This window comes from Leucoraja erinacea, chromosome 10 (genome assembly GCF_028641065.1).
Source record: "Leucoraja erinacea ecotype New England chromosome 10, Leri_hhj_1, whole genome shotgun sequence".
Classification (NCBI taxonomy): domain Eukaryota; kingdom Metazoa; phylum Chordata; class Chondrichthyes; order Rajiformes; family Rajidae; genus Leucoraja; species Leucoraja erinaceus.
Window position 1 is genome coordinate 49386812 of NC_073386.1, and position 121896 is coordinate 49508707.

A 121896-nucleotide genomic window follows, 5' to 3' on the forward strand; every position below is an offset into this window, starting at 1 on the left:
GAGCTTGAGTTTACGTTTAGTTTGTTGTCACGTGTGCCGAGATACAGTGTAAAACGTTTGTTGCGTGCTGACCAGTCAGCAGAAGAACAATACACGTTTGCAATCGACCCATTTACAGCGCAAGGTAAACCCAGCAAAGTCTGATCAAGGATAGTCCAAGGGTCATCAAATCGGTAGATAATACTTCAGTACTAATAATGCGAATGATGAGATTAGGAAATGCCAGAGGGGCCCAATTGAAGAAAGTGACACCAATGCAAAGCAGATCAGTGGCAGATAATAAAGAGACATTTAAGTGAATGGAGAGGAGGAATTTCTTTAATCAGAGGGTGGTGAATCTGTCTAATTCATTGCCACAGATGGATGTGGAGGCCAAGTCAATGGATATTTTATGGCGGAGATTGATAAGAGTTTTGATTAGTGTGGGTGTCAGGGGTAATGGGGGAGAAGGCAACAAGTATGAAGGCAGCTGGGCTCTAAACTCCAGGTAGTTCCAATGTGTTAAATGATCATACATCTAAATTCCTTACAACCAATAACAGAGCAGGATGAAGGGCTCAAAGATGCCCCAATAATGCTCAATAATGGGGAGTTGCAATAATGGACAAATGATGATGCAATGCACAAAATATTTCTGCGACAGTGGATAGGTGGAACTTGGGACCTCAATTGTTTTGGAAGCAGGGTCAAATTTCACTTGACTTTTGGTCATTGAACATGTACATGGTTTCACTTTGATGACGTTCTCGCAGGATATGTGTCCATAAACTGACTCAATATTCTCAAAGTAACTAAAATTCAAAACAAAGCAATCAATGGAATTTGCACTCATAAAATGAGCAACACAATGGGGGAGCCGGTAGAGCTACTACCTCACAGCACCAGAGACCTTGGTTCCATACGGACATAGGGTGCAGTGGAGTTTGAGTGACTGTGTGGGTTTCCTCTGGGTGTTCCAAGTTTCCTCCCAAATCCCAAACACATGCAGCTTTTTAGGTTACAGTAAATGGCCTCCATAAAATTGCCACTAATGTGTAGGGAGTGTTTGAAAAAGGGGAATAACAGTGTAGCGACACCCGGTGGTGGCTCTGGGTAATAGAACCCTCGTGATTGACTGGAAGAGTCACTGAGCGCGGGTGTTCTATTGGCAGTTTTTTTGCTGTAACTGTCAGTCTAGCGCCCACATTTGTGGAAGCCACATTGTAAATTTGGTTGTCTTATCCACTCTCGTTGGCTCGTTGTTTCGTTAAAATAAAACAATTCAAACCAACTTACCGTCTCCGATTCGCCAAAATAGCCTGTTTTGGGGCAAGACAGTAAAACATGCTTGACAATAAAACACTCTTGAACCAGTATGAATGTCGAGACCAACTGGTGCCTGAGCAAGGCGACCCTTTGCATGCTGGTCTGCATCTGCATGCAGACTGTAAGAGGTCTGCTGACATCCATTACAATCATTCCACTCTTAAATTTGTATTTACCCTTCACCTGTACATTGTGGATGGTTTGATTGCAATCATGTATAGGCCTTCCTTTGGCTGGATAGCATGCAAATTCAAGCTTTTCATATGACAATGAACAACTAAACTAAAACGGGTGATCAATGGTCACCATAGAATCACTGGTCCGAAGCGGCTGATTCATGTTGTATCTCTAAACTATATTAAAATCGCTTCAAACCAAGAGCTTGTGAAATTCCTTAATTTCTTTGCTTATGTGATGGAAATCACTTGGAAAACATATGTAATTTTTGTGCACACAAATCTCCACTGGCCTGAAACATTTGGTTTCCCACACTCATACAGATATACAGGAGTGAACATCTTATGTAAATTATCAGCACTATACAAGGTAAGTGGAAAAGAAAATTACAATACCTGTATCAATCCAAATGTCGCAATATATAAAAAATATTTGATGATCTTTCCCCAAGCGGACGATTTCCAGATTGAATTTAGCCTCCTGATAGTCACGTACTTACACAAGGTAGAGCAAGTAATAGGAAAAACACAAAGAAGGCTATTGTCTACTGCGAGGGGAATTGATTACAAAGGCCGCAGATTACGTTTTACTTTCTGCGGATATTCGCAACACTTCCCCTGAAAGATCTTTTACAGGAAAGGTCTCAGAATATAGAGATGTTAAGAATAACAAGTTGTTCAGGTTAAGTTTGCTCAACTAATAGCTAAAATGGGAGAGGCCGTGCTGTCTTCTCACTGTTACCATCGGACAGAAGACACAGAAGTGTAACGTTCCACACTCCCAGTTCAAAAAAAGCAACTGTCCCATCAGGTTCTTTAACTGACCTAATGCTACCACAGCAACGGAACATTACAGACCACCTCTTGGCAACAATGCATTGTTTTTAATTTTCTAAATTCCATTTTATAGACAATAGACAATGTCATATGACAATTACCTGAATGGTGCAGGAGCAGGTCATTTGGCCCTTTGAGCCTGCATCACCATTCACTGTGATCATGGTTGATCATCCACAATCAGTATCCCGTTCCTGCCTTCTTCCCATAGAATAGAATATCGATTATTGGAGGTGTTTCAGTTTGTTCCTGCATCTAAATAATTTATCACATCAAATTCCTTTAGTCCACTGGAAGTACATCACCAAACTTCAGAGATTCCCTGCTGCTATCGCCATAATCTCCAAGCACTATGTCATTAATCCTAACATCGATTTCTTTCAATTCCTACCTTCCACACATATAGAAAGCTAATAGCCCTGTCCCACGGTGCGAGTTCATTCCAAGAGCTCTCCCGAGTTTAAAAAAATCAAACTCGTGGTAAGCACGGAGAATGAACGTAGCGGGTACGTCGGAGCTCCGAGACGTCTCTTAGCGCTAACGGCAGGTACTCTGGAAGACTCGCTAAAGGCAGGTAAGCACAGAAGATAGGCTGTGGGCTGAGCATCAAAAATGTGTCTAGAAATCAGTTTTCGTGACCCAGGTCACCAAACTACATGACATTTTCCACAGATTTAGATGAAATATAATTGAGAAGGAAGTCATAACTCGTCATTGCCGAAAGTTGCACATAAATTAATTAAACTAATTAGAAAATGAGATTGGGAAAGTAAGCTCCATCTAGCCAATGCCCATATTGCACGATGGGCAGCCTATTTCCGTGTTGCAGTCCATTTAAACTATATATCATTATACCTATATATATTCCAGATAGTAATATAGGTATAATAATATATTATATATCATTATACCTATATATATTCCAGATAGTAATATAGGTATAATAATATAACATATATATAATAATATAATAATAATAATTATAATAATATATTATTATACCTATATATATTCCAGATAGTAATAGAGGTATAATGATATAATATATTATTTAAAAACATGATATAAATAACACTTGGAACATTGTGTGCAGTTCTGGTCACTGCACTATATGAAATATATGACTGCATTGGAGAGCATGAAGAGTAAAGAAGATTCATTTGTGGACATTAGACACAAAGTTCTGGAGTAACTCAGCGGGTCAGGCATATAATATATTATTATACCTATATATATTCCAGATAGATATATTCCTCCGTTTTCCTGGAAACGGCTGCTACGGACGGCACTATGTACACCTCCCCCCCCAACATTGGGAACATTTTTCCTGGTTCCAGCATGTCCAAACTTTAATAATCTTATATGTTTCAATATGATCCCCTCTCATCCTTCTAAACTCCAGAGTATACAAGTCCAGCCGCTCCATTCACTCAGCATATGACAGTCCTGCCATCCCGAGAATTAACCTTGTAAATCTATGACACAATGCTGGGTGGAAGTGTGAACTGTGAGGATACTATGGTCCCTTAATTTGAGGAAGGGCATTCTTGCTACTGAGGGACTGCAGCATAGATTTACAAGGTTAATTCCTGGGATGGCGGGATTGTCATATGCTGAGAGAATAGAGTGGCTGGGATTGTATACTCTGTAGTTTAGAAGGATGAGAGGTGTTCTTATTGAGACATATAAGATTATTAAAGATTTGGACACTCTGGAGGAAGGAAACATGTTCCCGATGTTGGTGGAGTCCAGAACCAGAGGCCACAGTTTAAGAATAAGGAGTAAGTTTGAATAGAAATATCCCAAATCTCGTAGTTTTATGAATTGAAAATGCAGATGAACATTCTCAAAGAGTGTAATCAGATGGAAACTGATTCAGATGCGATGTTTAACAGCTTATTCAAAGAAGGAGCATATTTTAAAGGTGTGTCAGAGATACTTGCAGGGAAATCTGTGGGGAGGTTATTACTTGTCTTTAGTTTTAACTTGAACTAGGACATCTGAAGATTCAAAGTTTAATATAGCAATTGTGCTGATACTGCCTCCAGCCAACCACATAATTAATATCATCCATTCCGGAGTTTTTATTTTTCTAATGCCATTTAAACTTCACTTGGATTTCAATCACTTCAATGTAAAGGTAATTGGGAATGGGGAGCATTGGAACACAAATTTGCCCTCAGCACATATTAACTGTAATATAATAATGTATGCATGTTGGTAGATGCAATCAAAACAAAGATCTTTTTATCATTGTGTTATGAATACCACAGAAAATATTATGTACTCTCAAGCTCACATTTAATAGAATAATATTGCTTAAATATATAGTTATTGGACTTTGCATTTCAGAAAAGTCCCAGCTGAGAGGAAGACTGAATACTGAAAATATTGGGGGGGTGAAAAAATTGGGGATGAAAATGACTTCAGGATAGTTTGTTAGGAAAATGAAGGAAATGGTAACAGAATACTTATACAGCTGAGTGTGTACAATTTTATGGATGAGAAATTGTGTTCAACCAATTGATGACTTCTTTGACAAAGTAATTAGCATGTTAGATAATTTTGTTACACAAAATTTGGTCTGTGAAGTGCCCCATAAAAGATTACCACATTAGATAAGCACATGTGGACTTGAACGTAATAGGTTAAGTCTAGGGGGTCAGATATGGGGCTTTATGTGTTGGCCAGATGTATTGTCAGTGCAGACGGGCTAGGAGCAAGGCCAAGTGTGCATCCAGTCAAGGTCTGGAATAGTACAAGGTGTGCAGTCAAAGCTGGGACAATTGAAGTGTTCAGCACTGGGAATCTAAGCAGCTATGATCAGGGTACAATAGGTGGCCAGGTGTAAGGCTGGACTCGGGGTCAGGAATGAGAGAAGGTAAACAATAGGAGTACCAGGCGTGCAGTGAGACCCAGGTTGGTCAACATGGGCCAAGTGCTTCATTATAATCTGATTTCCGTACTTGAATACACTAAGACCATTCATGTGCTGCACCTGTTGATCGGAGCCTGGCTCTACTGTGCAATGTAATTAGGAATGTAATTTAACCTAACCTTATTCATAGCTAATGCAATTTAAAGCATAACTATTGCATTCAAGTGTAAATTAAAAGACGCGCTACAGTATGCACCAGATTGCGCAACTTCAAGCTGAAAAATGCAAAAGCTCCGTACGAATGGGAGAGGGAGGACACCCCTACCCGGTCGCTACGCTCCCTCGGGCTTGGTCTCTCGCAATTTCTCACTCCCAACTCTCACCCAATGTTGGCAGCCCTGTTGTATCTGTCTTTTGAAGGAGATGGTCAGAAACTAAGCTAACACATGCTGTTGCAGAGCATGGCTCTGTTCCAACACAACTAAGCAACAGCTAGAGCAAAACCATTTTAATTGTGTTCATGATTCCAGCACCTGCAGTTTCTTGTGTCCGATTTTTAATTTTGTCTATTTACATATTTTTTTCATGAACGCAGTTAATGCAAGTGCTTCAATAATAATTGACTGACAGTTCATTATTTCAAAGAAGGGCACAATTCGTGACTGCTGGGATAAAATAAAGCAATTAAACATCTGAGTGGTGCAGTTGAGCCGGTGGACTACAGGACCCGGCGAACTCCGGATTGCTCTCACGTGATTGCTGCAAAATGCAACATGGAGACATCGTGAACAAATGTGTTTGTGTCATTTTGTGCTGCAGGTTTGGTGGGGCGGCGGCTTGTTAGCACAGTCAATGCGTAAAAATGAATGGGTTAATGTCTGGTTCCTGTTAAGTGCCGTTCACGGAGAGCTTCCCAGAGCCCCAGGGGATTCCTGGCTGTGCAACATTCAGTCATCAATATACATTGTGATGTGACTCTGAAAGGTAATTCTGCTGCACCAATGGTCAATTATATATCCAGCTCTGATTTATCATTTTATGAAATATTCTTCAAGATGTTTGTCATATCCTATGGTTCTGTATCCTGCCCTACAAATTGGGTTGGAAATCCTTGGCATAAAGGGGAGCTGAAGGTTGTGAATATAAAGAAATGTAGTTCTGTTGATCAGTGGGACAGGATTTAATGGGCTAAATGGCATTCCTTGCCTCCTGTTCTCGCAGAGGGATAAGGACCAAAAGCGGGCAGGTTGGACTAGTGTATCTGGGACATGTTGGCCAGTGTGGGCTGGTTGGGCCGAATGGCCTGATTCCACGGTATATCACTCTATGTCTAGTCCTTATGGTTCTTAAGTTTACCAATATAGTCCAAGAACACATTGATATATAATTTAATAACTAGAGATGTTCTGCATCAATTGTGTTTTTATTTGTAACCAATCAAGTTCTTTGGTATAATTACCTTTTGTTTCATTTTTTTTTAATAGCAACGTTATTGACAAATCACTCAAGATCAGGGAATCATCTTATAATACGTAAAGATTCTTCATGAAGATGACTGTGCAAGCAATTTCTATGGGGAAAATGAAAACGGAATGAATTTGTTTAAAAAACATTCTGTGCTTCCCAAATAATTGACAATCTGCGCAAGTGATTACATGGAAAGACAAGAGTGTCCAGAGGCTGGAATATTGGGCAAAAACAAAGTGCTGGACAAACTCAGTGGGTCATTGCAGCACCTGTGGAAGGCAATGGACAGGTGACATTTCGGGTCAAGCTGCAGATGGGTCCTGACCCACAACATCATCTGTCCAATTTCCTCCACAGATGCTGCCTGACCTGCGGAGGTCCTCCAGCACATTGTTTTCTTTTGCACAGGGACAAATGGATTTGTTTTCCAATTTATTGGGCTAAACTGGACCTCGATAAACTTTTGAACACGTGGCTAATGCAAATCTCCTTGAACTTGTGGGAGAAGTTGCATCTGATCCACCAGTGCTCATGATGTGAAGTGTACGTGAAAAATATCAGAAGTTACTTTGAATAAACCAATGTGAGCTGCACAACCATTGCGTGACATTGGATGTGTGGCTTAAATTTCAGGGATGATAAGTGTTTCTGATATTAGCTAAGTCTTTATCGTTGTTTATGAGCTTTCTGCAGAAATCTCACGAAAGACCAAAGTGATACTTAGCATTATTGAAAAAGAGCCTTCTGCTTTCTCTTGCAATTATTCACTGTTCTTCTGTTTAATTGCATTTTCTGTACTGCCCACGCCATCTTTAGTGATCTTCTGATAATTGTCCAGATAGGTTTCCCGTGGTCTTTCTCTGCATAGTGATTAGTCTCTCTCTGGCTATCACTATTTAACAACTTAGCTTTCACTTTACCTTGAATTCACCTTTCTTAGCTTTGCATATGCAAGGATGCATTGTTATTAACCACTGATTGAAAACTATTCAATTTTGTCTACCTCAGTGCGGCTTACCCAAGTCGTCCCTCATTTATGTGAGCCTCTTGACATCTGACACTAACATGAATTCTACTGTTCTCTGAAATCCATCGCTTTTCCGGGTGAGTTTGGCCACTTAAGCTTCTTCCAAGGATCGAAGCTGCCTTTTTCCCCATCTAGGATTTTCGATTAATCTATTATATAGAATTCCTTTCGCAGGAATTCCCAGCTTGCTTCATTTCACATTGTCACTTGAAGCAGAACAAAATAGGATATATGTTACATTTATCATTTCACTGTAGGAGTGTTATTCCACTTGTCAATTAGCGTTCTTCAAACCTGAGCTCTTGGGAATTTTTTTTTTTTTTTACCCAGTACAATATGTGACAATTTTCAAAGATAATTCATTATAGAAAACGTCTATCCTCCTGATTCAGAGAATTTTAAATTGAACATTATGATTCAATTACTGTATGCCTCACCAGATTTCTGCCTCTATCCATAATCTTCAGTTGATTACAAATTCCACTGCTCATGTCCTTTTCCACATTAAGTTCCAGTCAATTGCCACTCTTTCTCATTTGACCTGGATAGCATCACTTATAAATCTGAAAATCATCACCACCCTCAAAAGATTTTTGGATATTAAGGAAATCAAGGGTTAATGCAGAAAAAATAATGGTAAGGTTGGCTGCAATCTTGCTGACTAGCACAAGGAGGCGAATGGCCTTTTGTGCTTCAATTTCTTTTGATTTCAAGCAGTCTGCACCTCCGAGTGTCCCTTAATGCCACTTTTGGCATTCAAGCCTCCATTTGGTACATTAAAATGCATTAAAGTTCCAGCACACATCCATCTTCTCCAGCATCCATTTCTTTACCAAATCTCTGCCTGAGATGCACTGATTCGTGAGGTTGAAATGTTCAAAAGCCCATCAGTTTGTCAACGTCAATTATTTCTCCTTGGTGCTAAATATTATTACACTGGGGGTGGTAATTGGCCCTCTATGCTGTGATAGTGTTGATACAGCACACATACACACGGTTTATGCTAGCCAATAGTTCGAGCTGCCAAGAGCAGGAAAATATTGCAGAGTTGACAAGTATTGGTGGATAATCTACTCGCATAGGAGTTGTACCTGGCATGGTCATTACCACTGAAGGAATAAGTAAATTCCAGTGCATGTTATCTTGAAATAACCATTTCCTGTGGCTATGTCTCCCACAGTTGCTCTGTGATCTCTGAGTCTATTTAAAACTAAATCCACAAAAGCCTTTCAATGACCCCATTCATTGCGTGTACATAGTGTTGGGAGGACGGCAATAGCAACTGACAATAATTAAAGACGCCAATTTCACCTTATAACTCAAAAATAAGGTTTGTTTGGCAGTACTGAATTCAGGTTGTTGCTGGAGTGGATCACATCATGGCATGCGTCAGTTCCTTGGTAGAGCAGCTAGTCTTCTGCACACCTTTATTTACATTTACATTCCCTTTTCTTGAATGCCAATGCCCTTTCTACTCCCAGCATCCACTTCGTGTTCTGCCACCTTCTAAGATTTAATGGGATGTGAATCTTTGGGTCTTTTTATTCTTGTGGTTTGTTTAAAATTGTCCCAATTTGTTTACGACCGCACTTCCTGTTTCCTACGTAAAGGTACTGTTTCACCCTTCTCTTCATTCATTTCCACCTGCCCATTTCACCAGTCTGCACGTTGCTAATATCTGCAGTTGGTGGTGTCTACACCTCTTACCACTGGGTGCCAGTGATTGCTTCTTTTGGCAAGATCTTCCACTGAAATGGAATCAAACAAAACAAAATTCCCAGGCAAGATAATTTTGTTTCAAAACAAATCTTGCCCATTGTCTGTTTAAACCTCCTCAGGTCAAATTGTGGGTTTCATATCCCAGAGTGAGCAGATGGCACCTTTTGGATAGATTATTTTTATTTGCAACTGAATGATTGTTTCATTAATGAGACTGTATTTCAAGCTATAAATGCCCAGAAACTGAGTCTTGCTCTAGGAATAAGTGCTACATCCAACGGGAGTTCCCAGTTGGATCCCTCGATTAAAAATAATGTTGTGGTGTTTTGTCCCAGCATCATGCGCTAAAATAGGATTTGTGGGGTCCCTGAACATGCTGATCACTGGAGATACGTCAGGAAATTTCTGCATGACAGCTGCAGAAAGGGCTACGTTCAGCAGGGGTGACGTTGCGGTCTCTGATGTGATGTTCCTTCCGGACTGAGTCCCATGCCGCCAGTGACAGAACAACCGGCAATGAGGTTTCTATATCCTGAGTAATGAAAACCAAGCCTGGCAGATGCAGTGTGCACGACATCGAGATCAGAATGGAAACCAGTATCATTGGTAATTTCAGTATTATCTACGCCTAGATATGTTTTGTGATTATTCGAGTACTCCAGTTTATGCTGGTGGATAATTGCAAATGTGCCTTCTGCAATGAAAGATAGAATAAGGTGCCTGACTGACACCCAGATGCACTTGGGAGAACAATACATTGAAGTACCAGGGCAATTTACTGAAGTGTGTGATTTCAGCTAGTAATGATTGCTATCATAATATGACGTGGATTAAATCACCTTGAGCGTGAAAATAGATGCAAACTCAGGGCTAAAGTGAAAATTGTGGCAGAGCTGTAAACTACGGACTGTTTCTGTTGCAGAATTCCCAATCCACCTGGAGCCCTATAGCCTCGGACCTACCTAGATCCATTTATTCCTTTCTGCAGATGGGTCATTGAGGATTCTGATTTTTCACTCCCCTTACCCACCCTCACTAGCCCACTTCCCAACTTGTAGACACTCCGTTGATTAAGAATTTATTTGTTGCACCAGTATCAGGAACTATTGTGGGACCCAAACATCAGCCCTCAGGCGCTTCCTGATATCTCCTTTGTGAGTTTGACTCTCCCATTGAGCATCAGGCCATTATCTCCCAGACAGTTAGAAATGTAATTTCCTCAGGAAATCTTCCCTTCACAGTTTCCAGCCACATAGTTTCCCAACCTTCCACTTATGACCCAAGGTTCACACAAAGGGCCATCAAGACAGACCCATTCTTTCGGCCTGCTCTTCTCCCACCAGATTTTCCTCTACCTTCCTTAACTACATCCTTCTCCCCTGGTCCACTCCCTTCCCACTTGCATCCAGAGTTCCTTGGACTTGCTGTTCATATCTCTCGCTATTTTTGGAACATGTTGATTTTGAACTCCCATAATGTAACATTTTTGAGTCGTACAACACCAAAAAAAGGTCCTTCAGTCACCGAGTCAGGGCCAAGCATCAGGCTACACTGATCCCATGTTATTTTCACCAAATTCTCATCGCTCCTCAGTTTCTATGTCTTTGGGATCTGGAAGGAAACAGGAACAGATGGGTAAAATCCACACGGCTGCCAGGATAATGTGAAAACTCTACACCCAGACAGCTCCAGTGGTTGAGATTGAAGCCAGGTCTCTGGGACAGTGAGGTAGTGATTCTACCCGCTGTGCTTTTGTTCAATGACTGTTGACTGGAGTTGCCCTTTCCGATATCTCTTTTTTTCCCTGTAAATTGCCTTCAAACTTACAGAGTTATGATCACTACCTCCAAAATGCTCTTCCACCAACACTTCAACCACTGTTCTGGCTCGGGTGAGACTCTCAATGGACTGGCAACAAAGTTCTTATGGATGAACTTTAGATGTTCCACTACCTTCACGGTAAAGCAATCTCGGTCAATATTGGGAGGAAGGAACTGCAGATGCTGGTTTACACCGAAGATAGACACAAAATGCTGGAGTAACTCGGCGAGACTGGCATCACCTCTGGAGAGAAGAAACTGGGTGATGTTTCGGTCGAGACCCTTCATCAGACAGAGTTAGGGGAGAGGTAGTCTAGAGATATGGAGGGGTAAGGTGTGAAAACGAGAGATCAAAGCAGTAGGTGATAAGGAAATGTAGAATGGTTCATTGTAAGTTGAGGGGAAGGTGACGATGAACCATCCTACATTACCGTATCATCGTCTGATTGTTCCTAGTGTGATGGATAGAACTAGTTCAATAATTTAATTCTATGACACTTTATTGTCACATGTACCTAGATACAGTGAAATGCTTTATTTTATTTTTCAGCCCGGTAAAATCATACAGCAGACATCACCTTGACAGTACACAAGAGTGGTCAGCTGTCTGGTGCCTACAGAGGTACAACAAGTGCATGGAACAGTTTCATCTTCTGTTGGCAGCGGTGAACCAGGCCCTGCCGCACGTGGCAGCAAGTGGCCTCCCGGTGATCCCACCCCCACCCCCACTGTCTCCGCCCTTCGTTCTCGGCAGCCCCCCGCCAGGTAGCTCCCCTTCTCGATGGGAGAAGCGCTTTTGATTGCAACATGCGCCTTAATTTAGTTCAACAAAGAAACTGACAAGTTACTAAAGAATGGTCCACCTCACTGGTGGGTCCCTCCTCGCTGTTGGCAGTGAGGGTCCCGTCGATACTGGTGGCTCGGGACCAGTCTGGAGTCCACGAGGGGCAAGCCAGGCCTGCCGGCGGGTTTTCCGTCATCGATCCCCTGGCTGTGGCGGGCAGGCGGGCCGGACCTTCTCAAAGGACCCTCCGTCTCCGTCTTCGATCCGCGACACTCCCAGTATGTACGGGTGAGATCGCTGGTCTCTGCAGTCTGTTTCTAAGCTGTACAGTACCTCTAAACTAAACTGAACACTCACTCCATCACATCTGAAGATTCTATTCCCTGGAATACCAAGCTCCTAATCCTGCCCTCCTTTGCATTAGCAACAATATCATATTCCCATATGCTGATAAACATTCATCTGCCTTATTGATGAATGCATTATAAAATGGATGCACTTTAATCTAACCTCTCATTCCTCGCATTATTATGTTCGGAACTGCTCTGTCTGTCAAGTTGACTACATTTTCTTTCTATATTTGACAGCATCTCTCACCCAATCTCTCCTGTCAAAATGTACATCCACCCTGTGACAAATTCCCCAGGCAGATTATTTTATCCCTGGTAAACCCCCCTGTAATGGATCGGGACATATTTCAGTTCCGGTGCAACCCATCCAGCTTGTTCAGGTCCCACCTTGGCAAGAAGCTGCTCCAGTGATCAAGAAATCTAAAGCCTCCTTTTCCCAAACTTTCTTCCCCTATTCTGATGCTCACTGCAAATGGACAGGAAGTGATCCAGCAATTGCACCCTTAGATAGACACAAAAAGCTTGGATAGACTCAGCGGGTCAGACAGCATCTCTGGAGAAAAGGAATAGGTGGCGTTCTGGGTCGAGACCCTTCTTCAGACCAAGAGTCAGGATACTTTAGAATTTCTGCTCTTTAATCTGCAATCTAGCTTTGTAAATGTATATTACAGAAATGCGCCCCACCTTCTACCTGTCATCAGTACTGATGTAGATCACAACCAGCAATTGTTTATCTTGCCCCTGGAGAATGCCCTGCCCTGACATGGTTAATCCTGGTGCAAGGAAGCCACACTCACCCCTCTTGGATTTGTGCCTGTCACCGCAGAGACCCCTGTAAACATAGCCCCAATTGCTGAGGTCACAGGCTATGAGCATTTGACGGCACTGGGCCTGTACTCGCTGAGGTTTAAAAGAATGAGGGGGGGGGACCTCATTGAAAATTACCGAATAGTGAAAGGCTTGGATAGAGTAGATGTGGAGAGGATGTTTCCACTAGTGGGAGAGTCTAGGACCAGAAGTCATAGCCTCAGAATTAAAGGATGTTCCTTTAGGAAGGAGATGAGACATTTCTTTAGTCAGAGGGTGGTGAATCTGTGGAATTATTTCCCACAGACGGTTGTGGAGGCCGTCAATGGATATTTTAAAGGCATAGATAGATAGATACAGGCGTCAGGAGTTATGGGGGGAAAGGCAGGAGAATGGGGTTAGGAGGGAGAGATAGATCAGCTATGATTGATTGGCAAAGTATAGTTGATGGGCTGAATGGCCTAATTCTGATCCTATCACTTTTGACCTTATGAGGGAGACTGTCAAAGTATACAGCTGGATATAGGTCATGTACAGCAATGGGTGGAGAAAAGGCAGATCCATGCATCTGTGAGTGTTGCACTTTGGGCAGGCAAAAGTAAGGGGAAAATATGCGTTAAATGGCAAGACCCTTAACAGCATTGATGTACCGAAATCTTGGGGTCCATCACTCCCTGAAATTGACAACACAGGTACATAGAGTGGTACAGAGGACATATAGTTTGCTTACTTTCATTAGTTGGGCATTGAGTGTAAGAGTCAGGAATTCATGATACAGCTTTATCATAACTTTGGAGGTGGGTGCATGCTGCCAAGAGTGATGGTGAAGGCAGATACGACAGTGATGTTTAAGAGGCATTTGGACAGGCCACGGATATGCAGGGAATGGAGGGATATGCGTCACGAGATTGGGTTACCTTGGCATATTTTTTGGCACAAACATTGTGGGCCAAAGGGACTGTCCCTGTGCTGTACTGCTCCCTGTTCTCTAAGCACTGTTTGCCTTGCTGGACATTATCTAGAGCACTGAATTTCACAGCTTTTATGTCTTTTATGTTTTATCCAATGCTCCTCCATCTGCTCATAGAGCCATGCAGCGTAGAAACAAGATCATCAATCCAAAGCTAACCAACATGTCCCACCTACACTAGTCCCACCTGCCCATATCGCTCCAAACCCTATCCTATCCATAAATAAAGCTTTATACTTCTGGTTTTAGTTTTTTTAGAGATTCAGCATGGGAGCAGGCCCTTGGGCCCACCGAGTCCATGCTGACCAGCAATCACCTGTACATTCGTTCTATCCTACACACTGGGGGCTATTTACAGAAGCTAATTTACCTACAATCCGCACGTCTTCAATGGTTCAATGGTCCTTTATAGTCACGTGTACCGAGGTACAGAGAAATTTGATTTATCGTACAGTCATACTAAAAAAGCAACAAGATACAAAACTACATAAAATTGTAAACATAAACAGCCACCACAGTGGCGTGTGAGAATCCCCAGGGCACACAGCATAAGCTGAGACCCACAGCCATCAGTTCAATGTCCGGGCCACACACGCTCCTTCACCTTCTATGACCAGAGTTGTTCCTGTCCGCCCGAGCAGTCAGATAGCTGTACACGTACGTGTCCAGTAACCGCACGTCTATCCCCGAACACCAAAAGCTGCAGGCTCTGGCCTTTCATCGGACCACTGCTTTTAAATCTTAGTGATAACAAAATTACTGCCATTAGGATTGGGACCAAAGATGGACACAAAATGCCAGAGTAACTCAGCGGGACAGGCAGCATCTCTGGAGAGAAGGAATGGTTGACGTTTCGGGTCGAGACCCTTCTACAGACAGTAATAATCTAGTCTTGTCTACATGGAGATGTGAACTATTATTGTTTGATGGAGATTGCAATATTTGCTTTGGCTTGATGTTGTTAAGGAGATATTTTGAGTCTCTTTAGGGACTAGAAAGATATTTAACAATATAACAATTACAGCACGGAAACAGGCCATCTCGGCCCTAGTAAAGTAAGCTTTACTTGTGGGATGTTGCAAGGTCTATTTTATGTGGATTTTAGGCATGTACAAATGTATTTTCTTATTTAGTACAAATATGTCTGATGTAAACAAAGAGGAAGGAACAATCAAATATTCTCTGTATGTGGATCTGATGGAGGTAGTTAAAGTTATGAAGTGTATGGGCAGAATGGATGGCGATAAATTGTTCCCAATGGTGGAAATGTTAAAAATCAGTGGATGTAGAAGGTCTGAAATATACTTATGTGGTTTGGTTTGGTTTAGTTTAGTTTGGTTAGAGTGGAGGCAGATTCATTTGTAGCATTCAGAATGGAGACAATGTGTATCCCCCCCCGATGCTGGTCTTGCACCCTTTGGCCAATGCCATCAGTAAGAACTGTTCACAACTGCGGTGCAAATGGGTCCAATCCATGGACTGAAGGCTCTGATTTTATTGCATCAAGAGTCAAGAGTCAAGAGGAAATTGATTCCCAAGAGTCCATGAGGAAATTGTCATTTACTGCAGACAATCCCGCAAGCCCAGAGAGGACCAAACGAAATGCCGTTTCCGCAGCCGTTCATTACACACGAATAGACCCAGACACAACGTAATTACAATTTTACATAAAAATCCATCCAATTGCTGTGATGGAAGGCCAAAAAAAAACTTATCTCTCCACTGCACTCTCCCCCCCCCCGATGTCAGAGTCAAAGTCAAAGTCAAAGCTGGGTGGATTTCCACCGTGAGGTAGATAGATGGAAGTGCCGCTCCCCTCACGCTCATCCCAGAACCTTGCCTTTCGGTTGTACAACCACACTTCACGATTGTTGAAGATGAACTTAGGTTGAGAATTTGATCAAACAACAGGAGATTTCTAGAGCTGAGAGCGAAGGTTGTATTTTTGAAACCATATGTCAACGGACTGCTTTTATATTAGGTTTCCCTTTTCCCATTAACAATATGATGCAATAAATTCACACATTGCCACCCTCGATACAATATTTAGATACAAGAATTTAATCTTGGATTCCCTGGTAGATTTTGAAAGTGGGAATTTTTCATTATTAATTTTCTTCTCACTTGCACATCCATGTAATACATTGGAATGTATTGAAAATGGTTTGCGTCTGTTGAGTCAATCCAATGTCAGAGAAATATTGGAAAATATATTGTGCTTGGTCAGCTGAGGTCCAAACTGGCAAAATAATTTCTATTATGTCCCCTGCAAGGATTTCAGCTTTATTAAAGAAATAGGTTTTGACAGAAATCCAACTACCCTTCATTATTTCTGAGTTGCTGCTGTGCTAAGTGTAAATCACAGAGTCCCCAGGGTGGAGTTGCCGCAGTAACTGGATTTAGTAATTGAATTGAGTGAATAGAATGTCTATGCTATTACCAACCTGAGATGGACATGTTTCTGCTTGGCAGGTAAACCAAACTTGGGCAAATCCCGATTCTCCCTTCACGGTTTAACTGAAATGTTGTATTTCTGTACAATGATAGCTGTGTGCTGCATCTTCCTTAGCTTTGGTACTACAACAATGACTTAATTCCTCCTGATGAGCTACTGGAATACATAATTGTGGGCTATTAAAAATCTAGGATGTACTGTATAACTTGGGTTTCAAGCGTGGAAGCCAATTCTGGAATGCCTTTTTCCTATTAATGCTCCAAATTGTTCAGAATCACCCCGTGTGTTTTCCTACATCTACATCTGTAGGCAGAAAGGTTAAGTAAGTAAGTTTATTGGCCAAGTATTCACATACAAGGAATTGGCCTTGGTGCTCTGCCCACAAGTAACAACATGACATGCAGTGACAGTTACGAATGACTCCGAAAACACTAAACATTAATAATAATAAAACATTAATGATAAAACACCATTGATCAAGCATGTGAACCAACAAAATACCAGATCAAAGATCAAAGGAGGGCTGCAGATTTTTGGATGTAACTACTCGTGGATAAAAACTGTTTTTATGTCTGGCTGTGGCAGCTTCGACAGTCCAGAGTCGCCTTCCAGAGGGAAGTGATTCAAAGAGTTTGTGGCCAGGGTGAGAGGGGTCGGAGATGATCTTGCCGGCTTGCATAACGATAATTTGGCTGAATTTAGGCGCAAGTCACTTTATGTCAGCTGCAACTTTGAATGTTTGTAAATGTATTTAACTTTTTTTTTTAAAAGAGGGCGTAACTTTTCGACTACCCAAATGAGATATATTTTCTTCCTTGTTTCCTGAAACTGCTCACTTTCTGGCTGAAGTGCCACAAATATTGGCAGCCTAAGCCTTCAGAGAAACCAGATGGGAAAAGTCAGCAGTTTAAAGACAAAGATTTCCTTGCACACATTCTTGTTGTGGTTAGAAAATACATAAAAACCTCATGGGTTTTTGCTTCCTCAGCCTAGAAGGGAGGTATGGTGTCCTATGATAGATTGAGACCAGTGGTCTCAGCACAAATTCCGAAGCCAACAAACTGCTCTGCTGCCAATAAGGGCAGAATCCATAATGGAAACGTCCTTATTGTCGGGAATAGACACACAATGCTGGAGTAACTCAGCGGGGCAGGCAGCATCTCTGGACAGAAGAAATTGGTGACATTTTGTGTCAAGTCCCTGCCTCGGAGTTCCCTTAGACCTAGAAAGCTTAACTCCATGCAGTCAGATCCCAGAATTTATTCTACAACTATCTACAATCTTCCCCTGATTCATCACCCCCACCATCCACTGCTCCATTTACCTCATATTTTAATTAAAAATAAGTTATAGTTGAATTAAAATGGCCATCATTGGGTTAGAAACACTCCCCAACCCTTCAAAATATCTGAACTATTCTCTTGTTCTGATTTGAAAAGTATTTCGGAGGTATTTGGGACTTGTTCAGGTTTAGGAACTATCTGCATTTTAAGTAAAGACATATTTACATTTAAATGTAAAACCAGCAGTTCCTACATTTAATAGTTTTTAATGCTCTCGAACTTTCCCCAGTTTCTGTTCTGAAGAAGGGTCTCGACCCGAAACGTCACCCATTCCTTCTCTCCAGAGATGCTGCCTGTCCACTGAGTTACTCCAGCATTTTGTGTCTATCTCAGTTTCTTCAATCTCTGGTAAGGTGTTTGCATGTTTTCCAGCAATTACTGGATAGCTTGATTATACCCTGTCTCTGGTAGATCACTTGCTTTTATTTCTGAGTGCTCGAACACCCCATTTGACATGTCTCTGTTTTTCATTCTGGGTGTCATTTGTTATCTGTGGGCTGATAATTCTAGTAGTTCAGAAGAATTTATTAACATTCAAATTTAACTTTAGGAAAACTGTCTTGTTTAAGAATCTGCTCAACTTCAGTGAAAGGTTAATCAAAAATGGTTATCTTTGAAATCAATTATGATTTTGGGATGGTGGGTGGCATTTGGAAAAAATGTTCAGCTTCATCTGGGGGATTGGAGTTCTCCCTTCTCTGCATCTGTTGGCCCTCAAACTGATGGGAACTGAGCGTGGGAGGGATGTTTTTTTTTTTTTTAAAACAGACACCATTATATTCTTCCAGTTTTTGTAAAGTATGATTTATATTTTAAAAAAAAAAAAAAAAAAATGTTGTCTCTCCTTGTGCAATGCAATGCAACGCCACATAAGAAGTTATTTAGGTGCAATTGACTATTTGGAGATTCATGAACAAGTATAATTCTTTCTCTGCCAAGTCCTCTCTTTGGTCCATGCTCCACACTAACTTCCACGGCAGTGTATCAATGGTGCGATCCCACTGTGCTGTACCATGCCCAGCATGGACACCACAGTGCACCAAATAACCTCAAAGCAAAGACCAAGTCCTAATTTCTTTCACCCTTGCAGTTGACTATAGGACCACAATATTCAGGATCCATGCTGCAGTTCCCAACAAGTTTAAAATGTTAAATACTGTGGGTTAACAAAGGCGTCTTCAGCTGATTTCTTCTGGAAAAGAAACTATGATGATCCTCTGCCAGAATGCCTCGCGCTTTTCGACATCCTACAGAACCATTTTTTTAAAAGCCTCTCACAATAGCTGAATTGTTGCTGAAGTCTTGAAATGTAGTGTTTCATTTTGCAAATAAAGAGTAATTATGGTGGCCTGGCAATGCAGTGTGATTGAAAATAAGTCTTCCATCTTACAAAGCACAAAGCAACAAGTGATTAATTTTATGCAAATAGTTCTATTTAAACTACTGGATTTTAGAAATAGCTACTTACCTATAAGTAAGCTATTTACTTATAGGTTTTCACTCAGAGAGTAGTGAATCTGTAGAATTCTCTGCCACAGAAGGCAGTGGAGGCCAATTCACTGGATGTTTTCAAGAGAGTTAGATTTAGCTCTTAGGGCTAAAGGAATCAAGGGATATGGGGAAAAAGCAGGAACGGGGTACTGATTTTAGATGATCAGCCATGATCCTATTGAATGGCGGTGCTAGCTTGAAGGGCCGAATGGCCTGCTCCTGCACCTATTTTTCTATGTTTCCAAATAAACTGGTCCATCTACAGGAATTATTTATTTGCCAGTGGCTCTGTATATGAAGAAACATTAAACATATCCCTCACCTGCTGCCTGAGGGAAATAAGGAAATTGACTGTGAAATGAATTCACTGTGTTATGCATGGAGTTAGTGCTGAACTTAAACTATTGTTAACTTGTGTAGTTTATGGATGTAAATGTGTGTCTAATTACACATCTTCTGCCTCTGGCATCCCTGGTCTTTGTTTTAATAATACTCCTGTGTTCTCTGAGCTATTTCCATCCCATAAAATTTTAATATATGAATCTCGCAGTTTTGTGCAGCCTCATACATACAGCATGGAAACAGGCCCCTTTGGCCCAACATCCTTATCATTTTCGATTGGATAGCACACAAACAAAGCTTTTCATTGTACCTCAGTACATGTGACAATAATAAACTTAAACCCATGTTCCTGTCCAAATATCGTCAAAGTGTTGTTTTGTCTCAACCACCTCCTGTGGTTCATTCCATGTGTATAGCACCCTCTGTGTGAATAGGTTGCCCTTCAAGTTCCATGTAAATATTGTGTTGGTCACAAGAAACCAGTGGCTGTAGTTCTTGTTCCCCAACACTGAGATGAAGACTGTGTGTATTAACTTTATCTATGCTCATTAATTTATGCACATCTATAACATCACCCTTCAGTCTCATTTATTCCAAGGAATAAAGTCCTGGAGGCCTGCCCAACCTCTCCCTAGTACTCAGTTCAGCGAGTCATGGGAACATCCTTGTAAGTATTTTCTGCATTATGTCCAACGTACTAATGGCATCTTTGAATGCACGCGGCATAGGGAACAAATTGGATGAGTTTATTGAGTTAGACATTGGTAGATTCAACGTTGTGGGCCATTCAGCCCATCCAGAAGCTAGAGGATTGGGAAGTTTCACCCAAATCGTTGATCTACGTGACTATTCCTTCTGGACTTCCAGCACATAAATAATATTCCTCAATTAGCTTGCCGACAGAGTATGATATGTTACTCAAGGCACAATTTGGGATGACCTTCCACAGACTGGGACAAGTCCTCGACACCACCTCCTCAAATCAATGACCAGCTACTTCATTCAGCTGACATTGAGGGGGAGGTTATTGGCTTGATATCGTGCCACTAAGCTCGCGATCTCCTTCCTACACTCCATCCCAGCATTGTGTGAGATCCAGCCCTGTACGGAGGTGATGCCTACAAGCTTGGAAATGGAGCTAGATCAGGATTTATCCACAAGGTGGTGAATGTAGAGGGAGTATAGTTCAGGGCTGAGGACACGGCCTTGCAGTGTTGAGAATTATTGTGGAGGATGTTTTGGCATCAATCCTTACTAATCGTGGTCAATAGATCAGGGGGTCAAGGATTCAATGGGCGTAACTATAAAAGCATGACTCATAACATGAGTGACACTGGTCTACAACACCCCCCCCCCCCCCTTCCACATCCCTCCTCCCCCCCTCACACACCCCCTCCCGCCCACATACCCACCTCCCCCCCCCGCACCCCACAACCCCCCCGCCACACACACCCCACACACTCCCCTCCCCCTCCTCCCATGAAGGGGAGGGAGAGGGAGAGGGAGTGCTCGGGGATGAGGGGAAATGAGCCGTGTCTGCGCAGTTAGGGGCTATGGGTGAGTGGTGGAATATTGCGTTCGGGGAACAGGTTGCATTGGGGGAACGAGTGAGTGGTGGAATATTGCTTTGGGGGAATGGGTTGCGTTGGGGGAACGGGTGAGTGGTGGAATATTGCGTTGGGGGAATGGGTTGCGTTGGGGGAACGGGTGAATGGTGGGGGAACGGCTGAGTGGTGGAATATTGCGTTGGGGCACCAGGCCTCCCGTGTGACTGGGACCCAATCCTTACTAATCGTGGTCAATGGATCAGGGGGTCAAAGATTCAATGGGCGTAACTGTAAACAAGAGATTCACACGATATGTAATCCAAGATCATCTTTAATCGTTACGCAAACTATAGCAGTACAGTAGACTGTTAGTTGTCAGAGCATCCTGACTACTTCCAGAACTGAGCAGTGTAGGAAGTGGGTGTTAATATAAATGATACAGTAAGGTGGGGTTAGTGATGCTAGCCTATTATAATTGGTTGTCATGCATAAACCAATCTACAGTAACTATAAAAGCATGACTTATAACATGAGTGACACTGATCTACAACACCCCCGCCCCCCTCCCACATCCCTCCTCCCCACTTAATTAGTCAGGCAGACTACCTTATTTACCTTTGGTGATATTGGTCATCTTACGAAATTTCGTTCAGACCGTAAGGTCTGAATGACAATAAAGGAAATTCAATTCAATTCAATTCAATTCAATTAAAGCAGGTGGGAATCATATTGGAGTAGGGAGAGATTAAAGATGTCCGTGAATTATCCTGCCAGCTGGTCCCCGCAGATTCTGAGCACACGGTCAGGGAGTCCATCCGGGCCAATCGCTTTCTGCGGATTCACTCTGAGGAAGGCTGATTTGATGTCAACAGCGGTGACCATTGGTACTAGTGCACCCAAGGCTGTCAGGACAGGCTACGTTCTTCCACTGACCTTCTGATCAATATGAACATAAAATGCATTAAGCTCATCAGAGAGATGCGTTGTTGCCAATGTGACTGCCTGACTTCACTTTGTAGCCAGTTATAGCATGCAAGCCTTGCCCTTATCTACAGGTTTCTGTGTGGTTGGTTTGGGACTAGGTTGGCCAGGATTTGCCTCTTGGCGTTCCTTATGGCTTTGGGAAGATCATGCCAACTTATTATACAGGTCGGGATCACACAACTTGAACAACTCTGACTTGGTCTTCACTCGGTGCTACATAAAGGCATAACGTTCTTCTTTTGCAGAAACATTGGTTCAGATTGAGTGTGAGTAAACATTGTTGTTTTTGTAGCCATGTAATGCTTGTTTGCAAGGATGAGGAAACTGTACATATTCTCATTTTTACATGTCAGGCTTAGTGCAATACCTATGGCAGACGTAGTGTGTTAGACAGTTAGAATTATGCATTTTTGTTACTAGAAATATCCCTTTGGTAACTCATTTTCTGTGAAACTCGACAGTATCAGAATTCTACATTTAGCCACATCATTAGAGATTGTAATGAGCCGCCACCCCTCCCCCTCCCCCCCCATCGTAAATGTTGTCATGTATTGATGAGCTTTGTTGTTAAAAATAAACCTTGTCTCATTTTTTTTTTCATGGCAGAATGCAGGATTTTTTTTCAAAGCTTTAATAAGATCTTTGGAGAAATCAAACTAGTTCAAAAGCAGGAACATGCTTTTTTGGTAGTACTGTGAGGAAATGTACGCGGCACACGATGAATTGTGACACAGTGTCAGGTCGACTTCATTAGTAATGTCTTTCAGTGCATCTCAAATTTGTAAAATGCGTTCTGCCTTTGTTCATGAAGTGCCTTGGAGCTAGCAATAAACTATCAGCAGCCGCTCTCAAAACTCACCTTAGTTTAGGCATTCAATAAATAGTTTCTTGACTCACAATTGCAAGCAAAATTATTCAAGTTAATTTGAAGGTCCTGTTATGTGATACAGATTACATTTGTGGGTATTCACCTAAAAAATGATACTTGGCGTCACAGTTTTTTTCTTCAGTCTTACTGTCAGTAATGATCAAAATGGAGAAACCAGTTCGCATTATTCCCTCTCCACTATACTCTCACACCATGCTCAGGGCATCACACGAGCCCAGGGCATCGAAGATGGTTTGAGCACTCCTTTTTGTGCTGCACAAAAAATGGGGAACATGCCTAAACTGAGAGGTAGCCCACATACAGGACAAGATTTTGTTACAGAATTAGCTTAAAATATATTGCTCAGATTCCAAGGACACCCTATCCATCAGCTCTAGAGGCACAGACACTACCCAGACGGCAGAAGTTTAGCAAATAAAAATTCATCACCAATGTTGATCTCCTGATCAATGCCCAACTCCTATGGGCGATCTTAGAACATACTCCACGGCTGATGTTACTGATCCTGGGACATTTCTGGTCCAAGCGGGTCTGTATAATACCAGCTGCATAATCTCTCTTAGTTGCCACGGTGAAATGTGCTTAAAATATCTATTGTTCTAGTTTGGAATTATATAAAAATATAGAAGAACTTGGTGGCTACTTGGAAATAGACATTTAATGGTAGCTATCAGTATTTGTTTGTAGCCCACCACCAGGCACGGGCATGTTGTGTTATTCCTACCTGATGTTGATGTGATTATCACACGTTACTTGTGGGGTTTTATAGGGTGATTTCACGAAAGGTCACTGGAGTGTAGATCCGCACCCACGTGACCGAAAATTTCAAGTGGAGGACATGCTATACATCCGGTACATGTTTTAGTGAATGGGAAAACACGCACTTTCACACCCGTTAAAAACATCGAAAACGACCAGTTTTTGAGCTGCAATTTACTGTGCCAGTCGGGGTGACCGTGAGGCACAGCTACCTAGATTTACAATCCAAAAAAAAGATAGAAACTAAGGTAAATTCAAGAGGGAGCTGAAGGTGCAAATCTAGCGGAAATGCTTATCGGACATTTGCCGTGGAGATTTAAAGATCCAAAATATCGGGAATTATCGTGTTTGCTCGCTGCATTTCATCAAAAGTAAGGCATTATTGACTTTTTTAATCTTTATTGATGAAATGCAGCGAGCAAACACGATAATTCCTGATATTTTGGACCTTTAAATCTCCACGGCAAATGTCTGCTGTTCACTTCCGCTGGATTGGCACCTTCAGCTCCCTCTTTAATTTACCTTAGTTTCTATCTTTTTTTTGGACTGTAAATCTAGGTAGCTGTGCCTCACGGTCACCCCGACTGGCACAGTAAATTGCAGCTCAAAAACTGGCCGTTTTCGATGTTTTTAACGGGCGGGAAAGTGCGTGTTTTCCCATTCACTAACATGTACCGGATGTATAGCATGTACTCCAGTTGAGATTTTCGGTCACGTGGGTGCAGATCTACGCTCCAGTGACCTTTCGTGAAATCACCCTATAGTCTCAGTGAGATGGTGATACAATCTGAATAAAAGATTTAATGGATCAACAATTCTATTCATCTCACTGCAATTTTCAGGATGCAGATTATGAATTGAACAATATCAAAATATGGATTAATGGAAATCCTACTGCCCAGGTAAAAAACAGTTGCCATGTAATGCTTGTTTCCCAGGATGAGGAAAGTGTACATATTCTCTCTTTTGCATGTCAGGCTTAGTGCAATACCTACGGCAGACGTAGTGAGTTGACAGTTAACATTTGTTTGTAGCCTACTAACAGGCTTGGACAATTTGTGCTGATGTTGACTTGTGGGGTTTTCTGGTCTTGGCGAGATGATGATACAATCTGAGTGAAAGATTTAACGGGATCAACAATCCATTTCCAATTCTACCCATCTCAGGATACAGATTATGCATATGTATTGAATAATATATAAATATGTATTAATGGAAATCCTCCCGCCCAGGCAAAAACCAGACAGCTATCCTATTTGAAAAGATCATGAACTATTTACAATATTATTTCTGGAATATTTACCATTGCTGGGGTATTTTGTTTGCCTGCTTGTGCTATTGCACTTATTGGGAGCGTTGTTGTGTTTAGCGCTAGTCTGAATGATCCACTGGTCTGGAATTTTTATTTTTGCTAATTTGAAAGATTCTGTGGAAGCAATTTCCTTTATGGGTGGCCCTGCAAAGCTTCGACTTGAAATGAAGCAAGATAACCTCGCTGGTTGGATATCCTGATTGGTAGTAGAATGATGTGCACTGCACATCTATCATTACAAGGCATGTCTGAAGAAGGGTCTTGATCCAAAACGTCACCCATTCCTTCTCTCCAGAGATGCTACCTGCCCCGCTGAGTTACTCCAGTATTTTGTGTTTATCTAGGAGTCAATATCACTAACAACTTCTCCTGGAACACCCATATTGAAGCAACGACCAAGAAAGCACAGCAACACCTCCACTTCCTCAGAAGGCTTAGGAGGTTTGGCATATCCCGTACACCTCCCACCCTTCTACAGGTTCATCATAGAAAGTGTTTTATTGGGATGCATCACAGCTTGGTTTGGGATCAGCTCCGTCCAAGACCGCAAGAAATTGCAGCAAATTGTGGACGCAGCCCAGACCAAAACAGAAGTCAACCTCCCTTCCATTGACTCCATTTATACGTCACGCTGCCTCGGCAAGGCCAGCAGCATAATCAAGGACGGGTCGCACCCTGGCCACTCCCTCTTCTCCCCTCTCCCATCAGACAAAAGGTATACAAGTGTGAAAACGTACACCACCATATTCAGGGCCAGCTTCTTCCCAGCTGTTATCAGGCAACTGAATCATCCGATGGCAACCAGGGAGCATTCCTGAACTACTATCTACATCATTGGTGACCCTGGGCTATCCTTGGTCGGACTTTGCTGGCTTTACCTTGCACTAAACGTTATTCCCTTATCATGTATCTATACACTGTAAATGGATCGGTTGTAAACATGCACTGTCTTTCTGCTGACTGGATAGCACCCAACAGAAGCTTTACACTGTACCTCGGCTCACGTGACAATAAAGTAAACTGTACCATCATCAATATAATGGATGCCCCTCTCATGTCACTATGCCAACTCAAATGCAAAATGCTGAGGGGCAGCAGCACAGGGAACTGGAGGTAAAGAAGAAGTGGCACAAGAAGAGGGGGTGGTTTTGCAACATACGCTGCCTGGCTCAGTGATCAAATACTTTTGCTATCAATCTACTCCTCAGAGGAACTTCTACAGTGGCTGTAACATGGGTGGTGGAAGGCGGATTAATGCAATGAACAAGACATCGGATAATCTTCCAAACTGGCCTGCTCGGTTGGCAATGGCAAGGACACTTTGGGCATGATCAGTGTTGGGAGCAGGGACCATGTCAATTCCGGGAGAGGATGGATCATTTGTGCTCCCGGGAGCCACTGGCATAAGGTCATGGGTGATAGGAGTAGAATTAGGCCATTCGGCCCATCAAGTCTACTCTGCCATTCAATGTACTTGAGCTAACTGCATCCTGTATCAGAACAAAATCATAGAGTGGGAGGCAAGTATGATGAATGAGGAGAGTGGGGATGTAGATACCGTTACCAGCGGTGCACTTCCCCGTAAACGCAGCACCTTCTCCTGCTGAGAGATTAAACCATTTACAAGATACAAGATACATTTAATAGTAAGATTAAACGAGTACTTACCAGTATGAAGTTTGATCTGTATTTTATGAGGAGTTACGGTGAGGGATTAAGTGAAGACCCCAGCTCCAGTGCGCATGCGGCATACTTCGAAGCAGCGGTGTGAAATCACAGAATAGACACAATATTTGAAGTAAGATAGTAAAGATCACGAGACATCAGTTTATTAGTTTGATCTATATAATGAGGGTGGGAGCGGCGGGCACTTAATCCCTCACCGTAACTCCTCATAAAATACAGATCAAACTTCATACTGGTAAGTACTCGTTTAATCTTACTATTTTACTTCGGAGTCACGTGAGTGATTCCGTGAAGACTTCAAAGGTCTGTGATTTCAAACCGTGTAACAGTTTTTATTTCACTCACTGCCGAAGTTTATGAGGGAGGAAGTGTTATCGTAATCACCAGTGGATCTGCTTTCAAAAGAAACAGAAAGGTATTTGTTAACAATAACAACATAAAAGAGCTCCTCTGAGCTTAAATTAATATTGCAGTTTGTAATATTCTCCTGCAATTAAATCAGGTTTATCAACGGTTTATAATAAAAAATGTTCTGAACGCCGTTTCCTTGACCATTCTGTTGTATTGAAAATGTGGTCAACCGGAACGTCCATTCGTTCAGCCGCTGATACCAATGCTGCCCTAGTGGAATGGGATTAAATGTATTATTATCTATTCCGGCAGCTTTCAGTACCTGTTTGAGCCACCTTGGAGTGGTTTGGCTCGTACCCCGTCTTGGGTTACTGTGGTTGACCCATAGGCTTTCATCTCCCTCTAAGATTGTGGGTTGTGTCTATATATAGTAGTAGATGGGTCACCACACTCAACCTGGACTCTGGTGGGTAGGCCCGGAATCCCACCAGTGAATAGGGCGTTCCTGGTCCATATAGCCATATAACGACTACAGCACGGAAAACACAGGCGATCTCGACCCTACTAGTTCGTGCCGAACTCATAATCTCGCGTAGTCCCATATACCTGCGAGTTAGATTTTACCAGACCTAAATATGAACGTGATGCGTCTGGGGTAATCACCATGTTATCCAGTCTAGTTTATGGAGTGACCGGAATCTTGAGCGTGTACGAGAGCCATAAGCATGAGCGTTTTTTAAAACATAGATTAAGCAAGCTGAGGGATCTGGCTGGTGCCCTTCTCTGAGATATGTCAATATCACACCAATATCCCATACATGGGTATATACCTGGGTGTTTGGGGCTTATATCATAGTTGCCCTTCATAAGTTTACCTTCAGTGGATGGGATCCCATGCTCTGTTGACATGCTGTTTTAGATAAGCAGATAAGGCGCTCCATGCTGTATTTACGGCACTGTAACTTACTTTTTAGTCATGGTGTAGATGTTCCAGGAACTTCAATACGTCAGTGGTTGAATAGTTCGGGATGTTGTCCCTGCGTCGTGGCAGTATTTTACCCATGTTAACTTTTAGTGACTGTTCGCAGGGATGCCGACATGGTGGTAATGGTTCCTTTGGATAATCCCAGTCCCTGGTAAGGTCTATTCAAAACCTGCACCCAGGAGTTTGATGTTCCCCTGGCATGGGTGGCTTGTGCCTGATACTGGGTTGAGTCAGCAACCATGGTCCACTAGGGAAATCCATAGGTGACTCGCCCACCGTGTCGTAATGAACTGGGAACCATGGCTGTGTAGGCCGGTCGGGCACGATCAATATCTCGGAGACAGATCCCATCTGTATTGTAAAGTGCCCGTCTGATGAGGCAGAAGGGAGGAAGGCAAAGCAAAATTCCCCCTTCCAGCGTGTAGGCATCTATCGCTGCTGCCTCTAATCTGGTTCCTCAGTCACATACATAGGTTACTGGTGATTCCGTCTTGTGCAACCAATTGATATCTGGCTTTCAAACTGCTTAATAACTTTAGCAGATATTTTGGGTTTGACATCTATTCAATGTAATCATAAATTTTACCCCGTGACATGGTGTCTCCCACTGTGTTCTAGCTTCCTAGGACATAGGCAGCTGATAGTTAAAATGTCTTTTGACACACCATTGCCAGATTTGTTTGACCAATTTGTTGCACAATAATGATTATTATGCTCCCCATATGGTTGATATAAGCCACCACCATAGTATTATCAATCCGTAACCACATATGTACGTGCTGCATTTGAAATGGATATGCTTTTTAGCCCAATAGGCGATCACCAATCCCAAGTAGTTGATGCCCGGTATGTGTAGTAACGATGTTTGTGACTTGGTCCATCTGTTACCTGTGCTGGATATGGAGTTTAGTTGCTCCCCAGCCTAAAGTACTGGCATTGGTTTTTAAATAACCAAGTTGGGATTGGTGATGATAATAGGGCTGAAAACTATGCCAAATATATGTCTGCCCACCACTGTAATTGTGATATAGCTTCAGTGGGTACATTCATGATTTGATTATAGTGACCCAAGTATACTTGGCAAAGTAACAGTCATATGGACGGAATTATTATTGAAGCCCAGATAATCCTTGGTAGTAACGCTTCAATTCTGGTTTATCTGGGCGTGGGATGAACCTCAGCTTTAGGGAGCTGTTTCGTAGCTAGAACTGCTGCCACAGCTAATTCCTTTGTTTCCCCTAATATGAGGATATCATCCAATATATGCCATGATTATGCTTGTTTTCTTAATATTTTCATGGCCATTTATAATAGTTTAGGGCTGAGGTTTAGACCATATGAAATGCTATATGCTCCCATGGTTGCCCTAACCGGGATATCCATGATCCAGGTAAACATTTTTAGGTATCTATAATGATCCTAGTGTATGGGTATAAGATAGTTAGCATCTTCCATATCAATGCTCCCCATAGGTATCCTTGGGAGATCAGATGTCTGGCAGTGACAAAACCCCGTCTCCATCTTAAAGTGGATATACTCAACAGATTTATTTAGTGATATTAGATCAATGATGATGCTACATTCACCATCTTTTATAGTTTTGGTGAATATATTCGATACAAATTCCAATGGTTCATTTTTACTCCCATGATCAGTTTAGTAATGAGCCTTTTTAGTTCAGCTTGCCTTCTCACTTCTCTTTTCTTAGAGGGAGAAAATGCCCTTTGGGCGCATTGCTGAACTGGCGGTAATATGCCCAATTTGAATTCGTTTTTATCCTCTAATACTGTTGAGTATATTTTAGTTATTTGTGACAGCATCCCATGCTTTATCCACAAGTGTAAATGCCCCCCCCATGCAGTTAGTAGAACACCCTTGTTTTAGTGTAAACTGGGAGGAACCAGACTACCTACCTCCATGCTTGTTGTTTTTTCATGAAGGCGTAGTTTGCTGGTATGCTGGTGCTGTCGGTGGGGAGGCGCATCTTCCCACGGCTCCGCTCTGGGCCCCGTCTAAAAAGAACTATGGGGGTAATGTGAAGCGGTCGCCAGGCTTTCACCAGTCCTTGTTTGATATCGCTGGTGGATGCCGAGGGGTGCTGCCAGCTGGGTGTTGGATGCGATGTCCTGCTCGTCCCATAGCCTGCCTTCATGAGGCGCACAGGTTTAGCTGCCTCTCTTCCCGCAGCAGCGGTTTGCATAGCCCCATATATTCGGGGTTGCGGGCAGGTCTATATGCACCATTGTTCAGTCGAGTATCCCAAATTTGGGAACATCTTAGGCGTCAGCACCCTGGTAGTGCAAAGGGATAGTCCTTATCCTGGGAGAATATAATCCGTGGAAAAGGCGAGCAAAGGTGGTAACATCTTGACCTTCTGTAGAATTCGCTGCTTGTCTGCGAGTCTGCTGACCCAGCTGCCTGCGGATTTGCCTCTGGAAAGGCCTGCTCCTGCAGGGCTTTTGTTGGGAAGATGGTCGCGTGGAGGAGCCATGTAGTGGCCCACGACACCCAGTAGCTCTTCCTGATCCTGCTCCCCTGGCATACTGCTGTTCTCGTCCGCCTGCCCAGCGTTTAAGCCAGCCCAGCCCTGGCCTCCTTAGCTAGCCTCAAAAGAGGGAGCAAAAGGGTGCGCTAAATTGGAGGAGGCATAGCTCAAACTCCGCTGTTGCATCAATCCCTCGACAAGGGAGATGGCTAGTGCAATAGCACTGGGGTAGGAGTCAGCTCCCTTGGCATTCAGCCAGTGCCCCGTTTCTCCTGGAGGTAAATTCCATGACCTCCTCTGGCTTGGGGAGACAGATACTCTTATTTTTGCTGTCTCCAACCTGTGCCAGTTTTGGAGGAAGTTGGCTCCTGTAGAACCTGTAAATTGGTAAGATTTTTCTCTTACCTGCATGTAGAGGCTGCCTGCCGTTTTCCAGGCGGCATTGTGGCGGTTCCCGGGCGGCGATTCTCCTTGTCAGGAGTCTGCAGGGCTGCCGGTCGGGTTTTTAAATTTCCCGCCGGTCCGCTGCTGTTACCAAACAGCTGTTCAGCGGACCGGCATTAGCGCAGCTCCTTGCAGCGGTCCACAGCGTTTGCGGTCCGGGTAGCGCCTTTTCCCCGTCCACTGTCGGCTCCACGCTGGAGTCGAAACGGGGCCGCTCACCATGCCTCACTTTGCTCCCCCTGGAGCAAAAAACACAAGGCCCGATTAAGGTAAGTACTTACCTTTCGTCCCTGGATGCGGGAGCTGCCGACTCCCGCTGGCCGCGTTCTGCACGCTGTGCGATTATGCCGCATGCGCACTGGAGCTGGGGTCTTCACGGAATCACTCACGTGACTCCGAAGTAAAATTGTCATTTGGACCCCTTGAGGTCCAAACGAAATGCCGTTTCTGCAGCCATACATTACAAACAAATAGACCCAAGGCACAACATAATTTACATAAACATCCATCACATTGCTGTGATGGAAGGCCAAATAAACTTATCTCTCAACTGCACTCTCCCCCCCCCCCGATGTCAAAGTCAAAGCCCCCGGCTGGCGATGGCGATTGTCCCGCGGCCATTAAAACCACGCCGGGTGGTGCGAGGTCGCACACCGGGTCTTGGTGTTAGAGCCCCCGGTGGGCGCTCGCAGAGTCCCGCGGCCATTCCAAGCCGCGCGGGGCGGTGATGTCAGGCCCCGCTCCAGGAGCTCTTCGACCCCGCAACTCGGGCGGGAGAAGTCGCCATTGCGAGAGCCCTGAAAAGCGGTCTCCCTCCAGGGAGCCGCGGGCTCCCGGTGCCGCCGTCCACAGACCTGCCGTTGCAGCCTCCGACTCTCCGGTCGGGCCGCAGTAGCAGCAGCAGCAGCGCTCCTCCACCGCTCCACCCGCTCTGGACTCGGCCAGCCCCGCGACGGTGAGGTGAGTCGTCGGCACCAGAGCCCCCGGTCTTCTCCTGTTGGAGGCCGCTCCTCATTGCAGCCCCAACGATAACGGAGACCCGACAAGAAAAGGTCGGGTCTCCCGTGCAGGGAGAGATTTAAAAGTTTCCCCCCCACCTCCACCCCCCCACACACACACCCCAACAAAAAATAACAAAAACTACATAAAAACATAGACAGAAAATAATAAAACGCGGACAGGCTGCAGAGGCCGCTGCTGACCAGAGTCGCGCCGCCCACCGGATTTAGTTGCACCTCGCCTCTTCACGCTGCCACCTAAATTGTCAATGTCTGAAAGAAAATGGGAAATGTTCCAGCTTGTGTCCCGTATTGTGTTTGGATGGTGAACTGCCACAATTAAGTAGCTACCGGCCTATGCAAGCTGTGAACTGTAAGCGCAGCTTTGCAAAGCTTGACTGTGTGAGGGTCAGGCAATGAATGAAGTGCTGTGATGCTAATGGTGCTAAATTATTTTATACACTGCATCCATGTTTGTGGAGCAGCATTCCTGGCATGGACCTCAACCACTACTTTATCTCAGACTTCTGAGCTTATGCCAAGAAGGCCTCTGTTGCCTACGGATACAGACTGTCTTGTCTTCTCTGTGTCTTGAACTAACTGCATTATCAGCTAGACTGCAAAAGTTTCAGAAAAGAATTTCACATTGGAAAAATCTTGCCGTGTTTTGTTCGAACGAAACCCCTCCCGTTTTAAGAGCCGCGGGCCACTTTTAAGTAACACTGGCATTTTGTGGTTTTTTTGGGGCTCCTGCATTGCCTGCAACCAATGAACCTTGGCGGCTGTTTGCAGCTATCATTTAAAACAGCAGGGAACAGCAAATTAACATAAAGCCTGCAACACGTTGAACAGATGTGGGGTAATCCTGTTATAGAACTCGTGTCCATGTTCAGCTAACTTAGTCCCGGTAAACATCGATTTTACTATTGAAGTAAATTCTGAAAACATTGTAAACGTGTGGCTCAAGTTTACTTGCTCTTTATGATGATTCTGTTTGAGGGAACTTGCTGCCCACAAACTAGCTGCAATATTTCTCGACATGAACAATTAATTAGTTGTGAGGTGATTTGTTACATACAAAAGGCATAAAAGGCATTGGTACAGCTACAAGTATTCTTGAGTGAAAAACTCTGGCACGATGGCGCAGGGGTAGAGTTGCTGCCTTACGGAGCCAGAGACTGCTTTGATGTGTAGGAAGGAACTGCAGATGCTGGTTTATACTGAAGATTTATAGACACAAAAAACTGGAGTAACTCAGCGGGCTCGGCAGCGTCTCGAAAGAAGAAATAGATTTGATGCTGTCTACGTAGTTTGTACGTTCTTGTTGTGTCTTGTTTCCTCCGGGTGCCTTGGTTTCCTCCCACAATCCTGAGATGTATTGCCCGGAACAACAACAACAACACCAACAACAACACAGAGTAAGTAATTTACTACCTAACTTTGAACCTGGTACATCACCCTAACTGTGTCCCGGCAGAGTCCCACACAAGTCCCACATCACCGCCCTCTCAATCTACCGAGCACAGGCGCACCCGTGACATTCCCAGCCAGCAGTGATGCCAGCACGCATCCTCGGAAGTCAACCATTCAAGATGGTTCAAATCCAAAAACATGCTGGTTTTCAGGTCAATTGCCTTCTGTAAATTGTCCCTCGGATGTAAGGTAGGACTAGTGTACAGTAATCGTTGGTCGGTACAGACTCGGTGGGCCGAAGGACCTGTTTTCACGCTGTTTCTCTAAACTCTGCGCAGCTTCTCAGGTGTACACCTACTGCATGGTCTGGGTTCACTCCAGATTGCCTGCTCTCCAGTAGGGCCTGGTGCAAAAAACAGGTCCTTAGTTGTTGACCTGGGTGCTCCCCAGTGATGGAAATGGGGGGGGTACGCAGGGGTACGGCGCTCCCCTAGTTTTCAATTTCCAGCTCGGGTTTAATGAGTACTGCAGAAAGATTCGAGCTGTTTCTCCCTTTATTCAACTCAGACGAAAACGATTTGTTAACTGCCACTGTTAGCACTTGTTAACAGCCGGTAGTTAACAGTAGTTATACAATGTGTCATCAGTACATCGATCCACGTTCCTCAGTAAATGTAATTGTGTTTTAACACCGGGTTCCTTTGAATAAAATTCAAGGGAGAATTTCTTAAACTCACGGTCAGGGCTACCGGACCGCGAGCACGGGCTCATGTAAAGTCACGTTATTTTATAATTCCACGTTGTTTTATTTGCCTCTCTGCCTCCGTGCCTCTCTCCCCACTCCGCCGCTCTCCCCTCTCCGCTGCTCTCCCCTCTCCGCCTCTCCCTGCTCCCTGCTCCCCGCTCCCCACTCTCCGCTCTCCGTGCTCCCCGCCGCTCTCTCCTGCTCTCCCCCGCTCTCCAAAACTCGATGATATATTTTGGGATGTATTTTGGAGAAAGGAGATGCATAAAATGTGCCCATTTAAAAAAATCAGGGTTCAGATATACAAACCTTCAAAAACAAATGATATGCTACATTTTCAAATAGGAAATAATGCTTAAGAACCTAATAGAAAACTTGTATTAATCGTTGATTGTGCCATAGTTAGAATATTGTGTTCAATTTTTCTGGAATGATATGTCGTTCAGCTAACAAAAATAATGAATAATTAGTCTGAGTTAGTCAATTAGTTAATGGTGCAGTAACGCTTGACTAGCAGTCAGCATTGAATTCGATATACTAGTTAAGAGGGAGAAGGATGAGTCAGAAAACAAGGCTCTAAATTTAAGTAAACTTTGGGAAAGTGAGGCAGAAGAGTAGACTATGCAGAGCATTGACAAACAATGTGAAATGTTCCAAGATCTTCTTGGTAATAGACCTGTACATTTTGAATTGAATTGAAATTATTTGTCATTCAAAAATGAATGAAAATAAATGAATGTTATCCCTAACAACTAAGTTCAGGTAGACATTAACATGGACAAGGGAGAGCCAGTGGATGTAGTGTACCTGGACTGTCAGAAAGCCTTTCATTAGCTCCCACACAGGAGATTAGTGGGCAAAATCGGAGCACATGGTATTGGGGGTAGGGTATTGACATGGATAGAAAATTGATTGGCAGACAGGAAACAAAGTGTAGGAATTAACGGTTCCCTTCCAGAATGGCAGGTAGTGACTAGTGGGTGCCTCAAGGCTCGGTGCTGGGACCGCAGCTATTCACAATATATATTAATGATTTAGATGGAATTAAAAGTAACATTAACAAATTTGCAGATGACACAAAGCTGGATGGCAGTGTGAAGAGGATGCTATGAGGATGCAGGGTGACTTGGATAGGTTGGGTAAGTGGGAAGATGCATGGCAGATGCAGTGTAATGTGGATACATGTGAGGTTATCCACTTTAGTGGCAAGAACAAGAGGCAGATTATCATCTGAATGGCAGGAGACACAAAATGCTGGAGTAACTCAGCGGGTCAGGCAGCATCTCTGGAGCAAAGGAATGGGTGACGATTCGGGTCGAGACCCTTGTTCTGTATGGTGTCAGATTAGGAAAAGGGGAAGTACAACGAGACCTGGATGTACTTGTACATCAATTACTGAAAGTAAGCATGCAATAAACAACAGGCAGTGAAGTAAACTAATGGCATGTTGGCTTTCATAATGATAGGATTTGAGTATAGGATCAAAGATGTAGTTGGACAGGGCCCTGGTGAGACCACACCTGGAGTATTGTGTGCATTTTTGGTCTCCTAATTTGAGGAAGGACATTCTTGCTATTGAGGGAGTGCAACATAGGTTCACAAGGTTAATTCCCGGGATGGCAGAAATGTCATATGATGAAAGAATGGAATGACTGGGCTTGTATCCACTGGAATTTAGAAGGATGAGAGTAGTTGGACACGCTAGATGCAGGAAACATGTTCCCAATGTTGGAGGAGTCCAGAACCAAGGGCCACAGTTTAAGACTACGGGGTAGGCCATTTAGAACTGAGATGAGGAAAAACCTTTTCACCCAGAGTGTTGTGATTTTGTGGAATTATCTGCCTCAGAAGGCAGTGGAGGACAACTCATTGGATGAATTCAAAAGAGAGTTAGATAGAGCTCTTAGGGTTAGTGGAATCAAGGGACATGGGGAGAAAGCAGGAATGGGGTACTGATTGTGGATGATCAGCCATGATCACATTGAATGGCTCGAAGGACCGAATGGCCTACTCCTTCACCTATTTTCTATGTCTCTATGTAAAATGCTGGAATAACTCATTGAAACAGGCAGCATCTCTGGAGAGAAGGAATGGGTGATGTTTTGGGTTGAGACCCTTTTTCATACTGATGTCAGGGATGAGTGTGACAGAGATAGAATGCAGTCGGAGACAGTAAGACTGGTGGGAGAACATAGAAACATAGAAAATAGGTGCAAGAGTAGGCCATCCGGCCCTTCGAGCCTGCACCGCCATTCAATATGATCATGGCAGATCATCCACTCAGTATCCTGTACCTGCCTTTTCTCCATACCCCCTGATCCCTTTAGCCACAAGGGCCACATCTAACTCCCTCTTAAATATAGCCAATGAACTGGCCTCCAATTTGCGCTGGGCCTCACTCTGACAATGGAGGAGGCCCAGGACAGAAAGGTCAGATTGGGAATGGGAGAGTAATGGCGTGAATTCACAGCTTGATCCTGCGCTACTTAATCCAAGGGCGAGCGAACGAGCGGACAGAGGGACGAAAGCAACGATCATAGAGTGGAATAGATGACATTTCGGGTCGAGACCATTCTTCAGACTGAGTCAGGGGAAAGAGGAACAAGAGATATATACGGTACTAAGGACAAATGAATGGAAGATTTGCCTATATCGTTTCCCTTTCCCTTGACTGTCAGTCTGAAGAATTGTCTCCGCCCGAAATGTCAACTATTCCACTCGATGATCATAGCTTTCGTCCGTCTGAGAGAGAGAGAGAGAGAGAGAGAGAGAGAGAGAGAGAGAGAGAGAGATGCAAGAAAGCAGCTATGACATATAATACACAATAAACAACATTATATATACACAATAAACAGGTTATGCATTCTTGTTCTCTTACATGGGTATGATCGCACATAAAAAAAATCCCCCCCCCCCCCCCCCCCCCCCCACCTTCCCAACCCCAGCCTCACGGACCTTAGAGTTCCTAAAACCCATTTCCATCCACTGGTGTCCCCCAAACCACATGTTTGTTGCTGGCACAAGGGACCAGTATTCACACAGGAAAACGTAATCTTAAATGAATGAACAGGAGATGTATGTAAACACAGAGTTGACACTAAGCCAACACACAATGTTCACCTCTTTCTCCTTAATATTTAATTACATTAGTTAGTTAAGATGGCATGATGATTTGTTAATCCTCATTCAATTCATACACACAACTGGGCTTCTATTTACAAGGTACTATTACAAGGCTATTTCCTCAAAGTGAATGAATCACTCAAAGGTGAGTAGGGCAGAATTGGCAGAAATTCTACTGCAAATGGTGCTGCTGTTTGTCACCTCGTCAACCCCGATGATGCTGCATTGTACAAGCAGTCGCATGCAACTGGAAAACAAAAGTCTGCAGAATTTGGGAATACTCCGTAGTGGTGGAGAAAAAACAGAGTTAACGTTGAAGGACACAAAGTGCTGAAGAAACTCAGCGAGTCAGGCAACATCCCTGGAGAATATGGATAGGTAATGTTTCAGGTCTGGACCCTTCTTCAGAATGATTGTAGTGGGGGGAAGAATGCTGGAAGATAGTAGGGGCAGGACAAAGCATGGCAGGTTATCAAACATGTTTTTCACTTAAGTCAATCAGACCAATAGTTTAAATTCCATATTGCTGGACTACAAGATAACAACTGATTTGCATATATGCCTTCTATTTCTTTATGAGCACAGTTTGATTTTTTTTCCTGTAACAGGAAGAAATGATCAATTATGGTATGGATAAAGATGGGGCAGACCTGTGAGTTAAAATTGTAAATTGGCCAAGGCCAACTTTATAATAAAAATAATAATAATAATTTGATGGTATTATGACAGGAACTCGCTCAAATTAATTGGAGTAGGTTGGTGGCAGGGAAAGGAACATCCAGAAAGTGGAAACAACATGTTGGAGTAACTCAGCGGGACAGGCAGCATCTCTGGAGAGAAGGAATGGGTGGTGTTTCTGGTCGAGACCCTTCTTCAGAACGGATCTGAGGAACATGCTACAGAAGGAAATCAATCGGGCAAAAAGGGAAGAAGGATAATCGAAAGAGATTTTATGTATAATAAAGGGAAAGGGCTAGCAAGAGAGAGAATAAGCCCCCTCAGGAATCAAAGTAGTCATCTCTGCGTGGAACCACAGGAGATGGGCGAGGTGGTCAATGAGTATTTCTCCTCTGTTTTTACAGTGGATACAGACACGAAGACTGGGGAACTTGGGGCGGTCGATGGAAGTGTTTTGAGGGCAGTCAGTATTACAGTTGAGGAGATGCTGAAAGTCCCAATGCTTACGAAGGTAGACAAATCTCCCTGGAATGATCAGGTATATGCGAGAACAATGTGGGAAGCTGATGAAGAAATTGCAGGTGCCCTAACTGAGATATGTGAGTTATCATTAAATACACGGGAAGTGCTGGAAGACAGGAGGAGGGTGGCAATGGAGGAGGCTTAAGACACAAATGTCAGTGAGGGAATGTAAAGGGGACTTAAAATAGTTAACAAAGGGGAGATACAGTAGGCCTTGGCTGAAGGGCGTGTTTCTGTGTATGACTGTGGCTCTATTCATTTACGACATCATATTTCTGGGTGCTATCTCTGTTATCTTTGAGTTTAAGACGAGAGCTCATGTAATCGATTCAGTTGAGTTAACATCACTACTGCATCTTTCACCATTCTCTGTCCTTCAGCCTATTGCTAGTATTCTCAATGACCCCAGATCCTTTTTAGTGTCAGGGGACACGTTTGACCTTCAAACCTCCAATAACAATCACAACCACTTCATCGCAATTCATTTGTGATCCTCGGCTAATTTTGTCCCGTGCCGTGTTGCGAAGCTTTCGTAAATTTCAATCTTATTCTGTTAGAAGGTCAAAAAAGTGGGGATGTTTACCAATGATGGTGCAGTGTGTAGAATGAAGTTTGCAACAAAACCAAGACCACATACAGACAGGGGCTGTTAAGTGACAAATAACGTTCCTTCAACGCAAGTGCGTGACGGTGACTAATCCGACAAATGAGAGCCATCATCATCAATCATTTCCCCATTTTTAATATCAAGGGGTCACTACAGACCAGAATCTCAACTAGACCGGAGATATTAATGTTGTGCTAACAAAAGCAGGGCAGAGACTGTTACTAATTGTAACTTGCCTTCAGCATCCCACTGTTGGACCATTCCATTCTTCCAATGTGCGGACACTCTGCCTGTGGATACCTTCCAAGAATTAAATATAGATTCATGATTCCATGCAAGTTTTGTTACTACAGAAACAGCCATGTGACAGTGTGAGACCCACAAGTAGGGTAACTACTTGGTCTGGTTCCTGGGGTGTGAAATAATACCTCATATTCCCAGAATGGTGCAATGGGTTTATATGAACCATATCTTAGCCAGGTTAGCATTTTCTTTTTGGAATCAATGGGCCACAACATTTGAAATAAGAAATCTTTTTCAAAGATGTTTTTTATGAAACGCCCTGGACTTGAACCAAAGTGAAACGATTAGTAAGAGTCAGGAAAGTCACACGGAACCTGCCACTACAAAATGACAGCTAGTAAAAAAAAAGTGAAAAGTAACTGCAGTAGAGTTTAAAGGCTAATATTAGCAAAGAAAGAGTATGCTCAGATAGTGTGAGAACAGGGAAATTTATGAACAAGAAGTGCAGATGCCATGTGGGAATTTAAAACAATAATTTGAGAGATACTATTTAATTCTATGAAGTGTTGTATAACTATGTGCAAATTGATTACCACATTTCTGAATGCTTCAAGGTATTTATTTTGAAAGCACTCACTGGCCTCCAAAGTGCCGCGGGGCATGCTGAAAGGGGCAAGAACAACAATGAATAAATGCAGAAGATTCCTTTTCTATCCAGTTAGCCACTGGTCAGAATACTGCTGGCATGATTCCAAAATACCACTAGTGTGTGGTAATCATATTACTTCAAACATCAATACTTGATAATGTTCATTTTACATCTCCTTCCCAGCTCTCCCACAGCCCACTGTCTCCGCCTCTTCCTTTCTTCTTCCCGCCCCCTCCCCCCACCCCCACATCAGTCTGAAGAAGGTTCTCGACCAGAAACATCACCTATTCCTTCACTCCATAGATGCTGCCTCACCCACTGAGTTTCTCCAGCATTTTTGTCTACCTTTGATTTTTCCAGCATCTGCAGTCTTAAACATATATTCTTAAACATATATAATAAATGATATAATGCATGTGTCATGCACATTGAGGTGCTGTTAAGGAGAATGCACGCAGCTTTCCATTTTATACAACAAAGCCAACCTTTGCTTTGTTTTAGTGGATTTTGTTTTGAGCAACGGGGGAATAATAAAAATAATTATTCTGTAAACTAATTATTCTGTAAAGAACTGGAATAAAGAATGTGCTGTTAATCAACACCATTGCACACTGCCTGGTATCTGAATAGTTAAGCAGCAAATGTTCTCGGATGAATGTTAAAACAGGCATGCAGTGTCACTGTTCACTGGGGGTGTGTTCTTAAAACCATTTTTCATGGACAAATACTTGCAAACTAACCAGACTTATCCTGTTGACTTTGGCATATATGAACAGACCCTTATGGAGTGGCATCCAACATCCTGATTGCATCAGTAGAATAATTGAAACTATACTGTTTGGATTAAGAACATTTTACTTCTTGCATTTTCACATAACTGACGTCTCCAGTGTAGGAAATATCCACTGAAAGTTTTGAAGGTAAGGCGAGCTAGTGCTTCTTGTGTTTATAGGCGTGGAGACTTTTTTCATTGGATTTATTTTACGATGTCTGGTCAAGGTTATTGTTGAAACTTGAAATGTGTGTGTTTTAATGTAACTGTTGAAGGACTGATTTTTTTTTTTTTACATGTTTCATTCATGCATAAAAACAAAATGGAATGGCCACTGCCACAACAATTAGCAAATATTATTGAACAATAGTGGATACATTTAATTATTATGCAATTTTTAAACATATGATGAAGTAGTTTAACCCGATTCTCACTGTTTCCCTGTTCAAAGCAGGATCCATTGGCTCAGACGTAGAATACATTACCAATCAAATATTCTTAAAGTAGATTTGTCCACTTTTACAAGAGGATGCTTGTAAATAAATATAGAGAGTTGTAACCTATGGGGAATATTTCTGTGAATAGCAGGCAACTATAGCCTTGTATACAACGTGGCTGCTTTGGATCAAATCCATATATACACTACTGTATGTAGTGAAGAAGGAAAGTAAACCTCAATTAAGTCAATCTGGGAACAAATGATTTATTTTTATGCTGTGTGGCTAGATGAGAATTTATATTCGACTATTAAGCTTAATTTGGACTTGGATAGTGTACTTCAGTATAAATTCCAGAGTTGCTAAACTCAGACAACATCTTGTATTGTATCTGCATCATTGGCAATCAAGTGTTTCTGTGTTTCTTCTTGCTGAGTCTTGAATGTAGACCAATACAAAGATAAGGTTTTAAATTTGGATCCTGGCAATCCAGACCTGTTATTCTCTGCGTTAAATCCAAAACTCCTCATAAACTGAAAGGAACTCTTTCATGGCACTCTTTGTTTCAAAAGAGCAACATCATTCTCTCCACGAGTTAGGGAAGGAATATTTTGTTTCAAAGGAGATTTAGTGTCGGGGATAAAAAATAAGGTGTTGGAATCTCATGCAGTCCCTCAGTGTCAAGGATTGTTTTCTTCTACCCCAGCTCTATGGGTTCTGTGGTGACCAATAACTCTGCAGGCTCTCACGCTCCTGGGTGGAAGGATTGTTTGGGATATTGTATCCCCTTCACACCTTCAATTGGATGGCACACAAAACTTTAATCTACTCCATATGTTCCTATTGTGCAGAGTCTGTGCTCAATACTTTCCTGGAAGCTCCTCCATTTTGAACAAGACATCGTTTTTCATGAATTTTTGCGCCTGCTACCAATTTTTCTCGAAACTTTGGTGGCACCCATGAAGTAGTTCCCTGTCCTTCTAGAGATCTCTTGCAAAATGAGGCTCCAATTTGGGATAGACAAAAAAGCTGGAGTAACTCAGCAGGTCAGGCAGCATCTCTGGAGAATAGGAATAGGTGACGTTTCAGTTGCAGATTCTTCTTCAGACTGAGAGTCAGGGGAGGCTGAAGAAGGGTTTCGGCCCGAAACGTCGCCTATTTCCTTCGCTCCATATATGCTGATGCACCAGCTGACTTTCTCCAGCATTTTTGTGTACCGATGACCAAGGAAAGGTGGAGCCCAAGTTAGAAACATAGAAATTAGGTGCAGGAGTAGGCCATTCGGCCCTTCGAGCCTGCACCGCCATTCAATATGATCATGGCTGATCATCCAACTCAGTATCCCGTACCTGCATTCTCTCCATACCGCCTGATCCCCTTAGCCACAAGGGCCACATCTTCCCTCTTAAATATAGCGAACTCCAACTAGTAGCGGCAGCTTCCAGAGATTCACCCGCTCTGTGTGAAAAAAGTTCTTCTCATCTCGGTTTTAAAGGATTTCCCCCTTATCCTTAAGCTGTGACCCCTTGATGGACTTCCCTAACATCGGGAACAATCTTCCTGCATCTAGCCTGTCCAACCCCTTAAGAATTTTGTAAGTTTCTATAAGATCCCCTCTCAATCTCCTAAATTCTAGAGAGTATAAACCAAGTGATTGTGTGCTGTGGGGTAGGTGACGAGTGATACAAACAATGAAACTCAGTAGCACAACAGCGAAACTAGTACGATGACTCGGGTGGGGAGGGACGGAGAATAGGGGGATGCAAGAGTTACTTGAAGTTAGAAAATTCAATATTCATACCCCTGGGTTGTAAGCTGCCCAAGCGAAATATGACATGCTGTTCCTCCAATTGCGTTTGGCCTCACTCTGACATTGGAGGAGGCCTAGGACAGAAAGGTAAGTGTGGGAATGGGGAGGGGAATTAAAGTGTTTAGCAGCCGGGAGGTCAGGTAGGTCCAGGAGGAACGATCGCCGAGCCCGTGCTTTGTCTCACCACTGGGATCGGATTAATCCTGGATCTTTATTTTGGATAACCTTTGCTACAGAGTTCAGAAAACCTCTTGCAGCAAAATGTCCTTCCTGCCAACTCTCAAACATGATAAATCAGGCACCAATATTTTGTGTTGTCAGTGTTGCAGCTGTTGACGCGAACAATGTGATTTTAAGGGAGTCGACCCAGTGAGAACATCAAGGATCGGTGCCCAGGCTCAGGGTGTCAATCCTTAGAACATATCAGGGATCTGTATGTTCCCTCACAAGATGTTTCTGGAGAGTGGCCTTAATCGGTATCTCCCAGGCAGTTATTCCAGAGAATATCCAAGATTTGACTTTGCTTTATGGACAAGCTGAAACAGAACATCATATTGAAGTGTATAAAATCATGAGTAGAATAGATTGGGTAGATGCACAGTCTCTTAGCCAGAGTAGGTGAATCAAGGACCAGAGGACATATGTTTAAGGTGAAGGGAAAAAAAATTAATAGGAATCTGAGGGGTAACCTTTTCACACAAAGGGTAATGGGTGCATGGAGCAAGCTGCCAGAGGAGGTAGTTGAGGCAGGGACTATCGCAACATTTAAGACACAGTTAGACAGGAACATGGAGAGGACAGGTTTGGATGATCAGCCATGATCACAGTGAATGGCAGTGCTGTCTCGAAGGGCCGAATGGCCTACTCCTGCATCTATTGTCAATCGATATGGACAAAATGCTGGCAGGTAGGACTAGTGTAGCTGGGGACATGTCGGCCTGTGCGGACAAGTTGGGCCGAAGGGCGTGTTTCCACACTGTTTCGCTCTGTGACTCTTTGACTCTCAGTATCCATGACCGTGAAATGACTGCAGAGAAAATGTCACAGATTTAGGGAAAAGTCCACTTACAATGCGAGTCAAATGGCTGAGCATTTCTGAGTACACAGCAGCACCTAATAAATTTGCTACCACAGAGGATTGTGCATGCTGAGTCATGAAGTACAATCAAAGATAAGTGTGATGGATTTTTGGAATCCAGGTTGTGGGAATCACCAGAAAAACGCAGCTGAGACCAAAGAGTTCAGCTGTAATCTTATTCAATGGCTCGAGGGGCCTTTGATGTCCTCTTCCTATCTTTTATGTGTCTCGATTCTTTCTAGCCACCTTTGATTGATATTCCTTAATGCATTTATGCAATAATCTATCAGTCTCAGTTTTGAAGTTTTTGCAGCCAAGCCTGGACAATGTTTTGTGTGGGAGTTCCGGGTCTCCAGTGGTTTGTGCAGTGAAAACATGATGGAAAAACAGGATCAGTGTTATTCCAGCTATAATTATCTACTTTATTTATTTCAGAAATTAATATGCTGAAGCAGAAGTAAAAGTTGCTAGTTTCACATTTTTCATGCGATCTTGCAAGCGTGCACAAAGAGTGAGATTGTGTTCTCTTTCCACAATTGCCAGAGATCAAGAGTGAAAAAATACATCTTCAGGAAAAAAGGCTCTAATAAATGGAACTGGCAAAATGCTTTGTACTTTAAAAAAAATAATTCCCTAATCTTCCAAACCCCCCCCACTCTTTGGGGTTTTTTTTGCAGCCGTTGACCTTGTGCAGACTTCAATGTGATGACGTTAGGCTGCTCTTCATGTGAGACCTCTAACATTAGTAGAAAATGCCTCCTTTCTAACTCCAGATCCTCTTAAATCTTATCACGGCAGATCAAAGTATCAAAGATGGAATCACTTGTCATCATTCTAAATTGAAGATGGTGTCGCCCATACACAGCAGATGAAATCTTTGTGAAGTTCAGATGGGAACAACATCAAGGCCATTTGTTTGTTTTTTCAGCTGTAACCGCCCACAGTCATTTGTATTACAACCTACCCTGCAGTTCTACATTTCCCCATCGATTTGTTGAACCCAGCCCAGAAACTGAGCTAGCTATGGGTTTGACAATTAAAGGCGATATAAGAACAGAGACACAAGAGACTGCAGATGCCGGAATCTTGGGGAAAAAACAAACAAGAATAGAGTCCAACTTAACCCTTATTACAATTTAATAATCACCAAACTAACAGCTCGTGTGTAAATTTGAAGTGGGATAAAATTAATAATTAGAATTTCCTTTCAGCTCTTTCAACTTCTTATCTGGATGTTGTCAACATATACAGGTGACGGAGGCCCAACAACTGTTTTCTCTTCAGGTGCACAGATAAGGAAGGGGAAAACATCGCCTCAGGAAGGTCACTTTCCCTCAACTCCTGCTGTGAATTTGCCACAGTAGATGCCACAGAATGGGCGGCAGCTGCAGTGACCTACTGATGTTCACCAGGTAGTCAGCGTGTGAAGAATGTCCATGTGGAGACACCTGTGAAAGTGGGACAGAGAAATCAACAGTTTCGGTAGAGCTGGGAGGGAAAGAAAAGCAAAAGCACTCTACTGATTAAACATTTCTAGCATGCATTACTCTTTATATCCTGGCGGAATTACTTTGAATCCAAATGGGCCCCTCTCAACAAATTTAATCCAGTAAAGGTGCCAGGTTTCCTGTGTATTTTCCCGTATGGCTTAACCACATTGTAGCTATAATGTTTAAATGAGAGCAGGTAGCTGCACGACTCACATATCATTACATTCTTCAATTAACGCACTAATTGGGGAAGATGCTTCTAAGCAGGACAATGCGATATTAAGAGAATGATACATTAAAATATCATGTCTGCACTCTAAATGTGAACTCCGAGATTTTACTTTGCAAAGCCTTTGATTTTTCTTACTATTTTTACTCCTGACTGTCTGTTGCATTTTTAAGATAAACAATAGCAAGATCCTGTCAAACTATAAATGCAAACTTCATTGTGGGTGAGCGTCAGATGTACCTTCGATTCTCCAGCATCTGCAGTTCCTTCTTAAACTCAGAAAGAGAATAATGGTTTGGGAACGGGAACTATGGGTGTGTCTTTGTTCAGCACTTTAGAGATTTTGCTGAAAACATTACACCATAAAACTGCTGAAACTAACTTGCATTTTAAAATGCTTTTGCATTTCTTCAAAAATAGATTTTTCAATTATGGACAGCAATGTAAAGATAATTTTGTTTTTAATTGCATGCAATCTTGAATAGGCATCCAATACAGTTTTAAGGAAATGTACTAAAACCATGGCATTTCATCTGCGGTATATCTTAATCTCTGACTTTGGACGCAGATGGTTTGAATTCCCCGCTGGCTAGAAGAGCCGTAGAGCAGCAGAGTAGAACACTCTGTCAAGGGTGATTGCAGGATTCAGATGATAATATTTCTGTTTTGCATTTTCTTTTATCTTCCTTTCCATCTGATTGCTGCAAAGATGGTTTGACAGAAGCATGCAGTTTTTTTAAAAACCTGTGCAGTGGCATTTTAGTTAAATGGCAAAAATGGTTCATAGCTGAACAGTTCTGTGTGGAGAGAAAAGTATGAAAGGAATAAACTTTTCCACATACTTGCTGACCTTGCAAACCCCGCTGAATGTTATTTTCACCACAGCGCTGGAAAAAGTATCGCTAAATGCAGGAGATGGATTTGTGGTCTTCAGATGATTGTTTTCCACTGCTTTTACTGAACAAATACCATTATACTGTGCTTCCATATATTAGATTACACTATCCCCAGTGTGCATTTGAACTGCTGGAATGCATGCATCTTTTATACATTGCTTTTAACATTGTCTTCTGTGCTGTGAGGCCAAGAGTTTTGAAAGAGCATTCCCATCCATAAAGGTGAAGAATAATATTAGTTTATAGACACGAAATGCTGGAGTAACTCAGCGGGACAGGCAGCATCTCGGGACAGAAGGAATAGGTAACGTTTTGAACCGATCTATTCTCCAATTTCCTTGATCTCCATTCCCTTTGTCCTATTTTCAAACCTTACACTTCCTTATCTATGTATCTCCCTCTCCCGTGACATCAGTCTGAAGAAGGTTCTTGACCCCAAACGTCACCCATTCCTTCTCTCCAGAGATGCTGCCTGTCCTGCTGAGTTACCCAGCATTTTGTGTCTCTCTTCGGTGTAAACCAGCATCTGTAGTTCCTTCCTGCACATATTATTATTTCATATCCTGGGCTTGATCACTGTGTCTCAGTAATTTTACCTGGGTGGATGATTTCAATGCTTCCTGCCAGATTGAAGCTGGGCAGTTGGCAGGTTAAAATCCCCTTGATCCTTCACTTGCCAGAAGAATCTTGCCCACCACTACTAGCACATCAGAATCTAATGATGCCGTTCAGACAGCCGTTGAACAAATGAGAACAGAGAGATTCCCTCCAGATCAACCCAATGGCGGGAATGGTAAATGTCAGACTTTTCCTTGCGGTTCCGCATGAGTTCAGGTGCAGTATGTCTTCTTCCTCACGACTCTTGCAGGTGAGAGCCTGCAGTTATATCCATGAATTTACTTGAAGAACAGGGATCTGTGAATGACATAGGATGATCGAGAGATGAAATTTTAAAGATATGCTGAAAGGATTACACTTATTTCCTCATTCCAATCCCTGCCAATTAAAACCAAGGTACCAATTACAATTGAACTGCTTCATATGGTCTTTGGTGCCTTGGCATGTTTAATGCATCAGTGTTCCTGATGGATGTTCGTCAGGACTTCATTTGATTTTATCCTTGGCCATAGGGTGTCCAATATATCTGTAGACAGGTGTAGCTGCTGGATCCAAACCAGCAAGGCGGCATCTTCAAGGAAACACAAAAGAAAAATGTACTTTTAAAAAGTTCCTTTACGGTATTTAGCAGTGTGATAAATAGTGAAAACATGTAGTCATTATTCATGGCAATTCATGGAATGGATTATTCTCTACATGGAATCCATTCATATTGGTCGCTTGTTGCAAAATTGCTAAACGCTTGTTCTATCTGCTGTGATATCACCCAAAATGCTGCGGAATTACTGGTAGATCATTCAATCCCATGAGGCAGTTAAGACATTTGGTTAGATTAAAGCTCATATATAATAATAATAATACATTTTATTTATTGGCGCCTTTCAAGAGTCTCAAGGACACCTTACAAAAATTTAGCAGGTAGAGGAAAAACATGTAAGGGGAATGAAATAAATAGTAGAGACATGACTAGTACACAAATTAAAGACAAAATTCAATTCAAAACACAATATGAGGCAATTCATGAACAGATGGAAAGGGAGGGGGACGTGGGGCTAAGGATAGGCAGAGCTGAAGAGATGGGTCTTGAGGCGGGACTGGAAGATGGTGAGGGACACGGAATTGCGGATCAGTTGGGGGAGGGAGTTCCAGAGCCTGGGAGCTGCCCTGGATAAGGCTCTGTCCCCAAAACTGCGGAGGTTGGACTTGTGGATGGAGAGGAGACCAGCTGATGTGGATCTGAGGGACTGTGAGGGTTGGTAGGGGGAGAGGAGGTCAGTGAGATATGGGGGGGGGGCAGATGGTGGAGGGCTTTGTAGATGAGGACCAGGATTTTGTAGGTGATCCGGTGGGAGATGGGAAGCCAGTGAAGTTGTTTGAGGACTGGAGTGATGTGATGCCAGGATTTGGTGTGGGTGATGAGTCGGGCGGCTGCGTTCTGGACCAGTTGGAGTCGGTTGATGTAGGTGGAGCTGATGCCAAGGAGAAGTGAGTTGCAATAGTCCAGTCGGGAGGAGATGAAGGCATGGATGAGTCTTTCAGCAGCGGGAGGTGTGAGAGGGGGTCTGAGTTTGGCGATGTTGCGGAGATGAAAGAAGGAGGTTTTAATGACATGGCGGATGTGAGGCTCAAGGGAGAGGGTGGAATCAAAGATCACGCCAAGGTTGCGGGCCTGGGGAGATGGGGAGACAGTGGTGCCGTCGATGGTGAGAGTGGGGTTATTGATTTTGCTGAGTGTGGCTTTGGAGCCTATGAGGAGGAATTCTGTCTTATCGCTGTTGAGTTTGAGGAAGTTATGTTGCATCCAGGTTTTTATAGCTGACAAACAGGAGTTGATATGGGAGAGGGGGGGGTTGTGGGGGGATTTGGTGCCGAGGTAGATCTGGGTGTCATCGGCGTAACAGTGGAAATCCAGGTTGAAGTGGCGGAGTATCTGACCAAGGGGGAGGATGTAGATGATGAAGAGGATATGCAGTGTAACTACTCATCTTAATTCCATTATTGTTAATACATGTAATCTAAACAGATGTTCCCTAATTTTAACATTGTGTGTGTAAAGAAGATTGTTTTCTAATTTATTTCCTAAATTATTTATATGCACCAATGCTTTGACTTAGACATACCCAATTGGAGTTTTTCTCTTTGGGCAACCTAACAATTCTCGTCATATTTCTAAAAGCCGTGAAAATAATTGTATTAACATGTTATATTACACTCAGAAATAATTGATGCAATCTTTTCTCCTCAATCTAATACTTGGTGCCCAGGAAATGTTTAGATCACTACACAAGTAGTGTATTCTCACATTAATGTATTCTTTGTGTAGGAATGAACTGCAGATGTACACCCCAAAGATAGATATAATATGCTAGAGTAAATCAGTGGGTCAGACAGCATCTGTGGAGAAAAGGTTTTGACCCTTCTTCAGAGAGTCAGGGGAAGGGGAACTAGAGGTGCGATAAATACACGTGAGAGGACCAGAATTAGGCCATTCGGCCCATCAAGTCTACTCCGTCATTCAATCATGGCTGATCTGCCTCTCCCTCCTAACCCCATTCTCCTGCCTTCTCCCAAAAAGGTACAGAACAAATCAGAGCCTACACCAATGACCCAGGAGCCCACAATGATCCATTGTTGGCTGTGGAGGTGGTGATACTGAAGAGATACGAACTGTGAAACAAGTAGGCCAACTTGTAACAACCCAGCAGAATGAATATTGATTTTTCTCATTTCAAGTAGCCCTTGCATTCCCTCTCTCTGTCCCTTCCCCACCCTAGTCATCCCACTTGTGTGCCAAACAGGCCTTGGTCTAGCTTTCGCAAAACTAAACAAGATCCTTTCTGAAGAAGTCTGACGAAGGGTCTCGACCCGAAACGTCACCCATTCCTTCTGTCCAGAGATGCTGCCTGTCCTGCTAAGTTACTCCAGCTTTTTGTGTCCATAAACAAGATCCTTTGTATTCTACCCCTCAAGCTATTAGAATTATATTTTATACTCTAACTATTATACAACAGCGTTGCACATAGATGGACCTTAAATTTCTTTGGGCTACAATTATTTCTAGTTTTTAAACATTTATGTTTAAAATCCTGTCCTCAAATGTATGATCTCACATTTGTCTGCCTTTGTATTACATCTACCACAGTTTCGCTATTTGTCAAACTAATAAATATCTCAAGCAATGTTATGCTCCTGTCTACGTTAATTACTGTGCCACAAACCTTTGTATAACTGGCAAACTTGGAGAAATAGCTCAAAATTATATTCTTATGTTATTGATAATGGTTGATGTCCTAGAATAAAACCTTGTATGGCAACATCAGTTATTTCCTTCCACTTCTAGCATCAACCATCAAACGGCCTTCTTTATCAAGCCAGGTCAATAGTTTTTCTTCAATGCCATGAGCTATAATGCTGAATTATTTGTATGAAACCATGTTTAATTCCTTTGCATACAAGAAACTGCGGACACTGGTTTACAAAAATAGACACAAAGTGCAAGAGTAACTCAGCTGGTCAGGCAGCATCTGTGGAGAACATAGATGGGCGATATTTCAAGTTGGGACCCTCCATTGCATTAGGGGAGGGAAAGATGGAAGAGGGATGGGGGCGGGACAAAGCCTGGCAAGTGATAGGTGGATACAAGCGAGGGGGAGTTTGATTGGCAGATTGTTGGATAAAGGCCAGAGTTGAAAAGACAAAGTGTGAGATAAGGAGAGAAGAGACATGAAATGGGAAGCCTGAGGAAGGAATCCAGGTGGAAGGGGGGAACGGAAGGGGAGGATTAAGTGTGCATCCAGGTGGGGAAGTGATGGGGAAATGGGGGGGGGGGGGGGGGGGGGGGGGGGGGGGTAGTATTGGTCAGGCAATTACCTAAAATTGGAAAATTCAGTGTTCATACTATTGAGTTGTCGGCTACACAATATAATAATATTGTTCCTTCTGTCTACATGTGGCTTCACTCTGGGAATGGAGGAGGCCCATGACAGAAAGGTCAGTCTGGGAATGGGAAGGGGAGTTGAAATGATTAGCAGGCATTTGACAAAACAGTTACCTAGTCTATGCTTGGTCTCACCAATGTAAAGCATCAGGAGCACTAATGCATTAGATGAGGTTAGAGGAGGTGAACCTCTGTCTCAGCAGGAAGAGCTGCTGGCGTCCCTGGATGGTTCTGGGACATGTGAAGTACCCAGGGAGTGGGTGGTTTGCATGGGATGGAATGGGTTAATCAAGCATTTGCCGAGATTGCAGTCTGCGGATACAGGAAAGGGGTGCTGATGGGAAGATGCGGCTGGTGCTGAGATCAGGTTGAAGATGGTGCTAATGTTGGAGAATGAGGTGTTGGATGTGGGGGCTGGTGGGGTGATTGGTAACGACCAGAAGAACTCTATCCTTGTTTTTTCTTGTCGGACGGGGAGCGACATCTAAACTGCATATATAGACAACTGACTATATATAAACTACCTGTACTTAGTTTAGTTTAATGATACGGCACGGAAACAGGCCCTTCTGCCCACCGAGTCTGCACCGACCAGCGACCCCCGCACACTAACATTATCCTACACACACTAGGGACAATTTACATTTATGCCAAGCCAATTAACCAACAAACCCGTACGTCTTTGGAGTGTGGGAGGAAACTGAAGTTCTCAGAGAAAACCCACGCAGGTCACGGGGAGAACGTACAAACTCCATACAGACAGCACCTGCAGTCAGGATTGAACCCAGGACCCAGGTCTCTGGCGCTGTAAGGCAGCAACTCTACTGCTGCACCACCTACTTCATCAAAAAATAAATAAATTAGATACGAGTTACATTTTACAATACTACTCAATCTTTAAATATAGAGCTCGATATATTTCCCACACAGAAGTTAAAACCACACTATTCCTAGCTTTTCACTAAAAGATCTAAAATTTACTATTGGCACTTTGTCAGCTTACTTAAGTAATAACTACTTTTTCATGTGCTTAATACTAAATTCTCATCCACTGTGAATTGACAATTCCTGTCTTCAGATACCTTTAGAAGATTATGTCTCAAATATATGCTTCATCACAATTTGAGCTGGAAACCATCAAATGTTGTAGATTTGTCAGTTTTAGAACAATTACCTTTCATTGATTACATTAGCTAATGAATTCTGTTTGAATCATTACCCATTTCCTGGGTACATCGGGCAGATTCTCATTTAATTGTTATTCTGTGAAGACCAGTTTAATTCTTTTTTTTTCAGATTGCCAACTAATTTCATTTGCGACATTACCTACCTCTGATTTTTGAGGGTTGATTATATTTTGCTATTTAATATATAGATTGGAATTTTTAAATCTGGGTTAAGATCTATTTTTATAATTACATTTTTTAAGGCAAAATAAAACTTTTTTCTCTCAGCTCTAGCTCTTGGACACCACTAGGCATTTCCTTGTTTCAGATTCAGATTCAGATTCAGATTCAATTTTAATTGTCATTGTCAGTGTACAGTACAGAGACAACAAAATGCATTTAGCATCTCCCTTGAAGAGCGACATAGCAAATGATTTGAATAAAAAAATAATAAGTGTCCGGTGGGGGGGGGGGTGGTGATTGACAGTCACCGAGGTAAGTTGTTGAGTAGAGTGACAGCCGCCGGAAAGAAGCTGTTCCTCGACCTGCTGGTTCGGCAACGGAGAGACCTGTAGCGCCTCCCGGATGGTAGGAGGGTAAACAGTTCATGGTTGGGGTGAGAGCAGTCCTTGGCGATGCTGAGCGCCCTCCGCAGACAGCGCTTGCTTTGGACAGACTCAATGGAGGGGAGCGTGGAACGTTTCTAAGTTTCATTAATTGGAGATTGGTTTTTGCTCTTCTGAAATCTACTTCATCCATTCGTCCAGGCTTCAAAAACATGATTGCAATGGTTCAATGGTACTTTATCGTCAAGAGTACCCAGGTACAGTGAAATTATATTTTTGCATACAGCCTAGGTTAGGCACAATCATACCAAGTACAAGAGTGCTCTTCCTCTTTCATTAATCCCCACTTTTTTGTGATTCAGACCCATTACACCATCTCCCAATCTACCCAGTGTGTGGGAGTATCTGCAGTTTGACAAAAGGTGGTGGATTCTCAGTGAAACCATCTGTAGATTGCTGTAGATTGCTGCCAGCCAAAGCTTTTCTGTGTAGGTCCAGAGAGAATGATCGGTTTGAGATTACGCTTTCAAAGTTGTTAAATACAAGGCCGTGGTTAATTAAAGGAGGCACGTTTATCTATGAAGTATTTGACGTGAAGTCAAGTGTTCAGAAGTGTGACCAAACTGGATTTGAAGTTAATTTCACGCTAACTGCAATTTGAGAGCTGGTTACAGCTCATTAGGCAGAGCGAGTCGCTTTATTTGTGGTTTCAATATCAAAAGAATAGATTACTACAAGAATGTTGAAGATGTATGAACAATAGTTGGCAGATGGGTTTAAATGAAATCAGTCCGAGTTAACATCTGTTCTTTATAGCACATTTAATTGAGAGCTTCATATTGATGGCATGTTATATCCAGATCCCATTTCACTTTCAATGTTGAGGAAGAAACTGCAGATACTGGTTTACACCAAAGATAGACACAAAATGCTGAAGTAACTCATCTCCGGAGAGAAGGAATGGGTGAAGTTTCTGTTTGAGACCTTTGTTTAAAGTCTCTTTTTCAGAAGGGTCTTGACCAAAAACATCACCCATTCCTTCTCTCCAAAGGTGCTGCCTCTTCCACTGAGTCACCCCAGAATTGTGCATCCCTTTCAATGTTGAAATAGTTGCTCAGTTTAAAAGATTTTTGTGCCTACCTGGAAAGATTTTAACTCCCGCTGAATTACTTGTCTAACCTGTCATCCATCCCCATTTTGTCCAGTTTCCATCCAGTCCGTGGAGACAACTCACTGTTTAAAATCATCACAATCCCTTTTATCTATTCACTTTTCCCTGCAGAGCTCCCTTTCATCCTGATTTAACACCCCATCATTTAATCTGTCCTCCCTTCCACTCTTTTACGAATCTTTCCATGCATTCTGTGCCCCCATCTTATTTTCCCTGCATCTTAAATGTACCCAGTTCTAATGAAAGATCTCCTCTATTTTTCTTCCATAGATGCTGCATGGCAAGCTGGTTATCACCAGCATTTGTTCGAATTTTGAATTTCTTACATTTGCAATATTTTGCCTTAATTTTTTTTTTGTGGGATAATTTTATTTCTTAAGACTGTTTGAAACCAAGGGCCAGCTTTGTCTGAATTACCATTCTTTCACAAATCTGTTCACATTTGTACCATGCCCGTACTTTACAATCTCACTCTTACAATGTGCAGTTCTTTTTTAAAAGCCAAGGCTGTTTTGGTTAATAATTGTCATTCAACTTGTGTATTCATGTTTACATCATTGTTACTGCATAGTTAACATGCCTGAAGTGTGGCATTAACTCATTAACATGCCTTAACTCCATAGGGTTCAACTCCATATATTTCCAGAGTATAATTTCCCAAGCTAGTGGCCCTGTCTCTTCATGGGCACCAGGTTTGAAAGTAAAACACTTTGATTTCAATAAATTCTATCAGGTTTCCTTCAGCATACTGCAAAAAGCGCTCAGCAAAAGAGGTACTTATAAAGTCTAGTCACTGATGTTCTGAACACAAAGCAGCAGCCATTTTTGTGTCGAGCCAACTCCCACCAAGAGCAACGTGATTGTAACAGTAACTGAATTGTTTTGTAATTGTTGAATAAAGGTTAAGTATTTGCCCTCTTGCTCCCTTTCCCTCTGCTCACTTGCCTGATTCCGCCTCAGTATATGGTGCATTGAACAAGACAAGATTAGTGAAAGCACAAGAATATTCATGACAAAAGCTTGCATTCATCAAATAACAACATCACTGCCTTGTTCTCCCTGTGAATGTCAGTGTCATAAGGGATGGGAGCAGGATTGGGCACGGGAGCAGAATTCGTCCAACCAGCACAGCAAGTCTGCTCCACCATCATGGCTAATCTATTTTACCCCCTCTACCCCATTCTACCTTCTCCCCGTAACCTCTGCCATAGTTGTTTAAACTGTTGCTTGGAATGTAAAGTGTCTCGCTGTTCAATGTTTATTTATGGCTGTTAAGCATGTGCATTTACTAATTCCATTGAATTGTTTTGTTAGGTTTTGGAATTGTGGTTATTTGTCATCATTTGTCCATCTGTGCTCCACTCTTGGGTTCTTGATGATGAGATGAAACAAGATCTGAATATGATTTTTTTCTTTACTTGAATAAAAAATAAAAGACCAGAAGTCGGTATGATAACTTTACCTTCCTTGTCCACCGCCACACGTAATACTGAGCATAATCTCACGGCTTCTCTCTTGTCCTGAAGGGCCAATTAGAGTGTAGACTAACCTCGCTCTGTCCTGTCCCTTAGACTATTCTCTGTGCATGAAACTACCGACAAAGAGAGATTTACTTGTAAACGGAGACAGTTAAAATAGGTGTATATGTAGGAAGGAAATGCAGATGCTGGTTTACACCAAAGATTACACAAAATGCTGGAGCATCTCTGGAGCGAAGGAATGGTTTCAGGTCGAGACCCTTCTTCAAACTGAGAGTCAGGGGAGAGGTAAACTAGAGATATGGAAGAGTACAAAGACAATGTAAGGTGTGAAAAGGACAGATCAAAGCAGACGATCGTCTATGAAATATACAATGGTTTATTGCTGGCTATTAATATACCAAATATTTGTTAACTGAGCAGAAGATTCAGTGGCTCCATGCGTGTGATGAAACTAAAACTAAGAGTGACTATAACTTTTTTTCTACACATAATTATATGGCATGGAAATGTCCTTCGATCCAATTTGTCCATGCTGATCAGGGTGATGTTCTAAACCAGTCCAAATGTCTGTGTTCAGCAATACCATTTTAAAGCTTTCCTGTCCCCGTACTTGTCCAAAGGTTTTTGTCCGTCTCCCTAATGGTCGAAAGTGGTTTCCGCTTCTTCTATGTTCCGGCGATTATTTCAAAAAATTAAAAACCGGCCGCGACTAAAAATAGGTTGCCGTTTTAAAAATCGGTAATTTTTTAGTCGAAGCCGGTTGCGATGCTAGTTGAAGGTGGTTGCCGGAGGTTGCAGGTGGTTGCTGGAGGTTGCAGGTGGTTGCCGGAGGTTGCAGGTCTTACCTTCCACTACCTGCAACCTCCGGCAACCACCTTCAACTAGCATCGCAACCGGCTTCAACTAAAAAATTACCGATTTTTTAAAACGGCAACCTATTTTTAGTCGCGGCCGGTTTTGAATTTTTTGAAATAATCGCCGGAACATAGAAGAAGCGGAAACCACTTTCGACCATTAGGGAGACTGACAAAAACCTCCGGGAACCGCACGGAAACCTTGGGTGGGGCGCAAAGTCTCCAGAGGTTTCCGTTCAGGTTTCCTAAGTGGGACGGGCATTTCTCAGCAGGTCAGGCAGCATCTCTGGAGAAAAGGAATGGATGACGTTTCAGTCAAGACACGTCTGATAACGAAGGGATGACAAACAGTGGAACTGGCAGGATGTCTAGGGTGGGGAAGGGGCAGAGAGAGAGGGAATTCAGGAGATTGGAAATTAGAGAAATTAATATTCATACTGCTGAGTTATAAGCTGCCCACGCTAAATATGAGGTGCTGTTCCTCCAATTTGTGTGCAGCCTCACTCGGACAGTGGAGGAGGCCCAGGACAAAAAGGTCAGTATGGGAATGGGAGGGAGAATTAGAGAATGTTTGGCAACCAGGAGATCGTGTAGGCTAAGATGGACTGAGCGAAGGTGGATATACAGGAGTCCAATGGATGCAGTGGATGAGGTTGGAGGAAATGCAAGTGAATCTCTGCCTCGCCTGAAGGACTGTTGGAGTTTAATTTAGTGATACAGCATGGAAACAGGCCCTTCAGCCCAGCCAGTCCTCCCAGACCATGATCACCCATTATTCTTCAAGTGCAAATCTGGGTTGCAACCTATTTTCCATGATGGTATTGCAATCACATCTGAGCTTGCTTAATCCTTTTGCACTTTTCAACCCAAATCTTCTGGTCATCAAAGAGGTATTAGTATTAGTTTATTACTGAGGAAAAAAATAGCTTACATGCTATCCAGTCAAGTCATGCTGTACATGAGTACTATCAACCCATACAAACGTCCCTCAGGTCATGCAAAGAGAAGAATTCTAGCGTGCAGAATATATTGTTATAGCATTAGAGTTGCAGAGAGAAAAGGCAAGGTTCACAGTGAGGTTGGTTCGAAGATTAGGACCACACCTAGATGATGGATGGACTGTGCAATATTCTGATAATAGTGGGGAAGAAGCTGTTCCTGGATCCGTTAGAGTACAGAACAAGGCTATTCAGTCTATAAAACCCCATGCTTTATAAGGGTAGATGAAATTAGCCGCATTTCCCGGCTCTTTCTCTATGGCCTTATTTTTTTCGTTTGCAGTCCTGCACTTCCTCCATCCTTTTTAAAGCCTGGATTGAATCTACTTTAATTTCCGTTGAAAATGTGCATTCCAAATCCATAACTCTCCCCTCGCGTATATTTTTATTCATTTTCCAACCACTTAAAATCTGGTACCTCTGTTTATCAATTCATCCACCAGTGATTGAGATCCTTGTACCAAGAACCTTCATAATCTTGGACATGATATTTCTTCTTCTTATTCTTCCTACTTAGAGGTATAATGTTCATCATCTTTGCTTTAGTATTATCTGCCAAATCATCACCAAATCATGGCCTTGGAATGTCCTTTGATGCCGAGCAATGCCCTTCTGGTCTTGTTGAACGTCCATGATGCCAGATCCCGGTGACGTAGCAGTTTAGATTCAGAACTGGCTTATACATAGAAGGCAAAGGGAAGTCAATGTAGGATGTTGTTCTGGTTGCAGGTCTGTGATATATATGTAGATATACACCAACATTGATGGAGATGCGGACAGTGAGACTTGCTGTCAAAGGTTACTGCTGGATTTAGACCAGTTACAGATATGTGTGGAGAAATGATGGGTGGAGTTCAATCCGAGCACGTGTGAGATGTTGCACTTTCGGAGATTGAATCTAAAGAGAAAATATGCTGTTAATGGCAAGGTCCTTAACATCATTGTCGTATAGGGAGATTTTGGAGTCCAAGTCCAGAGCTCCTTGAGAGTGGCAGCACAAGTAGATAGAGTGGTAAAGAAAGCACATGGTCTGCTTACCTTTATCGTTTGAGGATTGGGCATAAGAGGTAGAAACTTTGTCTTGAATCTGAGCAGTGTTTTGCGTAAGCTTTGAGGTTGCTTCCCCTCCCCCCAGTCGCAACAGGGACAGAGCCCCCTAGTCTTCACCTTTCACCCCATCAGCCGTCGCATACAGCACATAAACCTCCAACATTTTCACCACCTCCAGCAAAATCCCACCACTAGCCTCATCTTCCCATCTCCACCCCTTTCCGCCTTCCGCAGAGACTGTTCCCTCCGTAGCTCATCCCTTCCCACCAAACCATCCCCCCCCCCCCCCCCGATACCTTCCCCAGCAACCACAGGAGATGTAACACCAGACCCAATATCTCCTCCCTCAACTCCGTCCAAGGACCCCGACAGTCCTTTCAGGTGAGGCAGATGTTTACTTGCATCTCCTCATTTACTTTATCTCCTGTTCCAGGTGCGGACTCCTATATATCGGCAGGACCAAGTGAAGGCTCGGCGATCCTTTCGCTGAACATCTCCGCTCAGCCCGCCTAAACCAACATTGCTAAACACTTTAACTCCCCCTTCCATTCCTTCACTGAATTTTCTGTCCTCGGCCTCCTCCACTGTCAGAGTGAGGCCCAACGCAAATTAACCATATAACCATATAACCATAACCATAAATTGGAGGAACAGCGCCTCATATTTCGCTTGGGCAGCTTACACCCCAGCGGTTTGAACATTGACTTCTCCAACTTCAAGTAACCCTTGCTTTCCCTTTCTCTCCATCCCTCCCCCTTCCTAGTTCTCCGACCAGTCTGATTGTCCCCCTGATTAAATGTTATCTTTGTACTCTTCGTTGTCATCTTCCCCTAGCTAACAATGATATATTCTACATTTTCCTTGAACTTCGTCCCCTTTGATGTCTCGTTTTCACACCTTACCCTTCCATATCTCTGTGCCCATCTCCCCCGTCTCTCAGTCTAAAGAAGGGTCTCGACCTGAAACGTCACCCATTCCTTCTATCCAGAGATGCTGCCTGTCCCGCTGAGTTTCTCCAGCATGTTGTGACTAGCTTCAGTGTGAGGGCATCGAACAAGGGGGGATCAGATAGAATCGAGTTCAGAACAGTATTTGAAGATGCAAGTTAGACTGTCTTGAATCTGAGCAATGTTTAGGGTAAGCTTTGAGGTGGCAGAATGCAGTGACGCAATAATTATAATTTGACTTTAGCATAATTTCAGGGTAATTAGATTAGGAAAACATGGTTGTTTTATAAGCAACTGGCATTTTTGAAGACAGTGAAATTGAAAATCAAGTTATATATGGCCACTGGGCAATGCACTATTGTGCACTATTGTTGACATCATTTGCTGGAACATTGATTATGTTAATAATGAAAATCCCAATGGTAAATCAGGAGTTGAATTTTCTTTTATTTAACTCAAATTAAGCTTTATTCAAGTAAAAACTATGTACCAAGCTTCAGTGTTGAATTTCCTGCCGGTTGCAAGGAGGTCTTAATATGAATGTACTTTTTGTCTGCCACAAGTCAAGCCTGTTCTCAATTGTATAGTTCTATGTTTCGACATTGTGAGAAAGATATTTCCAGCCAGGATCTTAAGTTTGGACTTGCCGTTCCCTGGTTTGCACTCATTTGTCATTTATGACAATAAACTAATCTGATCTGAGAGCAATCTGGGTAAAAAAAAATGATGGGGTTGAGTAAACGGTGACTTTCATTGCAAAGCAATTTTGTGTAAATTGGATACACTGGAATTAATGATTGCAGTAACGTTTAGGGCACTTTGTCAAATAACTTTCAGTAAACTCTATCATTCCCATGCTCCAGTTTATAAAAAGAATGCTGCATGTGGCAAAACAGCACCCTCTCCAGGGAGTACATTGAATGGGCCAAAATGTAAAATATATATATTTTGAGTTCTTAAAATAAGTCCAGCAATTCATCCTCAAGTATAAAGTGTGCAATAGTATAATTGATTCCCTTGCATCACTAGCTCCTTTTGGCTGGTAACTTAAGGTTTTAATCTGTTTGATGTTTCCTGCATCTATGAGCTCTGAAAAGGATAGTGACTGCAAGTTGGCACCTACAAAGCTGCACTTTGCGTTTGTCAGCATCTCCGCATACTAGTCTTGCAAACCAAAGACCAGTCCTGAGCAATGGTAAATTTCTGGGGAAGAACTCCACAATAGGAAGTGTTGGAATTGAAAGAAAGCAACTCTGACAGGTTAACCTGAAGGAAGGTAGCAATCAGCACGTGGCGCCATTTAGCAACGGGCAACGTAAGTGGGGTGCACATTTATTGCAAAATGTCTGGGTTTATAACTTGCTATCAAGTATCGAGGGTCAAGATTAGTTAGCTCCACAAACATAATTCATTTCCGAATTGGTAATTCGAGGCAAGTTTGTGTGAGTTTACAATTAACTGAAGAGGCCGGCATTCAAATAACCAAATTAAGAACATGAGAGAATAAACCAGATATTCTACTAAGCAAGAAGTTTGCATTAATGGGAAGGACAGGAGAGAAATAATTTTATTTTCAAATTAAACAAAAACGCTAGAACAAGCTGTGAGGGAACACAAGTAACAATCAAACACGTGGGTAAAGGGAGAGTTGAAATGAAGATGCAAAGGATGGGCTTGTGTAGAACTAGCGTAGGTTAGGATGGCCAGGGGGAAAATTATCTTCAAACACTGCTCTAAAGAAGAAACACGATAGTGACATGAGGATGTCATTCTCCCTTAGGGCAATTTGAGAAAAAATAATCGGGGAGTTAAAAATGTTTGCCATGAAGTATCCTTTGGATTTTAGTTGTTTGGCAGTAACAACCGGTTCCATTTTGAAATGTATATACTTAACAAACATATTTAGTGAAGTTAAATCTATGATGATGCGACATCCACCATCTTTTTTGGGTTTAGTGAATATATTTGATACGAATTACAAGGGTTCAGGTTTCCCCATGACACCCTTTGTATTTGGTCTCACCAGTTCAGCTTGTCCCTCTTGTTTCTTGAACGGAGAGAGGAAAAATACCCTCTGGGGTGAATGTTGACCTGGTGGCAATTTTTCTAGTATGAACTGTATTTGTATTCACTAATGCCATTGAGTATATACTGATCACTCGTGATAGACTCCCATGTGTTAGTATTACTCTATATACTGGTAGGAACCAGACCCACCCACCTCCATGGTCATGGGTATTCTTCTGTTTCCTGCCGGTCCAACGAGTGTTGCACGTCGTCTGACGTGGCGGTGACGTTGGGGGGTGGCACATTTTCCATGGGGTCCGCTCTGGGCCTGGTCTAAAGAAGACTTTCGGTGATAGAATGCGGACCCTGAGCTTTCATCAGTCCGATATGGTAGACGTTGACTGATGGACGCGATGGGGTGCTGCTGCGTAGGAATTACTGTTTTTGGTTGCTCGTCCCGGCCCTGCCCTCATGAGCCGAATATTTTGTAAAACCTCTTGCATGTCCTTCATATGCTTTGTGAGGTTTTTGCCAAAGAGCAGTGGGTCTGGCTCAGTGGCTGGGGTTTTGCACAACCCCGCAATGTAGGATTTATGGCAGGTCTTATGACTTGTTTACGAAAGTTGTGGTCATCTCCGTATTTGTCCATGGAACGAGGAGAAAAAACGATGTGATGGCTTTTAACGGCCTCCTGTACGTGGGGTTTCCACATAGCTGTCCACCACACACCACACCTAGCAGCTCTTCCTGTTCCTGCACCCCTTGCATACTCCCGAGGTCTTCAGCCATTGCCCCTGTTCTTGACCAGCCCAGTCCTGGTCACCAAAGCTATCTTCTGGAAAGGAGGAAGCAATGGACAGTGCACAAGGCACTGTGGAGGGAGTGCCTGACCCCCCTCTGTGAGAGCGCCCCTCCTGGGGTGCACCTCGCTGGAGCTCCTGCTCCAAGAGCCGCTCCATGCGGCTCAAGCGGCTGTCTCTCCCCCGCCTGGGGGGAGAGACGTCCCCGTCCGATTAGTCAGAGCCACCGGCCGGACCCCTCTTGCGTGAGTGGTAATTACCGTTCCATTAACTTAGCCCACCCAGCTGGTGGGACCCCCATGGCCTGTTTATCCTGGAGCAAGTTTTAAATAGACAGGCAGGGCAATCTAGCTGCGGTACTTCCAGCCCGCTGCTGAGGCGCTAGCGGGCTGGGCTCAGCACGGTGTCGGGATAGCGGAGCACCTGGTAAGCGATCCTACCGCCTTGATGCTGCCCCCCCCCCCAGATGGAACGCTCCTCCGTGCAGTCGAGCGGGGGACAGGTTTGTTCTAGAGCCTTTCTTCGCTGCCTGAAAGCGGAAGGCTCCCTGTGAAAGAAAACCCGACATCAGCTTACCTGACGGTCCGTTCTTTCACCTCCATAGCAGGAGCGCCTGACTCCCGCTGTGCCGCTGTTGCTCTGCTGGACATAATGCCGCGCATGCATGCTGAGCGGGTTCTTCACGGAATCACTCACATGACTCCAAAGTAAAATTATTATCGAGGGTCTCGGGTTAGTGACTCAAAATGTTTTTTTGCCCACCACTGTATTCTGATATTACTTCAGTAGGTAACTTCATGAAATGATCAATGACCTGTATGTCGTGTAGCGGGAAATGCTGGTACCTGTACCAGTTTCCCAAAACTACTTGTTACTTTGTCGAGTCCACCATTAGTGTCTTGGTGGACACTTGGGCTTTGTGAACCCATGGGTAACGTTGTATTGCTGCCCATCCGGTATTCAAGACTTGTGAACCCTTGGTGATTACTCCCCGGTAATTCATGTTCTCCAGAGATGCCTGACCTGCTGAGTTACTCCAGCACTTTGTGTATTAACCAACATCTGCAGTTGTTTGCTTTTGCGAATTATGACCTTATTATTTTGTTTTTATGTTTATATATAGGACTTGTTTTTATTCTGTGGAATATACAGTTGTGCATATTTTGTTGAATTATTTATGCTCAATAGAAACTACATGAAATTGTTATTTGGGGCATGTATTTCATTAGAAATTCATTTGGGAACGGTATTATAAAGAATTCCATAGAAAATCCAGATTTTGTGCAATTGTTTGAACACCCCCACCCCCTCCCCCCCCCCCTCCACCCCTAGGTGGTGCTATGACAGACCTTTCAGTTTTCATCCTATCACTGAGCAACTACCATAATGTACCCACTGATTGAGTGAGTGCCCTGCAGTGTATTCATATACAGTATGTGTCTTGTCCCCGAAAGTTTTGTCCAAACCCGCTGCTTGCATGGGCTGGGCTCATATGGTTGTCGGGTTTTTGGATCGCCTGAGCAGTGGGTCTGGCTCAGTGGCTGGGGTATGCACAACCCCCACAAAAAATTATAACAGATTTTTTTTTTCTCTCAGCAACAGAAATTTCTTCCAGGCAATAGAGGTGTTTACAATCATTGAGGAATAGGTGGGGTAGACGCATAGAGTCTCTTGCCCAGAGTAGGAATATCGAGAACCAAAGGACGTAAGTGAGGGGGGAAAGATTTAATAAAAATCTGAGGGGTTATTTTTCACACAAAGGGTGGTGGGTATATGGAAGATGCTGCCAGAGGAGGTAGTTGAGGCAGGGACTATCGCAACGTTTAAGAAACAGTTTGACGGGTACATGGATAGGACAGGTTTGGAGGGATATGGGCCAAAAGCAGGCAGATGGGACTAGTGTAGATGGGACACGTTGGCCAGTTGGGCCAAAGGGCCTTTTTCCATGCTGTAAGACTCTGACTATGACTCTATAATATAAAATGTAAACATCTATAAACATTCACAAAAACAAGTTTACATTTATTCATCGAATTGTTATTTACAACCTTTGAGTATTTTCAGGAAGCTTTTTCTGATAGTTCCTCAGTGCCTTTCATAGCTTGAGCCTGAACTTGACATTTTTGTGTGAGCCTGCAATGTAGTTAACAGTGAAGAGAGTCAAGGGGAGGGCTAGCTCTGAACCTCCATAGTAAAGAATGGGGCCTTGGAAAACAGAAGTCATTGAATTGATGAAGGGCATGCAAGGTGTCTTGGTTATAGGTCAGGAGGGATTGGATCAGGGGGGATAGGATAGGTCTGAGGAAGGGTCTCGACCTGAAACGTCACCTATTCCTTTTCTCCAGAGATGCTTCCTGACCCTCTGAGTTCCCTCAGCATTTTGTGTCAATCTAAGAGAGTGAAGAGTGTTTTATTGTGGTATGTCCCGCAACAGAATAATGGTCATTCTTACTTGCAGCAGCAGCAGTGCAACGGGTTCGTAAACAAAAGAAGTTCAATAAATGAAAAAAGCCAATGTAGTGCAAAAACAAATCAAAGTCCCGAATGCAAGACAGGCAGTTCATAGTTTGGAGTTTCGTTGGAGTTGGTACTATTCAATAGCCTGATGGTTGTTGGAAAGAAGTTGTTCCTGAACGTGGACGTGGTCAGAATTATGATTGTGCCTGCAGCTGGGGGTAGGTCAGTGCCGTTCAATTAATGAACTGTTAAATAATTTTATTTAGCATTTAGCACTTTCTTTTCATTGTGTTTTCCAAAAGGAAGACCTTGAATGCAAATTTCAAGATTTCTCCAGTATCATTTTCCCACGATCTGATGTCAACTCTTGCCTCTCTTTTACTCTTTATATACCTGAACTTTTGGTATCATCTTTTGTATTATTGGCTACCTTCATCTTTTATCTTTCGTTCCCTTATTGCCTTTTTAGTTGCCTTCCGTTGGTTTTTAAAAGTTTCCCGATCTTCTTGCTTCCCGCTAATCTTTGTAATATTATATGCCTTCTCTGTTATTTTGATGCTCTCTTTGACTTCCTTTGTCAGCCACAGTTACTTTATTCTCCCTGTAGAATCTTCCTCTTTGGAATGAAAAAATCCTGCATCTTCCAAATTACTCACATAAACTCCTGCCATTGCTGCTCGGGTCCCTTTCTTATCAACTTTATCCAGCTCCCCGCTCATGCCTCTGAAGTTACCCTTACTCACCAGGTAGCCCAACACATCTGATTTCATCTCCCTCTCAAACTGCAGGTTGAATTTTATCATTATGGTCACTACCTCCTTGGTGGTTCCTTCACCTTCAGCTCCCTAATCAAATCTGGTTCACCAAATCCAGAATCGCCTTTTTCCTAGTAGGTGCAATTACAAGCTGCTCTAAGAAGCCATCTTGTACGCACTCTACAAATTCCCTCTCTTGGGATCATGTACCAACCTGATGTTCCCAGTCTACCTGCATATTAAAATCCCCCATGCTGCTGTTACATTGCCTTTCTTACATGCCGATTGTATCTCCTGATGTGATTTGAACCCTAATTTGTACCTCTTGTGTCTCCTTTGAAACATTCTCGGGCTGATTGTGAAGGGCTGAGGATCTAGCACAGTGTACAGATTAGTGGAGGGTTTCTGGGTCAGCAAGATTTTCTAGAGTGTAATGGAATTTGACAGGATAGAAACTGGAGATTTCAGCCAGGTGTATGGAATGCAGAAATGGGAAGATGATTTAACAAAGTGAGAACATTTGGTGATGAAAGTGTTGATTTTCCAACACCAAAACCAAAGCCCTCTGTGCTTTGGTAATTCAAGTGCTTGTACCGTGCATGTTGTGAGAGGCCAAGCCTCCACCATCATTCCAGGCAACGTGTTCCAGGTGGGTGGAAAAATTCTCCCTCAGCTCCAGTCTAAACCTCTTGCCTCTTATGCATGAAAATAATAGAGTTCTTTCAAGCACATCTTGGCTCCATTAATGACCTTTCCTTCTAATAACCAGGCAAATAAGAGCATGAACTAAGGTTATGTTGCAATTAAAACATTGATTAAATAAACCAGGTAACCAATCGTATATGTACCCATGTGCACTCTTCTCCATTTATTCAAAAAATGCACCATTTCACAAAGCTGGAAGTAATATTTGTGTTGAACTTTCAACTTAATTTAGTACAGGTCTTTATAGCCAAAATATTTAAAACCATGTCACTCTGTATACCAATCTGCTGCTAACAATAGCCTGTTTCCTTTAGCATTGTTACTTTTTTTGCATATTTAATTTGTTCTATATCACTGTCTATATCTTGTTTCCCTTTCCCCTGACTCGACCCGAAAAGTCGCCTATTCTTTTTCTCCGGAGATTCTGTCTGATCCGCTGAATTTCTCCAGCTTTTTGTGTCTATCTTCACTGTATCTCGTTTGAAGTAATTATCGCTTTTTTAGTCAGCCTTCCTTTGATCTAGTCCATCCTTGTGTTTCTTATCTATTTTTCCTCTTGAATCAAAATTGACCTCTGAATGGTGCAGCTTGCCCTGTTTTGGAACTAATCAACTAATCCAAACCCTCTTCGCAATGATCTTCTCTGGAACGTTCAGAATCAGAATCAGAATCACACTTTATTCGCCAAGTATGTTTTGCAACATACGAGGAATTTCATTGGCCAGGTCAGTCATACAATTAAAAGTAACAGATCACTTCAAAAACACATTTAACATGAACATGCACCACAGTGACTCTTGCACATTCCTCACTGTGATGGAAGGCGAAAATAAAGTTCAAGTCCTTCCCTTAGCTCTTCCTCGGTCATGGGCCTTGAGTCCCCGTTGATGGGACGATCTTGACTCCTGTAGTAGGCGGCGTTCGGGCCATCCACGTCGATGCGATCAGCTCCCGTGTCGAGGCGATCAGCTCTCGCATCGGGAGGGATGTCAGCTCCCCCGCGCTGGACTATCGAACCTTGCGTCGGGGCTGAACCTTCCGCGACGTTGGAGCTCCCGACTCGGCCTCACCTGAGACTGCGAGACCTTGGTGTTGATTCCGTGGTGGGAACGATCCCAGGCAAGGGATCAGCTCCGATGTTAATTCCACACCCCGTGGCGGGGCTAACGACAGTCTGAGGAGGCTTCCAGCTCCATCGGTGGTGGGTCGCAGAGCCCGGAGAATGTGATCTGAAAAATAATCACATCTCGGGGAAGGTAAGAACCTGAAAAAAAGTTTCCCCCGATCCCTTCCCCCCTCCCCCCACACGAAACAAACCGAAGAACATTAAAACAAAACTTTTAACAAACTAAAAAATAACAAAAAGAGTGAAAAGACGAACAGACTGCTGGCAGGGCTGCCATCTCCCCCAGCGCCCCCTGGTGGTCATCGACGAAGATGACCGAGCTTTGATCTTCTAACATTATTGTTCAAAAAATTCATTCAAGTAACTGCTTTGCTGTTCACTGGGTTTAAACTGGGTGTGTCGTGCAAGGAACACTTTTCCTCATGTTGGACTTTGCTGTGAGTTAGGTTAAAACTATGTTTTGTTCTTTATATTTTTTCATCGTTTCAATCAAAAAACAATATTTCCCAACACAATAAAACTTGTTGTTATGCATTATCCCTTAAATTTAACAAACATTTATTGGAATTAGTCACCCTTGCAATCCTGATGGGATTTCTGCAGCAGGGATGCATTGGTTGAAGTCATTCTCAATGTAGTGCTTCATTTGGAGCAGAGAACTTAGATCATTGGCTTGGATAGAGCGGATGTGGAGCGGCTGGTTCCACTAGTGGGAAAGTCTAGGACTAGAGGCCATAGCCTCAGAAGTAAAGGACATTATTTTAGGAAGGAGATGAGGAGGCATTTCTTTAGTCAGAGGGCTGTGAATCTGTGGAATTCTTAGCCACAGAAGGCTGTGGAGGCCACGTCAGTGGATATATTTAAGGCAGAGAGATACATTCTTGATTAGCACAAGTGTCAGAGGTTATGGGGATAAAGCAGGAGAATGGGGTTAGGAGGGAGAGATAGATCAGCCATGATTGAATGGCGTAGTAGACATTAGGCCGAATGGGCTAATTTTACTCCTAGCACATGATTATGTTATCCTGTTTTTAATCACGCCTTCCTGATACAAGAAGGTTTTGGTACGGTGTCGGATAGGGGCCCCTGTAAGGTTAGGCTTTGTTTACCTTTCATCCTTCCGATCTTTCCTCACGTTTCACTATCCCATCTCCCCAATGATGCTTTCAATCACCCCTAGTCTTCACAACCTTCCAAGCCCTGCATCTGCACAATCTGATGCCTGATGATGTTTCCAGTCTCCAACCCTCTTCCCATTATCTACCCAATTTATTCCATTCTCAACCATAATTCCATTCCTGCCGCTAGTCTCCTCCCCAGCTTGGCACAGACTCTTATTGTGCCCAAGTCTGTTGGCTGCCCAAACTCCAGCCAACTTCCCAAATCTGCCGGAAGGAACTGCAGATGCTGGTTTACACTGAAGATGGACACAAAATGCTGGAGTAGTTCAGCGTGGCAGGCAGCATCTCTGGATAGAAGGAATGGGTGGCATTTCAGGTCGAGACCCTCCTTCGTCTGAAGAAGGGTCTCAACCCATCTTTACAGAGATGCTGTCTGCATCGCTGAGTTACTCCATCAATTTGTGTCTATCTTCCCAAATTTGGCCTCAGTTCCAAGTCTCAGGTGGCAAACTTCTGAATGCAGACTTGCTTAGTTGACTTAATAATTTCTACAATGAATGACTCAAATTCCAAAACGTGGGAAATGCCCTTGAATTGGTAAAGCCGAGTGCAACAGCAAGTTGCGAGGCCTCTTAAAGTGGATGTTAGTTGCAAATTGATGTCCCACTTAAGAAAAGAATTTGGAGATTAAGAATACCAAAATAGTTGGTGATTTTGTTTTGAGGTCAATAATGTTCGGGTTTTCAGGGAGATTTCCAAGTTACACACCCAGTGGACAATGATACGCAGCCGCCAGAGGAGAGAAACTTAACCAAGATTTTTAAACTGCTTCCATTGATAAAGTCTGACATAACTTTGTCATGGGGGGGGGGGGGGGGGGCACTCCTTGCAGCACACGTTTTGCTAAATGTGACTCTCATCACTTAGCTAACAAATGTGCAGCCTGAATGTGTGTACGTGGGATGAATTAAGTTGTTTTGGATACCAGTTGTAAACCAGTAAAGGGCTGGAATGGAATTTATTGTTGGATGCTTGCTTGTGGTGCAATGAGTGAGAAATTGAAATCTGCTTTGCTTTTGAAGACTGGCTCTATATAAATCAGGAAAAAGTCAGGCCAAATGCTTGTGGGAAAAAGATACGCCCAGCTGCACTTATGCAATGAATTCCTTTTTTGCAGTAAATACGGTGAAATTGTTTTTGAACTTTTTATACAATAAATGCTTCCTTTAATCCTCATGTTGCAGAGGATAATTTTCTTAACATCCATCTAGCTAAGAACACAATGCAAAAGTGAGTTGAAATATCTTTTGTTTTCTGGAGAATGTGTACTCCAGTGAAAGTTTGGGTCTCTGTGCAATGCATTGGCACAGTGTAAGGCACAGTATTCATCACTCTCTTTCAACCCCATATAACCCTTACTATTGGGGCCTCTGAGGTGACATTCAACTGTGCCTTGTGCAATGCGAATAGATAGGCTTCCAGCCCACCCATGTCCCCTTTAGTTCATTCTCATGCCAAGACACTAAGAATCCCATTGATGAACAGTCTGCATTTAACGAGTGTTTGTTATGGAAGTGACTCACAGCATGCTATACTGGATGTAAATTAGCAGTAAAAATAGATTACCTCATGCATGGGACAGATGAGAAGATAAGTGGCTGTCTACAATTGTCATTCACAGATGGGGGTGTTGAAAATCTTTTCAGACTGTTGTTATTTTTCACTTAGTCATTTCATCTGTTAGTCTGTGACAAGACAAAGATTTGATCAGTTCAAGAGCATACTTTAAATTCATTCCTAGTACCTCAACTGTCATTGATATGAAGACATTTTGACAGCATTGTTTATGTATTAACCTGGGCCTTAGGTGTACACATTTTTAATGTTTTTTTCAGCATTTGAACAAATTGGTTGAATATGAAGTTTTACCTTTTTTCCTACTTTCAAACTCCTCTGGAAATAAGGTCTCTTACAGATTGAGTCTGTGTGTGCTGGGAGCTTTCTGCACTTCTGGGAAGTAGTGACCTTGTTCTGCGGGATCGTTGGTGGCATCAGACTCCAAATCCCGAGAAAAGGGATCCCCGGAGTTTAGGATCAATTCAGCTGAAAGCACCTTCACCTGAGGTGGACATTCAGTTCGGAGAAGCAAGATATTGAAGGCTTGTAGCACATGTGGGAAGGAGGTGATGATTCCATGGAAGGGCTGATAAGCAAGGACAATAAGTTTAAAGTTGTGGTTTTATCAAAACCTCTTCTTGCATATGGCGTGCACAACCTAAAGTTGATTGCATTCATCGAAACAGGGTGGACCACGTGAAGGTTGCAATCTCCCACCCCTTCATCAAACTGAAAGTCAGTATAGGTCAATAGTCATTGACTGATGGGTGAATAATGAACCTTACTGTTGAATAGCAGATGCTGGTTTACAATGAAGATAGACACAAAGTGCTGGAGTAACTCAACAGGTCAGACAGCAACCCTGGAGAACATGGATAGGAAGCGTTTTGTATCAGGATATTTCTTCAGACTGATTGTGATGGGGGGGGGGGGGGGGCTTGCTTTTTCCCTAAGCCTCTGAAGCCCCAGAGAAAACAATCAACCTCTCCTGGGTTACACAAAAAAGCTGGAGAAACTCAGCGGGTGCAGCAGCATCTATGGAGCGAAGGAAATAGGCAACGTTTCGGGCCGAAACCCTTCTTCAGACTGATCAGGGGCGGGGGTGTGAGGACAAGAAAGGGGAAAAGGAGGAGGACCCGAAGGCTGGGGGATGGGAGGAGACAGCAGGGGGGCTGAGGAAGGGGAGGAGACAGCAAGGGCTAACAAAATTGGGAGAATTCGATGTTCATGCCCCCGGGGTGCAGACTCCCCAAACGGAATATGAGGTGCTGTTCCTCCAATTTCCGGTGCTGCTCGCTGTGGCCATGGAGGAGACCCAGGACAGAGAGGTCGGAGACGGAGTGGGAGGGGGAGTTGAAGTGCTGAGCCACCGGGAGGTCAGCTTGGTTATTGCGGACCGAGCGGAGGTGTTCGGCGAAACGATCGCCCAACCTCCGCTTGGTCTCACCGATATAGATCTGCTGACATCTAGAGCAGCGGACGCAATAGATGAGGTTGGAAGAGATGCAGGTAAAACTCTGTCGCAACCTCTCCTTATAGCTAATACCTTCTGAATCAGGCGGCATTTTGGTAAACCTCTTCTGCACTCTCTCCGGTGCTTCCACATCCTTCTTATAATGAGGCAACCACAACTGCACACAGTGCTCCATAAGTGGCCAACCGAAGTTTATACAATGCCCCAACCAACCGAAGTACACAATGCCCCAACCAAGCATATCACATACTTCGTGACCACTCTATCTACTTGTTTTACAACATTCAGGGAGATGTAGACTAGGACTTCACGATCTCTCCAGACATCTTTTCATTAAGGGTCTTGCCATTAGTTGTGTACTTTCCCCTGCATTTGTAAACATAATAAAATAAGCAAGTTAAAGCACAAGTGGCATTCCTTCCACCTGACCCGCAGATCTTCAACCCACTGATGTAAACAAGTTTGTACCCCAGCCGTAAACAAACAGCTACCTTGTGAACTGACTGATGATCAGATCGATCAATCTTCTTCTTCTTGCGTATGGCGTGCACAGCCTAAAGTTGTAGGACAGCTTGTTCTATTTGATCTTGTTTGATTGTGCATGCCGGGTTGATTGCATTCGTCAAAACAGGGCAGACCATGTGAAGGTTGCAATCTTCCACCCCAAGCTCGATCAATTATCACTGGCCTTGGGTTCTGAACACACATGTGGTTTGAAGGGGGGAGTTGCGTTTTAAACTATGGATGGTCAATGTGGGCTTTGGAAAACAAAATAAACTCTTGCATTTGAGTGCAACATCTCACACTTGCCCAGATTGAATTCCATCTGTTGTTTCACCATCCATATCTATAACTGATCTACATTCTGCTATATATTTGACAGCCTCCTTCACCCTCTGCAACTGCACCAATTTTTGTGTTGTCTGCAAATTTTCCAACCAAATTTTCATCTGCATTTTGCCCAAGTTGTTCATATATTTATCTTCTCCTTAAATATATTCAGCAACTGCCCTCTGAGTGAAAAAGTTTCCCCTCATCTCAGCCCTGCATCCCTTGCTCTGGGTAACCTGTGCTTGATACAAACATGAATGCATTCTCTATCTGTGAAAGCAAAGAATGGCTTGCCAAAGGCTATTTTGTGAAGGGTTTATTTTGTTTTCCAAAGCACACATTGGCCATCCATAGTTTAAAATGCAGCTCCCCCCCCTTCAAACCACATGTGTGTTCAGAACCCAAGGCCAGCGATAATTGATCATCGGTCAGTTCACAAGGTGGATGTTTGTTTACAGCGCAGTACAAAAAACTACCGTCATTGTTTACATCAGTGGGTTGAAGACCTACGGGTCAGGTGGAAGGAATGCCACCTGTTTTAACTTGCTAATTTTATTATGTTGACAAATAATAGTTAACACTATCCGCATCAAGAGATATTAGGGAAGATGATTCAAAGTTTTAGATTAAAGATGGTTTGAGTTTGGGAAACTCAGAGCAAATTTATTTGTAATCTACAAGTCGTGCTCCCATTGTAGGTGTGATTAAAACCAAGGAATCACGGGAACCCAGAACTGGTCTCATGCAGATACTCAAGAGAATTGGGGAAGATTACTCGGAAAGGGAAGGGAGATTACTAAGGGATTTAGATGCCAGGGAGAGAATTTTAAGATTGGGGTATTGCTCAACCGGGACCTAAGGTACATCAGCAAGCGAAAGGTGATGAGTGAGTAGAGGTTGCTGTATGTTCAGATAATGGCAGCTGAGTTTTGGAAGAATGGTAGGAGGCTGACTGGCAATGCAGAGCAATTAGCTGATGTGGAGGTTACAAGGGTTTGGGGAGCAGATCAAATGTAGGATGAGAGTTGGACTTTTTAACTAAAATTCAGATTACTTGATTGTCATGTACAGCAGCGCAATGCAGTTTAATTGTTGACATGAAGCTCACTATATACAGTATACAGTTCCCACCTCCTGGGGTGTGAGTGGTCTGTGATTTTGCTGGCTGCTTTCCCCAGGCAGCGTGAAGCAGAGACTGAATTGTTCGGGTGGGGGAGAGCTTTGTTTACCTGATGTACCGGGCTGCATCCATAGCTCTATAGTTTCTTGCAGTCTTGGGCGGAGCACTTGCCGTTCTAAGCCATAATGCTGGCAAAGCTGTAGAAATTGGTGAGAGTCATTGGAGACATGCCAAATTTGCTTGGTCGTCTGAGGAAATGAAGGTGTTGGTATGTTTTTGTGACCGTATCATCAATTTGGTTGAATCAGGTCAAATAGTTGGTAATATTTACACCTAAGAACTTGAAGCTGTCGACCAGCACCAGTGATACAGTCTGCGGTATGTAGTCCACTCCACTTCCTGAATTTCATGACCAGCCCCATCATTTACCTGCACTGAGCAAGAGGTTGTCATCTTTCCATGGTGCTACTGAGCTCTCCTTCTCGTTCCTGTACTCTGACTCGTCATTATTCAAGATCTGGCCCACTGCAGTGGTGTCAACTACAAATATATTAATGAGTTAAAGCAGAATTTAGCCGCATAATTATGAGTGTAAATGGAGTAGAGTAAGGGCTGAGGATACCGCCTTGTGGGACACGCCTGTGTTTAGAATTACTATGGAGGATGTTTTGGTGCTTATCCTTGTTGATTGCGGTCTATGGTTCAGGAAGTCAGGGATCATGTTGCAGAGAGGGTGCAGAATCCTGGGTCCTAGAGTTTGGAGATGCGTTTGAAAGGTGGAGAGATAAATCTGTGGAATTCTCTGCCACAGAAGGCAGTGGATATATTCACTGGATATATTCAAGAGAGAGTTAGATTTAGCTCTTAGGGCTAACGGAATCAAGGGATATGGGGAGAAAGCAGGAACAGGGTACTAATTTTGGATGATCATATTGAATGGCGGTGCTGGCTCGAAGGGCCGAATGACCTACTCCTGCACCTATTTTCTATGCTTCTATGTTTCTCTGATGGTTTTTCTGTGATTGGCATCTGTGAGGCCTTGAGAGTTGGCATAGTCGATAAATTGTCCGTGAAAGTGTGCTGAGACAATCTAACTGAAGGCTGAGTTCAAGGATGCAAAGAAGGTTATTGAACTGTTAAACAAGATTGTAGTTAATTTCAGTTATTCATTTACTTCCAATGGCCGTTTGATGAGAAACTATTTCCATCATGGTGTAACACCCCTCTTTCACCCCATTCCATCTTCTCCCTGTAGGAGTTTCTTCACAGCTATTCAGAAGTTGATCTTACAAAGGGAAGACTTTTCCACAGCATCAACTGAATTAATTCACGTGATGGTCATAAGTGATAAGAGTAGAATTGGGCCATTTGGCCCATCAAGCCTAATCCACCATTCAATCATGGCTGATCTATCTCTCCCTCCAAACCCCATTCTCCTGACTTCTCCCCTATCTCTGCCTTAAACATATCCATTGACGGCCTCCACAGCCTTCTGTGGCAATGAATTCCACAAATTCACCACCATCTGATTAAAGAAATTCCTCCTCATCTCCTTCCTAAAGGAACGTCCATGACCTCTAGTCCTAGATTCTCCCACTAGTGGATACATCCTCTCCTCATTCACTCTGTCCAAGCCAAGTCTAGAGTACAATGTCAGGCTATTTGACAATGAAGGGATCACAAACTTCACCTGACCAATGTAAGTTCCAGCAATAGACGTCAGACAGTAGGCCGGGTTTCGGATGCTTTCTGATTCCATCCTCCCCTGTTTCTTCAGCATTGCCCATGTGGATGGTGAGGGAGAGAGGTCCCACTAGAGCTGATTCTACAGCTCCATCTGGTGTCCTGGTCAGTAGATGTACTGATTTGTTTCTGAAAGAATGAGTGAATATAATCTCGGTGTTTATGTGTGTTTGCATTTGTATGAACAGAAGCTTTCAAAGAAATACATAATTAATAAAGTTTAATGGATGGCGAATTTCTTAATTGATGAGAAATTAAGTAAACAAAGTGTTCTTTGAGGAGTTTAGAAGAATGGGAGGAGAGCTTTTTGAGCACTCTGGGGAAATAAAGGCTCTTAATTATTTATTGCTAACGTGGAGAGATTAACAGAGAAACTTCACTTTTTGCAGGAGTAACTTGAATTTATTGAATTTTGTTTCTAAGTCCCTTGTCCTAAAATGTTACTTCTTTTAAAATTCATCATTGTTTGAAATACTTAACCAAGAGACTTAAAGTCCACGTGCTATTTTTTAGGGACAGCACAAAAAAGGCTGAGCAGAAAATACGACCTCATAAATCGTTAGGCATTTCCTTCCATTGCTATGCAGATGATACACAACCCTATCTCCCTCTGAAGCCCAACAACCGATCAAATCTACTTAACCTTACCCGCAGCCTCGAGGATATAAAGTGTTGGATGGCCCAGAACTTCCTCCAACTAAACGAGAGTAAGTCTGAGGTCATCCTTCTCGGCCCCTCGGAATCAATCAAAACGATAGCAGGCAGCCTTGGAAACCTTACCCCATTACTCAAACCTCACAGCAAAAACCTTGGCGTGATATTTGACTCAGCATTGAAATTTGACAAACAAGTCAATGCCGTGATAAAAGCTAGCTTCTTCCAGCTTCGGATGATAGCTAAAATAAAACAATTCCTCCAGTTCGAAAAGATCATCCACACATTTATCTCCTCCCGTCTCGATAACTGCAACTCCCTTTACACTGGCATCAGCCAATCTTCCCTGTCCCGCCTGCAACTGGTCCAAAACGCCACAGCGAGACTCCTGACGGCATCCGAAAAAGAGACCACATCACCCCGATTCTGGCCTCTCTCCACTGGCTCCCTGTGCGGTTCTGAATAAATTTCAAGATCCTTCTTGATGTTTACAAAGCCCTTAACGGGCTTGCCCCCACCTACATCAAAAGTCTGCTTACCCACCACACCACCTCCAGGTCCCTCAGATCGGCCGACTTGGGGTTACTGAACATCCCGCGGTCTAGCCATAAGCTCAGGGGCGACCGCGCCTTTGCGGTTGCAGCTCCTAGACTGTGGAACAGCATCCCTCTTTCCCATCAGAACTGCCCCCTCCATCGACTCCTTTAAGTCGAGACTTAAAATTCATCTTTACTCTCAAGCCTTTCTTGATGTCCTCTGAGGGAGGGCTATATGTATGTATTTATGTATATACTTAATCTATGAACCAATGTTGTATAACGTTAGTACCTCCACCAATGTAAAGCACTTTGGCCAACGAGAGTTGTTTTTTAAATGTGCTATAGAAATAAAAGTGACTTGACTTGACTTGATGATTAAACTCGTATCACATACAATAAAGAATACAATTTCCTGGATTTTTGCTTCAAGGTTACTTTGAAAATGCCAGATTTGGTAGTCAATTCACTGATTGTTCCCAGATTGCAGCGGTGAAGTTTGTACATGACACAGCCAGTGAAGGTGCTGGCGACAATGTTAACATTGTGTTCAGAAATCCCAAACTTGCTGTTAGTTTGCATTGTATTGATGGTTGATTGCAGGCAGTTTTGGCAACGTTACTGTCACAAAACAGAGGAGGCGATGTACCATGAACTAGGAAACAAACAAAACTACAGAATATGAAACAAAACAGAAAAGCTGGAAGAACTCAACCAGTCAAGAAGCATCTGTGGAAAAATAAATCGGTTAACGTTTCAGGTCAAGGACCCCGGCTCAGGACTGGGTGAAGAGTGAGGTGTTTAGAGTTTTCCAAACAGACCTGGAGACTGGCCCGGAGCTTCAAACCTCGGGCGCGGTGCGGACTTACCATCGCGGAGCCTGGGATCTTTTGCCGAGGATCGCCAGTGGTGGAGCTCTGACAGCGGGGCCTGTGAACTTTAACACTGAAGCCGCGGTCTCCGGTAAGAAGCGGCCGACTTCTGGCGCTCCATGTTCCGATCTGTCCCGACGCCGGAGTTTCGATCATCCCGACGAGAGGACTTGAACAGCGGACCGTCGGCAACGGTATGTTCAAAGGCCCCTGAAAAAGCTACTTTTCTTAACTACTAAACCAGGTTCGCTTCTTAATAAACAGACACCACACAAACTGTTTGGTAGACCAGTTCAAAACTTTACTTAACATCGGCCGATGGAAGGGAGCGAGAAGTCCAGCTAAGTGACCAATGTAGACACTTGACTGTGCTCAGCCACCTTCTCTGAACAACAGAATTACATTGCCTTAAATAGGGTTTTTTTTGTCCCCTTAGCACATTCCACAGACATTAGTCATGGTCAGAGGTACAGGAAAAGGTTTCCACAGAATGCATCACATCAAAGGCCTTTTGTTTACATGGTACAAGATATACTAAAAACATTGGCCATTTACTTTAGGTTATTTTATCTCCAAAGAGATCACCCTAGCTCTTTTCGCTGCTTCCTCTCTGTCACTTGGTCCCTCATAAACATTGGTCATTTGGTTTATGGCATCTTACTTCAAAGATGTGACTAGCTATGTCTCTCTTCCTCTCTGTCACTTCCTCACTTGGGAGACAATGTTATGGTATTTATTATCCCACACACTGCAACCTGAGGCAAGCCTAATTTGACACTAAATATAAGCTGTAAGCTAGCCCAGAAACCTATTATAATATCTTCTTATATTTTTAACTAAAATTCGGCTTCATCACCGACCACAGGTGAACAAAAGAGGAAGATGACTGAACTTTATTGCCTTCCATCACAGTGAGGAATGTCGATTCCTCTGTGGTGGATGTTTATGTTCAATTTTATTTTATGTGCTGTGTATATTTTTGCTTTTTACTTGGTATGGCTGTATGGTAACTCAAATTTCGCTGTACCTTAATTAAATTGAATCTTGAATCACTCCAGCAAAACAATGTGTCCTGACCTGAAACATCGCCTGTCCAAGTTCTTCTGATGCTGTCTGACCTGCTGAGATACTCCAGCACTTTGTGGGGGGTGTTTTGCCCGATTAAGATGCTGCATTCCAAAAATGCAATTTCCATTCTGTACATGATACGCCCAGATTTAAAACGGGAATTTTCATTGGTGATTCATACCAAACACGCTGCCTGCACCCAGTGGAGCTTTCTGTTAAGTCACATAACTACCGGACACTTAGGAAATACTGACACTGGTGAAAAGAGTGTACTGGGCTGAAGAATGTCAAGGCTGACCAGAAAGATTGAGATGAAGATTAGGAACTATAATGCATCTCAATGTATTTTTCTAGGTGAGAATTTCTTCAGCTGTTGGAAATGGATATATTGCAAAGGTGGTAATTTAGAAACATTGATAAAAGGCATATTGGAGACAATTCCACCCTGAAAGGAACTGCAGATGCTGGAGAATCGACGGTAGACAAAATTGCTTGAGAAACTCAGTTGTCTGCTGCAGTTACTACGAGTGGCACGTTTCAATTAGCATGTCCTTTTTTGCAAATGTATCCTGTCGATTGTTCCCCACTGAGTTTTAGATAGGAGAACTTCACCACGAAAAACCTACGTAGATGTTGCCTCCCATCTAGTGCCCTTGCCCATCCCTTCCTTCTTTTTCTGCTTATTCTCCCAGAGATCCTGTACCCTATGGATAGTGTATACCATACACCCTTGTCTTGGACCATCCAGTTGGTGCTCTTCTAGATTCTCAGCAACAACCAGAGGAAATCAATCAGTAACCAAATTATTCAATATTCCATGTGTTCACGATGGGAGGCTAAAATAAATTGTTAGTTGGCACTGAGCTTTAAAATAACAGAACTGGCATTAAATCAGTGCTGTGCTGATTGATATCATGATCTACCTACTCTACTCTCTTCCAAAAGAAGTTCAGTACACACAAACGACTGTTCTGAACAATATTTTTCTGGTGTTACTTGGCCCTTAACTGTGTACACATACCACAGGTGGAATTTGGGATTTAAGAGTACTCTTCGTTCCCCAACAATTGAGCCTCATGATCCAGATTTCTCAATAAGGTCATAGGTTCATCAGTGATATGAGCAGAATACGCCATTCGGCCCATCAAGTCTACTCCGCCATTCAGTCATGGCTGATCTATCTTTCCCTCTTCACTCCATTCTCCTGCTTTCTCCCCATAAGCCCTGACACAGGTACTGATCAATAATCTATATATCTCTGCCGTAAAAATATCCATTGGTTTGGCCTCCACAGCCTTCTGTGACAATGAATTCCACTGATTCACCACCCTTTGACTAAAGAAATTCCACCCCATCTCCCAAAGGAACATCCTTTCATACTGAGGCTAAATGCAGCGCCAGAGACCCGGGTTCGATCCCGACTACGGGTGCTGTCTGTATGGAGTTTCTACGTTCTCCCCGTGTCCTGCGTGGGTTTTCTCCGAGATCTTCGGTTTCCTCCCACACTCCAAAGACGTACAGGTTTGTAGGTTAACTGGCTTGATTAATTGGCTTGAGAAAAATGTAAAATTGTCCAAGTTGACGATATGCAGAGTACTGCCCTGCCGACTACAAAATTCAAAAGGCTCAGAAGGTATGATCTCTGGTCCTAGGCTCTCCCACTAGTGGAAACATCCTCTCCACATCCACTCTATCCGGGCCTTTCACTATTCTGTAAGTTTCAGGGCCCCCCTCCCCCCCCCCCCCCCCCCCCCCCCCCCCCCCCCCCCCCTTCCTTCTAAACTCCAGCGAGTTGCGGGCCAGTGCCGTCAAACGCTCATCATATGTGAACCCACACATTCCTGGGATCATTCTCGGAAACCTCCTCTGGACCCTCTCCAGCGCCAGCACATATCTTCCTCGGATATGAGGCCCAAAACTGCTCATAATAATGTTCTACAATTTGTTCTGGTGGTGAACAAAGTTCATATTAATTTACAGTTTCATAGCCACAGCATTCATACAGAGAAATAATTGAACTTATCGTTGATAACAAGGTTGAATTACAACAGAAACATCCCATTACTGTGAAGTTAATGCTCTGTGAGTCTATAAAATCAGAGTAAATGAACCACAATTGTGCTGAAACAGCATTTCAAACTATAGATCAAATAAAACGCCTCTGACTTGATTTACTTCTGGAATGACAGGGTTATCCTATTAAGAGACACTAAGCAGTTAGGTCTGTATTCCTAGGGGTATAGAAAAATTACAAGTAATATAAGATCCTAAGGGGGGCTTGACTGGTAGGATTTAGTTTAGAGATACAGGGCGGAAACAGGCTCTTTGGCCCACCGAGTCTGCACCGACCAGCGATCCCAGCACATTAACACTATACGACACACACTAGGGACAATTTACACTTATACCAAGCCAATTAACCTACTTTTTGGAGTGTGGGAGGAAACCAAAGATCTCGGAGAAAACCGAGGCAGTCACGGGGAGAACGTACAAACTCCGTATACACACCACCCATAGTCGGGATCGAACCCGAGTCTCTGGTGCTGCAAGAGCAGTAAAGCAGCTACTCTACCTCTGCGCCACAGTGCCGCCCTGTTGAGATCTTTTCACTGTGGGAGAGTAACGTAGAAGGGACTCTGGAGAGAAGGAATGGGTGATTGTTCGGGTCGAGACCCTTCTTCAAACCTGTACTGATCTGTCTGGTGAGTTCCGAGGTTGAAAATGGTAAATTGGAAATCCCAAATGCCACAACAATCAGGGGATTTGCCTTTTAGCATTTATTCTTAATAGATCTTCCTCTTCATGCAATTTCTTGGTAAGGCAATACTCAGTTGCAGGGGTCATCATAGGCTGGCGACACTGAATCTCCACACCATTTTCCCAGAGCCTTTGCTGCCTCTGCTCTGTGCTGTCAGAATGTATAGGGCTGTCCCACTGCGGCGACCTAATCCGCGAGTTCAGAAGAGTTTGCCCTCGACTCATACTCGGAACATGGTCGACACGAGGTCCTAGGAGGTCTTTGTAACTCTCCTTCATGCTCGAGAGTAGTCCCCGCGTACTCGAGGCCTCAGCTAGGTCACGCGTATTTTTCAACATGTTGAGAAACGCCCACGAGTAAAAAAAGGTTGCCATAGAAAAAATCGATACTTTTTTTACTCGTAGGTTTAGTCGTAGTAGGTCGTAGTAGGTCGGCATGTTAGTCGTAGGTAATCGAGGGTAGTCGTAGATAGTCGTAGATAGTCTTCAACATAGTCGAAGGAGGTCGAAGGAGGTCTTCTACATAGTCGAAGGAAGTCTTCAACATGGAAAAGTTCAACATTTTTGTGTACCAAGGAAGAGCTAGCTCTACCTCTAAAACACAAGGCATTTCTACCTTTCCGGATCCAATTATTTATTTTTATTTATTTATTTTTTAATTTTATTTTTATTAGCAGTACAGTAAATCACATTAATACATCGCATATATCTTATTACATTATGTTGTACCACTTCATTTTTTGAGCTTTAAAAAAGATAGAAATAAAAGAAGTAAGGAAAGTAAGCAAGAATCGTGAAGGTGCAGGAAAGTGTTGGGAGAAGAGAACCCCTTAGGGAAGGAATTAGAGAAGGAAGCAAAGAAAATAAATAAGACCCTAGAAAGAGAAGAAAAAAAAGAAGAAAGGAAAATCAATCGCTCTATTGTAACACAAAACTCCGCAAAAAAGGATATACCAACCGTGTTTTTATTAAAAAATTGTTTTATACCCACCATTACCAGGTCCTGGTAGCCTTTATGTTTTAACTTATTATTGCACCTTATACGGATCCAATTATTTATGTTCCCTTTCAGCCAAGCTCTCTTGTTGCACAAATTCATCCAAAATCCTGCTTTCCAACAATAAGTCCCTCATGTCATCACTGCTGATCGTGTTGGCTTATATTGGCTACCATTTGCCCTGTTTCACAATATATTGTGAATATTGACTTCTCTAACTTCAAGTAACCCTTGCATTCTCTCTCTCTCTCTCTCTCTCTCTCTCTCTCTCTCTCTCTCTCTCTCTCTCTGTCCCTTCCCCCAATCTAGTTCTCCGACCAGTTTCGCTGTCCTCCTGATTACATTTTACTGATTGTATGCGTCATTGTCACCTTCCCCTCAGCTAACAATGATCCATTCTACATTTTCCTTGAACTTCATCTCCTTTGATCTTTCGTTTTCACAACTTACCCTTCCGTATCACCTACCCTATTCCCTGACTCTCAGTCTGAAGGGTTTTGACCCAAAACGTTACTTCTCTCCAGAGATGCTGCTTGTCCCACTGAGTTACTCCAGCATTTTGTGTCTTATCTTCACAAGATATATTATTGGTGGGACCAGAAACATAAATGACACCATCTTGTGTTGGAAAAGTGCAAGTTGTTTTTGATTATTGTTTGCTGGTTAATATAAGTACCACTTGCAATTGCATGAAATTAAGCATGCATAAACTGAGCCAAAAGCATATTCCGTTAAAATGCTGGTCCATTAATTAAGATTCAGATTCAATTGAATTGTCATTGTCAGTGTACAGTACAGAGACAACGAAATGCATTTAGCATCTCCCTTGAAGAGCGACATAGCAAACGATTTGAATAAATAATAATAAATGTCCGGGGGGGGGGTGGTGATTGGCAGTCACCGAGGTACGTCGTTGTTTAATTAAACAATAAAAACTATTGTCATTGCAACTCACGCCAAATGCAAAGCAAGAATAGGAATGTAAGTAGCATCCTAGTTAATGTCCCACATGTAATTTCAAATTGCATTCATTTCTGATGATTCAGAAGCATCAGACTAACTGCTGAGACAAGGTATAAGACAGGTCTTTATTCTCTGGAGCGCAGAAGGTTAAGGGGGGACTTGATAGAGGTCTTTAAAATGATGAGAGGGATAGACAGAGTTGATGTGGGCAAGCTTTTCTCTTTGAGAATAGGGAAGATTCAAACAAGAGGACATGACTTCAGAATTAAGGGACAGAAGTTTAGGGGTAACATGAGGGGGAACTTCTTTACTCAGAGAGTGGTAGCGGTGTGGAATGAGCTTCCAGTGGAAGTGGTGGAGGCAGGTTCGTTGGTATCATTTAAAAATAAATTGGATAGGCATATGGATGAGAAGGGAATGGAGGGTTATGGTATGAGTGCAGGCAGGTGGGACTAAGGGAAAAAAAGTACCACTTGTTCGGCACGGACTTGTAGGGCCGAGATGGCCTGTTTCCGTGCTGTAATTGTTATATGGTTATATAAGATGATCTTACATTGTTTGCCTGTTAACAAAAATGTGCAGGGTTGTACAATATGAATAAGGATTGTTGAACAAATTTCAACAGGGTTATTCAGATAGTAGAAAGTTTACAGAGGCCAAATGTATTTTTTTGTCACATTATTGTAAATCCTGCTTATGAATGAGTTAAGAGGGAACATGGAGGGATCGATGCCAGGATTCACACTTGGCCGGGGGGTGCCGTGTGGGGAAGGAAAGTTCAGCTTTTTTAAAGATTGCTTCTTTGAAAAATACACTTAATTTAATGAATAACTACCAGGTTTAAGTTTCTCCATGCTAAATGATTCTCCGATGTAAATGATATTGAACTCTGTGCCTCCTACAGTTCAACAATCTGCAGATGCTGCAAATCTGAAATAAAAATAAGAACTTCTGGAAACGCTCTGCAGATTAAATAACTTCTGTGGAAAATGACACGCAGCTAACGTTTCAGGTCAAAGATCCTTCATCCGAATTGGGAAGAGTAAGTGTTAACTATTAATATTTAATATTAAGATGTGAAGTTAGAATATTAAATGTGAACACTTTTTTGAATCAATAATGAATGAATAATGTGAATATGTTATTGGTGAAATTCAAAATATTAAGCAATATTCTCCTGACTTAAGTAGATAAGTACCTTATTTAAGAGCTCAATTTTCCCCCTTTTGATTGCAGCTCAACCAGTTTCATTTATTTATTTATTGAGCTGTATTTTGCTACGACAGGATGTCGGAAGTTCTTCAGTCACCAGATCATTCAGGTACGAAGAATTATTTTTTAGTATTTGATGACAATCAATGTCGAGAGTGTCCGTTAGTTCAGGAGTAAATAAATGCATAAACGTCACGAACCAGAAAGAGGGGTTAGGGGTGGAAGGCCATCATTCTAATCTTTACTTTCTGCTGCATTTCTCTTCGTCCACTTTCTCATGTTGTTGGTGTGTACGGTTGTTTGAAATGCCAGCCCTCCACTCGCACATCCTTTTAGCTAGTAGGCATCACATGTTGATGAGTTTTTTGATTAAGGAAAATACTGCAGATAATTCAGATTCTCTCTTCCTCCCTGGTGTTGCTAAGTGCCATTTTAATCCAGGGTTACTGATGACTAATGTTACCAGCTAAGATTTGGTAAGTCAGTATTGGAAAGAGAGTGTGGATGAATAACCCTTCTGAATGGCATGTTGGCCTTTATAACTAGAGGAGTTGAGTATAGGAGTAAAGAGGTCCTTCTGCAGTTGTACAGAACCCTAGTGAGGCCACACCTGGAGTATTGTGTGCAGTTTTGCTCCCCTAATTTGAGGAAGGACATTCTTGCTATTGAGGGAGTGCAGCGTAGGTTTACAAGGTTAATTCCCAGGATGGTGGGACTGTCAAACGCTGAGAGAATGGAGCGGCTGGGCTTGTACACTCTGAAGTTTAGAAGGATGAGAGGGAATCTTTAAGATTGTTAAGGGTTTGGACACGCTAGAGGCAGGAAACATGTTCCCGATGTTGGGGGAGTCCAGAACCAGCGGCCACAGTTTAAGAATAGGGGGTAAGCCATTTAAAATGGAGACGAGGAAAAACCTTTTCTCACAGAGAGTTGTGAGCGTGGAATTCTCTGCCTCAGAGGGCGGTGGAGGCTGGTTTTCTGGATACTTTCAAGAGAGAGCTAGATAGGGCTCTTAAAGATAGCGGAATCAAGGGATATGGTGAGAAGGCAGGAACGAGGTACTGATTGGGGATGATCAGCCATGATGATCACATTGAATGGCGGTGCTGGCTCGAAGGGCCGAATGGCCTACTCCTGCACCAATTGTCTATTGTCTATTGTCTAACCCTGTTGAGATTTGTTCAACAGTCCTTAGTCAGATGGTACCACCCTGCACATTTCTGTTAACTGGCAAACTACGTCAGATTGTCATTGGAGAGTCTGAAGAAGGGTCTCAACCTGAAACATCGCCTATCCCTTCGCTCCTTAGATGCTGCCTCACTCACTGAGTTTCTCCAGCTTCTTTGTTTACCTCAGTTTGTCTTGCACCTTTTCTTGCCAGTTAGTCCAGTGACAAACGATACCAGAAATATTGTTTCCGTGTCATCAAAAATGAAGTCACTTTGAAATGACATGTGGGACATTAACTGGGATGTCACTTTATACAATACAAGATGGTGCCTTTACCTGCTACACCGTTGGACAGCTCATGACCCCGATCTTTAAAGTGCCACAAGCACAAATAATCATGTAAGTGGTAAATGGTTAATTTGGACAATGAGGCCAGATTCGCAGCACATAGCATAAATCAGCTGATGTTTGAGGCGAAGACACTTCTTTGTCACAGAAGGCTGTGGATATCTTGAAGGCAGAGATAGATAAATTCTTCATTAGTACAGGTGTCAGAGGTTATGGGGAGAAGGCAGGAGAATGCTGTTAGGGGGAAAGATAGATCAGCCATGATTGAATGGCGAAGTAGACATGATGGGCCGAATGGCCTAATTCTACTCCTATTCCTTATGACATGAGAAAATCTGAGAAAATCCATTGTCACATCGATGAATATAAAGTACAAGTAACCAGCAAAATCTATTAAAATTTGCAGGTAAATTCCATTACAAATTAATGGAGGGAAGATTTATGCTGAATTTCATGATATCCACTGTTCAATAAAAGGTGGCTAAATTCTTGGAGAAATGGCATTACCATGTGTCTCCCATGGTATCTGCAGTGATTTCAGAGACCCCCCCCCCCCCGGAAATGCTGGGTGCTGTCGGACCGTCTATTTCACACCCCTCATCCCAGAGGCGTTGCCATGTTCTCTCTCATTCAGTTATTCTGATATTGCACTTTAGTTATTTTTTTCATGACTTCAGATTTATTCATCATTAATTGTATTATTAGTTGCATTCATCATTACCATGTGTACTATTTACTCTGCGAGCTTTGTGGAAGCATGGAATTTCAGTTCAGCCTGGCGTATATGACAAAAACTAATCTGAATCAGAAAGCGGATGGGAGAATAGCATAAAGGGCCTGAACCACTTGCCGATTTTGACGGCATCATATCAGTGTCACCAAAAGATTTTGAACATTTCCAAATTCAGCGTCGACAAAGCAAATGTTGCGACACTTAAAAAAACACCGCGCGTCATACGTCATCACGCTGCGTCACACATCATCACGCCGCGTCACCGCCGTGTCATCAAGCCGCGTATTTTTCGATGACCTGATACGACATTTGATGATGCCAGCAGTCGCCGAAAAAATCGCCAAGTGGGACAGGCCCTTAAGATCTTGTGGTGAATGGAGGTACGTTGTAATGAGTCAAGTCAAACACTTAATGCTTTACCTCCCCCCCTCGACTCCATTCAAGGACCCAAGCAGTCGTTCCAGGTGCGACAGAGGTTCACCTGCATCTCCTCCAACCTCATCTATTGCATCCGCTGCTCTAGATGTCAGCTGATCTACATCGGTGAGGCCAAGCGGAGGCTTGGAGATCGTTTGGCCGAACACCTCCGCTCGGTCCGCATTAACCAACCTGACCTCCCGATGGCTCAGCACTTCAACTCCCCCTCCCATTCCGTATCCGACCTCTCTGTCCTGGGCCTCCTCCATGACCAGAGTGAGCACCACCGGAAATTGGAGGAACAGCACCTCATATTCCGCTTGGAGAGTCTGCATCCTGGGGGCATGAACATTGAATTCTCCCAATTCTGTTAGCCCTTGCTGTCTCCTCCCCTTCCTATCTCTCCCTCAGCCCTCGGGCTCCTCCTCCTCCTTTTTCCTTTCTTCTCCCCGCCCCCATCAGTCTGAAGGAGGGTTTCGGCCCGAAACGTTGCCTATTTCCTTCGCTCCATAGATACTGCTGCACCCGCTGCGTTTCTCCAGTATTTTCGTGTACCTCAGGATACAACACATGTTTATTAAATGAACATACAGAATCAGTCTGCAGAACATAACAGTTCCTAGCAGCTACTCACACTGAATGGCGTAGGCAAACTCTTGCTGATATAAAACGCATATTGGGCGGAGCAACTACTAACAAGCACTATATTTGGCTAGTAGGGAATAACCAATCTACATCTTTCCTTGTAGAAACAAAAAGAAAACATCGGGACATAGGAACAAAGGGTGGCTAAACAATACAGGTAGCGGAACGCAAATAACGCATACGGGGAAGTTTATATAGTTACACAAAATAACCGGATGTAATGGGCGGCCTGCTAACCCGTCCGGCACGTGTGCGGTACGAATCCGCTTCACCTCCTTTCACCAGAGAAGATACCGGGGAGGGAACGGGAGACGTAACCAGGGACCCGACGGGGTGGGGTGGTGACCAATGATCGATATGCATCCCACTTCTGACACCATGTAATGAGTGGAGTCAAACACATATCAGGATACAACTCATGTTTATTAAATGTACTTACAGAATCAGTCTGCAGAACATAACAGTTCCTAGCAGCTACTCATACTAAATGGCGTAGGCAAACTCTTGCTGATATAAAACGCATATTTGGCGGAGCAACTACTGACAAGCACTAAAGTTGGCTAGTTCGGGAATAACCAATCTACATACGTGACAGGATAGGATGATAATGATTTTTTTACATCCTCGTTGCCTTTTTTAATTCTGTGCATTCTGCTCTTGGGAGTTCCTCCGTCACTAACTCTTGGTTAACGAACGGCATCAAACCATGGCTTGCAAGGGAAAAATGAATCTCTTAGCCTCTTTCCTCCTTTTACCTGCTTTCCAATGATCTCCTACTGAACTTTATTTACAAGGCTGAGATTGGGTATGATATTTCTCTCTGAATATCTGCTCTGTAGAGTTTATGAAATACTATCTAAAGTAGTTGGATTCATGTTAATTAAATAACAGTCTTAGTATGTTGTTTATTTTGTGTTCGCTAATTTTATGGAATCATTGACAATTGTTACAAAGGACGGTGTGTTATTGAGCATAACTTTATGTTGAAAGCTTATCTATTGGTTTTTACTGTAAATTATGAAATTGACTAGTTGGGTTTGGCAGGCTTGTATTATAAAGTGCAAATCTATGGTATTTAAAAAGTAATTTTCTTCATTTTTTTTAAAGCCAACATTAAATTGCCTGAGATGTGTGCCACTGCAGACAATAAGAAGCAATCCCCATATTCAGTGGAAACTCCGTATGGATTCCGCCTGGATCTGGATTTTCTGAAGTACGTCGATGACATAGAGAAAGGAAATACTATCAGGAAGGTTCACATACATAAGAAGGCAAAGCAACCAAAATACAGCACATTGCCAAGGAATTTCAGTGTCCCAGACACCCGGTTGTCCACGTCTGAGTCTCGGTCCTGTAGGAAGTATGGGGACAACTGGATGACAACTCCTTCACAGGTACCCATGAACAGATATAAAGGGGCCAGTAGCCAGGAACTATTGAGAAGTTCTCCATGTAGCTATGATCCAGCTTCATCACAACCCAACATGTATGATTGCAGATCGAAAAGAACTCCACCTGATGCCAGGAGTAATTTGGAGGAGAATGGGCTATCTCCACAAAGCTGTCTGAAACCTCCCTTTCTTCGGGCTTCCAGCATGCCAGTTGATTTCAAGGAGTTGAGTTTAGAAGAGCAACATCAAATCTTGTCCATATCCCAGCAGAAATTAAAATTATCGGAAAATTCTGGCTTTGGTACACCAGGCAAAGCAGTAATGCAGGAGGGCTCCACCCCCAATGATGATGCACCAGAGTTGAATGTGACATCGACCCAGGTTCATCAATTACAGAGACAAATCAGGATTGCTCAAGATGCAAGCAAAGACACAGAAGAGCAAGTAAAAACTATTTCTGAACTTAAACAACAAGTTCTTGTGTTACAGGAAGAAAAAAAACAACTCCATATTCAGTTGCACAATCAGCAGAATGCGTTGCCAACTTCAAATTCTGTTCTAGAGGGGAAACTTGATGCCAATGGGGATAACACCAACGATGTCACTACAAGAATTCAATGTAGTTCTTCAGACACCCCACTTGGGGCTGAAACAGTAAGAGGACTAAAATTATTTCCAAGCAAAAGTGAAACCTGTGAATTCTCTGAGTCAGACGAAACATTTCAAAGTGAAAAAGTGATCAACCTTGATAACCAAATCAAGTTGGCTTCAAATGTTACTGTAAGTGGTAACACAAACTTTGATTTCAGTACCCATAAAGAAATATTTCAGATCCCTCATGCTATAGAAGACACTGAACACAGAGTGAGTGAGGTCGGTACTCAAGTTAACATAGAAGACTTAGGTTTGTTACCTGTAGCGCACCCCAATGCAGTGAAACCTAATAAAGAACCAAATATTATACCAGAGAATCAACTTAAAGGGGGAACTCAGGAACCCAATGTAGAACAAGAAGGTATGGTCCCTAAAGATAATGCGATTTTTCCCTCCTCAAATAAACTGGAAGAAGACTCATCTAGGCATTTTGAAAAGAAACACCTCCAAGACCAAACAAAGGCACACGATACAAGAAATCAGCCAATAATTATTCATCTGGGAGCCACTGAACAAGAACGTGAGCTCCTAGAACTAACTGAGTCAAAACCAATGTGCAAACATGAAATCAAGCCAGATCTCCGACCTGTCACCCAGTCGGTGAATTGCGGGGATTGTGGTGCAGACGTGAGGGACACAATTGTAAAAGAGACGCAGAGTTTAGGGGTCAATACAGATCGCATCACCGTCCGTGATACAGCAGCTTTGGCAACTGTTGCCACGAGCGACAAAGCAACAGATGCTACAGTCAGGATGTGCAGCAAGGCTGTCGAGACTGAGCACGGCTCGTTCTTGCACTGCACGTGTCACGTAGTCAATAAACTTACCAAGGTGAACAGAGAACACACTGTGGCGTGTGATAGCAATGCAGAGAGCGATTCTAACAGAGTGAGAACCATGAAGACCTGTTCTGCTGATGGGGGCAGTGCCGTGAAAAACAATGGGGAAGAATATCCAGTTGTTGGAAGCCCACATCGTGTATGTGAAAAAGATGTCGATTCCCTGCTTTCCTACCATGCCTTTCCCCAGCCTGAATCCCAGACAATTTCAACAAAGCCTGAATTAGCCCAAAGCATTCAAAAGGTTGAGGAACTTTTGTGCAAGCAGCAATCGTTTTTGGAGCAAAACTATCCTGATTTGGCCCAGAATTTTAAAAAGCTTTGCTCGAGTATCGGGACCCTCAGTGTTCAACTGATCAATTCTCTTCAGCCATCAACCTCATCACCTCCGACATTTCACCCATCAGAACAGAACTCTGATAAAAAGGATTGCCAACCAGGTAAGACCCGATTCTGACAAAAAGGCATCATTAATATTTACATTTTCATCATAATCAACTGTTCAAGTAACAGTGATTTTTCTCTCTTAATGCCCATCTTTCTTGAGGGTGCTCTTGTTTCATGGAAGCCTGTGATACTCTGTTCATATGTATCAACTGGCCGTTCCTGATGTTGAGCCTAGTTGTAATGGAAAGAGTGATTCTAACATGAGGACCTGTTTTGCTGATGGGACTGTACTGTAAAATCATTAATGGTAAAATCAACATGCATAAGCCAGGTTATTTGATCATGAGGAATCATGGATCCTCTGTTTGCAAGAATCATCATATAGCAACTAAAGATAGGCACAAAATGCTGGAGTTACTCAGCTGGACAGGCACTGGCAGCATCGCTGGAGAGAAGGAATGGGTGACTTTTCGGATCGAGACCTTTCTTCAGATCATTCTAGATTTTACCATTCTCAGCCCAGATAAATTGCAAATAAGTCTCATCACAATTGTCTTGCCTACATCTGCTAAATATGTATTAAAAAAAAGCAGGTTGGGAGGAAAGGAAGTAGTGAAAAATGTTGCATAACTGTCAAAAACTGAAAGTCAATAAAAATATAATTAAAATCATCCAGGTAAAATCTCATCTAATCAGCAATAGCAGGGGTAATTGTTCAACAGTTAAAAGACCTGCAGATAATCCCACATTTTTACAATAACTGATTATTAGATGGAATTTTTGGAGCTCTTTTAGTTGCGGTAAAGCGCCATCTGTTTTGCATTCTTCACACCTTTTGTACTCGTCACTCTATCAAATACACAGAGCACAGTTTGCGAGAGTACTTCTGCATGAATTAAGATTCGACATGAATCTCTTGCTAAGTGTCATTTTCTAATTGGCGGGAAGTGAATGTACAACACAAACAGGCCATAGCAAGGCAAAGACTGCAGTTGCGAAATATCTGACATAAATATGGAAATTGTTGTAAATACTTATAAGGTTGGGCAGCATCTGTAGAGAGAGTAGAAAATGAATTGTCATTTCAGGTTGATGACCTTTCAGTTTGACAGCACAAACTCTATGTGTGGAGATACCTCTTTTTATTGTAGTAACATTTAGTCCAGCTCTTCATTGTTAGTCTAGGTACTCAACATGAGACTCCTACCCTCTCATATACCTCAACCTTCCTAGTTCAAGTAATAGTCTCTTCATTGCTCATTTGGTTTCCTTTAGAAAACATCCAAGGTTTTTGTCACAACCATTGTTTGTTTAATTGTAAGTTTGACATTGCCATCAGTCTAAAGAAACCACTCCTTATTTCCTTAATTGTTAGCAACTATTTGTATCCCTTTTCGTTTTATTTTCTCCCACATATAGTAATGTTTTCTCCACAGCTGCTCTCGCCATTATCAGTGAAATATTTTCTTAATCTTCCCTTTCCGAATCCGAACGGGAAAAAAGGTCCGGACTGTACAATCTTTCACACAGTTCTAGAGCCAGCTTTATAAATATTTTTCATGCTTTATCCAACTAGAAAACACGTACACCAAGTCTGTGTGCATTGCTCCTGGGTGTAATATTCATGGAGTTTCATGACCTTTGCTTTCTACATTCCCAGAATAAACGGGTTAATATTGTGGCATTTTTATGATTTGGCCACCTTGCACTGTTCTTTTTAAATAATTCTATTTGTCTGGATCCCTTTGCATTTCTAACTGTTCAGTTTGCTATCTAAAGTGTAGATGGATCATTTTTACCTACCATAATCTCTCATGTCTGATTTATCAAAGTTAAAATTCATTTGCTGCGTAGTTGTCAAGCGTGCACATTTTCTGATGTTATCCAGTATTATGTAACATTGTTAGCTACTGCCTGCAGTTTGATGCTGCAGTACTATTGCTTGTTTAAATCATTCATGTGAAATTTTAAGTGCAGTTATTCACAGCACGGTTTTTATGTGGATGTAGCTTCCACCTTCCTTCAATATGTACCTTTCATGGCTGTTTCCTGCTTTCCAATTTTTCTTAGTTCATTTATTATCAATCAGGATATCTTATCCTTGTCTTTATGTGCCCCATTTTTTTTATCATAAACATATTACACAAAAAATTATTAAAGTACTTTTGGAAAAACTCCATGAACATTATCAAATAACATGCCAAAGCAAGATGTACATATGTAGAGCATTTGAAGAGCAAGGTACGGAAATCTTGTATAGTGCTCTTACAGGTTCTTCATTACGATTCCTGAGGGCAGAAAAGTTATAAAGTAAGAAAGGTAATTGCTGGTAATGCTGTGGATGGCACAGAGACACAACCAGCAGAGGTGCATCTTTACAACTCAAACAAACCTCGTTAGGTCCTGACTCCTCTGTTTGTATGGAGTTTGCACCTTCACCCTGTAATCGCGGGAGCCCCAATATCCTCCCCAAGAATGTGCAGGTCGGAAGATTAATCAAACACTGTAACTTGCTAACACTAGCGAATGCAAACGCTGTAATCTGGAGCAACTAGCAAATGTTTTAAGGAAATCACTGGCTCAGGCAGCACCTATGGAGGCTTGGGAGATGGTTAATGTTTCGGGTCAAACAAATCAGAAATTGTTCTTAGTATGGACAAATAATAGAATCTGAGGGGAGTTGATGGCAATGAGGCAAAAATAAAAATAGGATTAGTGTTGGATTTGTGGAAGTGGATGCTTGATGGTTGGTGCAGACTCAATGCATTAATGGACATGTGTCGGAAGGAACTGCTGATGGTGGTTTAAACCGAAGATAGACACAAAAAGTTGGAGCGGGTCAGACAGCATCTCTGGAGCAAAGGAATAGGTGACGTTTCAGGTCAAGACGTCTGAAGAAGGGTCTCGACCCGAAACATCACCTCTTCCTTTTCTCCATAGATGCTTTCTGACCCGCTGAGTTACTCCAGCTTTTTGTGTCTATCTTCGGATTAAAGGACTTGGTCCTTTACTATATTATGCGATGACCCCAGAGCCGAAGCAACAGTAATAAGGGTGTAAAGATTGAAATGATAATTACCAACAATCTAATGAGATTTGTTTTTGCACTTGCAGAAAAGCAATCAAATCAATCAAGTTTTGAATTTAGTAAGAAACTGCTTGGCCTTTGCAGCTTGTGCATTGTGCTGTGAAATCTCTTTCGCGACCTTCCTTTGAAATAGAGATGATGCTAGACTTCTCTGCCTTCCGATAATGTTCATTCAGCTTTGTACACAAGAGGTTGAACGGCATTGTTCAAGATATCTGTGTGCATATGTAATTGGGAGAAATATGAAGTTTGCAGCATCATCAAAAGGGTGCATTAAATCAATGGTTGTATTCATTGAAATGAGGCTGCTCTTTTCACAGGGCGAATTTCAGCAACTCAATAATTCATCAAAGAACAGCTTTAACTTCAGCAAGGGCACAGGGAAAATGCACTTGCTTTCCATTGACTCTTAAATGGAATTCTAAAGAATCTTAAATTCTAAAAAAAAGAATTTGGACATGTTGGTAGCTTTGGGGCAAATGTGCTAGTTCAAAAGAGAGTTAACTATAAACGCATTGATGGTCCTTCTCCAAATTTAGCAGAGGTCAAATAACAAGAGTATTTGGAATCGTTCATTTGTGGAAGAATGAGGGTAGACTTGAGGAAGTTCCATTGTCTGAAGTAGTCTTCTTAGCGAGTCCACATCACAAGATTAGAAATTGGCCAGCTGGATCTGAACACACTTCTCAGCATCTGCTCTCCAGAATCCCCTCCAATAACATGCCCGTCATTAATATTCGGCTCACTGGTCTATATTCCCAGGCTTTTTCTTGCAGTCTTTCCTAGTCTGTCAGCATCTCACCTGTGAATATCAATGAAACAAATATCTCTGCAAGATGTCCTACAAATTCCTCATTAGCTTTTCATGATGCCCCAGGATAAACTTGATCCCACCCAGTGGATTTATCCACCTTTGTGTTTTAAGACCTCCAACGCCTCTTTTTCTGTATTGTGGACTCTCTCCAAGATATCATTTTTAACTTGCCTGAGTTTCCTACCATCCGTGTTATTCATCTTTCTATGGCTTCATACACACACAGACGGTCTTGTTGATCTTTAAGGAGCCATATTCCCTCCATAGTTACTCTATCCTGAATAAACTTGGAGAATATCTATGGATTTTGCTTTACCCTCTGTGCCAGAGCTATCTTTTGTTCCCTTTTTGCCCTCCTGATTTCCCTTTTAAGTCTACTCCTTAAGGGAATCATTAAAGGAATCGCTTCGTCCCAGCTGCCTATACCTGGCACAGCTTATTTTGCTAACCAGATATTTAACATTGCTTGTCATCCTATTTCTCTCAGCCTTGCCCTTTATTCTAACAGGAACATGCTGGCCTTGAACTTTCCTTATCTTACTTTTAAAAGCCTCCCACTTGCCAGACATCTCTTTGCCTGCAAATCACCCTCACCCCCTCGTTAAACATTTGATAGCTCACGTCTCATGCCATCAAAATTGGCCTTCCCCAATTTAGGAGTCCATCCTTTGGGCCAGTCCTATCATTTTCCATAATTATTTAAAAACTAATAGTGATATTTGATACAGATGATCTTTATTAGATTACCATGGTATAGTTTTGTTAATCAATGTTTTATTTGTGTAATATGAACCCAAAGACATAATGCATGAATATTTATCCAAAAATCTGTGTCAAACGTGATGAAAAAGATGCTATCAGGAGATCTCATCACCTGATCACTTGATAGATAGCATCCTTTGAATCACTTTTGTTATTGATATTGGCAGAACAATTTGTGCATTGTGTATAATCACCTAATTCTGATGAAATGTCATCAACTTGAAACGTTAACTCTGAATCGCTCCCAATAGGTGCTGCCTGACATTAGACTTTACTTTTACATGTTAGATTTTAAGAGATACAGCACAGAAACAAGCTCTTCAGCCTACTGAGTCCACTCCGACCAACAATTACCCCGCACACTAGCATTATCCTACACACTAAGGACAATTTACAATTTTACCAAAGCCAATTAACCTACAAACCCGTACTTCTTTGGAGTGTGGGAGAAAACTGTAGCACCCGGAGAAAATCCACACGGTCTCGGGGAGAACGTACAAACTACACGCAGATGGAACCCATAGTCTGGATCGTACCCGGGCCTCTGGCGCTGTAAGGCAGCAACTCTACCACTGCGCCACCGTGCAGCTGAGTGACCTGTTGAGTGTTTCCGGCACTTTGTTTTAATTTCAAACTTCCAACACTTGCAGATTTGTGCTTTTTGTTCACCAGAGATATCATGCATATTACATCTATTGCTTGTTCCAGCGTCTCCACCTGTGACTTTCCAGTGAAACAAAGCAACATCTTCGCAATAGATTAACAACAGTTAAAATGTTGTAGAGCCATGCTTAAAAATTGCATAGGCTTCCAGCAAGGAGTATATTTATCATACATTTGCTTTAATTATCGTAAGTTTAACTATCTGGTATACTTGCTGGCAATATAAATGGCAAAATGTTTTGCTATGGCAGAGAAACAAATCTGGAACAATGTGAAGGGCAGCAGACTTGCTCCCAGATGGAGTACAGATAAATTATCTTAATAATCCTCCACCTCTCAAAACATGATTTAAATCCAGGCTAGATTAAAATGACATGATATAGAAATTGCAACAGAGGGACGGGATCAGTTCAAGGATTAAACTCGTCATGATCAGTAGCAATAGGCAGGCAGGTCCATTGACATTAACAGACAAAGTGCTCTGTACTCATTTCCCCTCAGACAGTTGGATGAGGGAAGGGATTGTAAGCTATTAAATGCTTACTTCAGTAATTCCAACTGGCCCCTCTGTATTCCGCTGTGTAACTACTTCCTCCTGTTCTCTGTTCCAAATATCACAGCTTTAAATTTCCATCTGTGTTCCCGATTCATCATTTAATGGAAAAAGTCTATGTTTCAGGATCCTGCAATATTGTTTCATAATTCAACTCATATCTGGCAAATGACCCATAAGTATCGTCTAATGGAAACAGCCAATGTTTATTCGATATTTGCTGAGGTTGCAGACTGTTTCCGTCTAACAAATACTGAAGATAGACACAACATGCTGGAGTAACTCAGCAGGACAGGCAGCATCTCTGGAGAGAAGGAATGGGTGACGTTTCGGGTCAAGACCCCTCTTCAAACTGTAGAAGGGTCTCGACCCGGAACGTCACCCATTCCGTCTCTCCAGAGATGCTGCCTGTCCCACTGAGTTACTCCAGCATTTTGTGTCAATCTTCAGTTTAAACCAGCATCTGTAGTTCCTTCCCAACAAATTCTGAATCTGTCTAACATGAAATCAATCCAGTTGATTTACCCATACTCCAAGGGGATGTCATAGGGTCCGTGTCATGGGGAAACACGCTCTTCAGTCAAACTTGTCCATGCCGTCTAAAATGCCCATCTATGCTAGCCCCGTTGACCCATATCCCTCTAAACCTTGTTTAAGAAGGAACTGCAGATGCTGGAGAATGGAAGGTACACAAAAAAGCTGGAGAAACTCAGCGGGTACAGCAGCATTTCCTTCGCTCCATAGATGCTGCTGCACCCGCTGAGTTTCTCCAGCTTTTTTGTGTACCTTCCCTCTAAACCTTACTTATCCGGGTACCCGTCCAAATGTGTTTTAAATGTTGTTATTGTACCTGCCTCAAATACTTCCTCTCGCAGCCTATTTCACATACCCACCACCCTCTGGGTGAATAAGTTTCCCCTCAGGTTCCTATTAAATATTTCTCCTCTCACCTTAAACTTATATCCTCCAGTTCTTGATTTCCTAATCGTGGGGGAGAAGAATGTTTGGATTCACGTGAGAGTAAACCATTGGTTGTGGACTGTTATTAACATAGACTTCATCTTGAAAGTTAAACGTTGAAAATTCTGGAAACAAAGGAAGGAAGGTGGAAGGTGAAAACGAGTTACCATTTGGGTTAAAAACACTTTAGAGCTGCCAAGAAGGAAAACATTGCAGAGAGTGTGGAGCAGGGATAAACAGGACATAGGAGAGGGTTTGGGACAAGCAGTGGATGAAATTATCCGGTCAGTGCTTTAAAGGGGGTAGTTAGAGTGAGAACCTGAACAAAGGAACATACAAGCTTGTCATTGCACCCATTCTTCGTGTCTCTAAGGAAGAAGAAAATTTTTTTTTTAATTGTCGGTCCGATGTAGTTTAAGAACAATTTCCCTACCTGGCTGACTAGTCTGGAAAGTGTGGGAAGTAACTCTGAGGAAGGGTCTCCACCCGAAACGTCACCCGCACCTTCTCGCCAGAGGTCGTGCCTGTCCCGCTGAGTTACTGCAGCATTTTGTTTCTATCTTTGACTAGTCTGGAATGCAGAATTGGTAAGTCTGCAGTACATAAATTCTGCATGCAGTTCAAAAATATGACTGGTGCATCTCAAAGGCTTTGGTTCCATTGAAATTTCTCTTGAATTAGTTTGTATTGTATTTCAGAAACTGACGCTGTGCATCATGTCATTCACATGGAGCCGTCGCCATCATCCTCTGAACCTCTGGACTACAGGACCCATGGCCAGCTGCAAATGTGCATCAGTGATGCAGGTCTAACTCCCTGAAGACCAAGTAAAATGATTCATTTGTTTGAGAAACATAACTGCGGCCATTATCAAGTGATTGTCATTTTCTTTATTTTATCTATATAGCTACGTTTCAATCCACATCTCTTAAATCTATTATGAAAAAAAGCAGTGGAGATAACAAATCAGATGGTTCACCAGCCAAAAAAAATCTTCAGTTCATTGGTGTGAATGGCGGGTAAGCATTAAGTAAGAGTTGCTAGTCTTTGACAACCTGTGATGTGCACAGAATTGATCTTGTATCTGAATTATGTCATTTGCACTGGTTCGTTGAACAAATATATATATTTTTTTAAGTTACGAAACCACATCAAGTGAAAATTCCAACTCGGAAGGCAGCTCAGAGAGCGAATCGGAGAAGGAAGGTGTCAACGCAAGAGACCAAGTGCAACATGCTGACAACAAAGCAGAACTATGTCCAGAATCAGAGAGAGCAGGACCTGAAGAGATCCAGCAAACAGCAAGCGATGCTGCAGCCACAAGTATGCAAGACTGCACAAAAAGGTACAGTGACTGTTCTGATAGTCGTGAGCAATAAACATTTGAGGAAAACAATTAAATGCAACGGATATCGGGCTGGAATCTGGGTACTAGTCCAACATCTTATTTCATCCATTAACTCTAATGATCACAGGGTGAGGGCACTAGTCTCCCAACTAGTGGGTAGCTAGTATACACTACAACAATGAAAGCCATCTAGTTTCCTGTAAACATGGGAAGAAATAGAATAAAGGGCATGACTTCTCTTCCCGTTCCCATAGTGAACTCCCCTTCCCGTTCACATACTGCATCTCCCAGTTGCTGACCATTTTAACTCCTTTTTCAATTCCTATACTGCATGGCTCTGTACCTTGTTCCTTACTTTCATCCAGGTGAGACGGAGGTTCATGTGCATCTCCTGGAACCTCATCTACTGCATCGGGAGTCCCTGATGTGGAACTCCTGTACATTGGGAAGACCAAGCGTGGACCCGGTGGATGTTGCGCTGAACACGTATGCTCGGTCCTCTATCTAAGGCCTTCTGGATCTCCCGGTTGCCAACAATTTTAACTCCCCTTCCCATTCCCATACTGACCTTTCTGTCTTGGTTCTCCTCCATTGCCACACACAAACTGGAGGAACAGCACCTCATATTGCGCAAGGGTACCTTGCAACCCAATAGTACGAGCATTGAATTCTCCAATTTTAGATAACTATAAACGCCCCCCCCTCCCTTCTGCCCCCACAATCCACCCCCCTTCTTTCCGTCCCCCCCTTTCCCCTGTGTCCCACCTGAACTTGCACCAGTTTCTGCCTTCCCCCTCCCTTCCACCCACATTCCTTCCTCTAGCTTCACAATTCACAAACATTCAATTATTTTGTCTCACGCCTTTTGTCTTGTCATCTTCTGTCTTTGTCCATCCATCTTCCTATCAACCCATTATCTTGTTTAAGGAGGAACTGCAGATGCTGGAAAAAGAATGGTTTCAGCCCGAAACGTTGCCTATTTCCTTCGCTCCATAGATGCTGCCGCACCAGCTGAGTTTCTCCAGCACTTTTGTCTACCTTCATCCTATTATCTGCCAGGCTTCCTCTCTTCCTGCTTTATTCGCCAAACCCCCTGCCCCCACCTACCCCCCCCCCCCCCCCCCCCCCCCCACACACACCACACAATGAGCCTTAAGCGTCCCAACTCAAAACACCACCTATCCATATTCTCCAAAGATGTTGCCTGACCTGCTGAGTTACTCCAGAACATTGTGTCTTTTTTTTTTGTAAACCAGTGTCAGCAGTTTCTTGTTTCTGCACTATTGGAATCAATCTGGTTTAATGCTGATATGACTCTTCCCAGAACAGCATTCTGGTTCTGATTGCAAATTCCACATTATCAGCCAGACCATAACCAAGTTAAAGTGATACATCACACCAGTTATAGACCATGGGAGATGGATTATTAGTGATAAAATAATAATAGTACTGAACGAGTCATAAACTCCTGCCCAGAGGGTGGTCAGTGATGAATGTGTCACTGGTAACCTGATACTTTGAGAGAGTCTGTGACAATGATTAACTTCCCCAAAAGCTGTCGAGCCACCTCAACTAACATCTTAAAGGCTAAAATCAAGATATTTTTGTTATCAGGTGAACCGCCCCCCACCCTCCTTACCCATATCGGCCGATCACTTTCCAGGCTATGACCCACCCCCACCTCTCTTCCAGCTTTCTCGCCCACTGCTACAATCAGTCTGACAAAGGGTGTGGTGACTTCCCTTCCTTTGCCTCACCCTCATACTTTTACCTGGAAATGATAAATGTTGAGTTCTCCCAAAATGGAGGATCTGAGCATGTTTGGAACAAATTTAAGGAAATTATGATATGGTAATCCATTAAAGAAATAGCTGAGCTGAACTGGGTGGCACAGTGGTGTAGGAAGGGTGGCACAGTGGTAGAGCTATTGCCTTACAGTACCAGAGACCCGGGTTCAATCCTGACTACGGGTGCTGTATGTATGGAGTTTGTACGTTCTCCCCATGACCTGCGTGGGTTTTCTCCGAGATCTTCAATTTCCTCCCACACTCCAAAGACGTACAGGTTTGTAGGTTAATTGGCTTGGTGTAAATGTAAAATTGTCCCTAGTGTGTAAGGTAGTGTTAATGTGTAGGGGTCGCTGGTCGGTGCGGGCCTGGTGGGCCAAGGGGCCTGTTTCTGCGCTGTACCTCTAAACTAAACTAAACTAATTGGTTCTGGAGTTCGCAACAGAATGGCCCCTTCTATTCTATACAGAATGGCTTGTGTGTATCTCATCCGGTCCATTGAGTTACGAGATAAACCTTTGATATTGGGTGCATTGGATGGCAGACCAGCGCACTACTTTATGTAAAATTACCAGATCATGAGCCCATTCAAGAATAATTAATACAACTTAGTTTATGTGTTCCTTGCAGCCGTGAATGGAACCCAAGTCTCATTTTGGCTTGTCAAAACCTGAAGGGTCATCTCAGTGAGCTGGAAGCCACAAATGACAAAGGCATGGTATGGTACTTTTCCTGTTTAACTTTAGCAGCTGGAATCAAAACCTTGCACAGAGTTCAAAGGTGGATACTCTAAATGTTTTACACATGGTTGAGATTGGTTGTTGAAGACGATGAGTTGATAGGTTCCACTTTAATCATTGATTGTTGGGGGAGGGGGTTGCATTTATACTGAATTTTGAAGAGATTTGAAAGCCGTCACTTCCTGATATATGTGTATGTGACAACTCCAATGGGAACTTGTCAGATGAAGTAAATCTGCTTTCCCAGGCTGCCAACAAATGTATCTTGGTATCACTGCAGGCCCCACATGATCCATATGGGAGGTAACTCCATTAACAGAATTAGGCAAAGTTGCTATATTACAGCTGTTAATGTCTTTTGTGTCTTTAAACCTGACTATTCTCTTCCCCCTGGCTTGTAATGTTGTTCTCTGTAAACCTCCTGGCCTCTGGTCCGCCTTACACTATTCACCCCTTCCCCTGTGCACGCTAACCTATATTGACTCCTGCTTAAGCATGGCCATGCATTTAAATGTTTTATACCCGTTTCTTGCCTTTCGTGTGTCTGTAATCGTGTAAATCAAGATACCTTTCTCCCACACCAGCCTTGTGTTCAGTTTTAGCTTGTTGTCACGTGTACTGAGGTACAGTCAAAAGCGTTTGTTGCGTGCTAACCAGCCAGCGGAAAGACAATCATGTTAATGGCAAGACCCTTAACACCATTGATGTACAGAGAGATCTTGGGGTTTAGATCCTTAAGCTCCTTGAAAGTGGCAATGCAAGTAGACCGGGAAGGCTTACAGTATGCTTGCCTTCGGTGTTTGAGGCACCGTATAGAAGTCAGGGTGGAGTTTTGTAGCTTTGTAAAACTTGGTTTAGGCCGCATTTGCATGTAGTACAGGTCACCCCCATTACAGGAAGAATGGGGATGCTTTGGAGAGGGTGCAGAGAGCATTACCAGAATATTGCCTAGATTTGAGGGTATTAGCTATTAAGAGAGATTGGACAAATTTGGATTGGTTCTGAAGCATCAGAGGTTGAGAGGGGATGATGATTTATAGGAGACACTGTCTCAAAAAGCCAGCCAGCATTATCAAAGGTCATCACTGCCCTGACCATGTTCTCATTTCACTCCTGCCATCGGGAAGAAGGTGGGAAGGAGTCTGTAAACTGTCACATCCAGATTTAGATACAGCTTCTTCCGAACACTACGAATTCGAATTAAACTCTGAACTAAGAACTGCCTTAGTTGCACTAGGGTCTTTGTGTTTTGTTTATGCACTATATTGTTTTTATTTTTTTTAATGTTTGTTTATTATATTAATTATCGAGTACTGTGTTTACAAACTGTTTCAAGTAAGAATTTTTTATTTTGGTACATATGACAATAAACCACTCGATTCATGATGGGTAAGGTCCGAGCCAAGACCTTGCTTTTTTTCAATTTAGTGCTCAATTTAGTGTCAAAAAAGGCAATCACCGGCAATAATAATATTTCCCCAGCACCAGGCTGATGTGATGTTGAACATTGTCTCAGCAACAGGACATGAAGATAAACATTCCATCTCAGGACTCTCACTGGAAGACTTTATAATTCAGTGGCGGACTAAGTCTAAAAATATTGGTTGCCAGGAAACAAAGGGGGGCCACTTCGTCAGGGGCCCACTTGATATAGGGGGCCTACTTCATCAGGGGCCCGCTTGCCATCAGTCAAGCTGACACTCTGGCCAGTCCGCCACTGTTAATAATGTTCACCAGAGGGCCATGGATCAAGTCCTTTAGTACAGAAGGGGAAAATTCAGTAAAATGAGATCAGTATTTAATAATACAGAAAGCTACTTTTTTATTAAAACAATGTTTCGTTGTGCTCTGTTTCTGCAGAGGCAGAATTTGACCACAGTTCAGTGGGAATGGTTTAGGATTTCCAGTCAGAAATCTGCAGCTTCTGACAGAGTTCAAGCCTTTCTCGAAAAACTCCAAGAAGTGTCACCAGAACTACTTCACTTCATTGTGAACTTAGCAGATGACAATCAGAACACCGCACTCCATTACAGTGTCTCGCACTCCAACTTCCACATTGTGAGGCTCCTGCTGGACACAGGTACCAAATGAGACGTCTGTTTTGAAGGGCTGAAGTATAACAACACCTTTTAGAGAATGACAAAAAATTTGGCTCCTTGGAGATAGTGGTGGAGACCTTGAACACTCATTTCCCCAAAGGTGCCGTTGAGGTGAGGACCATGGAGAAATTCGGAAATGAGGTTAATAGATTTTTGTTAGGTAAGGCTTAAGAAACCACGGTAAATAGATGGAGCTAAGATCATCAATGGTCCACTTAAATGACAACTTGGTGCAGAGTTTAAAAAAATGTACTAATATTCCTAAAGTGCTGCAATTTAAAAACCTTGATCCAGTGATTTGAATCAATCAAGGATCTCTTTCTTGGCCATTTATATAATATTGGAATATTTTGATTTCAGATAAGGATAACGTCCAATTGGTAGTTCCAACAGTCAGCCCCAGCTGAGACTTTCAGCTTGTAATCATGAGGAAAGGCATCATGTTATGTAGAATCCCAACTTGAAACAGGCTCGTTGGTTTAATTCTCACTGGGTACAAGGCTACTGATTCTAAAGAAGGATCTCAACCCGAAACGTTGCCTATTTCCTTCGCTCCAGATGCTGCCTCACCCACTGAGTTTCTCCAGCATTTTTGTAATAATAAAAATAAACAAAGCTAACATCATTTAGAGGTGGGGATAGAAACTTTGAAATATTGTGATTGCAGCTTTGAAAGAGGAATGTGCTTTAGTTGTTGGTGAATATCTTGATCTTATTGTTGCCGACCAGGTGTGTGCAACGTGGACCATCAGAACAAGGCGGGATACACTGCGTCCATGCTGGCTTCCTTGGCTTCTGCTGAAGCACATGAAGAGGTGGCGGTGGTTAAGCAGCTGCTTCATTTGGGAAATGTCAACATTCAAGCCAGCCAGGTAATGGATGAAGTGGTGCCATGAATCAAAACACCATCCACTTCATAGACCTTGGCTGTATCCCCTTGCTTCCTTTCACTGAAAGGCAAAAACCAAAAATAATGGTTTGGGTAATTAGCATGAAAGGTTGTGACGGAGAAACTATAGTAGCCATTACAACTGTCCTGGGTGAATTAAACCACGTTTGGGGATATCTTAAAAGGCCAACATTGAAGAAAAGTAGTGAGGTATTCCTAGATCATTATAGAGTCATATAGAGTGATACAGTGTGGAAACAGGCCCTTCGGCCCAACTTACCCACACAGGCCAACATGTCCCAGCTACACTAGTCCCACCTGCCTGTGTTTGGCCCATATCCCTCCAAACCTGTCCTATCCGTGTACCTGTCTAACTGTTTCTTAAATGTTGGGATAGTCCCTGCCACAACTATCTCATCTGGCAGCTTGTTCCATATACCCACCATCCTTTGTGTGAAAATGTTACCCCTCAGATTCCAATTAAATCTTTTCCCCTTTACCTTAAACCTATGTCCTCTGGTCCTCGATTCACCTACTCTGGGCAAGAGACTCTGTGCATCTACCCAGTTTATTCCTCTCATGATTTTATACACCTCTATATGATGTTCAGTTTCAGCTTGTCCAGGAAGCCTGAAAGGAAGAAAAGTCCAAATTAATTGTCAGACGCATATCGACAAAAATAACTTTCCAGAGAGCAAGTGGTAAATCCTTGAAACAGGCTCGTTGTTTAAATTTGGTTTATTATTGTCACGTGTACAGTGAAAAACTTTGTTTTTTGTTCTATCCGGGGTATACATTCATCCATGAATGCATTCAAACCATGCAGAATATAGTTTTACAGTGACAGGGGAAGTGAAGTTGAAAGAAAGAGATCCACCTCGTTGTGCTAAGGTCACAGTGAGGTCGATTGGGGAATTTGACTTTTTAATACGTTTAATCAACAGTTTTTGCAGCCTGAATTCTCACTAGGTCTCTTTGGTTTGGTTTCTAGCTTACCCTTCCATTCCAGATCTTCCAGCTGTCACAGGCTGATTATATTGTGCCTTGGATGTTAGCAGTTCCCTGCCTCATCTCAGCCCTGATGTCAAAAATTCACCCGTTTCAGATTTTTCAACCAACTTTAAATAGTGAAGATAGACACAAAATGTTGGAGTAACTCAGCGGGACAGGCAGCATCCTTAGACTGAAAGTCAGGGGAGAGGAAATGAGATATGGAAGGGTTCAAAGACCGTGTTAGGTGTGAAAGGAAGATCAAGCAGACGATGATCAAGGAAATGTAGAATGTGTCATTGTTGGATGAAAGGAAGTTGACAACGAGGTTACAAATAGTGAAATTAATTAGGACAGTGAAAACTAGACAAAAATGCTGGAGAAACTCGGGTGAGGCAGCATCTATGGAGCAAAGGAATAGGTGACGTCGAGACCCTTCAGTCTGCAAAATATGAGGCGCTGTTCCTTCAATTTGCATTTGGCCTCACTCTGGCAGTGGTGGAGTCCCAAGTCAGAAAGGTCAGTATGGGAATGGGAGGGGCAGTGAACGTGTTTAGCAAACGGGAGATCAGGTAAGGACAGGTGAACTGAGCGCAGGTGTTCAGCGAAACATAATTCAACGAAAAGTGAAATAGTGAAGTCAAGCCAAAACACATTTCTGGCAGCTAACCAAGAAATCCTGCCCTATATACTCCTGGTGCACTGGACAAATTACAGTGAGAGTACACATTTATTTAAGTGAGATCACCTTGCATACCCTGCAGATGGCCCTTGCACTACTGGGGTAAATAAATTAGTATCTCTGTTAAAGCGCCTTTAAGGGCCTGTCCCACTTAGACGATTTTTTCGGCGACAGCGGGAAAATAGGCTGTCACCACATGGTCGCGGGTGACGCCTGTATTATCGTGAGTTGTCTCCTCAAGTGTCGTACCTTTTTTCTTGTTGCTGCTGGTTTTTGAAATGTTCAAAACCTTTCTGCGACAGTGGGCTTGACGTTGCCTGTCTTCTCCTGTTGTAGGTTGACGCCAGGTGACGTTGTTTGTCGCTGGGTGCTGACTTTGGTGAATTCCATTAGCGAGTACCCACGTCAACCGGCAACAGGTACCGGCGACTGAATTGCCTTCAGTTGTCGCCGACAGAGTCGTTGCTTGTCGTAGCTTGTCACGGGTGGACGTCGGTCGACTTCAGTTGTCGTAGGTTATCGCCTGTGTGGTGGTAGTTTGTTGTAGGTGTAGTCATAGGTGGACATCCTAAGTCGCGACAATTGGGTTGCCGCTTGTCGGTAGCTTGCCCTAGCTTGACGTCGACTAGGCGGTAGGTTATCGTAGACATTGTCATAGGGGGGGTCCAGTCGCCGCTTTTTTGGCGACCCGCTACGACTGTGACGGTCAGCGGAGGTCGGCGAAAAAATTGCCTAAATGGGACAGGCCTTTTTATTTTCAGCCCAAAAGATGATACATATGGGGACATTGATTTCAATGGGAGATAGGAAGTGTTGGGCCTTCAAGTAAATAGTGGGAAACCATTTCCCATACAGCGGAAATTGTAGACGTTAGAAATCTGAAATAAAAACAGAAAATGTTGGAAACACTAGCAAATGAGAACAATCTATGGATTTGAGGCAAACAGATGTAGCATTTCAAGTCCAAGCCAATTCATTGGAATTCATTGTGGGACTAAGGGGAAAAAGTTGTTCGGCATGGACTTGTAGGGCCGAGATGGCCTGTTTCCGTGCTGTAATTGTTGTTGTATAGTTAAATCTTTAAATCTTTTCAAACAAATAAAGGGGAGTCTTTACTTTTTTAAAGTTGTTATGTTAGTGCCCGAAATGTCTGAACAGGTGGAATAATGCCCTCAGAATCCATTGTAGTTTTGGAAAGAGAAGTTTCATAGAACATGGCAGAAACAAATTAGGCTTAATCACTTCCCTCTGGGATATAAAAATCTGCAATTCTAGCAAGGAGGCTAGTTATGAGTGAAAGCCGAGCAGATGAGTCAGAAATATAACCCTTTTTAGAAAATCCTATTGGTTTTAGTTTAACCATTACACCTGTAGAAATTTGGCAACAAAGTAGATTACATCTAAGGCAGACACAAAATGCTGGAGTAACTCTTCGGGACAGGCAGTATCTCTGGAGAGAAGGAATGGGTGAGGTTTCAGGTCGAGACCCTTCATCGCTTCAGTTCTGATGCAAGGTCGCCGACTTGAAGCATTAACATTGTTGCTATCTTCACCGATGCTGCCTGACCTGCTGAGTATTTCCTGTACCTTCTGTTTTATGTGCGTAGTTTAGAAGTTGTGTTTAGTGGCTCTCATTAAAAGCCATTCCTTTATTTTTATTTTTCTAGCTCCGACAAAATAATATATGTAATAACGTCTTAAGGCATCTAGGAAATCTTCTCAGATGGCAATGATTTTGCTGTTCGAGTTATGACAATTCAGTTTCACAAAGAATAAGGGTGAAAGAATAATTAATTGAAAATTCTCTTTCAGACTTTATCTTGCTATAAATGTTATATATTTTTTCCTTTACCTGCATACTATGGGTGGCTTGATGATCATCACATATAGTCTTTTCTTTGACTGGATAGCACACATCAAAAAGCTTTTCACTGTACGTGACTGTAATAGATTGATGTAGAGATTACGGTGGGTATGTATGTTGATACAAAAGTGGCCGATGCATTCAGTATAAGTGTAGTAAATTGGCTATGTTATGGAAAGGTTGAACTGCTGAGAAATTCACATTATTTTCCCTCCAGAGTAGATGGCTTTGGCTTCATCATGTTCTTTGTTATCCCAGGCTGAAACTCAATAGACTTCTCAAGGGTGAGACACAAAAAGCTGGAGTAACTCAGCGGGTCAGACAGCATCTCTGGAGAATAGGAATAGGTGACATTTCGGTTCTGAAGAAGGGTCTCGACCAGAAAAGTCACCTATTCCTTTTCTCCAGAAATGCTGCCTGACCCACTGGGTTACTCCAGCTTTTTGTGTCTATCTACTTTGGTTTAAACCGGCATCTGCAGTTCCTTCCTCCAGACTTCTCAAGGTACATGGGTAGACAGGCATGAAGCACGGGTGTAATGTAACCATTTGAATTAATGCTCGAAGTTTAACTTCTAAAAGTAATAACAATCAAACATGATTATTTTCTGCAGGCAGGGCAGACTGCATTAATGCTGGCAGTCAGTCACGAAAGGACAGATATGGTCACAGCTCTACTCTCTAGTGGGGCCAACGTGAACATTCAAGATACTGATGGATCAACAGCCCTGATGTGTGCAAGTGAGAATGGTCATGTGGAGATAGTGAAACTCCTTTTGGCTCAGCCTGGATGTAACTCTGCACTAACCGACAAAGTGAGTACACCGTAGTTCTAGACCTCCTGGTTTGTCCATTCTCCACATTTCATCCATTTCTCATGGCCAGCTCACCTACATCACAGAGGTGAATACTTTTTAAAAGTACTTATTTGTCCCGTTCCTTCTCTCGAACGATGCTGCCTGTCCCGCTGAGTTACTCCAGCATTTTGTGTCTATAGTTGAAACTTCACAGTTCTTGAAAGGCACAATATTAATCTTTCCCCCACTCTGCCTATTTCCATAGCCTGTCATGGTCCAGGCTCACAGTACATGGTTATTTAACAGTGTGAGCCAATCTGGTTGTTTCAAAGAGGCCACACAAGCATCTGGTGTGGGAACTTGGGACATGGTGTAGTGGTGACATGAGTTGTGCACCTGAGGTTTGGGCTGAATTACATTATCAAGCAGAGAGCTTCTGCTCTGCTGTCAACCTAGAACAATGCAGCACAGGAACAGGCCCTTAGGCCCACAATGTCTGTGCCAAACATGATGCCAAGTTAAAGTAATTTTCTCTGCCTGCATGCCTTCTTTGAGCTTTGCCTCTCTCACCTTAAAACTATGCCCTCTAGTCTTTGATATTCTCATTCTGAGCGCAAGGTTTTGTCTGCCTTATCTATGTTCTGGTAATTTTATATTGTTCTATCAGGCACCCCCTCAGTCTCCGATGGTCCAGAGAAAACAATGGTACATTGACCTGAGAGTACTTGATAATGTCACTGAAACAGAGTGATGCTCTGTTGCATTGTTCATCTTGATTTGCTTCAAGATTTGCCATAAGCACATTTTAAATATAATTTGCATTTTTTCAATACACTTGTTAGTGACTTTTGAATACATTGATCGGCAATTAGCATGCTCCAATATATCATGTTAACTGCCACTGAAAGATTATTCCAGGGGAGGATTGTTATGGTTGTTAGCAGCTGACTAAACTAATTATAGAGATTATTGCAAACATCTCCGTTAATTCTGAGACGGCTGTCGGTGGCATACAATGAGACTCTTATTAGTTTCTCCGGATTCAGGCAGAGCTATTTACCATCTGCCTCATCCTTCTCTGAGGCCCATGGAAGACCCTATTTTGTCGCACGTTCTGTAATCAAAGTGGCATTTTATTCTCTATTTGAAATACAAAATCTGTCTAGAAAGGAAAGCGATGTCAGTTTTTTGGGAATCGAAATAAAATGATGCTAATAAAATTGAATTGAATTGGTAACAAAACCACCCCTCCCTCAGTTGTATTTTCTCTTGCCTTTGGAAGTAAGCTTTGGCATCTTTTGATAATTATCCGCTGCAGTGTGGTTTGAAGCCGTGGACATCACATGTAGGAAGAATGGTCGGTGTGGATCTGAAACTTGTTCACTGTGTTGTGACATTAAAGCCCTTGGAGCATCAGTTTCAGTTTAATTCATTGTCACGTGTCCCGAGGTACAGTGAAAAGCTTTTGTTGCGTGCTAACCAGTCAGCAGAAAGACAATACATGATTACAATCGAGCCATTTGCGTGGCATGGTAAGGGAATTACGTTTAGTGCAAGGTAAAGCCAGCAAAGTCCCATCAAGGATAGTCTGAGGGTCACCAGAGAGGTAGATAGTAGGTGAAGAGGGGTCTCGACCCGAAACGTCACCCATTCCTTCTCTCCAGAGATGCTGCCTGTCCCGCTGAGTTACTCCAGCATTTTGTGTCTACCTTCGATTTAAACCAGCATCTGCAGATCTTTCCGACACAGGTAGAGAGAGACTAGTTCAGCACGGACAGTGGCCTTTGACAAAACATGGTTGATGATTAGCTTATCACGTTCAGTGTTTCATACTCCGCATCTTTCTCTCTTCTTTGCCCTGCAGGATGACAGCACTGCTCTGGACATCGCTATGCAGGCTGGACACAAGGATATAGCGGAACTGCTGAGAATCCACATGAACAGTGAAATCTCTCACACTCCTTGATGTACATTCACCACTGCCTCCCTTAGTTACTCGTTAATCGGAAACAAACAACCATGAGACTTATTAACAGCGGTAACACCTCAACTTTGCTACTTTAAACCATTTATTGGAGAAGATTTTCAGCCCTTGGAACTAAGCTAGAGATCCTTGCAGTTGGAGACGTATCTCAATTTTCCCTCAAAGTTAAAAATTGTCAAAGACTGATATCTTAGCTTGAAGGGCACTGTCAAAAATAGCATATTGACTCCTGCAGACACGTCTCTGAGCTTGTTATACAACATTTCTGCAGCATTGCTTTAAACAGAATGGACATTAATTTTGAAGTCATGCTTATTACCAAATGAATGCTGTACCTTTCTGTGCCATTATAACGGAGAGCCTTAAAGAGAGAATTTGCATGTAAGATTATGCAAATCCCATCCATTTAAATTCTGATCAAATTAATCGTACAGTTCTCACAGTAGAACAAACAATATATGCTGCTTTACCCTAATGTGCTTTAAGAATATTCTAATACTTGCAATATCTTCAAATTCATGGCCATTACAAAGCTTTATTAAAATAAAAGATTGTGCTGTGAAAAATGTACTGCCTTTGAGCTTAAATGATATGGTTTTGAGAACAACTCTGCTGGTGTGGTATTTTGTTGTGGGATTAGCATTGCCTGAGATGAATTTTGGTTTGCATACCAAAAGCACTAAGCCCTGTGACGCTGACGTACGTAGCATTTAACACCAGCTCACATGAAAACTAAATTATTGCCATTCAAAATATTGCTAAGGAACAAGGTACTGTTGAGTACCTTCTGTAGAAGCCTCTATCTTAGAGCAGATCAGTCCTGAGTAGGCAATCAGATGGAATTCCCATCGGACAGATTCGTAACCTTCCATAATTTGTTATAAATTACAAATCACATTGGTGATCACATAGCATATTATTGCATCATTAAAGAATAATTTTTGCTATCAAAATAGATTGGTTTCTGTCAGAAACTTTTGTTGGTTAATTAACTGAGGAAAAGTACTTTATCTACACATGGGCCTTAATGAAATGACCGCTTCTTAATCATTTCATTGTCCTTTGTGTTGGTTTCTCTCCCTCGCTTCCTCTACCACTGCCCCCCCCCCCCTTTGTCTATTCTGCCCTCAGTAATTAACGTAACGTTATTTGTGTATAATCAACCACTTATTGATTGCCCCAAGAAGCACAGGAAAATAGGAGCAGGAATGAATGAATGCCTTTATTTGTCGTTGTAAGCACTGCATACAACAAAATTATTATTGCCATTCGATCAGTGCATAATATACAAACATATAAACACAGGACACAATTAAAAAACAATGTTATGAACTAGGTATCAAGATAAATAAATAATCAGTATTGCACATGGTGATAGTAAAGTGTGAGGTGGGTAGCAGCATGGAAGAGTGCAGCATGAATAATACTCAGTGTGTTTTCATATTGAGTGTGAAGATTGCTTTGGGGAAGGAACTGTCTCTGAGTCTGGAGGTGCTTATTTTGTCTGACCTGTAACGCCTGCCAGAGGGCAACAGTTCAAACCGGGGTGTGTGGAGTCTGGTGATGTTAGTGGCTCTGCTGAGGTAGCGTGAGATGGCAATGTCCTCCAGAGAGGGCAGTGGGTAGCCGGTGATTCTCTCTGCTGTTTTTACCACTCTCTGGAGCGCTTTCTTGTCTGCAGCAGAGCAGCCTGCAGACCACACTGACATGAAGTATGTCAGTAGACTCTCAATGGTCGCCCGGTAGAAGGCCACCAGCAGCTTCTTCTTGGTGTTGTTCCTCCTGAGCACTCTCAAGAAGTGGAGTCTCTGTTGTGCTATCTTGACCGTTGCAGTGGTGTTGGCCGACCAGGTGAGGTCCTTGGATATGAGGGCTCCTAGGAATTTGAACGGCTGCACCCTTTCCACACATGCCCCATTTATGCAGAGCGGGGCCGGGTCTGTGTCCCGTTTCCTCCTGAAGTCCAGTATCAGCTCCTTTGTCTTTGTGGTGTTCAATGTCAGGTTATTTACTGACCACCACTCTGACAGTGGCTGTATCTCGTCCCTGTACGCTGACTCGTCCCCTCCTGAGATGAGCCCGACCACAGTTGTGTCGTCAGCAAATTTAATAATGGTGGGCGGGTGTACAGTCATGTGTGTGTAAGGAGTAAAGGAGTGGACTCGGCACACAGCCTTGAGGTGCACCAGTGCTTAGTGTGATGGAGGAGGAGATGCGGGGCCGGTTTTAACTGTCTGTGGGCGGTTTGTGGGAAAGTCTTTGATCCATGTGCAGATGGGGGAGGAGAGGCCTAGGTCAAGCAGTTTGCTGATTAAAATGTCTGGAATGATAGTATTGAATGCTGAGCGATAATCAATGAATAACATCCTCACGTAGCTTTCCCGGTGTTCCAAGTGGGTCAGTGCGGTGTGAGTTGCTATGGCGATGGCGTCCTCAGTGGATCTCTGTAGGTAAACTGATGTGGGTCGAAGGAGGGAGGTAGGCTGGTTCTGATGTGATGCAGGACTAGTTTCTCAAAGCACTTCACTGGTGTAAGTGCAATTGGTCTGTTGCGGATTCAGCGAATTATCTGAAGAAGGGTCTCGACCCGCAACCTCACCCATTCCTTCTATCCAGAGATGCTGCCTGTCCTGCTGAGTTAATCCAGCATTTTGACTCTAGCTTCGATGTAAACCAGCATCTGCAGTTCCTGTCTACGCAGTACGTTGTGGATTTACGCCCAACCACAGGGTTTAACACATCAGCTATGCTTCACTTCAATGCATTGCGGAGATACCAACTTTCTGGAGAAACATCAAACTAGGGTCTATAGTTTCAAAGATCAAACTGGAGCTTGCCTACCCGGCTGGATGCCAAGGAGACTCTTCCATATCTGACGGAATGTTGATGGATCATGAGTTCAAGCGCTTGGTCTGGTTTAGAGTAGATGTGTTCTGAGTGGACTTTCATTTTATAGCTGATCTGATTCCTTCTGTCATCTATCTCCGATGAAGATTAGACATTGCATGGTCCAATATGGAAACCAGAGATTTTTGTACAGTGATCAGGCCAATATTTGCCCTGAGTTAATGTCATGGAAGTTGGTTTTTCTATATGTTATATGTGTGTGTGTGTGTGTGGGGGGGGGGGGGGGGGGGGGGGGACTTCCTGTGTGCACCACATTTGTGGCAATGAAAATCGAGTCACTTCATTGAGATCTTCTGAGGTTATGAAACACTCTGACCTTTGCTTTATATTAAACAACCAGACTCCTGAGGGGAATGGAGTTCGAGGACAGGCCTTCCGGCAATCCGTCAGGTCGCTGTCAGAGGCTGTCGAGCGAACCAGAAACTGGCTGTGGCTGAAGAGGAAGGACACCAACTGGGCAGCAAGATGACCAGCAAGAGGGCATAACGGAGGGGAGAGCACCTGGAGGTGTTGTGGGCCTATCAACGAAACACCAAGGAAGGAGGGTGCCCACCTGATGACCCCAATGAAGCCTTTACCCCTACCCCCACTCAAGATAGTAAGAAGGTGCCAATTATAGTGGGGATTGTAATAGTAAGATTAAACGAGAACTTACCAGTTTGAAGTTTGATCTTGATTTTATGAGGAGTTACAATGAGCGATTACGTGAAGAAGGGCCGTCCGTCTGCGTGCGCGTCAATCTTCAAAGCACCGGTGTTAAATCACAGATAACAAAGAAGACCTGAGAATAGTAAGATTGTGAAAAAACTAGAACTTCCATGTGACCTTGATAGTATGAGGGTGGGAGCGGTGGGCACGTAATCGCTCATCGTAACTCCTCATAAAATCAAGATCGAACTTCAAACTGGTAAGTTCTCGTTTAATCTTACTATTTTACTTCGGAGTCACGTGAGTGACTACGTGAAGATTTCAAAGCTCTGTGATTTTACGCCGGTTACGAATCCAGGCGTCACACACTGAATGGATTGACCATGGATGCGTGTAATCATTAAAGCATTCGGACATTACGTAGTTAAGTAAAGACACTGATGCTTTAAATGAAAGAAAAGTTTTTAAAAACTAGTTACCCCTCCCAACCTTGGGGGTAAACTAAGGGACAGAACTTAAAATGGTACGTGCAAACACCCCCAGTCTGGTAATAGGTTTGTTATAAACCCGGTGGACCGTTATTTCATTCGTCCATCCTGCAGCCACTAGGATGTCGTCAAGAGGCACGTCCATAGCTCTTGCTGCCGACGTAGATGCAGCCCTGGTGGAGTGAGGTTTAACCATATAAATGTTCACTCTGTTACCGCTATTACCCCCTTGACCATCTGGAGATGGTTTGAGTTGACACCTTCTAGTGTGGTTTTTTATATGGCTGATGAGGACCGATTGTTCTGAGCCTCTGATGTTCTCCGTAACTCTCAGATAGTGGTGTTAGTATGTTACCACACACACAACCGTAGGTCCTCTGGATATGCCAAGAACTGGATCTCCATCCCTGGCATTCCTGGCCTGCTATGTTTTATCAGGTTCCTGATTACGAATGTTATGTTGTTCATATTGGTGGTGATGTGGTCCAACTGTAGCTTCTGCAGTGTCTGGACTCTTTGTCAGCATACCACCTTCAGGGTTAGTTATAGGCGGTCCCCACTGTCAAAGTAGGGTTAGTACCACGCTCACATCCCATGCGTCCGTGTACCTTGGCCTTAGTGGTATTAAATTGTAAATTCCCTTCATGAATTTTGTTGTAAAGGGGTGCGTTCCTATCGACCCGTGCCCTGCTTCCAGCATCAGATAGGAGGAGGGTGCGCCTCTGGCACTATAGATTACACTATAACTTTGTTTATAGTTATGGTACAGAGTTGATAGAAAATCCAAGACATCTGTTATCCGAACTGTGTTGTATTTGTTCGGACAGTCCTATGCCTTGAAATGGCCTCCTCAGAATCTGCAGACCAACAAGTTAATACATTCGTGTAGTGGATGATTACTCCCTGTAACTGGGTTCACTAGGAGATCCCTGCTCTTGGGTACAGCCATAACTGGCTGGACTATAGTTCCCAAAAATTTTGGGAACCAGGCTTGAGTAGGCCAATCTGGCACTACCAATATGCCTGTGGCTTAGTCTTGCTTGATTTTGGTCAAGCATTGGTTTGTGAGACAAATTTGCGGAAAGTATACATAAACAATCCTCCCCAATTGAGGGAGAAAGCATCCACTGCCTTTGCTCCTGGATCCTGCTTGCAGGACACATATCTGGGTAACTGATGGTTTAGTCTAGATGCAAACAGATCAATATCTGGTATGCCAAATCGTGTATTTATTTCATTAAATACTGCCTGATTCAACATCCATTCTGTGTTGTTATTAAACATTCGTGATACAGCATCTGTCACCGTGTTATATCTACCTCGTAGATTTCCCAAATATTCCTCTTGATACACCAGTGCCAAATGAGGTTCAACAATCTGTCGTAAGATACAGATTTTACACCACCCTTGTTAATGGATATGTGCCACCGCAGTGGTGTTATCAATCTGAATTTGAACAAGCACCGGTTGCATATTGCTACAGAAACTTTGAGTCCAAATTGTGCCCCCAACAATTCTGGGTAATTGATTCCATGTGTTGGGGAATTACAGACTCCTGCTCATTCCATCTGCCCCCACAGCTCTAGACTGTGTTAGTGGCTCCCCATCCTTAGCCGCTTGCATAGGTCTGAAGAACCCTCGATGGCTTTCAAGAAAAATTTACCTTGAGCTGTCTCACGTTCGTTATCCACCATAGTTATTCAACAATGGCCTCTGCTGGCAATCCATAGTTTTGCCAATTTGGCCTGCATGGAATCTGAGTGTTCGTTCCTTTGCTCGCTGTAAATTCTGGTAATGCAAAAGCCCGTACGTACTGCTGGAAATGCAACTACTATTTGCCAATTACACTCGCTGTTTGCCTGATAGATGGCTAGTATTTGACTATCAGGTCATAGCAGGCTTGATTAATATAGTCGTTTGCCCCTAGGCAAAGTCACCAACATATTTACTGTTTTTGATAGTAAATTCTAGGTAATCAATTACCCTTGTAGGTGTCAATTTTGATTTAACTGGATGGATGAGGTAACCAATTCTATCAAACAGGGTTTTGGTTTGCTTTGACTGATGCTTCTGCCAATTCCTGGTGACTCCAAAATGAAATTGTCCAAATATGCCATTACTATGTGGTTCTGAGACCTTTGTAGACCCAGAATTGGTTTCCGTAGTTTTGTCAATAGTCTAGGAGCTGATGTCAACCTATTTGGCAGATCCATGCCATCCAGTTAAACTTCAAATATCTCCTGTTCTTAGTGAATAGACACCGAATAATATGCATCTTTGAGGTCGATGCATGCCATGTGACCATTTTATAGGAAGCTCCTATAAAACAGTAGTTAGCCCGTAACAAAATTACTGTTTCTAAAAGTTTGCTACTGCACAAAACAGTGAGTTAAATTTGTCCGGGGAAGATGAATCCAGGATGATTGCAGAAGAGCTGCTATTTTCTGTTGTTTGTATGAAAACCTCATTATTCCATTTATGTAAAGCACTTTGGAGTCAATGCGAGTTGACCCAGAACAGTGCAATATAAGTAAAACTTACTTACACCTCTGCACTTCGGCTTGATGTGGGAAGGTTTCCCCCCCTCTGAAGTCTTTTGCACTCTGATCAGAGTGGTTTCTGACACGGCCAGTTCCCCCTCCAATGGGGAAGACATGGGCTGCCCCATGTGCGAGGCTCCCGGCACCCACTGCTGTAGGCTCCGTGCTGATACTGCTCCCTCCTTAGGAGCAGATCATTGTTATGGAGGGACTTCTCCATAAGTTGCTCCATGTGGGAGAATCGTCCTCAGACTCTCCGTTGAGGGAGGGTATCCCTCTTCCCCGGACTCACGAATCAACGGTACCAAGCCTTGACAGGTGGTATTACGTCCCGCAGGACAACCATGGAGCTCCTCCTCCCGCGCAAAATCTCCTGCCGATTCTGCTGTCGGCGCTAATGTCGGGAACAAGACCGTCGCCCGCTACTTGGAATGCTGCGGTCTTTGGCAGCCGACTTCCCCGCGGGCCGTCTCCTTGACATCTGGGCCCTGAAACTACGAAAAAGCTTCAAGCCCGAAAGAACGCAGGTAAGTAGTTCAACTTTCCTTACCTGCCCATCCCGACGGCTGGGAGGACACAGTGCCTGCCAGTCCGTCATGCGCATTGCGTTCAGACGTAATGACGCGCACGCAGACGGACGGCCCTTCTTCACGTAGTCACTCACGTGACTCCGAAGTAAAATTTCAAGTCCTATAAGCTCAACTAAAACTATTAGTTAATACTACCACTTAATCAAATAATGGGCAATCGAGGCATGCCTGAATACTCAGGAAATGACAATAAAGATATACAATACAATAAAAATATTAAATCCAAGAATGATTTGTAGCAAGTGTCCCTAATGTAACCAGGCAGTTAAATGCATTTTGAAAGTGGATTGACACCATCACTGATGGTGAACATTTGCCTTCTTTTGAGTCTGAATAAAATCACAAGGATTTTTATGACTGGAAAGTATCTGGTCCAACATTTATATTTGTTTTAGATTTCTGGTGCATGTAACTGCCTCCTCACTTATCACCCCTAATACCCAGTTATACTGAAGCACACACTGGCCACACATTTGGTATTCATCGGTCTGCTGGGATTCATGTGTGACGTATCCATAGTTTCTGAATAGGCAGTGCCAGCTGGCCACACTTCTGCTGGAACTTCATTAACATAAAATCAGTACATATAATTACAGAATCGCATCAAGTTCCCCTCTGAGCCCATTTGTAAAGCACACTTTAATGATCTTTCCTGGTTGCATTAATATGTTGCATTGTGTAGAAAAAAACGTTGCCTTTTCCCATTACGTGCTTCTAAATGTCTCAATCTGTATTTGCGTCTCTTCATTGCTATGCATTTTAGCTTTCATCCCTGCTTTATAATCCTCGTTTTAAATTGGATTTCTCCTATTCCAGATGAAGAGTGTAGATTGAAAAAGGTAACTGATTAAAATAATGTCTTCAGCTTCAATAGACTGTAAGTGCCAGTGAATCCTAAAGTCAAATCAAATAAATGTTCCTTGAAATGCAATGCTGATAAATGCATAATGGTGATTCCAGTAGGCATTTGCAAACTCTTCTACATTTGTTGCAAACATACAATGGATTTGATGTAAAGTATATTGATGCACTTCACATCACTCACATAAGCAGCACACAGCTCTGCATCTGTTCCTCCCTGAGGCACTTTGTAATTGAAGTATTTGCACTCGAACAGGAGATGACTGAAGCATTTGACTGATAGGTAATATTTGTAATGTAATTAAGAATGATTGATTTTTTTTTAAACCGTTCATAGAACAAGTCATTACAATTCAAAGTGATTGCTTGCAAATGCATTTTTCCCCCACTTTTCTGAAATACCTAGTGTATTAGCTTAACATTGAAAATCTTTGGAATTTTTTTCACGTGACTGAACTGTTCATTTTCATTCAAATTGTCTGAGAAGACAGCAAAAGGATATCAGTACAAATAGACACAAAATGCTGGAATAACTCAGCGGGGCAGGTAGCATGTGTGGAGAGGTGACGTTTTCGGAACAAGGCCCATTCTTCAGACTAGACTAGTCCACCACTACTCCAGAATTTGATGTCTATCTTCGGTTTAAACCAGCATCTGCAGTTCCTTTCTACACAGTTCAAATAAATCTTAGTTATAATTTACTTGTGAAATATGAGTCTTTAAACCTCACTATGGCCAAGCACCTCCCTTAATATCTCCTTATTTGATCTTGTTCGATTGTGCTGGACAATTATTGAGCCAATAGGACAGCCATTATTGGCAAACATATAAATCGCTTTTTAAAATGCCCAGCAGAATTGTGAGAATGAAAAACTGTACACACAGTGTGTTCTCTGGTACCCAACTCAAATGGCCATTCCTTGTGTATAGTTATTAGTTTGGGCTGGTGAGCTTGTCCAATATCCAGCAAGGATCATTGCTCTTGCACAAGACCCTGGCAGAGTATTATTGTCAGTGCATGTGAGGTTTACACCCATTGCTAATGCCAAGGGATGGCAATATTTACTTTGGATCCTTCAATCCGCATGGTTCAACATCAGCAAACTTCCCAGGAATGAGTGGGTTTACTATGATGAGTGCTTCACGACACTGAGCCTGTACTCGCTGGAGTTTAGAAGGATGAGGAAGGACCTCATTGAAACTTACCAAATAGTGAAAGACCTTAATATAGTAGATGTGGAGAGGATGTTTCCACTAGCGGGAGAGTCCAAGACCAGAGGTCATAGCTTCAGAATTAAAGGACGTTCCTTTAGGAAGGAAATGAGGAGGAATTTCTTTAGTCAGAAGGTGGTAAATCTGTGGAATTCATTGCCACAGAAGGCTATGGATATTTTTAAAGCAGAGATAGATTGATTCTTGATTAGTACGAGGGTTTGGGGTTATGGGGAGAAGGCAGGAGAATGGGGTTAAGAGGGAAAGATGGATCAGCCATGATTGAATGGTGGAGTAGACTTAATGGGCCGAATGGCCTAATTGTGCTCCTATCACTTATGAACATAAATAATCCTCGAGCTGATCTTGCTCCGACAACAGAAAGAATGCTCTCCCTGTCCTTGGTATGCCCACTTGAGGTGAAGGTCAGTGAGCTTGTCCAATTTCATTTGTCAATCACTGTCCAACGAGCCAACTAGGCAACTTTTGAAGTGGAAGTCCTGTCGACATAGGGAATGTCAAGTCAAATCAAGTCAAGTCAAGTTTATTTGTCACATACACCTACGAGATGTGCAGTGAAATGAAAGTGGCAATGCTCGCGGACTTTTGTGCAAAAGACAAACAACCAAACAACCAAACAAACTATAAACACAATCATAACACACATATTCTTTTACATAATAAATAATGGAAGGAAAAACGTTCAGTAGAGTTAGTCCCTGGTGAGATAGGCATTTACAGTCCGAATTGCCTCTGGGAAGAAACTCCTTCTCAACCTTTCCGTTCTCACCGCATGGCAACGGAGGCGTTTGCCTGACCGTAGCAGCTGGAACAGTCCGTTACAGGGGTGGAAGGGGTCTCCCATGATTTTGTTTGCTCTGGAGTTGCACCTCCTGTTGTATAGTTCCTGCAGGGGGGCGAGTGAAGTTCCCATAGTGCGTTCGGCCGAACGCACTACTCTCTGCAGAGCCCTCTTGTCCTTGGCAGAGCAATTCCCAAACCAGATGGTAATGTTCCCGGACAAGATGCTTTCCACCGCCGCTGTGTAGAAGCACTGGAGGATCCTCGGGGACACTCTGAATTTCCTCAATTGCCTGAGGTGGTAAAGGCGCTGCCTTGCCTTACTCACGAGTGCTGAGGCGTGTGATGCCCATGTCATATCCTCGGAGATGTGGACTCCCAGATATTTAAAACAGTTCACCCTATCCACAGGATCCCCATTTATCCTCAATGGAGTGTACGTCCTCGGATGATGTGCCCTCCTAAAGTCCATGATCAGCTCCTTCGTTTTTTTTTGATGTTCAAGAGGAGGCTGGAAGCAGAGGGACGTCAACAACTGATTTCCCCAGTCGAGTGTCATTATGAGCCATGTAGTAAAGTTAGATGTAGGTGACCTTTATTTCTTCATTGTCTATGTTATCGAAACAAAATTAATTGACAGAGGATGACAGTTTAAGGGTATATGTTTCCCATGATGGTCATTGTCAACAAATAGTCTATTGAACATTTAGATTTCACTACAGCACAGGCTCGTTCAGTAC

At 42.9% G+C, this 121896-nt stretch overlaps 1 protein-coding gene and 1 long non-coding RNA gene across 3 annotated transcripts; both read left to right on the plus strand.

The window, feature by feature from the left end:
• Window positions 1–5931: 5931 nt before the first annotated feature.
• On the plus strand, window positions 5932–7257 carry LOC129701162 (uncharacterized). The gene is made up of 2 exons (XR_008724164.1): window positions 5932–6180; window positions 6681–7257. It is a non-coding gene; the product is annotated as an uncharacterized LOC129701162 (long non-coding RNA).
• Window positions 7258–40919: 33662 nt separating this feature from the next.
• On the plus strand, window positions 40920–111310 carry LOC129701163 (KN motif and ankyrin repeat domain-containing protein 1-like). Of its 2 annotated transcripts, XM_055642211.1 has the most exons (12): window positions 40922–41111; window positions 84199–84336; window positions 84531–84615; window positions 88927–91143; window positions 98629–98736; window positions 98838–98949; window positions 99069–99275; window positions 101696–101783; window positions 103666–103885; window positions 104634–104776; window positions 108943–109143; window positions 110990–111310. In XM_055642211.1, the coding sequence occupies exons 3-12, from the start codon at window positions 84582–84584 to the stop codon at window positions 111089–111091; spliced, it is 3432 nt and encodes a 1143-aa protein (XP_055498186.1). In that variant the 5' UTR covers window positions 40922–41111; window positions 84199–84336; window positions 84531–84581; the 3' UTR covers window positions 111092–111310. The 2 variants fall into 2 exon arrangements, with proteins under 2 accessions (XP_055498187.1, XP_055498186.1); XM_055642212.1 differs by lacking the exons at window positions 104634–104776; window positions 110990–111310 and having other exon boundaries at window positions 40920–41111.
• Window positions 111311–121896: the final 10586 nt, after the last annotated feature.

What these genes read in the sequence shown, in the direction of transcription:
- LOC129701163 (XM_055642211.1), top strand. Translation starts at nt 84,582, where the DNA reads ATGTCGGAAGTTCTTCAGTCACCAGATCATTCAG. An exon ending in AATGTGCATCAGTGATGCAG is followed by an intron (nt 98,737 to 98,837) that starts GTCTAACTCCCT and finishes TTATCTATATAG; the next exon opens with CTACGTTTCAATCCACATCT. An exon ending in ATGCAAGACTGCACAAAAAG is followed by an intron (nt 99,276 to 101,695) that starts GTACAGTGACTG and finishes TGTTCCTTGCAG; the next exon opens with CCGTGAATGGAACCCAAGTC.